The sequence below is a fragment of the Bombina bombina genome, chromosome 4 (assembly GCF_027579735.1).
Source record: "Bombina bombina isolate aBomBom1 chromosome 4, aBomBom1.pri, whole genome shotgun sequence".
Classification (NCBI taxonomy): Eukaryota; Metazoa; Chordata; class Amphibia; order Anura; family Bombinatoridae; genus Bombina; species Bombina bombina.
Genome location: NC_069502.1, coordinates 938,257,079 through 938,401,257, shown reverse-complemented (window position 1 = coordinate 938,401,257; position 144,179 = coordinate 938,257,079). Strand labels below are relative to the sequence as shown.

Genomic DNA, 144,179 nt, shown 5'->3' with positions numbered 1-144,179 from the left:
TAAATTCATACATTTACTGTTATAATTGTTGGCTATAACTGAATTAGTTCATTGTTATTTCAACTGTGACAGTTTTTTTGTGTTTTTAAAAGCGCTGCAGCGTTTTTTCTATTGCTTGTAAATTTATTGAAAGATTTTTTCCAAGCTTGCTAGCCTTCATTGCTAGTCTGTTTAAACATGTCTGATACAGATGAATCTACTTGTTCATTATGTTTAAAAGCCAATGTGGAGCCCAATCGAAATATGTGTACCAATTGTATTGATGTTACTTTAAATAAAAGTCAGTCTTTACTGGTAAAGAAATTATCACCAGACAACGAGGGGGAAGTTATGCCGCCTAACTCTCCTCACGTGTCAGTACCTTCGCCTCCCGCTCAGGAGGTGTGTGAGATTGTGGCGCCAAGTACATCAAGGCCCTTACAAATCACTTTGCATGATATGGCTAATGTTATGAAATAAGTATTATCTAATTTGCCTGAGTTAAGAGGCAAGCGCGATAGCTCTGGGTTAAGGACAGAGCGCGCCGATGACACGAGAGCCATGTCCGATACTGCGTCACAATTTGCAGAACATGAGGACGGAGAGCTTCATTCTGTGGGTGACGGATCTGATCCGGGGAGACCGGATTCAGAAATTTTACATTTAAGCTTGAGAACCTCCGTGTATTGCTAGGGGAGGTGTTAGCGGCTCTGAATGATTGCGACACGGTTGCAATCCCAGAGAAATTATGTAGGCTGGATAAATACTATGCGGTACCGGTGTGTACTGACGTTTTTCCTATACCTAAAAGGCTTACAGAGATTATTAGCAAGGAGTGGGATAGACCCGGTGTGCCCTTTTCCCCTCCTCCAATATTTAGAAAAATGTTCCCAATAGACGCCACCACACGAGACTTATGGCAGACGGTCCCTAGGGTGGAGGGAGCAGTTTCTACTTTAGCCAAGCGTACCACTATCCTGGTGGAGGATAGTTGTGCTTTCTCAGATCCAATGGATAAAAAATTAGAAGGTTACCTTAAGAAAATGTTTGTTCAACAAGGTTTTATATTACAGCCCCTTGCATGCATTGCGCCCGTCACTGCTGCAGCAGCATTCTGATTTGAGTCCCTGGAAGAGGCTATTCGCACAGCACCATTGGATGAGATTATGAATAAGCTTAAAGCCCTTAAGCTAGCTAATGCATTTGTTTCGGATGCCGTTGTGCATTTAACCAAACTCACGGCTAAGAACTCCGGATTCGCCATCCAGGCGCGCAGAGCACTATGGCTTAAATCCTGGTCAGCAGATGTAACTTCTAAATCTAAATTGCTTAATATTCCTTTCAAAGGGCAAACCTTATTCGGGCCCGGTTTGAAAGAAATTATTGCTGACATTACTGGTGGTAAGGGTCACACCCTTCCTCAGGACAGGGCCAAATCAAAGGCCAAATAGTCTAATTTTCGTGCCTTTCGTAATTTCAAGGCAGGAGCAGCATCAACTTCCTCCGCTCCAAAACAGGAAGGGACTGCTACTCGTTACAGACAGGGTTGGAAAGGCAACCAGTCCTGGAACAAGGGCAAGCAGGTCAGAAAACCTACTTCTGCCCCTAAGACAGCATGAAGAAAGGGCCCCCTATCCGGAAACGGATCTAGTGGGGGGCAGACTTTCTCTCTTCGCCCAAGCCTGGGCAAGAGATGTCCAGGATCCCTGGGCATTGGAGATAATATCTCAGGGATATCTTCTGGACTTCAAAACTTCTCCACAAGGGAGATTTCATCTGTCAAGGTTATCAACAAATCTAATAAAGAAAGAGGCATTTCTACAATGTGTACAAGACCTCTTAGTAATGGGAGTGATCCACCCGGTTCCGCGGACGGAACAAGGGCAGGGTTTTTACTCAAATCTGTTTGTGGTTCCCAAAAAAGAGGGAACCTTCAGGCCAATCTTGGACCTGAAGATCTTAAACAAATTCCTAAGGGTTCCATCGTTCAAGATGGAAACTATTCCAACAATCCTACCCATGATCCAAGAGGGTCAATATATGACCACAGTGGACTTAAAGGATGCCTACCTTCACATACCGATTCACAAAGATCATTATCGGTACCTAAGGTTTGCCTTTCTAGACAGGCATTACCAGTTTGTAGCTCTTCCCTTCGGGTTGGCTACGGCCCCGAGAATTTTTACAAAGGTTCTGGGCTCGCTTCTGGCGGTACTAAGACCCCGAGGCATAGCGGTGGCTCCGTACCTAGACGACATTCTGATACAAGCGTCAAGTTTTCAAAATGCAAAGTCTCATACAGAGATAGTTCTAGCATTTCTGAGGTCGCATGGGTGGAAAGTGAACATGGAAAAGAGTTCTCTGTTACCACTCACAAGGGTTCCCTTTCTAGGGACTCTTATAGATTCTGTAGAGATGAAGATTTACCTGACGGAGTCCAGGTTATCAAAAATCCTAAATGCTTGCCCTGTCCTTCATTCCATTCCAAGCCCATCAGTAGCTCAGTGCATGGAAGTAATCGGCTTAATGGTCGCGGCAATGGACATAGTGCCATTTGCGCGCCTGCATCTCAGACCGCTACAACTATGCATGCTAAGTCAGTGGAATGGGGATTACTCAGATCTGTCCCCTTTACTAAATCTGAACCAGGAGGCCAGAGATTCTATTCTCTGGTGGTTGTCGCGGGTTCATCTGTCCAAAGGAATGACTTTTCGCAGACCAGATTGGACGATTGTAACAACAGATGCCAGCCTACTAGGCTGGGGTGCAGTCTGGAACTCCCTGAAGGCTCAGGGATCGTGGACTCAGGAGGAGAAACTCCTCCCAATAAACATTCTGGAGTTAAGAGCAATATTCAATGCTCTTCTAGCTTGGCCTCAGTTAGCAGCACTGAGGTTCATCAGATTTCAGTCGGACAACATCACGACTGTGGCTTATATCAACCATCAAGGGGGAACCAGGAGCTCCCTAGCGATGTTAGAAGTCTCAAAGATAATTAGTTGGGCAGAGTCTCACTCTTGCCACCTGTCAGCGATCCACATCCCAGGCGTAGAGAACTGGGAGGCGGATTTTCTAAGTCGTCAGACTTTTCATCAGGGGGAGTGGGAACTCCATCCGGAGGTGTTTGCTCAGCTGATCCATCGTTGGGGCAAACCAGAACTGGATCTCATGGCGTCTCGCCAGAACGCCAAGCTTCCTTGTTACGGATCCAGGTCCAGGGACCCAGGAGCGGTGCTGGTAGATGCACTAGCAGCCCCTTGGGTTTTCAACATGGCTTATGTGTTTCCTCCATTTCCGTTGCTACCCCGACTGATTGCCAGGATCAAACAGGAGAGAGCATCGGTGATTCTGATAGCGCCTGCGTGGCCACGCAGGACCTGGTATGCAGACCTAGTGGACATGTCGTCCTGTGCACCATGGTCCCTGCCTCTGAGGCAGGACCTTCTAATTCAGGGTCCTTTCAACCATCCAAGCCTAATTTCTCTGAGGCTGACTGCATGGAGATTGAACGCTTGATTCTATCAAAGCGTGGTTTTTCGGAGTCGGTAATTGATACATTAATACAGGCTCGGAAACCTGTTACCAGAAAAATTTACCATAAGATATGGCGTAAATATTTATATTGGTGTGAATCCAAGAGTTACTCATGGAGTAAGGTTAGGATTCCTAGGATATTGGCTTTTCTACAAGAAGGTTTAGAAAAGGGTTTATCCGCTAGTTCGTTAAAGGGACAGATTTCTGCTCTGTCTATTCTTTTACACAAACGTCTGGCAGAGAATCCAGACGTTCAGGCCTTTTGTCAGGCTTTGGCTAGGATTAAGCCTGTGTTTAAGACTGTTGCTCCTCCGTGGAGCTTAAACTTGGTTCTTAAAGTTCTTTAGGGTGTTCCGTTTGAACCCCTTCATTCCATTGATATTAAGCTTTTATCTTGGAAAGTTCTGTTTTTGATGGCTATTTCCTCGGCTCGAAGAGTCTCTGAGTTATCTGCCTTACATTGCGATTCTCCTTATCTGATTTTTCATTCAGACAAGGTAGTTCTGCGTACTAAACCTGGGTTTTTACCTAAGGTTGTTTCTAACAGGAATATCAATCAAGAGATTGTTGTTCCATCATTATGTCCTAATCCTTCCTCAAAGAAGGAACGCCTTTTGCATAATCTGGACGTAGTCTGTGCCCTGAAGTTCTACTTACAGGCAACTAAAGATTTTCGGCAAACTTCTCTGTTTGTCGTTTATTCTGGTCAGAGGAGAGGTCAAAGGGCTTCGGCCACCTCTCTCTCTTTTTGGCTTCGTAGCATAATATGTTTAGCCTATGAGACTGCTGGACAGCAGCCTCCTGAAAGAATTACAGCTCATTCCACTAGAGCTGTGGCTTCCACCTGGGCCTTTAAAAATGAGGCCTCTGTTGAACAGATTTGCAAGGCTGCAACTTGGTCTTCACTTCATACCTTTTCAAAATTTTACAAATTTGACACTTTTGCTTCTTCGGAGGCTGTTTTTGGGAGAAAGGTTCTACAGGCAGTGGTTCCTTCTGTTTAATGTTCCTGCCTTGTCCCTCCCATCATCCGTGTACTTTAGCTTTGGTATTGGTATCCCATAAGTAATGGATGACCCGTGGACTGAACACACTTAACAAGAGAAAACATAATTTATGCTTACCTGATAAATTTATTTCTCTTGTAGTGTGTTCAGTCCACGGCCCGCCCTGTCCTTTTTTTGAGGCAGTTCTAAATTTTAATTAAAACTCCAGTCACCACTGCACCCTATAGTTTTTCCTTTCTCGTCTTGTTTCGGTCGAATGACTGGATATGACATGTGAGGGGAGGAGCTATATTGCAGCTCTGCTTGGGTGATCCTCTTGCAACTTCCTGTTGGGAAGGAGAATATATCCCATAAGTAATGGATGACCCGTGGACTGAACACACTACAAAAGAAATACATTTATCAGGTAAGCATAAATTATGTTTGTTTGTTTTTTAAAAAACGCGATTGCGATTTAATCGCAATTTTCTTATAAATGACTATAACACCTTCATTTTGCATTATAAAGTTTATTTAACACTACAGACTCTTAATGTACATGTTTCTCAATGTCCAATACACTCTTGGAGCATTAAAATACAAACCACAAAATAGTTGAAATAAATTTTGCTGCCTGTGATGTGATTAAATACTAGCCACTAGCCAGTTATTAGGTCTTATGACACACAACATTGTCATGTTTTCTTGGACAGTCATTCTAACTGTGGACAGTGGTATGATTAACAAATGAAGCAGTGTAAGCCACATACACACACATATATATAATATACACTCACATACACAGTTGCACACAGATAGAGAGATATATATATTATATTTTTTTCTTCTTTTTTAAACATTTTAATTTGACTGAAAATGAGCCCTGCTCCTGTCCAGGAATCCATTACAGGCATATAGCAGTAGGGGTGGGGGGCTGCTCCTTTCAGAAATGCTGTGCCTTGCTGATATAACATACATTGTAGATGCAGTTAAGTTAACCCAGCAGCAGAGGGGACTGCAGTTTTAGCCTTTTTGGGAAACGTGGGGTTAACTGCATCTGCTATGTATTTGAGCCGTTTCTCAGAGAGCAGGAGATTCTGTGGGAGGTTCCATAATGTTTACATACCCTAAGTTTCAGACTGCAGACGTCGGAAATATAAGTAAGTGGCTTTCTCTCCTCTTCATTTCTGCATGGGCTCTGCTTTTAGATTTCTAGATTGATCGGCTGCTTATGAGAACAGAAAGTGAAAGTAAAACAACCATTTTACAAATGTGTGCTAAAAGCAACCACTAGATGGAGCTGGTTTGCAAGAAATTACAAATAAATCAATGCATTACAGCCACTTCTAAAGGAATTTTTTATGTAGGAAAAAATCGGGACTCCTCTCGGTTTTAAAATCGCGGCAATTAATAGCGGTTTTAAACCGCATATGCGATTAATCGTGCAGCCCTAATAGCGATAATATATTGTGTAGTAAATTAGAGATATTTGCTATTTGATATTGTGCATATTATTGTGAGGGATACCATAGAAATTGAATTAGCACTTTAAGTGATAAAATAAATCGCCATGTCTGTTACCAGAAGTGATTCCACTATATCTGTAAACAGTGGTAAAAATGTGTTTCCCAAAATTGCCCATTCATGAAATAGCCCAGACAGAAACACCTAAAACTGAAGCCGTAGCTCAAAAATAAACCCAAAATACTTATTTCATTATTCAGATAGAGAATACAATTTTAAAAAAAGTTTCAAATTCACTTCTATTCTCAAATTGTCTTCCTTCTCATGTTATTCTTTGTCAAAGAGATACCTAGGTAGGTAGCGTGCACGTGCCTGAAGCACTACATGACAGGAAATAGTGCTGTCATCTAGTTCTCCTGCTAATGTTACATTGTTGCAAAACTGCTGCCATATAGTGCTGCAGACACGTGCACACTTCTGATCTTACATCCTTGCTTTTCAACAAAGGATAACAAGAAAACTAAGAAAATTTGATAACAAGTAAATTGAAAAGTTGCTTAAAATTGTATGTTCTATCTGAGTTTTATGTCCCTTTAAATATTGAAGGTGATATAAACGCCTATGTTAAAATGCTTAAAACTAAAGCCAAAAATATTGCTATTAATAATAAAATGTGGTAAGAGGAAAGTGAGTTAGTCCAAGGGCTATTAAAACTTCGTACAGAGAATCCAAAAAGCGAGATTAAATCATTTTCAAAGCTTGGATAATTTGAATGTATTTAAATTGCGAAATTTCCATTTTAATTGAAGGACAGAACTCCCAATTGTAGCAGCTGAGAAATTAAAATTTTAACCAATTAGTGCTGTGTTGTTAGAATCCATAAGCGTCAGCACAATGTTACCTATATGGCTCACATGAACTAGCTTCCCCTGTTGTGAAAAGCAAATACAAAAGCATGTGATTATGGGGCTGTCTTTAGGGACTTTAGAGGTTTAAAGGTTATAATGTATGTTAATATAACCATGTTTTTTTGTGCAAAGCTGGGAAATGGGTAGTAAAGGCATTATCTAGCTCTTTAAACTATAACAATTTTTGTGTTGACTGTCCCTTTAAGGCAAAATGAAGAAGATATGGAAAACTTCCAAAGTGAACTTGTAAAACTACTAAAAGTATTTAAAGAAAATAATAAAACGCTAGTAGCCCAATTAAACAGCCTAGAAGCATATTATAAATATAGCCAGAAATAAAAATATGAAGAGAAAAATATCTTAAAGGGATATGAAACCCATTTTTTTCTTTCTTTCATGATTCAGATAGAGCATGTAATTTTAAGCAACTTTCTAATTTACTCCTATTATCAATTTTCCTTCGTTCTCTTGGTATCTTTATTTGAAAAGCATAAATGTACGCTTAGGAGCCGGCCATTTTTGGTTCAGAACCTGGGTAGCGCTTGCTGATTGTTGGCTAAATGTAGCCACCAATCAGCAAGTGTGCTACCCAGGGTGCTGAAGGGAAGGAGCACACTTCTATAACTGACCACTTAGAAGCTTATGAGAATGCTATGTCGGTATTAAATATTCATGATGAACAATGTAAAATTAAATTCCTGCCATGGGTATTTGAGAGTAAGTACCGTGAATTCTTTTATTCACTAAAATATATGAATATTCATTCTTGGAGTTAAATAAAGCACCAGTGTAACATTAAATTTTGTCAATACAGGACTCTCACGGCCACAAAAGCAGCCATTTACAATGTGGCCCAAATCAAAGTCCTATTCCTGTCTATATAGAAGGGATCTTACGAAATGGCAGAGAGAAAGCGACACTTTGAAAGCCCAGAATTTGTTAATTTATTTTATTAGGCTCTACCGTCACAAATCAAAGTTAATCTGGCTAGATACTTTGATGAAAAGCGGTCACTGGATTGGCTGTTTAGCCAAAGCACAAAGCTATACTCAACAAACCAGTGAACATGGAGTTAAAAGAGAGCTAAGGCATGCCACTAAATTAGTATCAGGAACAAAAATAGCACCTAACCAACTAAATTTAGTCTCTTAGAGAAGGACATATGCTGAATTGGCTAGAGGAAATAAACCTGCCAGTCCACAAAGGGTTAATCTTGCTCCTCCCCCACCAAGGGCTGAGGCGCAGAGGCCACAGGCTCATAGAATGGAACATAGTCACAATGGAGAGCATACCTATTTTCTCCCCAAGAAAATAGGTACCATGAAAAGTATAGGCCCACTCAAAATGACCAATCTCCCTGTAAGTATAGGTAACCTGAAAGACGCAGGTACCCTCAAAATAATCAAGTTCCCCAATTAAATGGTGCCCACAAAGGAAGTAAGATGAGACGGTGAATCCCAAAATCATAGAATATCACATCAGAATATATATAATAGCTCTGATTCTAATGATTCCCAGTGGTCCAGGAACCGTTATTCCAGGGCATAGATAACGTATACCCAAGTAGTCCAGCTAAGTACCCAGCTAGCCCATATAAATGAGCAGTTTGCCAACAAGAGCCAACCTTTTGCAGATCAGCAGCCTTATAATTCTTTTTTGGGGTAGCCCCAGTGGCCAACAATGCGCCACAGGGACAGTCATAAAAACTCAGGTGTCACCTGAGCGAAGGGAAATACTAAATGGGACCGCATACAAATGTTATGTGTGGTAGAATCTGAAAGGAGGTACTATGTATTGGTTGAGCTCCAGGATTCAATCACTAACCATAACCAATTATGAGATTGATTGCTACTGGATCTCTATCAACCAAACTTTCATATAGTTACTACCTCCAGCTAATGGAGTTAATACCTCACAAGCCTAAACTTAGGGAATTACTGAGTGTTGGTGGTGATTCCATTCAAGTCTTTGGCACTGCATGGTTAAAACTGGGAACAAGGTAATAAGACATACTGTCATTATAGTGGATCTGCCAAATGATCATCTAATAATCGGTATTGGCCTTCTTAAAAGGTTGTATACCATAATTGATTGCATAAACAATATAATTGTCATAGGTCAAATGACCTTTTAATTATGAACAGTCAACATCTCACTCAAGACATGACTGTCATGTAGTGTAGGAGGAACCAGATGCTGTTGAAATTAATTTCAGGAACGGCTCTATACCTGATATAACTGTCCTACAAATAGATGATCAAACTCCTATCAAGGGCACTGAGGATCATACAATCAAATTTCTGCCTGGAAGGATAACAAATATTTACCTGGAAGGCGATGTATTAAACATATCTCTCTACAAGGAGGATCACAGATCCCCCCCCAAGGGAGAGATGACTCTCAGTTCCTCATAGGAATTGAAAAAAATAAAGATGATTAATTTATCCCTATACAAATACGTGACTTTGGGAAAACCAAATATGCTAAATTTAATTTTAAACAGGAAGCTAGTTATATCAGCCAAAGCTTATTAGCAGGGATCCAAAATATTCACTCCAGTCATTGTGCACAGGATTATTGGACCATACAGGTACATAAAGAAGACCAGTATAAATTAGCATTTGGAAAAATCCAGTATGCCTTTACCCAGCTTCCATTTGGGTACATCAATTCAGGACATGCATGTGCTTCATTCATGCATAAGGCTATGTTGATGGTGTGCTGATCAAAAGCTCAGACTTTGAAAAATACATTGCAGAGCTTAAACATGTACTTGACCATCTTAAAAGAGTAGATGTCAAATTATCTCTACAAAAAGCTTAATGGTGCCATACTCGTGTCAACTTTGTGGGACATGAGGTCACCTATGAGGGTTTAAATCCTCAGAAGAAAAAGGTTGAAGAGATTATACATTCTAAAAAACCCCACTAAGTTAAAGGAATTAAGATCATTCTTAGGTACGACAATTTATTCTTGCAAATTTATTGTTAAACCTTTTTATTTAGAGACATGTTACACTGAATTAAGCATGAGTGATGTTCTACACCAAAAACATGATAATATAAGTAAAGCTATTGCTTATGCAAGCAAAACTTTATCCCCAGTGGAAATTAAATGTAATGCATGTGAAAAGGCCTTATTATCTACAGTATGGGCTTTACAACATTTCCGTAGTTACAAACAAGGTGAAAAAACGATTGTAGAAATGGCCCCCCAGCCTTTGCAATATTTGCAAACTGAAAAGATAAGAGATGGGAATTTGTCCAATAGCCACATAACAGTTTGGACTTTATCTCTATAAGGTTGGCCATTAGAGATACATTATAAACAAAATAAAAAAGATCCAGTCGCACAAGGACTCACTGGGCTCCATGACTGTACTGCTAAAGATCAAGGGGAGGAGTTAATAGAAGATGATTTGCTGGAGGAAAAAATGCTTTCCCAATTTAAAATATACAATGAAGACCATTGTAAACACTACCATATTGATGGCTGTCCTTACCATGCCACTATTGACAATGAACATAGATTAGTTGTTGGTATTGCTATTGCTTTGGCAAACAGATTCCGTAATATCACTGTAGAGTATAACATTGTTTGTATTTGGCAAATCAATAGGTCAGGAATTGGTTAGACAGGTAAGAGTTAATATTTGGAGAGGAAGACAGGTAGTAGCTGTAAGACCGCCCACAGACAGGTGCATGTAAGGTATTTAAGGAGAGTAATGGTATGATATGATACAGCCTGATGAAACGGCACTGTGGACGAGAAACGCGTTGCTGTTTGTTTTTATTAACAATAAACCAAGATTTTACTTTAACCTTACGTGCTCCTGTTGTTTGAATACCTGTTCACTGACTTCTAACAAGGTTTTCTTTGGCACACTCCTATGGTGATACTGAATGCCGCTAGTTCCAGCTGAGTTCAAGGAGATCCTACAGACCGATACTGCCTACAGCGTATTGGAGCATTGACGGCGACGTCATCTGCCTGGGGGTGTCTGTCGGGCGACTCTCAACGGTCCCGACTTGCGGTGTAAGGCACGCTGAAAGTGCCGCCACTATTGTGAGTATTCACTCATAGGGGGGACTTCTATCTGTACATATTCCCACTCACCAAACGATACTGTTTTATGGGTCTGGCGCCTCTCTCTCTATATTTTTATGATCTAGCAAATTCAATAGCCAACCAAGGAGCCATAACTGGAGAGGTCCTTCATATCAACTACTTAAAGGGATACTAAACCCACATTTTATTTTCTTTCATGAATCAGATAGAGGATGCAATTTTAAGCGACTTTCGAATTTACTCTCTCTCTCTTCTCTTGATATCTTTATTTGAAAAATAAGGCATCTAAGCTAAGGAGCCAGTCAATTTTTGGTTCATACCCTGGACAGCACTTGTTTAATGGCAGGTGCATTTATCCACCAATCAGCAAGCACAACCCAGGTTGTGAACCTAAAATGGTCCGGCTTCTAAACTTACATTCTTAAATAAAGATAGCAAGAGAATGAAGAAACATTGATAATAGGAGTAAATTAGAAAGTTGCTTAAATTGCATGCTGTATCTAAATCATTAAAGAAAAAAATGGGATCAGTGTCTCTTTAATGGGTGTGATTCACATAGTACCTATTACTTGAAATCAGGCTAAACAACAAAGTTAACCTCATAAGGTACCATGGAGTCAGGATTCTCCTAGTGAAGACCTAATCACTAGTCAAAAAGAAGACCCTATTATAGGTATTTTCTATAAACATCTAGAAAATCCTGAAAACAACCCCATCTCAAAAGAGGACTGTAATGGAAAAGACGATCTTAGGATCTTAATGAAGTCCAAATCACAATTCTAGTTACAGGATGGTTTGTTAATAAGAACCTTCAAAACAGGGATCCAACAATCGGTTGTCCCTACCTTGTTATGGGGTCTCATGCTTCAACATCTGACCATCGTGACGCCAAATTAAGTTATGAAGTATTGCGGAAAATACACTAGATTTAGAAACATCTCACACATTCGGATATACATTTAATATATCAGCATTGATGATTATACAAATATTCAGTATGCAAATGTGGGCACACATACATGCTTATGTTTATGCATGTACTGTATGTATAACATGTGTGTGTGTGTATATATATATATATATATATATATATATATATGTATATATGCTAATATATAACATTCTTGCAAAACTGCTGCCATATAGTGCTGCAGACACATGCACACTCCTGAGCTTATCTTCCTGCTTTTCAACAAAGAATAAAAATAAATTCGATAAAGTAAATTGGAAAGTTAAAATTGTATGCTCTGACTTGTGAAAGAAAAATGTGGGGTTTTATGTCCCTTTAAACACTGTTCATATATTTCATGGTCTAGAACCAGTTCTATGAGAAAAATGAAATGTTCTATGTGCTAAAATGTATCTGCACTGGATCTGGGTTCTAGAAGGATTTGATCCAGTTATCAATGATTTATAACCATGTTGTGTAAACATGCTCTGAAGTGAGATGTCTTGCTGTGTGTCAGTCCTCCTGAGAGAATCCTCACACAGGTGCGACTGGGAAGTACTTGGTGATCCAGATAACACACACACATCATTTGTCAAGTCCTCCAGACGTAGAGTGCTGCTACACCTGTTTTTATTTTCAGGTGTGTGACAGATGACCTTGTTGACAGCAAATATATAAAGAAAGAAAGGAGCACCGGCTGGGAGATGAAAAAGTAAAAATATCCTTTATTACACCATTAGGTGTCAAATTAAAAGTTCCACATTTGCGGCACAATCTGGGGTACAAATAACGGAGTGGTCAGCAAATAGCAACTGACGCGTTTCGGCTGGGTAGCCGTCCTCAAAAGATGACCTTGTTGCCCTGACTATCTTGAGTGAAGAGCTGACTGTTCAATTAAGAGCTATTAAGATTATCCTGCATACTAGAAAGCTCTTTCTCCTGACACAAGGTACCACCTGTGGAGTCTGACACGATGCGATAAGAATGTATCGTTTCCGTTCTGTTGGACAAGTCCCAGTAGTCTCTGGAAGGTGGCAGATTTTCCTTGCTTTCAATGTCACAAGGTTTGACGTGTTTGTTTGAAATGAACACAGTTCTTCCAGAGTACCGACAGTTTCATGCTGTCCTTTTTCCTCTTCCTTCTGCTTATTCTTTTGTTTGTTGTAGGACTCAAGGGGCTCCTAGTACTCCATTAATTTACATATATCCTTCACACTTTTGGGGGATCCAGATTTGACTTGACCTGTCTTGTGAACATCATCATTTATTATTTTTGTTTTGTTGCTTTTCACACCAAATTTAAGTCCATCTTTTATGGCAGTGCAGGGATCTGAGTGTTATACTTCATTTAGACCATTCTTCTTACCAACTGGTGTGAAGAAGGTAAACATAGAAGTCTGCTTTGTACAAGTTGGAGGAGCTGGAGTTTGGGTAAACTCAAGCAGAATTGAGCCAATCCCTTTTCTCTTTGCGAATGGATGAAATCTGATTGAGGATGTGTTACGCAGTAAAGTCTGCTGCTGTGGCTTCCGCTTTAATTCTGAGGTACCCAGCCAGACCCCACATTCTTCAGGCTGCCCAAAATCTCTACCCTTTAGCTTCATAATGTCCGAACTACTGAGCTATAGCAAGTACATTTAATTAAGAACCGCCAAGCAGAAAAGCTATTCTCTCTCACTAGCACTGAGTTACAATGGCTCCTGGACGGACTGATTAGAAAATAATTGAATTGCCCGCGGGGTCCTTGTATTTAGGTGGCCTATGCATTGCCTGACATCTCAGCTAAAATATCACCCTGATCTTTATCTTTAGTACCTTAGTACTTGAAAACATTTTTACAGCATTAGGATGAAAGTCAAACTTTTTGTAAAATAAAAACTAAAAATTCATGGACTCAAGGGAATAATCTATAGTACTTATATGTTGCACAATATCCAAGATATGCTGAACAGAAAGAGAATAGAAAGAAAAAAAAAGAACAGAGGGAGGAGGGGCGTTCAATAGAATACAATATAAAATTACAAATTCTATAATGAATATGTAAATATATATACAATGTAATCCAGTGCTCACAAAAAGGGACAGGTGCTATGCACCAGCAGAGAAAGTCATATAAATCTTTCCCAGGGGATAAGATGATGGTGGTCGCTCTCCTCTTCACAGTAATGTCCAGAAGATATATGTATTATCTTTCTATAAAACAGAAAACATAGAGGGGTGCCTCATGTGTAGATCAACCAAGCAAAGTTCAAGCAGTAATAGTGATACAGCCAAATGGGTACTCAAATTTATAGAAAGCACCCTGATGTGCTAGCTATCAGCTCACCCTCTCCCAGTTCCAGGAACAGTCCAGGTCAAAAGCAGGATCCACAGGAACCGAAATATAGCTCCACAATAAGCAATAAAGGTGCTATCACTTCGCTTAAAGGGACACTGAACCCAAATTTTTTCTTTCGTGATTCAGATAGAGCATGAAATTTTAAGCAACTTTCTAATTTACTCCTATTATCAATTTTTCTTCATTCTCTTTGTATCTTTATTTGAAATGCAAGAATTTAGGTTTAGATGCCGGCCCATTTTTGGTGAATAACCTGGGTTGTCCTTGCTGATTGGTGGTTAAATTCATCCATCAATAAAAAAGTGCTGTCCAGAGTTCTGATCCGAAAAAAAAACTTCGATGCCTTCTTTTTCAAATAAAGATAGCAAGAGAATGAAGAAAAATGGATAATATTAGTAAATTAGAAAGTTGTTTGAAATTGCATGGGCTATCTGAATCATGAAATATTTTTTTTGGGGTTCAGTGTCCCTTTAAGTTAAAACCAGTGAAAAACAATAAGCAATTAGTGAATAGGGGCATCAGTACTGACCCCTAACATGCAACGCTTTTCTCGGCTTAATACACAGCCGTTTTATAAGGCATATAGCACCATGTAAAAATAATACCCTTTTAAATGCTAAAGTAGCCAATCAAATTATGAACCGCCTGTTTCTGGGTGTGTTACACACGTGATATAATTGAAAGAATAACAAACCCTTCAATGTCTCTAAATAAACACATATATTAGATAGTATATACATAATTTATATGTTAGCTCATCATTGGAAGCTATATCATTTAGAAAAAAATATATAAAAAATAAAAATAACATAAAAGATATATATATATATATATATATATATATATACAGTATATATATATACAAATATATCTATCTCTCTTGAAACGCCAAATGGCATATGTCAACATTTCCCATCATTTGTACGCACATAATTATTTCACCATGATTCGTACTTCTAGAGCTTATGTGAGTCCGTGCATTGAACTACAATCAGCGGTTATACTTAACCCAATTGCGGATGTAGCCTAATAGTCTTCTGTAGTTCAAAGAAATGTTTTCCAAGTTCTTTAGTTGTCATAACGCATCCTATTGATGTTTTGAGTTCCTCCGTGATACTGTGTATCAGTATCCCAATTTGTGAACAATCTATTTACTTCCCCATCTGTAATAAGGTCATATGACCTATAGTGACCAATAAAGTGCTAGGGGCAGTGAATATCGAAATAGCCCAACCAAAAAGTGTAAACTGTTTATCTAAACTGTTTGTGCACAGTGTTATCAAAATAAGTGAAAACTATTGTAATGAGAATGTACAATATGCGCAGATAAGAATTGCTAAAATTGAATCATATTGCACATTACAAATTGCACATATACATGAGCTATCATAAAACCCTACTGGAGTGTATACCCAATCATTACAGGGTTGTGAACTGTAATAGGCTATAAGAAATAGTGAAATATATTCACATTAAGCGTGTGTAATATATGTGCATAAGTTTAAATAAAATAATGTAGTGACTTATGCAGTTCGGAGAGATGTTACCAAGTTCTTTAGTAGTCATAACACATCATATTGATGTCTTAAGTGTCTCTGTGATTCTTTGTATTAGTATCCCATTTGTGAACAACAATCTGTACTGATGTATATACTATATGTGTTTATTTAGAGACATGATTAGTCTGAGAATAACAAGTAGATGTATTTTTTTAAAGTTTAATTAGCTGTTTAAATAGTGACAAAATAAGTGAAAAGTTTTACTGTCTATAAATCAATGGGATATGCCAGGTTACCTTCTCTGCTGTGGCCAATTAGAGGCAGTTATAAATAGGTCACTACAGTGTGCAGCCAATGGCTGTGTGGGATATAACAGTGTTCTGCACTTCTATTTCTAACAGGAACTGAAAAGCTCACAATTTCAGAATGGAATAACAGGAAAAGGGGACAAAATAAATTATGAACGTATATTGTAGAGTTTGTTTTATATATACATTTTTTGATTTTATATTACCATCTCAAAGTGTTTAATGTTCCTTTAAAGGTTTTTTTATTTTGTCAATTATATCACGTGTGTAACATGCCCAGAAATGGGCGGTTCATAATTTGATTGGCTACTTTAGCATTTAAAAGGATATTATTTTTACATGGTGATATATGCCTGATGAAATGGCTGTGTATTAAGCAGAAAAGTGCATTGCATGTTAGGGGTCAGTACTGATGCCCCTATTCACTAATTGCTTATTGTTTTTAACATGGTTTTAATAAACTGGTTTTAACTTAAAGTGAATGTCAATTTTGATGCTAAAGTGCCCGGTTTTTAAAAATTTATTTAAAAAACAGGGCACTTTAATTCATCAAAAAATACTTACCTTTTAATCTTCACAGCAGCTCCAGCTTCCTCCGCCCATCGCAAAGCCTCTCCCTGGGTCTAAAATGAGGAATCCGGCTTCCTCTGATCACGGCGTTGAATCAGACACTGGAGGATGACCTATCCATCATTTCTGACGTCAGAAATGGCTTGCAACGACCGGAAAAAGCTGGAGCTGCTGTGAAGATTAAAAGGTAAGTTTTTTTTCTCAACAGGAGTAAAATGTAAATTTTGATGAATTAAAATGCCCCTGTTTTTAATCGAATTTTTAAAAAACGGGCACTTTAGCATCAAAATTTACATTCACTTTAAGCAAAGTGATAGCACCTTTATTGCTCATTGTGGAGCTATACATCGATTCCTGTGGATCCTGCGTTTGACCTGGACTGTTCCTGGAACTGGGAGAGGGTGAGCTGATACACCCAGAGTTATCAGACTGCCACTGCTAGCACATCAGGGTGCTTTCTATAAATGTGATTACCCATTTGGCTGTATCACTATTACTGCTTGAAGTTTGTTTGGTTGAGCTACACATGAGGCGCCCCTCTATTTTTTTTTGCTTTATAGAAAGAGAACACAGTAGGAGTGATTTTATCCAAGGCAAAACAACTTATTATACCACACATGTGGGAAAAAATGTAATTACATGTTCCCCAAAAAAACATTTGAATCCTAAAAGAGAAGAGAAAGAAACTACTTAAAGGGACAGTAAAGTAAAAAAAAAAAACTTTCATGATTTAAATAGGGCAGGTAATTTTAAACAACTTTCCAATTTACATTTATTATCAATTTTGCTTTGTTCTCTTGGTATTCTTAGTTGAAAGCTAAATCTAGGAGGTTCATATGCTAATTTCTTAGACCTTGAAGACTGCCTCTAATCTGAAAGCATTTTGACAGTTTTTCACCAGAATTTTTTTCAGAGGGCGTTAGTTCATGTGTTTCATATAGATAACATTGAGCTCAGGCACGTGAAGCTCCTAGGAGTCAGCACTGATTGGCTAAAAATGCAAGTCTGTCAAAATAACTGAAATAAGGGGGCAGTTTGCAGAGGCATAGATACAAGATAATCACATTGGTAAAATGTATATTATTCTAACTGTGTTGGCTATGCAAAATTGGGGAATGGGAAATAAAGGGATTATCTACCTTTTTAAACAACAAAAATTCTGGTGTTTACTGTCCCTTTAAACGTAAGTACTACAGTATCTTGATTAATGGAGATTCTTAGGAGACTTATTCAGGAGCTAAAAGTGGACCTCCCAGCCTCAGTATAGTTCTTATGAAAATAAGACTAGGACTTAGGGCTGCTTTTACAATCCTTGAAAAATAATCAGTAATCAAATACTTCAAGCGGTTCTAAATAGCTAAAAAGAGAACTGATGCAAAAAAAGACAGCGCCTCATTGTGCAAGTAGGTTTCGTATGCGAGAATCACAGTGCAAGTGAAGACAAATAGAGATATACTCACAAGAGTATTGGCACCCTTATTGAAAGTGGTGCGAATAGGCAGGCTGACGTTTTGCAGCAGTCAGTACGCTGTGCCGGATGACATCCGAAATCCTGAGCGGACGGCTGTGGGCTCTCCTCAATAGATCGAGTCCAAATCCTCTGTAGCTGTGCTGTGGGAAGAGACAGCGTGCAGCTGCTCTCTGTGTGTAATCAACGCTGCAAGCTGGTAATGAGCAAACAGTCCTCGGCAGAGCCACACTCGATATAAAACTCTGCTAATAATGGAAAAAGCTTGGCAAGAGACGATAAAAAAGCCAAATAATGCAAGGCTTAGTATAAAAAAGTAAAAACACTTTATTTGTGGTGAGCTTTTACGCGTTTCTCGGCCACAAGCTCCTGGCCGTTTCATCAGAACAGGTGCCAAGCTTGCCAAGCTTTTTCCATTATTAGCAGAGTTTTATATCGAGTGTGGCTCTGCCGAGGACTGTTTGCTCATTACCAGCTTGCAGCGTTGATTACACACAGAGAGCAGCTGCACGCTGTCTCTTCCCACAGCACAGCTACAGAGGATTTGGACTCGATCTATTGAGGAGAGCCCACAGCCGTCCGCTCAGGATTTCGGATGTCATCCGGCACAGCGTACTGACTGCTGCAAAACGTCAGCCTGCCTATTCGCACCACTTTCAATAAGGGTGCCAATACTCTTGTGAGTATATCTCTATTTGTCTTCACTTGCACTGTGATTCTCGCATACGAAACCTACTTGCACAATGAGGCGCTGTCTTTTTTTGCATCATTTCTAGATATTGGGCCCTGATCAGACACCGTCAAGACCAGCTGCCGATTGCACTTTGAACAGTTTCTTTTGAACACTTCCACTGAGATGATAAAGATTCCCAGCATTTTATTTCAGAAACACTGACGATTCCAGCTACCAACTTTTATCACCACTTTTGGGACTCATATCACGATAAGCTTTTTTCTTCATATATATTTTTTAGAGTTTATATTTTATATATGTTATTTTTTGTATTATTTTAGCCGCCCGATTATTGGTGCTGATTCAGTAACCGTATTTTGGGCCGCCTTGTACAAAGGTTCTCACATATATATACTTACAACAACCCATATTGGATTTATATTTAGGGTTATTTCACACACATTTCAAAATTTACACCTTTCACATTGATTATTTCACTCAGTGGCACACTTTAACTATTATTATTGTTTTCTTGGTAACTGCACTATCCAACACCGTATAAGGATTAATTAATCATTTTGAGTGCATTATCTGCCATTTTTGGAATTTGATTTTGATTTTTTGCCCCAGGCGCACGCTATTACCATTTTTTATATTTGGTATTTTATTAAAAAGAGAACTGACCCATCTAACATAACACAGCCAGCATTATGGCTTGTTATTGGCCGTGCTTCCACCTCATCTGAACAAACAAAATAATACTTGCAACTAGAAAGTAAAGAAAGACACAAGCAGGTATTCAAATAAGCTTTCTTAAACTTTACATGGGTGATTGAGTATGCATACTTTATACTGCTTACGTTATCGTTTTTTAATAAACAGCTTATACATCCTACGTATTTCTAAGGCTTCTTTAGACTCACCATTAGTGTTCAGAATATTAATTAGACTAGTCATGAATAAAAACAACACCATGGCACACATTTGACTATTTTCTGCATTGTTGAATCTACATTCCTATATAGTTTTTCAGGCATTACAAGAGAGTTTGGAGCTTCAGTTGATAATATTATGACATGCAAAGTCAAGGGTAATTATGCTCAAAATTAAATTGGCTAGAAAAAAAGTTATATAATTTAATTGTTGATTTTGCCAGCTTTTCATGTAAATTAACTGTGATTCCCCCTCCCTCACTACACCCTAGAGAGGCTCAAGTGTATCCTACAGGGTTTAAAACCTTGACCCTGCAACATTCTACACAGCGATTGCTTGATCATTGCAATTGTTTTATCAGTTCAGCAGCTTATGATAAACATACAAGAGATTTTACAAGGTGGTGTATTCCTAAAGTGCAAAGTAATTCAAATTTTAAAAAAAATCTGACAACTGCATCTTGTAAAATAAAATGTATTCCTGCTGGATATTTAAATTATAAAGTTAATAAGTTATCATTTATAAAAAAAAACTTTCTAAAATAATTCTGGGGTCTCAGAACAGGATGTGATGTATCTGTTCAGTTCAGATAAGTAAATTTGATCAAATATACCAATAAAAGAACACAGATAAAGGGTATAATCACCCTAAGAAGGTGCGCTCAACGGTTAATGATGAGAAAGTCCGAAAAGTCTGCAATGAAGGCAGCTCTTCCGATATAGATACGATCAGTGGAGAGACCTAAAACAGGAGACAAGAAGGCGCCAAAAAAAGTGCCGCCTCGCTTGTGAGTATTACTCCCTTCACCCCAGTACACTGAACTGTACCGACGATATCACCCTATTTTGGCGCCTTCTTGTCTCCTGTTTTAGGTCTCTATACCAATAAAAGGATCATTTCATACCATTTTAAAAACAAAATTGTTTGGAAATGCAATATTAGTTACATTTCTATGGCATAATAAGGTATTTAATAGGAAATTAAACATTGAATATATAACCATTACTGTAGAGTTCTTTAATAATTTACTGGTAATTTACTGATGTTGATCAGTTTTACAAAATAAGGAAAATAAAATTTAAACTGTAATGTGAGCTACATTGACTAAAAAAAACAAACACTTCATTTAAAATGGAATTTAAAATGGTTACAATTTTGTAAAAACATGTAAAGCTCACAAAAGTGACTTATTAGGAGATGGTGCAGATTGTTACTTTTTTCTTCTAGTGTGTTTAGACTGAGGATTGTGGGACTGATCCTCTGAACTAGTACACTCATGTTATTTTTTGCACACTTATGTGTACTATATCCTTTTTTTTTTAAGAAATGCAGAGACAATCTAAAGACCTGCTGGATATGAATTCTTATAAAAACAAATTTTTAAAAAATTCCAAAAATGATTCTGTTTTAATCCTAACCACTTTGGGTACTGTCCTCTTTCAAATGAGTCACTACCTCAATGTTTGAATAGCAGATTCAGAATACAGTAGAACAAATGTAGACAACACATTTTTACTTGTATGTGTCAATGGTTTAGGGACAAACAAATAATTGTATTATACAGCCTGAGCTGGAACAAGGTGGCACGAGGACAGCCAGCCTGCAGAAGCAACTAAGCATATGCAGGATTTCATTATTTGATATTCATTATAGAAATGAGTGATGAATATAGCCACAGGCAGAGGCATTCAACTATTTCTGGCTGCAGATTTATTACTGTAAAAGTATAGCTAATAATAACCAAACTGCACATGCGTCATAGCTGATAAGCAGGAATATCCGAGAAACTAGCAGAAAAATATGCAGATAACTCTGTGACCGTTGCATTTGCAGTAACACAGAGAGCCCAATGCAGATAAACAAAAGAACTAAAAGTAAAGACTATGTGTACTCTTAGAAGAAAACAACAAAGCTACAAGGATAGTAGCAAAATATGTAGCAGACTGTCACATGACCAGAACCCATACTCCTACTTTATAAATTGTTAATGATTTGTTTTATTGTAACATATTACTTTGGCAACACATGTAATAATGTCATGCTAATAAAGTATTCTTGACTTGACTTGTAAACATGAAGTCAGGCAGTCCAGAGAGTTTATGGGAGTTTATGGCAAGGAGCAGGACTAGTAGGGTCACAGACAGAGAGGCAGTGGAACAGAGTTACAGATAAAGATAACTCAAAGTCAGAATGCAGGGAGGAGCTGCCTTAAATAGGTTTAATTACAAACCTGACACATCTAAGCAAACAGGAGTGTAGGACGATGTTCTCAAGAAATGAAAGATAAGTTGCCAAAGTCCTCTAGGGCTTGTAGCATAAGAGACAGGCTGTATACCAGGAGTCCCAGCTCAAATCCCTGCAGGAACAGGCCAAGATTAGCTTCTACTAAGCTTCAGGGCATAATTGTGACAACTTCAAATTGTATCTGTATTTTGTATTATTTCCCTGAGGGGGAATGGTATATAGATGAGTATATATCATCTATGATTAATTATAAACCACTATCAGACAACATTTTCTTGTGAGCTCGGAGTTCTCATCTCAAGTATGTTGCTTATGGAATAGCCAAAGGCCAGTTGATACATGATAAAAGAAACATTAACATCAAACAAATTTTATATTATGTTAATGAATTTGAAGCAGATGATTAATAAGTACTGACCAGTGGAAACAGTTCAGAAAGCATTTTTAGAGGTGCGTCATAGAGAGCAATTTATAGCTCAAAATTACCCTAATTTTAACAGGATTGCAAATGGCTGACATTTGTAACATAATACAGTAGCCATTATAGTCAACTGTGGAATTATAAAGATATCTCTCTCAATTGTAAGTGCAGTGGATAAGATGGGACCTATTGTGTCATTGTTACATGGTGTGTTAATTAAACAACACACTGAGCGCTAAAAAGGGACATAAAACCCAAAATTGTTTCATTCAGATAGAACATACAATTTTAAACACCTTTCCAATTTACTTCTATTATCAAATGTTCTTTGTTTTCTTGTTATCTTTTGTTGAAAATCATGAAGGTAAGTTCAGGGGTGCGCACGTTTCTGCAGTTCTATATGGCAGCAGATTTACAACAATGTTATACATTAGCAAGAGCACTAGATGACAGCACTATTTCCTGTCATGTAGTGCTTCAAACATGTGCCCGCTACCTATATAGATATCTATTTAACTAAGAATAACAAGAGAACAAAGCAAATTTTACAATAGAAGTATATTGGAAACTTTTTAAAATTGTATTCACTATCTGAATAATGAAAGAAAATGTTTGGGTTTCGTGTCCCTTTAAATAATAAAGGCACATTTATGTTTGGCAACAAGATGAGGAGCTTGTGAGTTTTTACAAATAGCACGCTCTTTTGTCTCTTCATCACATGCTTAGTATTTGTATTGGTCCGTACAACTACAAGCTGTCTTTGTATTGGTCCGTACAACTACAAGCTGTCTTTGTATTGGTCCGTACAACTACAAGCTGTCTTTGTATTGGTCCGTACAACTACAAGCTGTCTTTGTATTGGTCCGTACAACTACAAGCTGTCTTTGTATTGGTCCGTACAACTACAAGCTGTCTTTGTATTGGTCCGTACAACTACAAGCTGTCTTTGTATTGGTCCGTACAACTACAAGCTGTCTTTGTATTGGTCCTCAAAGAGTTCTTCTCTCTAGTTACCATTCAGTTGTTGTTTTTTATATATTTATTCATCTTTACCAGTTCAAGTACACAAACAGATAGTACATATAGATTTATTTTTTTATAAGTACAGGACACAACAAACATAAATACAGTAATTTTGTGAGAGATAAAGATGAGATTTTTTTTTAAAAGTAATTAGGCAGCGACGGTCCCAAACTTCTCACAGTTCAAGCATAGTTAGAGGTAATCACTACATTTCCTTGGCTCAACAGAAGGAGGGAAAATCACATAGTACAGAAGTATTTAGACAAATGTGGAGTTGAGGCAAGCTATGAACTCATATAAACACATCATATTTTAATACATGGATACATCAGAGATTGTCTAGACAGAGATTGTCTAGAGTTTTTTAATATATTTTTTAAATGGGTTTAGGATTGTCAAGAACAAAAGTGAATCTTAAATACTCATTGGTTGATACAGGAATCAATCAACTTACAAGGACATTGTTGGATGGCTATTGAATGCGAACCCTTACCCGCCTAAAGAGTAATTTTTTTTAATCAACTACATTTTTGTGTGATATGCATTAGTCTGTTTGTTCATTTGTTAATGTTTCAAACAAATGTAAAAAAATCAGGAAAATGTGTAACTTTTTGCATTTGTCTAAAACTAAATGCACATGTCTATTTAATATCTTACCCTCCAATACAAGTAAGTCCATAAAGATTTGTTTATATTATTTTAACCTAATCATTCTGTCAATAATCATAATGATTCAAGTACAAACCAAATGTCACATCCAAATTATCTCACCTTCCCCTATAGGCTATCCATATAACTTTGTCTTCCTCCAGCTACCATCACACCTATATGAGCTTGTTAGAGATCTGATTCCAAACAATGGGCATGAATAGGGAGTTGCACCCCTTCCTTTGCAGATACCACTCTTTTGGGAAGGCTTTCCACAAGATTTTTGAGTGTGTCAATGGAAATTTGCGCCACTTCAGCCAAAAGAGCATTTGTGAGGTCAGGCATTGATGTTGGATAAAAAGGTCTTGCTCACAGTGTTCCAATTCATCCCAAATCTGTTAAATAGGGTTGAAGTTAGGGCTCTATGCAGGCCACTCAAATTCCTCCACATCAAACTCATCAAACCTTGTCTTCATAAATCTTGCTTTGTACACAGGGACACAGTGATGCTGGAACAAGAAAGGGCTTTCTCCAAACTGTTGCCACAAAGTAGACAAACCATTACTGCAACTAAGGGGCATAGCAAAAACTCTGGAAAAACAGCCTCAGACATTATCCCTCCTCCACCAAACTTTACAATATGCACTATGCATTCCAGTAGGTAGTGTTATCCTTCCAGCTACCACGCCCAGATTCTATCATCAGACTGCCAGATAGTGAAGGAGGACTCATCAATCCAAAGAACATGTTTGCACTGCTCCAGAGTCTATTGGTGTTGTACTTTACACCACTCCACCCAACTCTTGGCATTGTGCATACTAATATGAAGCTTTTCTAAAGATGCTCAGCCAGAAAAATCCATTTCATGGAGCTCTCAGTACACAGTTCTTGTGCTGATGTTGCTTCCAAAGGCAGTGTGGAACTCTGTAGTGAGTGATGCAACAGATAATAGGTGATTTTTATGAACTGCACTCAGCTCTGTATGTTTGCGTGGTCCAGAGCTGTTGCTGCTTCTAGAGGCTTCCACTTAATAATAATGGCTCTTACAGTTGACTGGGCAGAGCTATTAGTGCAGATTTTTTACAAGCTGACTTGTGTCAGAGGTGGCATCCTATTAAAGCGCAACTTTCAGAGTAACTGAGCTCTTCAGTATTACCTATTGTACTGTCATTGTTTGTCTGTGGAGATATCTTGTCTATGTGCTGTTTTTTATACACCTGTTAGCAATGAGTGGGGCTGAAACACCTGAACTCAACAATTAGTATGGGTGTCCACATATCTTTGGTCATATAGTGTACCTTTGTGCACATTTATCCCAAGCCACTTTAAAATCACTAGTCATACAAAACATTCAATTACAACTTTCTTAAAACAGCTCTGTATGCCTGGCGCATGATCCATACTGGCTTTACTATAATGTTTGGTCTGATACCATTTACTAGCAATGGTGTATAAGGCAGGCTGGCTATATTGCATGTGGATCTGCACACTATTGGGACAGACCTTTTTCTTTGTGTTCTCTCTCTTTGTGAATATTGGCCATTTTATGTGATTAATTTTTGGGGGTTTATCTACTAATTTATCAGTATTGGACAGTTAGTTGAAGTATAGTTTGTATTGAGATATTTACCTAGCTAATGCCAGCATGATGATACAGACTGTTTGCTGTCTATTTATCCATCTATCTATATCTATTATGTGCATAAGTCTTTTCCCAATGTATAATGTTTGATCCCCTAATAAATTATTTGCAAATGTGAATGAAGGAGTTTGTGCTATTTTTAATGCAATTATTACTCACAGATAACATTCATATTCTCTCTTCTACTTCTTGGAGCTTTCAACCCTCTTACAACTTTATCTATATATCCACACATTTTAATCATAATTCAGTCCAAAACATAAAAGAACCATTTACCTTCACCTGTTTTCCTTTTTTTTTTTTAAGACCAAACATAAAATGGCTTGCCATAAGAGATATACAAAAAAAGGGCAAATTGTTAGTTGGTAGGAAAACGCTAGGCTACTACGGGAAGATGCTTATGTAATTCCAAGTCTGCTGTAACCTATTATGAGGAATTTATTAGGAATGGGACTATGCTGTAGATATACTTCACACAACACATAATGAGTGTTCACATTAGAGTGAAGAAGATTCAGTACTGCAATAATATTACCAGTCTCAGTGGAGGAACAAGTTTTGGGGTTTTCCACAAACCTTATTTTATTTCCAATTAAGTATAGTAAAAAATATTATTTTGCCTACATTTTCTACAATTTATCTCGAACTGTGCTTTCACAACTTAAAGTGAAGGGAAACTTTGATGAATGAAAGCCCGTTTTTTAAAAGTACTATTAAAAACAGGGGCACTTTCATTCATCAAAGTTTACAAATCAGCCATTTTGATTAAAAACTTACCTTTTTTCTTTTCACAGCCAGAGCAGCTTCCCCCTCCTGGAAATCCTCTCTTCACACGTCAGCAATGACTAATCCGGCTTCCTCCAATTACAGCATGGCCTCAGGCAATGACTACCCTGGGGGAAAGCCGTTATTGGAGGAAGCCGGATTAGTCATTGCTGACGTGTGAAGAGAGGATTTCCAGGAGGGGGAAGCTGCACTGGCTGTGAAAAGAAAAAAAGGTTAGTTTTTAATCAAAACGGCTGCTTTGTAAACTTTGATGAATGAAAGTGCACCTGTTTTTAATAGGATTTTGGTTTTAAAAAAAACGGGTTTTCATTCACCAAAGTTTACCTTCACTTTAACTTATCTGTAGTTTATTTGACTCTGATACATGCTATCCAACCAGTGCTCAGCTCTACCCAGGAATCCATTTATATCTGTCATCTTATTGGCCAAAGCAAAGGAGACCATGAAAACCTACTCAAGTGAGTTTTCAAGAGATGTATTCCTGGATTGCTCTTAAACAGCAAAACTCTGCAATATTTTTAAAATAGATTTTGTATTCATATTTAGTACTTAACTGTACATACATATAATAAAAAATTGCATTTGACTACCTTTAAATTGGCAAAGTTCATTTCAGTTATTGTACCATTGTTTCTATTAGAATTAAAGAAATGATCACTTATGTTATATGAATGTTAACTGTGAAAAATAATTCATAGTTACATTTTCAGATCAAGCAGTACAGTGTATATATATATATATATATATATGTTTATTTAAATAAGTCATAATAACCATATAATACGCAGATATACAAGCAATTTTTTATTTCTTATTAGTTTTTATAGGAATAAGGTGATTTTTTTTCCCCTATTTACATTCCAGTAAAACAAAACACTGGGCTCTACAAAATAGCATAATGTATTCAAACATGGTACAGACTGAGTTAAAGGGAGTTAAATTCAAGTACCGAGTAGCTGAAGTTTTTAGTGTTAGCTTTTAATGAATGTTAGTACAGAACCTAATGCAATATGTTCATAAGAACCAAGGCTACCAATGGGGTCATGTTAACTAATTGATATTGGATGGACATATATAATGTAATCAAATGGAAAGACTCAATGTAGATAATTTTTGTAATATACAGTATATGTCAACTCTTGGTCCAGAATCTTTTATATGTTGGCCACTTGTATCTGTTTTAGGTTGTTTTCTTGGTTCCTTTTTTGTCCTTGGCATTCTTGTCCAGGATGGTGGTAGGACTGGCTGTTCGTTTTTGAGAGTGCATGTATTCAGCATAAGTTAAAAATCCATCTTTGTCTAGATCGTCTTCCTGAAGAACTTCATCTGTCATTTCTGCATCAAAAAATACATATTTTATTAGACTGTACACATTAAATAAATGTATAATATATGAGTAATGTAACTTGAATACTGGATCTCTTTTATTATCATTATTAAAACTAGTAATAATACACAAATATATATATATATATATATATATATATATATATATATATTTGTGTGTGTGTGAGTGTGAAACATAACTATCCATACTGCTTTGGACCAGCAAAGGTTTGGATTTCAGAATATTTATTTGCATCTATAAAATGGGACAGCTTATAGTGGGGATAGGACCACATGTAAACAACAATATATTATGTCATTATGCAATATTTACATGTTATAAACCAGCTTATACATGTAATCTATAGGTGGTTTTATACTATTGTTTAATACTTTTGTATGCACATTACTGTTAGAAAGAAAGTAAGGGCCTGTAATCAAAAAAGTAATAGTTGTTGTTTTAAATAAATATAGATTAGCATTTGTACTTCACTTTAGACAGGTGTGCGTAATATATTACATTTATTTATATGATATATTAAACAAATAGTAACAGGCATGGGGGGATATTTATCAAAGGTCTGGCAGACCTGATCCGACAGTGCGGATCAGGTCCACCAGACCTCGCTGAATGCGGAGAGCCTTTAGGCTCGCCAGAAACACGGGCCCTCAAGCTCCATCCCGAGCTTGATAAATGGGCCCCATGGTCAAGATTACCTTAATGCCATCATATAAATTCCTTAATATATGCCTATAAGAAGACATATATTTTCAGCCAATCATAGTGATTTGCCTATGCAGGCAGAGACATTTTTAAAAAATATTAATGGAAAGAGAGAGAGAGACAGAGAGAGAGAGACAGAGACAGAAAGAAAGAGAGAGAGAGATACTACCTTAAAAGCAATAGTAGTCTGATGAAACAGTTATATAACAAGTGTTAATGTGGCTTTGGAGGCTGAGGAACTCAGCTGTTTTTATATTAATATTTTAAATGATTTTATAATATTTAAGTATTTTGGCTTGAGGGATGCCGCAGTGGACTCTAAGGGTCCAGTGCTCATACAGACACAATTGGTTTGGTGTATACAATTCTGCAAGTACATTTACATTATCTAGGGATGCTTTTAATGTTAGACAAGCTACAGAGTTCCCAACCTGCTGACAATTTGAGGGATCATCATGTTTTGGGAGCACTGCCCCTGTTCCTCCTGCAACAATCCAAGACTTTATAAAGTCCAGCTTTTATGAGGACCCTCTACAGCCTGATATAATCATTCCCACCCAGCTTTGCCCACTAACAGCTTGACCCCCTCCATTATGATGTGACTCCACTCCAGATGTCCCTTCCTCAGCCACCAACCTCTCTGCCTGAGGTAGTCTCCAGGACATGTTGTGAGGTATGAAGCTAACCAGTGCCGCTTTGTTCTTGTATCTTCTGATTAGAGAAATTTAGCCGGTGGATTTTGAGGCTCCAGCATGCAGCTAATGTTGATTGGTTAGTATAATTAGCCATGTGCTTGCAGGGGCCGTGTTGTTCTCCCGATTGCGTGTCACACAGCCCACGCTGTATGCATTATCATAGTTTAAACATTTGGATATGTTTTGGTTTTTAATTTAGATAGTAACAGGTTAAGGACCTATTATATCATGATCTTAGACAAACTTTACTTGCTGGGACAGTAATAATGACAATATTTGAATAGCAGGATGTTAGACACAAGACAGTGTAACGTTGCAATATGAGTACCAACAGGTGTTAATGATCTTTGATGATTGGCCCTAGCACTGTGAACTAAGAGCACTATGGGTATTTATAGAGGTGGAGGTAGTGGTTAACACTATACATTTTTTGCACTTTAGCTCCCAGTGAACAAGGCGCCGGTGGGTGCCGAAACGATTAGGGATGTTCATTTTTTAAACTTTGTATCATATAAAGGACATTTTATTCCAATGAAAATCCGGTGAGTGCAGTGTTCTGTTCTGGATGAATGGATTTCAAGTTTGCTATTTTCTACACAGCACCCCGGTACTACACAGTTTGGATTGGTGAGTGCATTCCTTTGGACATTGCTATATATATATATATATATATATATATATATATATATTACTCTGGGGATTCGTCTGGTCAAGTGTGATGTGGCGTCTTAGTTTTTTTGTGTTTTATTTTAGTTTCTTATTTCTTCAAGCAACTTTAAAGGGGTTTCAAGTTAACTGTTTTCTTTGCTACATATGAAAGCTCAGTTTAAAATGTTAATTATTTTATTTATTAAAGGGAAAGTCTAGTCAAAAATAAACTTTCATGATTTAGATAGTGCATGTAATTTTAAACAACTTTCCAATTTACTTTTATCATCAATTTTGCTTTGTTCTCTTGGTATTCTTTGTTGAAAGCTAAACCTAAGTATATGCTAATTTCTTAGCCCTTGAAGGCCGCGTCTTATCTGAATGCATTTTGACATATATTTCTTTTCACAACAAGAGGACGTTAGTTCATGTGTGCTATATAGAAAACATCATGCTCACGCCCGTGGAGTTACCTAGGAGCCAGCACTAATTGGCTAAAATGCAAGTCTGTCAAAAGAACTTAAATAAGGGGGCAGTCTGCAGAAACTTAGATACAAGGTAATCACAGAGGTAAAAAGCATATTAATATAACAGTGTTGGTTATGCAAAACTGGGAAATGGGTAATAAAGGGATTATCTATCTTTTTAAACAATAACAATTCAGGTGTAGACTGTCCATTTAATTATTAATTGAACTGTCCACCAACAGAGCTATGGGTGTCTTCTATATCAGCCAGTGAGCTTTTATCCTTTAGACCAGGGGTATCAAGCTCATTGTATGCAGGAAGCCACTGGCCAAGTGTCCTTTGCGTTCCATAGCGGACATTTGAACAGAGTGAGTGCCCTGGAACTGGATATAATAGAAATTGGAAGTGATATTTACCCAAGTAGTAGTGCATGATAGTATCTGTAGTCCACAACAGACATACACAGTGTATATTTATCTTGTGAGTGCCAAGTGAAGTGATCATTCTGGAACTGAATAAAAAGTGACATTTATCAAAGCAGTGCATGTTGGGAGTCTACACTGGACAATGCATGCTTGTCTGTATCTTTATCTTGTGAGTGCCTATATAGAACATCACTTATTACACCTCTTAAAAACCTAAGAATATTGATGGGGCCAAATTAATAATTTACCTAATAAACAAGGTAGGGCCAGAATAAACTATTTTGAGGGCTGCATATGGCCCCAGGGCCAGTACTTTAAGACCACTACTTTAGACTATCAGTGTATAGAGCACTTCCTGTTCATTTTGAAATAAAAATAAATAGATTTAACTTAACCTTTTGTTCATGCAAAAATGTTTAAATACTTTTATTTCCTAAGCATTATACAAATTTGTTGAGTTCAATGTTCCTGTTCAGCAATAGGAGAAGAGCAGCCTTGAATGTTATTTTCAAGTATTCAAATATTCATTTGCGCTATCTGTGCTGAACCTTTATGAAGGACTTTTATATCCTTTGTTATAAAAATATTTCATTGTCTGTTTAGAAATAAAGTATTTTTTTCTTTGTACAGCTTTAGCAATCATTTATGATTTCATTTTTACCCCACAACATCCTCTTCCTAGCTTGCTCATTGATAACTCATAGCTCTGCATTGTATATATGTTTTAACCTTTATGGTTAGGTATAATTGGGCACATTCTTTAGGATTTAGTTAAAAAAGACACAAAATACATTTATTCACATACACCTAGATTATGAGTTTTGGGTTGCGGCTTTTAAAGGGACACTGAACCAAATTTTTTTCTTTTGTGATTCAGATAGAGCATGCAATTTTAAGCAACTTTCTAATTTACTCCTATTATCAATTTTTCTTCGTTCACTTGCTATCTTTATTTAAAAAAGAAGGCATCTAAGCTTCTTTTTTGGTTCAGAACTCTGGATAGCACTTTTTTATTGGTGGATGAATTTATCCACCAATCAGCAAGAACAACCTAGGTTGTTCACCAAAAATGGGCTGGCATCTAAACTTACATTTGTCAGGATATCTGAGTATCATTAAATAATATATATACGTATGTATATTTATCTACACATAGATTTATGATAAGACCAAGAACTCATTTTATTTGTGAAACTGTGTGTAAACAAACCCCCTCTCTCTGTTTCAATTAGAGAAAAGGTAAGTTACTTCAAAGAGAACATCTCTCTCATTACCTAGGTCACAGGAAACCCTGGGTTGGTGGAGATGTGGTGTCTGGGATTTTTCTTTGAGGCCTAATGAGATTCGTAGGGCAAATTTTTGGCTGAGGAAATGACTGAGTGTCACATATGTGTTAAATTGTCCCTGTTGTTTTGAATCCACAAATTCTGGACGTTATGTCTAGAGGAAGATTGGCTCAGCAAAGACCCATGTTTTGCATTGTAACTCTTGGGTTCATTTTTGGAGTACAGCCTGTATAATTTGAAATACTGTATAGAAATGTGTATTTGTGGACTTAAGAAGCAGTGACAAATAGCAACATATTAGATAAGTGTATATGGAACTTAATGAATAAGCTGTATGGTAGATGTATAAATGTTGTTTCAAAATGGTAACATTTTTTTTATCTTACAGACAGCAAAATGTCCATTGAATGTTAGCCATGAACATGGATCTATGTATTCAAAAATTGTTGGGAATGTGAAATATGCTGTGTTTTTATGAATATATATCAGGATTTTAAATACTATGATTCTGGGGGAGAGCAAATAATTGACAGTGTAATTGTTTATCAATATGATCAATAGAAACATACGGGTGTTTCAAATTAAAATAAACAGGATGAATAGTATGACATGGTCCAATACACTTGGAACATGTGACTTGTTGATGCTGGGAATTATATTATGGTGGATATACTAATATGAGATATTTAGAATATAGCAAAAATGAATGGTAAGACTATATTGCTGGTTGTTTGCTGCCCCCTAGGGGGTTGGAACTGGTATGACAGCCAAATAAATTAACTATTGGAACCCATACAGAGCCAATCAGGGAGGCATCTCCCAGATAATCAATGAGAGTGACAAGCTCCGTGGGACGTAACCAAAAACAGATCACCAATGATTAGATATAAGAAAAGCTGAATGCAAGAAAAAGGGACAAAACCTTTTGTCTGCTTACACTGGTGATTGAATAACTGGTTGCCATACTTGGGGACACAATCACTTTAAGCAAAAATGCTGAGACTTCTTGATCTATGCAATAACTTTTCTCCATATGAGGTGATCTGAAAATATTTGAAAAAGATTGGAATACTAAAATTGGCTCATGTTGGTAATGTATGACTGTTGTTTATCTTTAGTATTTTAGACAAAGGTAGTTGGTAACTATAACTGAATTGCAGTTAGTAATTTTAAAATGACAATTTGTATTTTAAACTTGTGTTTCACAGTCCTGTGTAGTCTTAACTATTCACTGTTACTAAATAATTTATTTACCAAACAAAGGTCCTTTGTATTGCATATTTCCAAATCAGACCTATTATAGTAAGTAAATCTCTCTGGTGTGTAATTTATCTTTGCAAAAAAAAAATAAAAAAAAAAATATATATATATATATATATATATATATATATATATATTAGAACTTGCCTTTATTGTAGCTAATAAGAATTTATTTCATCTCAGACAACGTAGCATAAAAACTGACTGTTAAAGTATATTGTTCTATTGTTTAACTAAGCACTGTTAAAGTTAGTAAACCCTACCTTGGCATCTCATTGTGATATTTAAATTCAACTCTGGTTTGAGAGATTATTGTGAATAAGGTAATTTTTATGATCTTTGCATAGCATATTATAACAGTTTAAACGTGTATAGTTTGATTCATATCTGGTTTTCTATAAATATATTTCAATGTGTCTATAAATTTTAACTAATATAAAGAATTTACATTAATTTTATTGTCTTGGTATATGCATTTTTATTGGGGGTTTATTTTAAAGAATAATTATTAAATATATTGTATTATAACCCGGCCATATACTGACACATTCTTGCATTTCAAATAAAGATACCAAGAGAATGAAGAAAATTTGATAATAGGAGTAAATTAGAAAGTTGCTTAAAATTTCATGCTCTGTCTGAATCACAAAAGAAAAAATTTGGGTTCAAGTGTCCCTTTAACGCTGAAAAAATGGCAATTTCAGCGTAAAAGCAGTAACGCCGCTATTGGAAATCATGTTGATATAGCTATACCACAAGCATTTTAGCCTGTAACGCAACGTCAATCTCGCACTAGTAACCCCTATTCCGCCGCTCCCTGACATCGCCGCCACTAAATAAAGTTATTAACCCCTAAACATCCGGCCTCCCACATCTCCGCCACTAAATAAACCTATTAACACCTAAACCGCCGGCCCCTCACATCGCAAAACACTAAATTAAACTGTTAACCCCTAAACCTAACACCCCCTAACTTTAAATTAAAATTACAATATAACTCTATTTAAATTAAAAAAACTTACCTGTGAAATAAATATAAACCTAACATTAAACTATAAATTATTCTAACATAACTAATCTAATAAAATAAAAAATACTACCAATTAAAATATCTAAATTACAAATATGAAAAACCTAACACTAAGAAAAACATAAAAAAATCTAAATTACAACTAAAAAAACAAAACAATGCCGCCCTCTGCAGATTCGTATTCGATCGGGTTGATTTCTGTCCGCGGCCTCAGAGCAGGTGGACAAGTTATGGAGCAGCCGGAAACATAATACGTACCAGCAGTGGACCAGTAAGTCAGACCCTGTTAGACATTTTTGTGTTCCTTTATTTAATGATAAAAGGAAGGCTAGGACAGTACAGTCAATGAGAGGCTGTATCATGTAAGCCTTTATGGTAAAGAAGTCTAGTTGCATTCCTGGTTGAACCACAACATTACTGTTCTTCTGTATGGTGTTTAACTAGCCAGGTACTTTTGTATTATTTATACAGATTTTTATGGAATATGTGTTATGTGTTGCTTTTATTGCTTCACCATTAATATAAATTGTTCTTCATTTAATACAATGGTATACAAATATGCACCATGTGTTTAAATGTCCACAGTCACACAAAACTATAAAGATTAAAATGACATTAAATATTAAAATGGAATTTATCTTTAATTCTCTATAAAATATCTCATTTTGTGATGAAAATAAATATATTATAGAAAAAAATACTTTCTATATATTTTCATTATTTATTTTGCAAGTGTTGGTGTTTTAATGCTCTCAAGAAGCTGGATTGGAGTCTGCAGATTTTAGAACTCTGACCCTCTTACATGTTGCACAGTGATTGCTTGGTCAGTGCAGGAGTTCATTTTTCTCTGTCCCTAATTGGCCAGGTAAACATACTCAACAGATTTTTCCCTGGACTGCAAAATAATGCATTTTTTGCAAACAAAATGACAGTATGTATATACTGTATGTATATAAAAATGACGTACCTTTAAAGAAAGGACATCAAAATGTATCAGGAAAAAGTATCAGGATTTTGAGACAAGTGCATAAAGATGTGTAAAGTAGATTGTAATAAGACACAGAAATAAATGAAATTGACAAGCTTCAGATAATCTGCATACCAGCATCAGTACGTAAGCAGTTCTGTTGTTACAGTGCTGTAATTCTGATAGAAGTCACATGGGAGCCTCGGAAAGAACTGCCAACTCTGCTTTGATCTACAGAAGCTTCAACTTGTGTTTCCCCCCCCCCCCCACATCTCTTTGAACTGCAGTCACACAGTATTTAAAACTCTATTTGAAAGGGATAAATTAACTCTCAGGGCAATATGTGTAAAAAAAAAAAAAAGAAAAAGAAAATGTAAGTTGTGAAACGGTTCATCTTGTAACGATAGCTGAATTCTTGAGACATAATAATTGTGACAGAAAGTAGAATGAATCTGCAAAACTCAAAATTCAATTAGCAGCACTGAGATATGTTCATTTATTTGTACATTTTATGTTTCCTTATACCTATATTTCTGTGTTCCAAAGCCAATTTATTCTTTATCTGTACTCCAATAAAATACTGGATGATCTGTAGGTGACTCAGCACAGATATGGTTCCTCCCCAAAGCTTTACCTTTAAATCTTCACCTTTGAACCTGCTTTCCTGACCTCTAGTAGCACACAAGCAGTGATGTTACTTATACTTTAACCCCCTTCCCCCAGACTGCCAGAAACGCATAAGACCGTTATTTATTTTGCAATCCTTGGTTGCAGTAGTGGACCTACTCAACAGAGGGCCCTGGTGCAAGATTTTTGTTGGGGCCCCTTAGGGTTGCCACCCGTACCTTAAAATACAGAACACTTATAAGTTACACATGCTGCAGGGTGTGCAGGGAGAAATATGAATAGTGCTGTCCCCAGAAACACAATACATGTTCCTCCCTGCACACCCTGCAGCATGTGTAACTCATAAGTGTCCAGGAAAACATGGCTGAGGTGGCAACACTAAAGGTAACAGTAAAAAGCAATAGTAATAAAATGCATTCTGCTCTGTATAATGATTTTGAGGATAGATAGATGGACCTCCTACTTCCACTTATAAAAGGCTACCCTGCATTAGGATTGCACACGTTGTGAATATGCCAATGTATAGCCTGGCTTTTATGGGCCCCCTCCAGCTCTTGGGCCCTGGTGCCACTGCACCTACTACACCAATGGTAGTTCCGCCCCTGCTTAGTTGCCAGTAACACACAGAGTATTACATGTGCAATGAAGCTTCTTTCTGGGTCATATAAGTGTTCTTTCAAAACAATATATATATATATATCAGACATATGAAATCTGGATTGCATAAAATGTATAACATGTTTTTTTGTTGGAACACCATTTGTGAAAATTACTATTTCTTTATATCTCATTCTGTTCATGTAAAATACATCTATACTTATATACCTATAGGAATAGATATACAGGTATAGGTATATACAGATATATATATATAGAAATATGTATTTACAATAAAAAGGGCATTATCCTGTAAGTGAAGAACACTGGAATGTTAAATATGTACAGTACATATACAGTAAAACACATACTATATAAACATATATACCACAGACAGAGAAAGTCAGGCACTCACTTGCAATTACACAGCTAAGATTAATAGCAAAAAATGGAAGAGTTAGTTCCGCATCTGGCCAAAAGGGTAAAGCCCAGGATCCATGTAACTGTCTCTTCCCTCCTTGGACCTATCCACAGCCAAACAATGCATGCTCACAATCAAACTGGCAACCACACAAGGGTGCACAGGCCTTTTGTAATCTCCATAGACACATACAAAACCTGGAAATTGACTCCACTCTCAAACTGGACCTGGTACACATCCTATGGCCCTGCAAAATGCACAGCCCTGAGTGCTCAATAGCACTCACAGCCCGCTGCACAGCCTCTAAGTCTGGGGATAACTGCCTGGGTCTCTGGAGGCTGTGCAGCTGGCTGAGTGCACCCTGGGCTGTGCATTTTGCAGGGTCTTAGGATGTGTACCCGGTTTAGTTTGAGAGTTAGCCCATTTCTGTGTTTTTATATATATATATATATATATATATATATATACGTATATATATATATATATATATATATGAACATAGGAGCCCTTTGACGTCAAATACCTGAAAACATGAAAGATAATTTTTATTCACTATTAATATTTAATAATGTGTTTAACTGTGTATGTAGTGTTATTATTTTACATACCATTTTTCTACACATAATAGAAAATGTTCTTTGCATTTTTAAATATTTATTCTTATATACTGTATATCTGTATATATCTATAGCTACAGTATATATAGTACTAAAATAAACATCAGATATATATAGAAATATTTATTTTAGAATAAATAGAACATATTCTGCTATGTAAAAAACATTGAAATGTGAAATTAATATTTCATGTCGGGTTTAGCGTTCTTGAATAAATTCGGCCGGGTTAATGTGTGGCCGGGTTAGTGTGCGAGTATGGGTGTTAGTTTTTTTTGTTTTTTTCGCCCACTCCATTGAAGTCCATGGGAGAAGAAGTTAAATCTGTTGCGATAAGTTTTTAGGACACGTCGGGTTTACATGATTTTGTTCTAGATGACTGAAAAATATCAACATGCCTGATGAAAAAGTGTGCGTATTGAGAAACGTTGGAATTTTTTAGTCATCTAGATCTTGGTTTTATGCCTTTTAATAAATGTTTTAACACTTTATCAGATTGTGTAGTTTGACTGCAAAGCTGGGAAGTGGAATCTTTAGCCAAAGAGCCAGTGTGCTCAACCCCTGCCAATTGTTTCAGCCTGCTCCTACCAGGACATGGGTGTGCTTGTGCTCTTGTAAATATAAGGTCTGCTGTAGCATCACCTTCAGTTCCTTATACTGTTCACACAATGTGGCGCCTCCTTTTAGTTCCCTTATAGGGTTCTTTTGCAGGATGTTTGCCTGGTATTAGATTAAGGAGAACCACTGCCTGCAATATTTAGGACATTTGATTTTCTCTTATCTTTGGTTGCCTTACTGTGGATATTAAACATCTTTTGTTCCATTAATTTTGTCTTGAGTTTTACACCTCAATTATATTTAATTATATTTCATTCAGTTTTTTTCCCTCTTCTTCGCCCCGGGGGAGAGAGGGGATGGTGAAGCAAGCTCACACCAGACCTTGTTCAAATGGTTTGATCGCATCATTTACTAATAATACGATTTCTGCTAGGGTTTCTATAGTTTCATTAGGTTTGTCCAGTGAAAGAAAAGAAAAAATAAAGAAAAAATACTTACTATAATCCTTCTCAGATTTCTTTGCATATCCATCACATTTGTACTCATCATTGTATTTTCTTGTTATTTCTTGATCAAAATAGTCTATTGCAACTTATGTTGGATGGTCATACATTACAAAACTCGTGAACGTTAATACAGGGTTCGCTGCTGTAACCCATATGGACTGCTTGGACTGAGATCCATCTGAGATACTCTGTGCTTGTTTGCAAGCTACTGGATCTTTTATTAATGTACATGCAATTTATAATGCAAAAATGATTGTGTTCTTAATTTGTAATCAAATAAAAAGATCCTTCTTCTTATAGTCTTCTAGGACCTAGATTTCACTGTATACTATGGTTTATCTCCCTTAGTATCATACTACTTTTAATAAGCATTCTTTATATTCTATTTGCCCTGCTGTACCCTGAAGGGGGGGGGGGTTGTTTTGTTACTAACTGTTCCTTTTGTTGTGTAAATGTAGCGTTATTGAAGATCTTCACTTTATATCAGGACTTACCAACAATGACCTGAGTTGCATTATCTCACAGAAGCAAGGAAATGTTTATTTAATTGAAAGCTTTATATAACCTTTATATAAGCATTGTGTAGCTGTTTTATTAGTGTGACATAAGCTTAATTTAATTACTAGTATTATTGACATGGTTATGTTTTTTTCACTAATTGTCATTTATGCAAAATTTTACAAAAGTAAAAAATTTTGAATAAAATAATATAAATGAAATTGCAGTACTTTAAGTGTACTTTAACTTGTTTTTTCAGCTGTGTATTTTCAGCAGTGGCATCACCAGAGGGGCACTAGTCCCCTGCATATGGATGCCCCCACAACTGTGATCCCCCCCCCTTCCTTTTCCCTCCAACACTCTACTGATGGCTTCTCCAGCTCCACTGGTCCCATTTATGCCTGTCCCACCCAACCTCAGCTATAACACGCCCCAACCCCACCCATGACACAACTCTCCCATTGAAGCCATGCCAACAAAATGATGGTTGGTCTACTACAAGTGTCCCTAATTACTTACTGGCAATGCCACTGATTTTGAGATAAACTCTCCAGAATACAACTGGTAAGATAAATCACTGAGATCTGAAGGGTTAAGAGAATACACTGACTTCTGTAAGTTAGACAAAAACTCATTAGATTGCTCAGGGGCCTTGTTGTAAAGGTGAGATCATGTTAGAAATGTACTGAACATTGCTTCACCTATAGTCCACATTTTTGTTAGTAGACATTTCCTGTCATTAACATCTATAGTTGTGTGAGGTGCCCAATATATGATATATTGTTTTTGTTTTTTAAACAGCTTTATTTCTGCAATGATAGTACAAACAGCTGAACATACAAAGCAGACGCAGCTACAATAATAACAGAGCTGATTTACATTTTGAAGAAAACAGAACAACTTACTATTTTAAAGCATTTCTCTAGTAACAAACACTACTAAACTATCTATATGGGATAATTTGATGTCACAGGGAAACACAATTAATAAGATATTAAACAAAAAGACATAATAAAACACACATTAACATTGAACAAAATTCCTGTGTCAATTAATGTTTAATTCCTTTAAAAAAAAGTTTATGTAAATCTTTTTAATTGTGAAATATATTTAAAGGGACAGTCAAGTCCCAAAAAAACTTTCATGATTTAAATAGGAAATGTAATTTTAAACAACTTTGCAATTTACTTTTATAACCAATTTTGCTTTGTTCTCTTGGTATTCTTAGTTGAAAGCTAAACCTAGGAGGTTCATATGCTAATTTCTTAGACCTTGAAGACTGCCTCTAATCTGAATGCATTTTGACCACTAGAGGGCATTAGTTAATGTGTTTCATATAGATAACATTGCACTGATTGGATACACTAATCTGTCAAAACAACTGAAACAAGGGGGTAGTTTGCAGAGGCTTAGATACAAGGTAATCCCAAAGGTAAAAAACATAATTTATGTAAGAACTTACCTGATAAATTCATTTCTTTCATAGTGGCAAGAGTCCATGAGCTAGTGACGTATGGGATAGACATTCCTACCAGAAGGGGGCAAAGTTTCCCAAACCTCAAATGCCTATAAATACACCTCCCACCTCACTTATACCTCAGTTTAATGTATAGCCAAGTTAGTGAGGTGTAAAAAGAGTAAAAAGCATAAAAAAGAGGAACAGGATAAATAAAGTGCTTTATATATATATAAAAAAATCATAACCCCAAAAAATATTGGGTGGGTCTCATGGACTCTTGCCACTATATAAGAAATGAATTTATCAGGTAAGTTCTTACATAAATTATGTTTTGTTTCATGTAAGTGGCAAGAATCCATGAGCTAGTGACGTATGGGATATAATATCCAAGATGTGGAAGTCCACGACTCACTAGAGAGGGAGGGATAAAATAAAAATAGCTATTTTTGCTTAGAAATTAAATCCAAAAAATAATTAAGTTTTTTTTTAAATTTCAAAAGACTCAAATCACAGGCACTAGAATCAAACTGAGACAGCTGCCTGAAGAACCTTTCTACCAAAGGCTGCTCCCAAAGAAGCAAACACAACAAAATGGTAAAATGTAGTAAATGTATGCAAAGAAGACCAAGTTGCTGCTTTGCAAATTTGATCAACTGAAGCTTCATTATTGAAAGCCCAAGATGTGGCAACTAATCTAGTAGAATGAGCTGTAATACGCTGAGGCGGAGACTGCCCCACCTCCAAATAGGCTTTGTGAATCAAAAGCCTCAACCAAGATGCCAAGGAAATGGCAAAGACTTTCTGACCTTTTCTGGAACCAGAAAAAATAACAAATAGACTAGAAGTCTCACTGAAATCTTTAGTAGCCTCAAAATAATATGTCAAAGCTCTTACCACATCCAAAGAATGTAAAGACCTTTAAGAGTATTCTTAGGATTAGGACACAAGGAAGTAACAATAATTTCCCTATTAATGTTGTTAGAATTCACAACCTTTGGTAAAAATGTAAACGAAGTCCGCAGAACAGCTTTATCTTGATAGAAAATCAGATAAGGAGACTCGCAAGAGAGAGCAGACAATTCAGAAACTCTTCTAGCAGAAGAGTTAGCCAAAAGAAATAAAACTTTCCAAGAAAGTAGTTTAATATCCAAAGAATGCATAGGCTCAAAAGAAGGAGCCTGCAAAATCTTTAAAACCAAATTGAGACTCCAAGGAGGAGAAATTGATTAAATAACAGGCTAGATACGAATCAAAGCCTGAACAAAACAGTGACTATCAGGAAGCTTAGCAATCTTTCTATGAAATAAGACAGAATGAGCAGAGATTTGTCCTTTTAAAGTATTTGCAGCCCAACCTTATCCAAACCATCCTGAAGAAACTGTAAAATCCTTGGAATTCTAAATGAATGCCAAGAATAAATATGAGTGGAACGCCAAGAAATATAGGTTTTCCAAACCCTATGATAAATCTTACTTGAAACAGACTTACGAGCCTGTATCATAGTGTTAATTGATGAAAAACTGGGCCTTGAGACAGAAGGTCTGGTCTTATAGGAAGTGACCAAGGCTGGCGACTGGACATTTGGACAAGGTCTGCATACCAGAACCTGTGAGGTCATGCTGGTGCTATCAGAAACACATAAGATTGTTCCATTATGATCTTTGAGATCCCTCCCAGAGGTGAAAAAATGTAAGCAGGTTGGTAAAACCATGGAACTGCTAGAGCATTCATCATTCCCGCCTGAGGATCCCTGGACCTGGAGAGGTATCTGGGAAGTTTCTTGTTTAGACAAAATCTATGTCTGGAGGACTCCACATCTGCACAATCTGATAGAACACATCTGAATGGAGAGACTACTCCCCGAATGTAGAATCTTACGGCAGAGATAATCCGCTTCCAAATTATCTACACTTGGTATATGAATCGCAGTGATTAGACAAGAATTAGATTACGCCCAAGAAAGTATTAGAGATACTTATTTTATTGCTAGGGGACTGCGAGTCCCCCCTTAATGATTGACATATGCAACTGTTGTGACATTGTCTGTTTGAAACCGAATATACGATTCTCTCTTTAATAGAGGCAAAGCCTGAAGAGCTCTGAAAATAGCATAGAGTTCTAAGATATAGATTGTTAACCTTACCTGCTGTCAGAGACCCCCAAACAGCTCCCCAACCTGAGAGACGTGCATCTGTTGTGATCACAGTCCAGGTAGGACAAACAAAGGAGTCCCCTTAAACAATAAGGTGATAGTATAACCACCAAGTCAGAGAGAGTGGAGAGTTGGGATTTAAGTATATCAATTGTGATAACTGAGTATAATCCCTGCACCATTGGTGCCACATGCAAAACTGTAGAGGTCTCATATGAAAACAAGCAAAGATGATCGCGTCCGATGCTGCAATCATGAGACCTAAAACTTCCATGCACATAGCCACTGAAGCGAATGATAAGAGAGACTCTTTTCTGTTAGGGATAGAGTCATAGACACTGAATCTATCTGGAAATCTATTGAGCTAGTACCAAGATATCGTCCAAATAAGGAAACACCGCAATACCCCGCTCTCTGTTTACAGATAAAAGGGCACCTAAAACTATTAAGAATATTCTTGGTGCTGTTGCAAGGCCAAATGGAAGAGAGACAAATTGGTAATGCTTGTTTAGAAAAGAGAATCTCAGAAAATGATAGTGATCTGGATGAATCGGATTGTGAAGGTAAGCATCCTGTAAGTCTATTGTGGACATGAAGTGACCTTGCTGAACAAAAGGCAGAATAGTCCTTATAGTCACCATCTTGAAAGTTGGGACTCTTACAAAACCATTTAAAGTTTTCAGATCCAAAATAGGTCTGAAAGAATTTTCCTTTGTAGGTACAATGAATAGATTTTAATAAAAACCCCAATTCTTGTTCCTGCTGTGAAACTGGGAAAAATTACCCCTGAAAGTTCTAGATCTGAAACACATTTCAGAAAGACTTGAGCTTTTACTGGTTTTTTTGTTACATGGGTAAGAAAGAATCTTCACAAAGAAAGTCTTATTTTGAATCCTATTCGACACCCCTAAGAAATTATATTCTGAATCCACTGATTTTGGACAGAGTCTGTCCAAACTCTTTGAAATAGCTTTAGTCTGCCCCCTACCACAAGAACTGGCTTTGGGGCTGCACCTTCATATAGGTTTTGGGGCAGGATTTGGTCTCTTATAAGGCTTGGATTTATTCCAATTCGGAGATGGTCTCCAATTAGAGCCAGAGGCCTTAGGGGAAGGAGTGGTTTTCTGTTCTCTATTCTAACGAAAGGAACAAAAATTATTGGGAGCTTTAAATTTACCCTTAGATTTCTTGTCTTGGGGCAGAAAAACTCCCTTACCCCCAGTAACAGTGGAGATAATAGAATCCAATTGTGAACCAAAAAGATTTTTACCTTGAAAAGAGAGAGATAATAATCTAATTTTATACACCATGTCAGCACCATGTCAGAGGTCTGTAGCAACCTAAGGGTTGCAGGTTCGATCCCCGACAAGGTCCACTCAGCCTTTCATCCTTCCGAGGTCGATAAAATGAGCAGCGCCTTGAGACCCTTACAGGTTATTAGCCGCGCTTTACAAGTACCCAATACATACATACATACATACAGCATTCCAAGATTTAAGCCATAAAGCTCTTCTAGTTAGAATGGCTAAAGACATGAATTTGACATTGATCTTCCTAACATCAAATATAGCATCACAAATAAAATTATTTGCATGTTGAAGTAAAACAATAATGTTAGATAATTCAGAATCTGAAGACAACTGCTGTGCTAAACTGTCCAACCAAAAAGTAGAAGCAGCAGCAACATCAGCCATAGATATAACAGGTCTAAGAATATAGCCAGAATGTAAATATGCCCTTCTTGGATAAGATTCAAGCTTCCTATCTAAAGGATCCTTGACTACAGGTAAAGCATACAATTTCTTAAACCTAGAAGAAGGGTTAAAAGAGGTACCAGGCTTAGACCATTCTTTAGCACATTAGAGATAGCATCAGGAATAGTAAATACTTCAGGAGTAATAACAGTAGTCTTAAATACAGAATTTAGACAATTACTAGCTTTATCATCAGGAGATTTAGACTCCTCAATACCCAAAGTAAACAAAACTTCCTTTAAGAGAGAACAAATATATTCTAACTTAAATAAATAAGAAGATTTGTATATATCAGTCTCTGACATGGCATCCTCTGAATCAGAGGAGACCCCATCAGTAGAGGATATGTCAGTATGCTGAAGGTGAGAACTTAATTCACTAAGTTTAGGAAAAATGTTGCAAAAACCTTTTACATTTATTTGAAGGCAAAATAGCAGTCATTGACCACTACTTATCAAGCCGTCAACCGCAAATACGCTGGAACTCCGCAGCGTAATTGTGGCGAGCTTGATTCCCCTTAGTTATCAAAGCCTACAGCCCGGCAAAAGTAGAAATCTGTGATGTAACATACGATTCGCCGGTCTCAGTCTGACCCAGATCGATGCTTACGTCACTACAGATGTTCCGAATGCAAATTCGGCACTATCTGACTACTTTTGCAACTTATCAAACTGCTACCAGGTACGCTCGCCACTATTCTGGCCTAGCGTACCTGGTTTTCAATTCGCCACCCTGGAGGCGGCGGATGCCATAGGAATCAATGGGAGTCTGAAAGCAGCGAAAGCTTATGTTCGCTGCTGCCCGATATCCCATTGATTCCTATGGTAACGTTTACACCTAACACCCTAACATGTACCCCGAGTCTAAACAACCCTAATCTGCCACCCCCTACACTGCCGCCACCTACATTATACTTATTAACCCCTAATCTACCGCCCCGCCACCGCCGCCACCTACATTATTGGAACAGCCAATAGAATGCGAGCTCAATCCTATTGGCTGATTGGATCAGCCAATAGGATTGAACTTCAATCCGATTGGCTGATTGCATCAGCCAATAGGATTTTTCCTACCTTAATTCCGATTGGCTGATAGAATCCTATCAGCCAATCGGAATTCAAGGGACGCCATCTTGGATGACGTCACTTAAAGGAACCTTCATTCAGTCGTCGGCCGGGGACAGAAGAGGATGCTCCGCGTCGGATGTCTTCAAGATGGACCCGCTCCGGAAGGATGAAGATAGAAGATGTCGCATGGATGAAGACTTCTGCCGTCTGGAGGACCTCTTCTGCCCTGATCGGATGAAGACTTCTGCCCCTCTGGAGGACCACTTGTGCCCGGCTGGGTGAAGACGGCTCAAGGTAGGGTGATCTTCAGGGGGTTAGTGTTAGGTTTTTTAATGGGGGTTTGGGTGGGTTTTAGAGTAGGGTTGGGTGGTGGGTTGTAATGTTGGGGGGTGATATTGTATTTCTTTTTTTACAGGTAAAAGAGCTGATTACTTTGGGGCAATGCCCCGCAAAAGGCCCTTTTAAGGGCTATTTGTAATTTAGTATAGGGTAGGGATTTTTTTTTATTTTGTTTATTTTTTAGGGGGATTAGATTAGGTGTAATTAGTTTAAAAATTTGTAATTTCTTTTTTATTTTCAGTAATTTAGTGTGTTTTTTTTTTCGTAATTCAGTTTATTTAATTTAATTGTATTTAATTGTAGGTAGTTTAGGTAATTCATTTAATTATAGAGTAGTGTTAGGTGTAATTGTAACTTACACTGTCAGAGAAAATGTGCAAAAATTGTACCTTTAGGGGTACAACAGCTTGTCACTGGGGCAGTACCCTCAAAGGTACACCTGCTGTACCCTTTAAAATGGGTACAAATTAGTACCCTTGCAGATTGTACCTTTCAAAGGCAAATATGTACCTTTGGTGACTAGATTGTACCTCAGTCCTATGGTACCATATTGTACCCTTAAAAAATGGTGCAAATCTGGACTTTTAAGGGTACTGCCCCAGTGACAAGCCCTTTGTACCTCATGATAGCAAATTTGTACTCAACATAACATATTACAAATGTTGTTCCATTAAATTTATCATATAACATTCAAACATGAATTCAATGTGTACTTTTACAGGCAGTATTAAAATAGCCACACTGCTGCTTTAAAAAAAGTTTGTATACTTAACTGTAGCCATGTAGCAATTCCAAAAACTGCTACAAATCCACCTGATTGAGCCAGGCTAAAAAAACAGTTCCAAAATGAAATACTCAATGTGTTTCATATAACTCTGTACTAGACTCTAAAAACACCCCATTTAATTTAGGGTGACATGCTACATAAAACATAAATATATAGAAAACATATAGAAAACAACATAATAATAAATTATAACTCTAAGGAAAAGAAGGGGGATTCGGGGGAGGGATAAAAGATAAAACTCACAACCATACATTGAATTGTTACTCTATGCAAAATATATGCAAATGAGTCTATTTCCCTAGTACACACTTTGGGGATGAACCTGCTACCAATAGATGGAGCTGTGTTACACATGTCAAGGAACTTTCAACCAACAGATGGCGCTATGGCATGTTACACATTGTCCATGTATGTGACTGGGAAACAGTTACAAATTTATTACATTTTTTAAAAAAACTGGTTCTTAAACAGCTCGTTTATTTTATAGAGTTTAAAACAATTTTTTTTCTTTGTAATTTTAGTTAATACATTTGCTTTATGTTTAGTTAACATCTTGATGCTCTAAATATAAACATTACATTGTTAAGTGCTTGTTTGCCATTCAGAACCAGCAACACAGTATCATTGAATATATGGGTTCTTAAAGGGACAGTCTAGTCAAAATTAAACTTTCATGATTCAGATAGATCATGAAAAATTAAACAACTTTCCAGTTGACTTTTATCACTAAATTTGCTTTGTTCCCTTGGTTGTATTTTTGAAAAGCTAAACCTAGGTAGGCTCAAACTGATTTCCAAAACTGCTGAAAACCGCCACTTAGCTCAGAGCATTTTGAAAGTTTTTCACAGTTAGACAGTACTAGTTCATGTGTGTCATATAGATAACAATATGCTCACTCCCATGTAGGTATTTAGGAGTCTGCACTGATTGGCTAAACTGCATGCCTGTCAAAAGCACTGAGATAAGGGCCCCAAGTTATCAAGGTCTGGCGGACCTGATCCGACACTGCGGATCAGGTCCGCCAGGCCTCGCTGAATACGGCGAGCAATATGCTCAACGTATTCAGCATTGCACCAGCAGCTCACAAGAGCTGCTGGTGCAACGCCGCCCCCTGCAGCAGGGGGGTGTCAATCAACCCGATCGTACTCGATCGGGTTGATTTCCGGCGATGTCTGCTCTGAGCAGGCGGACAGGTTATGGAGCAGCGGTCTTTGTGACCGCTGCTTCATAACTGCTGTTTCTGGCGAGCCTGCAGGCTTGCCAGAAACACGGGGCATCGAGCTCCATACGGAGCTTGATACATATGCCCCAAGGGGGGCAGTCTGCAGAGGCTTAGATACAAGGTAATCACAGAGGTAAAAAATGCATTAATATAACTGTGTTGGTTATGCAAAACTGGGGAATGGGTAATAAAGGGATTATCCATCTTTTTAAACAATAACAATTCTGGTGTAGACTGTCCCTTTAAGTATTTTTTTTCTTTGCCCGCTTCTTGCATATTACCAATAACAATTGAACATAATTATTTTGCTGTACAACATGCATGTTGCATTCATTTTGGGTGACTGTCAGTTATGTGAATATGACTAACTGAGCTGTACAAATGATATGAACTTGCAGGGTTTGGCAGCCTTGAACCACCCACCCCCTCAACCTTTTAGTCACACAAGTGATTGTACCTTATTGGGGGGATTAAATGGTACAGACATGGACCCTTTGACAGTTGGAAACATATTTGTACCTTATTTACCGCTAAATGATACATATTAGTTCTTTAAGGTGTAATTATGATCCATTGAGGGTACAACTACAGCAGTTGTACCCTAAGTGTTCACAAACGGACCCCAACCGTACCCTTTTTTCTGACAGTGTAGGTTAGGTTTTATTTTACAGGTATATTTGTATTTATTTTAGCGAGGTAGTTATTAAATAGTTAATAACTATTTAATAACTATTGTACCTAGTTAAAATAAATACAAAGAAAAAGAGAGATGTGTGTATGCGCTAAACAGCTCTGGGGATGATGAATATTCTATAAATATATATTAGTATATATAGAGATATGAATTATGAAGGTATAAATTATGAAAACACTTTGTGTGGCATAAAAATATAGTGTAGGTGTTACAGAGTCTACCTGTGCGACTGGTTTAAATCTAATATCCAAGCAACTAAAATGAATCAAATATCAAAGCAATATGTATATCAAAATAAAATGTATTTATCTTAATTAAAATAACAATAAAATATTGTCTACTGATACTGTGATATTATGACCGGTCATATATAGTAACAAACTCTATGCTAAAACATAACATAGCATAGAGTTTGTTACTATATATGACCGGTCATAATATCACAGTATCAGTAGACAATATTTTATTGTTATTTTAATTAAGATAAATAAATTTTATTTTGATATACATATTGCTTTGATATTTGATTCATTTTAGTTGCTTGGATATTAGATTTAAACCAGTCGCACAGGTAGACTCTGTAACACCTACACTATATTTTTATGCCACACAAAGTGTTTTCATAATTTATACCTTCATAATTCATATCTCTATATATACTAATATATATTTATAGAATATTCATCATCCCCAGAGCTGTTTAGCGCATACACACATCTCTCTTTTTCTTTGTACCAGTTCTTGCATTATCTGCTTTATGGGAGCAGATTAGTGTGTATTGCAAGGGGTAGATTTGCGCACCATATACCCACCACTTTTTTAAAATAAATACAAAGTTGCCTGTAAAATAAAAATAAATCCTAAAATAGCTACAATGTAACTATTAGTTATATTGTAGCTATATTAGGGTTTATTTTATAGGTAAGTATTTCGTTTTAAATAGAAATAATTTAGTTAATATTAGTAATTTAATTTAGATTTATTTAAATTATATTTAAATTAGGGGGGGTTAGGTTTAGGGTTAGACTTAGATTTAGGGGTTAATAACTTTATTATAGTGGCGGCGACGTTGGGGGCAGCAAATTAGGGGTTAATAAATATAATGTAGGTTGTGGCGGTGTCCGGAGCGGCAGAGTAGGGGTTAATAATATAATGTAGGGTTCGGGGATGTTGGGGGCAGTAGATTAGGGGTTCATAAGTATAATGTAGGTTGCCACAGTGTCTGGAGTGGCAGATTAGGGGTTAATAATATAATGTAGGGTTCGGCGATGTTGGGGGCAGTAGATTAGGGGTTCATAAGTATAATGTAGGTTGCGGCGGTGTCCGGAGTGGCAGATTAGGGGTTAATAATATAATGTAGGGTTTGGCGATGTCGGGGGCGGCATATTAGGGGTTAATAAAAGTGTAAAATTAGGGGTGTTTAGACTCGGGGTTCATGTTAGGGTGTTAGGTGTAGACATATTTTTTATTTTCCCATAGGAAACAATGGGGCTGTGTTAGAAGCTGGACGCTGCTTTTTTGCAAGTGTTAGGTTTTTTTTCAGCCGGCTCAGCCCCATTGTTTCCTATGGGGAAATCGTGCACAAGCACGTTTAGCCAGCTCACCTCTGACTTAAGCAACGCTGTTATCGAGGTGAGATGTGGAGCTAAATTTTGCTCAACGCTCACTTTTCTGAGGCTAACGCAGCCATTCAGAAAACTTGCTGAAAAATAAAGGCTCGTTAGCACCGCACGGCTTTACCGACAAAACTCGTAATCTAGCCGCTAGTTAAAAAAATAAATAAACACTAAGTTACACAAAATAAAAAATAAATTATCAAAGATTTAAACTAATTACACCTAATCTAAGGGCCCTATGAAAATAAAAAAGCCCCCCCAAAATAAAAAAAACCCTAACCTACAATAAACTACAAACCTTAAAAGGGCCTTTTGCGGGGCATTGCCCCAAAGAAATCAGCTCTTTTACCTGTAAATAAAAAATACAAACAACCCCCCCAACAGTAAAACCCACCACCCACACAACCAACCCCCCAAATAAAATACTATCTAAAAAAACCTAAACTCCCCATTGCCCTGAAAAGGGTATTTAGCTCTATTGCAGCCCAAACCCCTAATCTAAACATAAAAACCCACCCAATACACCGTTAAAAATATCCTAACACTAAACCCTGAAGATTCACTTACAGTTTTGAAGATCCGACATCCATCCTCCAAGAAGCCGGGAGAAGTCCTCATCGAAGCAAGCAGAAGTCTTCATCCAAGCCCACAGAAGTCTTCACCCAGACAGCATCTTCTATCTCCATCCATCCAGCGCTGAGTGGCTCCATTTTCAAGACATCCGACGCGGAGCATCCTCTTCGTTCGACGTCTTCTTGCTGAATGAAGGTACTTTTAAATGACGTCATCCAAGATGGTGTCCCTTAGATTCCGATTGGCTGATAGAATTCTATCAGCCAATCGGAATTAAGGTTGAAAAAATTCTATTAGCTGTTGCAATCAGCCAATAGGATTGAGCTTTCATCCTTCCTATTGGCTGATCCAATCAGCCAATAGAATGCAAGCTCAATCCTATTGGCTGATTGGATCAGCCAATAGGATAAAAGCTCAATCTTATTGGCTAATTGCAACAGCCAATAGGATTTTTTCAACCTTAATTCCGATTGGCTAATATAATTCTATCAGCCAATCGGAATCTAAGGGACGCCATCTTGGATGACATCATTTAAAGGTACCTTCATTCAGCAAGAAGACGTTGAACGAAGAGGATGCTCTGCGTCGGATGTCTTGAAGATGGAGCCGCTCCGCGATGGATTGATGAAGATATAAGATGCCGTCTGGGTGAAAACTTCTGTGGGCTTGGATGAAGACTTCGGCCGGTTGGATAAAGACTTCTGCCAGCTTCGATGAGGACTTCTCCCGGCTTCTTGGAGGATGGATGTCGGATCTTCAAAACTGTAAGTGAATCTTCAGGGGTTTGTGTTAGGGTTTTTTAAGGGTGTATTGGGTGGGTTTTATTTTTAGATTAGGGGTTTGGGCTGCAATAGAGCTAAATGCCCTTTTAAGGGCAATGCCCATACAAATGCCCTTTTCAGGGCAATGAGGAGCTTAGGTTTTTTTAGATAGTATTTTATTTGGGGGGTTGGTTGTGTGGGTGGTGGGTTTTACTGTTGGGGGAGTGTTTATATTTTTTATTTATAGGTAAAAGAGCTGATTTTTTTGGGGCAATGCCCCGCAAAAGGCCCTTTTAAGGACTACAGGGAGTGCAGAATTATTAGGCAAATGAGTATTTTGACCACATCATCCTCTTTATGCATGTTGTCTTACTCCAAGCTGTATAGGCTTGAAAGCCTACTACCAATTAAGCATATTAGGTGATGTGCATCTCTGTAATGAGAAGGGGTGTGGTCTAATGACATCAACACCCTATATCAGGTGTGCATAATTATTAGGCAACTTCCCTTCCTTTGGCAAAATGGGTCAAAAGAAGGACTTGACAGGCTCAGAAAAGTCAAAAATAGTGAGATATCTTGCAGAGGGATGCAGCACTCTTAAAATTGCAAAGCTTCTGAAGCGTGATCATTGAACAATCAAGCGTTTCATTCAAAATAGTCAACAGGGTCGCAAGAAGCGTGTGGAAAAACCAAGGCGCAAAATAACTGCCCATGAACTGAGAAAAGTCAAGCGTGCAGCTGCCAAGATGCCACTTGCCACCAGTTTGGCCATATTTCAGAGCTGCAACATCACTGGAGTGCCCAAAAGCACAAGGTGTGCAATACTCAGAGACATGGCCAAGGTAAGAAAGGCTGAAAGACGACCACCACTGAACAAGACACACAAGCTGAAACGTCAAGACTGGGCCAAGAAATATCTCAAGACTGATTTTTCTAAGGTTTTATGGACTGATGAAATGAGAGTGAGTCTTGATGGGCCAGATGGATGGGCCCGTGTCTGGATTGGTAAAGGGCAGAGAGCTCCAGTCCGACTCAGACGCCAGCAAGGTGGAGGTGGAGTACTGGTTTGGGCTGGTATCATCAAAGATGAGCTTGTGGGGCCTTTTCGGGTTGAGGATGGAGTCAAGCTCAACTCCCAGTCCTACTGCCAGTTTCTGGAAGACACCTTCTTCAAGCAGTGGTACAGGAAGAAGTCTGCATCCTTCAAGAAAAACATGATTTTCATGCAGGACAATGCTCCATCACACGCGTCCAAGTACTCCACAGCGTGGCTGGCAAGAAAGGGTATAAAAGAAGAAAATCTAATGACATGGCCTCCTTGTTCACCTGATCTGAACCCCATTGAGAACCTGTGGTCCATCATCAAATGTGAGATTTACAAGGAGGGAAAACAGTACACCTCTCTGAACAGTGTCTGGGAGGCTGTGGTTGCTGCTGCACGCAATGTTGATGGTAAACAGATCAAAACACTGACAGAATCCATGGATGGCAGGCTTTTGAGTGTCCTTGCAAAGAAAGGTGGCTACATTGGTCACTGATTTGTTTTTGTTTTGTTTTTGAATGTCAGAAATGTATATTTGTGAATGTTGAGATGTTATATTGGTTTCACTGGTAAAAATAAATAATTGAAATGGGTATATATTTGTTTTTTGTTAAGTTGCCTAATAATTATGCACAGTAATAGTCACCTGCACACACAGATATCCCCCTAAAATAGCTAAAACTAAAAACAAACTAAAAACTACTTCCAAAAATATTCAGCTTTGATATTAATGAGTTTTTTGGGTTCATTGAGAACATGGTTGTTGTTCAATAATAAAATTAATCCTCAATAATTCTGCACTCCCTGTATTTGTAGTTTATTGTAGTTTATTGTAGGTTAGGGTTTTTTTTATTTTGGGGGGCTTTTTATTTTCATAGGGCCCTTAGATTAGGTGTAATTAGTTTAAATCTTTGATAATTTCTTTTTTATTTTGTGTAACTTAAGTGTTTATTTTTTTTGTAACTTAGTGTTTGTTATTTTTTGTAACTTTGTAATTTTTTATAGTAGATTTAAATTATTTGAGTAGGGTTAGGTGTTTAAATATATAATATAGTTAATTTAATTTGTAGTTTAATGTCATTTAGTATAATAGTTAGGGTAGATTAATTATTAGTTTAATATAGTTTAATGTAATTTTAGTATAACATTTAGGGTAGGTTAATTATTAGTTTAATATAGTTTATTGCAATTTTAGTCTAATAGTTAGGGTAGATTAATTATTAGTTTAATATAGTTTAATTTAAATCTAAAGGTAAGTTTAAATTTATTATAAGATAGGGATGAGTTAATATTTAATGTAGCGGGTTGTTAGGTTTAGGAGTTAATAGGTTAATTTAGTTTATGGCGATGTGGGGGGCTGGCGGTTCAGGGGTTAATAACTTTATTTAGTTGCGGTGGGCTCCTTGAGCGGCGGGATAGGGGTTAATAACATAATGTAGGTGGCGGCGGTGTAGGGGCAGCAGATTAGGGGTTAATAACATAATGTAGGTGGCGGCGGTGTAGGGGGCGGCAGATTAGGGGTTAATAACATAATGTAGGTGGCGGCGGGCTCCGGGAGCGGCGGTTTAGGGGTTAATAACTTTATTTAGTTGCGGCGGGGTCCGGGAGTGGTGTTTTAGGGGTTAAACTGTTTAGTATAGTGGCAGTGTTTAGTGACAGTATACAAATAAAGCTGTGAAAAAGACGAAGAGCAGCGAGATCGATGACTGTCAGTTAACAACAGTCCGCTGCTCATCGCCCCGTACTTGGTGCACAGCTTTTTGACAGCTTTTTTGTTAAATTTGGAGATGAGAACGTATTTAGGTCCGCGGATGTTAGGCGATGTCAGGCGAGCATATTGGTGCCGTTGAATGCAAGTAAGTTGACGGCTTGATAAGTAGGGGCCATTGCCTTCTCTATAGCTGTAGCAATAAAATCTTACATTTCTGCAGTAATTCTATGTACATTTAGAATAAAATGGAATAACAGTGTGTGTATTTGTACTCATAGATATATTTAACAATTTGTTAAACAAGAGCCACATAATAGAGCTGAATAATTTAGATCAGCCTAATTACAACATGCATACTATGGTAACATCAGAGGCAGGTTCAGTTTAAAACATAATTGCAAAAAAACAAAATTAGAAAAAAATTAAAATAAATTAATTCTGCAAATTTATATCTATGCTCCTATATATGATATATATATCACAGGCTTGAGAGAGAAAAAATTATAAAAAAAAGAAAACTGATTCATAAAATGCTGCATGAAAGCTCTCTATGGCCCATATTTATCATGGTCTGGCGGACCTGATCCGACACTGCGGATCAGGTCCGCCAGACCTCGCTGAATCTGGCGATCAATACGCTCGCCGTATTCAGCATTGCACGAGCAGCTCACAAGAGCTGCTGGTGCAACGCCGCCCCCTGCTGACTCGCGGCCAATTGGTCGCCAGCAGGGGGGTGTCAATCAACCCGATCGTACTCGATCGGGTTGATTTCCGGCGATGTGTGTCCGCCTGCTCAGAGCAGCGGTCTCCAATCGGAGCTTGATAAATATGCCCCTAAGTGTTTACTGAGAACACTGAATGAGCTGGGGCAGAGCTTATAACGGCAATTTTGTCTGGAAAACATTTTTGGCACACAATGATGACTCGTCACCCTATGACATAAATATCATCATCACATGCGCGACATGCAAAGCTGAAGAGGATTTCTAAGACACCTATCACTCTAAAAAGCAGGTAAGAATTTTGATTGTATATACAAAAAAACTAAATGAACCAAAATAAAGTCTAATGGATACTTATTTTATAGCTGCATAAAATGTGATTATCAACATTCCATGAGGCCAACATAATACTTAGCATCCTAATTTATAAATAAATTACTATCTCCAAAAAAAAAACCTGCATGTTTCACAGACTCTACCAACCTTGACAAATATTTAGCCACAAATAAAGTCGCTAAAAAAGAGCACTGACTTACTGACTCAAGGCATGTATACAAATAATATATAACAACTTTACTTAAAAAGTGCCTAATCCATAGCTGAGAGTGTCTTATATAATAAAAGTATATACTTACCGTGTAAGACACCCATCCACATATAGCGGACAGCCAAACCAGAACTGAAACATATCAGCAGAGGTAATGGTACAAGAGTATATTGTCGATCTATAAAGGGAGGCAGCAGATGAATCCCTGCGACCGATTTACAGAGAGCCTTATGAATAGATTTCCCATAGGTGAAAACATGGTATCATCAGGTAATACTCCCTTCACATCCCTCAGACAAACACTGTACTTAGAGAGGAACTGGGCTTCAATAGGCTTAGATGCGCCTTTCACAGAAGAAATCAAGCACATCATGCTTCACCACCCTCTAAGGAGGCAAAGTTTGTAAAACTGAGGTATGAGGGAAGTGGGAGGTGTATTTATAGGCATTTATTTATAGGCATTTGAGGTTTGGGAAACTTTACCCTCTTCTGATAGAAATGTATATCCCATACGTCACTAGCTTGGGAAACTTTGCCCCCTTCTGGTAGAAATGTATATCCCATACGTCACTAGCTCATGGACTCTTGCTACTTACATGAAAAAAAACATAATTTATGTAAGAACTTACCTGATAAATTAATTTCTTTCATATTGGCAAGAGTCCTTGAGCTAGTGACGTATGGGATATACAATCCTACCAGGAGGGGCAAAGTTTCCCAAACCTCAAAATGCCTATAAATACACCCCTCACCACACCCACAATTCAGTTTAACGAATAGCCAAGTAGTGGGGTGAAAAAGAAAGGAGTAAAAAGCATCAACAAAGGAATCTGGAAATAATTGTGCTTTATACAAAAAAATCATAACCACCATAAAAAAGGGTTGGCCTCATGGACTCTTGCCAATATGAAAGAAATGAATTTATCAGGTAAGTTCTTACATAAATTATGTTTTCTTTCATGTAATTGGCAAGAGTCCATTACATGTAATTGGCAAGAGTCCATTACATGTAATTGGCATACGTCACTATCTCATGGACTCTTGCTACTTACATGAAAAAAAACATAATTTATGTAAGAACTTACCTGATAAATTCATTTCTTTCATAAATGAATGAGCTAGTGACGTATGGGATATCAAATACCCAAGATGTGGAACTCCACGCAAGAGTCACTAGAGAGGGAGGGATAAAAATAAACAACAGCCATATGCTGCAAAATGTATCCACAACTCAAAATATAAGTTATTCTCATGAAGAAAAGAAAAACTTAAAACATCAGCAGAAGAATCAAACTGAAACAGCTTCCTGAAGAACTTTTCTACCAAAAACTGTTTCTGAAGAAGCAAATACATCAAAATGGTAGAATTTAGTAAAAGTATGCAAAGAGGACCAAGTTGCCGCTTTGCAAATCTGATCAACTGAAGCTTCATTCTTAAAAGCCCACGAAGTGGAGACTGATCTAGTAGAATGAGCTGTAATTCTCTGAGGCGGGGCCTGACCCGACTCTAAATAAGCTTGATGAATCAAAAGCTTTAACCAAGAAGCCAAGGAAATAGCAGAAGCCTTCTGAGCTTTCCTAGAACCAGAGAATATAACAAATAGACTAGAAGTCTTTCTGAAATCTTTAGTAGCTTCAACATAATATTTCAAAGCTCTCACCACATCCAAAGAATGTAAGGATTTTTCCAAAGAATTCTTAGGATTAGGACACAAGAAAGGGACAACAATTTATCTACTAATGTTGTTAGAATTCACAACCTTAGGTAAGAACTTAAATGAAGTCCGCAAAACCGCCACATCCTGATGAAAAATTAGAAAAGGAGATTCACAAGAAAGAGAAGAAAGCTCAGAAACTCTTCTCGCAGAAGAGATGGCCAAAAGGAACAACACTTTCCAAGAAAGTAGTTTAATGCCCAAAGAGTGCATAGGCTCAAATGGAGGAGCCTGTAAAGCCTTCACAACCAAATTAAGACTCTAAGGAGGAGAGATTGATTTAATGACAGGCTTAATACGAACTAAAGCCTGTACAAAACAGTGAATATCAGGAAGAGTAGCAATCTTTCTGTGAAATAAAACAGAAAGAGCGGAGATTTGTCCTTTCAAGGAACTTGCAGACAAACCCCTATCCAAACCATCCTGGAGAAACTGTAAAATTCTAGGAATTCTAAAAGAATGCCAAGAGAATTTATGAGAAGAACACCATGAAAATTAAATTTATGCTTACCTGATAAATTACTTTCTTTTACGATATGACGAGTCCACGAATTTCATCCTTACTTGTGGGATATTAACCTCCTGCTAACAGGAAGTGGCAAAGAGCACCACAGCAGAGCTGTATATATAGCCCCTCCCTTCCCCTCCACCTCCAGTCATTCGGCTGAAGGTTTATACGAAGAGAAAAGGAAAGGCTAAAAAGGTGCAGAGGTGACTGAAGTTTACAAAAAATATAAAGAAAAACTGTCTTAAAAAGAACAGGGTGGGCCGTGGACTCGTCATATCGTAAAAGAAAGTAATTTATCAGGTAAGCATAAATTTAGTTTCCTTTTACAAAGATATGACGAGTCCACGGATTTCATCCTTACTTGTGGGAAACCAATACCAAAGCAATGGGACACGGATGAAAGGGAGGGAAAAGACAGGAACCTAAACGGAAGGCACCACTGCTTGAAGAACCTTTCTCCCAAAGATAGCCTCAGAAGAAGCAAAAGTATCAAATTTGGAAAATTTGGAAAAAGTGTGAAGGGACGACCAAGTCGCAGCCTTACAAATCTGTTCAACAGATGCATCGTTTTTAAAAGCCCATGTGGAAGCCACAGCCCTAGTGGAATGAGCCATAATTCTTTCAGGAGGCTGCTGTCCAGCAGTCTCATATGCCAAGCGGATGATACTTCTCAGCCAAAAAGAAAGAGAGGTAGCCATAGCTTTCTGACCCCTACGCTTTCCAGAATAAACAATGAATAATGAAGATGATTGACGGAAATCCTTAGTTGCCTGTAAGTAAAACTTTAAGGCACGGACCACGTCCAAGTTATGTAACAGACGCTCCTTCTTAGAAGAAGGATTAGGACACAAGGAAGGAACAACAATTTCCTGATATTATTCTTATTCGAAACAACTTTAGGAAGAAAACCAGGTTTGGTACGTAAAACCACCTTATCAGAATGAAATATGAGATAAGGCGAATCACACTGTAACGCTGAAAGCTCAGAAACTCTTCGAGCAGAAGAAATAGCAACCAAAAACAGAACTTTCCAAGATAACAGTTTAATATCTTTGGAATGCATAGGTTCAAACGGAACCCCTTGCAGAACTCGAAGAACTAAATTCAAACTCCAGGGAGGAGTAATGGGTCTAAATACAGGCTTAATTCTAGATAAAGCCTGACAAAAAGACTGAACATCTGGTACATTTGCCAAACGTTTGTGAAACAGAATTGACAAAGCTGAAATTTGTCCCTTTAAGGAACTCGCTGATAACCCTTTCTCCAATCCTTCTTGGAGAAAAGACAGAATCCTAGGAATCCTAACTTTACTCCATGAGTAACCCTTGGATTCACACCAATAAAGATATTTACGCCATATCTTGTGATAGATTTTTCTAGTGACAGGCTTTCTAGCCTGTATCAAAGTATTGATAACTGAATCAGAGAATCCTCGCTTCGATAAAATCAAACGTTCAATCTCCACGCAGTCAGCTGCAGAGAAATTAGATTTGGATGTTGGAAAGGACCTTGAATGAGAACGTCCTGTCTCAATGGAAGTTTCCACGGTGGCAGAGAGGACATGTCCACTAGATCCGCATACCAAGTCCTGCGTGGCCATGCAGGCGCTATCAGGATCACTGAAGCTCTCTCCTGTTTGATTCGAGCAATCACGCGTGGGAGGGGAGGAAACGGCGGAAACACATAAGCTAGGCTGAACAACCAAGGCACTGCCAAGGCATCTATCAGTTCGGCCTGAGGATCCCTTGACCGGGATCCGTATCTTGGAAGCTTGGCATTCTGATGGGATGCCATCAAATCCAATTCCGGTCTGCCCCATCTGAGAATCAATGAGGCAAATACCTCTGGGTGAAGTTCCCACTCCCCCGGATGAAAAGTCTGTCGACTTAGAAAATCTGCTTCCCAGTTCTCTACTCCTGGGATGTAGATTGCTGACAGATGACAAGAGTGGGCCTCCGCCCAACTGATTATCTTGGATACTTCTATCATCGCTAAGGAACTCCTTGTTCCCCCCTGCTGATTGACATATGCCACAGTCGTTATGTTGTCCGACTGGAATCTGATGAATTTGGCCGAAGCCAACTGAGGCCATGCCTGAAGCGCATTGAATATTGCCCTCAGTTCCAAAATATTGATTGGAAGTAGAGACTCCACTTGAGCCCAAACACCCTGAGCCTTCACGGAATTCCAAACTGCACCCCAGCCCAGAAGGCTGGCATCTGTTGTCACTATCACCCACGAGGGTCTGCGGAAACAAGTCCCCTGGGACAGATGATCCGGTGACAACCACCAAAGAAGAGAGTTTCTGGTCTCTTGATCCAGAATTATCTTTGGAGATAAATCCGCATAATCCCCATTTCACTGACCGAGCATGCACAGTTGCAGTGGTCCGAGATGAAAGCGAGCAAATGGAACAATGTCCATTGCCGCTACCATTAATCCGATTACATCCATACACTGAGCCACTGATGGCCGAGGAATGGACTGAAGTGCTTGGCAAGAATTCAAAATCTTTGACTTTCTGACCTCCGTCAGAAATACTTTCATGGCTACCGAGTCTATCAGAGTTCCCAAGAAAGGAACCCTTGTCTGTGGAACAAGTGAACTCTTCTCTATGTTAACCTTCCAGCCGTGAGTTCTCAGAAAAGACAACACTGTGTCCATGTGAGATTTTGTCAGATGATATGTTGACGCCTGAATCAGAATATCGTCCAGATAAGGCGCCACCGCTATCCCTTGCAGTCTGAGAACTGCCAAAAGAGACCCTAGAACCTTTGTGAAGATTCTGTGTGCTGTGGCCAACCTTAAGGGAAGAGCCACGAACTGATAATGTTTGTCCAAGAAGGCAAAACTTAGAAACCGATGATGATCTTTGTGGATTGGAAGGAATATGAAGGTAAGCATCCTTCAAATCCACGGTAGTCATATATTGACCCTCCTGGATCATTGGCAAAATCGTTCGAATTGTCTCCATCTTAAATGATGGAACTCTTAGAAATTTATTTAGACACTTGAGGTCCAAAATGGGTCTGAACGTTCCCTCTTTTTTGGGGACCACAAATAGGTTTGAGTAAAACCCCTGTCCCTGTTCCAATTTTGGAATAGGACAGATTAATCCCATATTAAAAAGGTCTTTTACACAGCGTAAGAACGCCTCTCTCTTTATCTGGATTGCAGATAATTTTGAAAGATGAAATCCCCCTCTTGGAAGAAAATCCTTGAATTCCAATTGATAACCGTGGGTCACTATTTCTAGTGCCCAGGAATCCTGAACATCTCTTGCCCAAGCCTGAGCAAAGAAAGAAAGTCTGCCCCCTACTAGATCCGGTCCCAGATCGGGGGCCACCCCTTCATGCTGTCTTAGGACCAGCAGTGTGTTTTTTGGTTTGTTTACCCTTATTCCAGTTCTGATTGGGTCTCCAGACTGACTTAGATTGGGAAAAATTCCCTTCCTGCTTTGTGGAAGAAGAAGAAGCGGGGGGTCCTCCTTTAAAGTTCCGAAAGGAACAAAAATTATTCTGTTTACCCCTCATTTTAACCGACCTATCCTGAGGTAGGGCATGGCCCTTACCTCCTGTAATATCAGAAATGATCTCCTTCAATTCTGGCCCAAAAAGGGTCTTACCTTTAAAGGGAATAGCTAAAAGCTTATGTTTTGATGACACATGAGCAGACCAAGATTTGAGCCACAATGCAATATGTGCTAAAATAGCAAATCCTGCATTTTTTGCCGCTAATTTAGCAATTTGAAAAGCGGCATCAGTAATAAAAGAATTAGCTAGCTTAAGAGCCCTAATTCTATCTAGAATGTCATCTAATGGAGTCTCAACCTTAAGAGACTCTTCTAGAGCCTCAAACCAAAAAGCTGCTGCAGTAGTTACTGGAACAATGCAAGCCGTAGGTTGTAAAAGAAATCCCTGATTAACAAATACTTTCTTTAGTAGACCCGCTAATTTCTTATCCATAGGGTCCTTGAAAGCACAACTATCCTCAATGGCTATAGTAGTACGCTTAGCTAGGGAAGATATAGCTCCCTCTACCTTAGGGACTGTTTGCCATGAGTCCCGAATGGTATCTGATATAGGAAACATTTTCTTAAAATTAGGAGAGGGAGAAAACTGTATACCTGGTCTATCCCATTCCTTACTAATAATTTCCGAAATTCTCTTAGGAACAGGAAAAACATCAGTGTAAGTAGGAACTTCTAAATATTTATCCATTTTACACAATTTCTCTGGAGGAATCACAATAGGATCACAATCATCCAGAGTTGCTAAAACCTCCCTAAGTAACAGGCGGAGGTGTTCAAGCTTAAATTTAAATGACATAGCATCCGAATCTGTCTGAGGCAAAACATTCCCTGAATCAGAAATTTCACCCTCAGACAGTAATTCCCTGATCCCCAACTCAGAGCACTGTGAGGGAACATCGGAAATAGCTAATAAAGCATCAGAGGATTCAGTATTTACATTAATACTTGACCTACTGCATTTACCCTGCAACACTGGTAATTTAGACAATAACTCTGTAAGGGTAGTTGACATAACTGCAGCCATCTCCTGCAGAGTAAAGGAATTAGACGCACTAGAAGTACTAGGCGTCGCTTGTGTGGGCGTTAAAGGTTATGACACTTAGGGAGAATTGGATGGCATATCCTGATTCTCTTCAGACTTAGTATCATCCTTAGGCACACTTACTTTATTTAAAATATGCTTTTTACATTGTAAAGCCCTTTCAGTACAAAAGTTACACAATGTTAGAGGGGGTTGCACAATAGCTTCTAAACACATAGAACAATGAGAAACCTCAATGTCAGACATGTTGAACAGACTAGTAATACCACAAAAGTCGTTTAAACACTTATTTATAGCATAAAATAAACATTAGAAAAAACATGTACTGTGCCTTTAAGAAAAGAAAAAGTGAACAAGTTTTCCAAAATGCACAAAAAACGTTAAATTATTCCCAAATTTAACTTAATATCGTTGGTTAATCCAAAAATTACTGCACCCAGAAGCAAGGGCAGAAATAAAGCCTTAGAAGTACTTATATCAACATGTAGTCAAAGGATAGATAAAAATACCCTCTGCACCGAATCAGGTTTCCAACCCTTCAGACCAGCTACACAGTCCAGGAGCCAACGGGTTACTGTTTGCTGCTGCTAAGCCTGAAGGAAGTGCGCCAAAATAGGCTCCGCCCCTTAAGGTCAAAAGTCGGAGTAGGCCCAAACAACACCGCATGGGAATGCGGTTTTGCACTAAAGTAAAAATACACACACAATACGTTTTAAGTGCCAAAAATAAAAAACATAAAACATTGTTTTTTATATTGTCTCCCATGTCACATAATGCCCAAATATCAACTAAAGATAAATATAATATAGGTACTCCAGTAACACCCCTCTTTTTAAAATAGGTTTTACTGCTTACCCCATTCCCATACAGGGAAATAATGCCAGCCAGTTCTGATACACCAAGTCTCCTCAGAAAAAAAGGCTGCACATACCTTAATGCTGCTTGTAGCATGAAACCGGTCTCCACAATGAAGATGTCTCATGGTTACCTTCAGAAGTCTTGTGGGAACCAGCGTGGATCTTAGTTACAAATCCACATACCAAAACCTGTGGGGCCATGCTGGAGCCACCAGCAACACAAATTATTGTTCCATGATGATTTTGGAGATCACTCTTGGAAGAAGAACTAGAGGCAGGAAGATATAAGCAGGTTGATAACACCAAGGAAGTGTCAGCGCATCCACTGCTTCCGCCTGAGAATCCCTGGACCTGGACAGGTATCTGGGAAGTTTCTTGTTTAGATGAGAAGCCATCAGATCTATTTCTGGAAGACCCCACATCTGAACAATCTGAGAAAACACATCCGGATGGAGAGACCACTCCCCTGGATGTAAAGTCTGACAGCTGAGATAATCCGCCTCCCAATTGTCTACAACTGGGATATGAACCGCAGAAATTAGACAGGAGCTGGATTCCGCCCAAACAAGTATCCGAGATACTTCTTTCATAGCTTGGGGACTGTGAGTCCCACCTTGATGATTGACATATGTCACTGTTATATTGTCTGTCTGAAAACAAATGAACGGTTCTCTCTTCAACAGAGACCAAAACTGAAGAGCTCTGACAATTGCACGGAGATCTAAAATATTGATTGGTAATCTCGCCTCTTGAGATTTCCAAACCCCTTGTGCTGACAGAGATCCCCAGACAGCTCCCCAACCTGAAAGACTCGCATCTGTTGTGATCACAGTCCAGGTTGGCCGAACAAAAGAGGCCCCTTGAACTAAATGCTGGTGATTTAACCACCACGTCAGGGAGTGTCGAACATTGGGATTTAAGGATATTAATTGTGATATCTTTGTATAATCCCGGTACCATTGATTCAGCATACAAAGCTGGAGAGGTCTCATGTGAAAACAAGCAAAAGGAATCGCGTCCGATGCTGCAGTCATGAGGCCTAAAACTTCCATGCACATAGCCACTGAAGGGAATGATTGAGACTGAAGGTGCCGGCATGCTGCAACCCATTTCAAACGTCTCTTGCCTGTTAGAGACAGAGTCATGGACACTGAATCTATCTGGAAACCTAAAAAGTTGACCCTTGTCTGAGGAATCAAGAAACTTTTTGGTAAATTGATCCTCCAACCATGTTTTCGAAGAAACAACACTAGTTGATTTGTGTGAGATTCTGCAGAACGTAAAGACTGAGCTAGTACCAAGATATCGTCCAAATAAGGAAACACCGCAATACCCTGTTCTCTGATTACAGAGAGAAGGGCACCCAGCACCTTTGAAAAGATTCTTGGATCTGTTGCTAGGCCAAATGGAAGAGCAACAAATTGGTAATGCTTGTCTAGAAAAGAGAATCTCAGGAACTGATAATGTTCTGGATGAATCGGAATATGAAGGTATGCATCCTGCAAGTCTATTGTGGACATATAATGTCCTTGCTGAACAAAAGGCAGAATAGTCCTTATAGTCACCATCTTGAAAGTTGGTACTCTTACATAACGATTCAAAATTTTCAGATCCAGAACTGGTCTGAATGAATTTTCTTTCTTTGGGACAATGAATAGATTTGAATAAAACCCCAGACCTTGTTCCTGAAAAGGAACCGGCATGATTACCCCTGAAACCTCCAGGTCTGAAACACACTTCAGGAAAGCCTGAGCTTTTACTGGATTTACTGGGATGCATGAGAGAAAAAATCTTCTCACAGGAGGTCTTACTCTGAATCCTATTCGGTACCCCTGAGAGACAATGCTCTCAATCCATTGATTTTGGACAGAATTTGCCCAAACATACTTGAAAAACCTTAATCTGCCCCCTACGAGCTGAGCTGGAATGAGGGCCGCACCTTCATGCGGACTTAGGGGCTGACTTTGGTTCCTTAAAAGGCTTGGATTTATTCCAATTTGAGGAAGGCTTCCAATTGGAAACAGTTTCCTTAGGGGAAGGATTAGGTTTTTGTTCCTTATTTTGATGAAAGGAACGAAAACGATTAGAAGCCTTAGATTTACCCTTAGGTTTTTTATCCTGAGGCAAAAAAACTCCCTTCCCCCAGTAACAGTTGAAATAATAGAATCCAACTGAGAACCAAATAAATTATTACCTTGGAAAGAAAGAGATAGCAATCTAGACTTAGATATCATATGAGCATTCCAATATTTAAGCTACAAGGCTCTTCTAGCTAAAATAGCTAAAGACATGGATCTAACATCAATTTTGATAATATCAAAAATTGCATCACAAATAAAATGATTAGCATGTTGTAGTAAACGAACAATACTATATAAGTCAGAATCCAATTCTTGCTGCGCTAAATTCTCCAACCAAAAAGTTGAAGCAGCTGCAACATCAGCCAAAGAAATTGCAGGCCTAAGAAGATGACCTGAATATAAATAGGCTTTCCTTAGATAAGATTCAAGCTTCGTATCTAAAGGATCTTTAAAGGAAGTACTATCTTCCATAGGAATAATGGTTCGTTTAGCAAGAGTAGAAATAGCCCCATCAATTTTGGGGATCTTTTCCCAAAACTCTATTGAAATATTGCAGAAGGATTAAAAGGAGTACCCGGCTTCTTCCATTCCTTAGAAATCATATCAGAAATAGCATCAGGAATAGGAAAAACCTCTGGAGTAACCACAGGAGGTTTAAAAACAGAATTTAAACGTTTACTGGTTTTAATATCAAGAGGACTAGCTTCCTCAATATCCAAAGTAATTAACACTTCTTTTAACAAAGAACGCATATACACCATTTTAAATAAATAAGTAGATTTGTCAGTGTCAATATCTGAGGAAGGATCTTCTGAATCAGATAGATCCTCATCAGAGGTGGATAATTCATTATGTTGTCGGTCATTTGAAATTTCATCAACTTTATGAGAAGTTTTAAAAGACCTCTTACGCTTATTAGAAGGTGGAAAAGCAGACAAAGCCTTCTGAATAGAATCAGTAACACATTTTTTAAAATTCATAGGTATATCATGTACATTAGAAGTTGAAGGAACTGCAACCGGCAATGTACTATTACTGATGGACACACTATCTGCATGTAAAAGTTTATCATGGCAACTAATACAAATGACATTAGGAGAAATAATCTCCACAATTTTACAACAAATGCACTTAGCTTTGGTAGAACCGATGTCAGGCAGCAAAGTTCCAACAGATACTTCTGAGGCAGGATCAAATTGAGAAATCTTGCAGAATGTAAAAGAAAAAACAACATATAAAGCAAAATGATAAAATTTCCTTATACGACAGTTTCAGGAATGGGAAAAAATGCAAATAGCATAGCCCTCTGACATAGAAAAAGGCAAGAGGCAAAAAGCAATGGGGCAAATAAATAATGAAAAGTTTGGCGCCAAGTATGATGCACAGCATATCTTAAATTTTTTTTGGCGCCAACCATGTCCGGAAATGACACACTCGCATCACTAACGACGCAACTCTGTGTGAAACCTCTGCATCAATTACGACACTGGAAATGACGAACTTGCGTCAACGGACATACCTTTCGCGCCAAAAAATTATCGCGCTAAGAATGACGCAATAAAGTGTAGCATTTGGCGCACCCGCAAGCCTAAGTCAGCCCGCAATTTTAAACAAAGTAGTCAATTGAAAAAAAGACTAAACCCCAGGTAAGAAAAATATTTCTTAATATTAACTTTCCCCAAATATGAAACTGACAATCTGCAAAAGGAAATACATGAGCCTGACTCATGCCAAATATAAGTACAATACATATATTTAGAACTTTATATAAATGCATAAAGTGCCAAAACCATAGCTGAGGTGTCTTAAGTAATAAAAACATACTTACCCAAAGACACCCATCCACATATAGCAGATAGCCAAACCAGTACTGAAACAGTTATCAGTAGAGGTAATGGTATATGAGAGTATATCGTCGATCTGAAAAGGGAGGTAGGAGATGAATCTCTATGACCGATAACAGAGAACCTAGGAAAAAGACCCCCGTTAGGAAAATCATTGCATTCAATAGGTGATACTCTCTACGTCCCTCTGACATTCGCTGTACTCTGAGAGGAATCAGACTTCAAAATGCTGAGAAGCGCATGTCAACATAGAAATCTTAGCACAAACTTACTTCACCACCTCCATAGGAGGCAAAGTTTGTAAAACTGAATTGTGGGTGTGGTGAGGGGTGTATTTATAGGCATTTTGAGGTTTGGGAAACTTTGCCCCTCCTGGTAGGATTGTATATCCCATACGTCACTAGCTCATGGACTCTTGCCAATTACATGAAAGAAAAGGGAATTTCTATAACAGTGTTGGTTATGCAAAACTGGAAAAACATAATTTATGTAAGAACTTACCTGATAAATTCATTTCTTTCATATTAGCAAGAGTCCATGAGCTAGTGACGTATGGGATATACATTCCTACCAGGAGGGGCAAAGTTTCCCAAACCTCAAAATGCCTATAAATACACCCCTCACCACACCCACAATTCAGTTTAACGAATAGCCAAGAAGTGGGGTGATAAGAAAGGAGCGAAAGCATAAAAAATAAGGAATTGGAATAATTGTGCTTTATACAAAAAAATCATAATCACCACAAAAAGGGTGGGTCTCATGGACTCTTGCTAATATGAAAGAAATGAATTCAGGTAAATTCTTACATAAATTATGTTTTCTTTCATGCAATTAGCAAGAGTCCATGAGCTAGTGACGTATGGGATAGCAGATACCCAAGATGTGGAACTTCCACGCAAGAGTCACTAGAGAGGGAGGGCTAAAATAAAGACAGCCAATTCCGCTGAAAAAATAATCCACAACCCAAATCATAAAGTTTTAATCTTAATAATGAAAAAAACTGAAATTATAAGCAGAAGAATCAAACTGAAACAGCTGCCTGAAGTACTTTTCTACCAAAAACTGCTTCAGAAGAAGAGAAAACATCAAAATGGTAGAATTTAGTAAAAGTATGCAAAGAAGACCAAGTTGCTGCTTTGCAAATCTGATCAACAGAAGCTTCATTCCTAAAAGCCCAGGAAGTAGAAACTGACCTAGTAGAATGAGCCGTAATCCTTTGAGGCGGGGACTTCCCCGACTCCACATAAGCATGATCAATCAAAGACTTTAACCAAAACACCAAAGAAATGGCAGAAGCTTTCTGACCTTTCCTGGAACCAGAAAAGATAACAAATAGACTAGAAGTCTTTCTAAAATCTTTAGTAGCTTCAACATAATATTTCAAAGCTCTTACTACATCCAAAGAATGTAAAGATCTCTCCTTAGAATTCTTAGGATTAGGGCACAATGAAGGGACAACAATTTCTCTACTAATGTTGTTAGAATTCACAACCTTAGGTAAAAATTGAAACGAAGTCCGCAACACCGCCTTATCCTGATGAAAAATCAGAAAAGGAGATTCACAAGAAAGAGCAGATAACTCAGAAACTCTTCTAGCAGAAGAGATGGCCAAAAGGAACAAAACTTTCCAAGAAAGTAATTAATATCCAGAGAATGCATAGGTTCAAACGGAGGAGCCTGTAAAGCCCTCAGAACCAAATTAAGACTCCAAGGAGGAGAGATTGACTTAATGACAGGCTTGATACGAACCAAAGCCTGCACAAAACAATGAATATCAGGAAGATTAGCAATCTTTCTGTGAAAAAGAACAGAAAGAGCAGAGATTTGTCCTTTCAAAGAACTTGCAGATAAACCTTTATCCAAACCATCCTGAAGAAACTGTAAAATTCTAGGAATTCTAAAAGAATGCCAGGTGAACTTATGAGAAGAACACCAAGAAATGTAAGTCTTCCAGACTCGATAATAAATCTTCCTAGACACAGATTTACGAGCCTGTAACATAGTATTAATTACTGAGTCAGAGAAACCTCTATGACTAAGAATCAAGCGTTCAATTTCCATACCTTCAAATTTAATGATTTGAGATCCTGATGGAAAAATGGGCCTTGAGATAGAAGGTCTGGTCTTAACGGAAGTGTCCAAGGTTGGCAACTGGCCATCCGAATGAGATCCGCATACCAAAACCTGTGAGGCCATGCTGGAGCTACCAGCAGTACAAACGAACGTTCCATTAGAATTTTGGAAATCACTCTTGGAAGAAGAACTAGAGGCAGAAAGATATAGGCAGGATGATAATTCCAAGGAAGCGACAACGCGTCCACTGCTTCCGCCTGAGGATCCCTGGATCTGGACAGATACCTGGGAAGTTTCTTGTTTAGATGAGAGGCCATCAGATCTATTTCTGGAAACCCCAGATTTGAACAATCTGAAGAAATACCTCTGGGTGAAGAGACCATTCGCCCGGATGTAACGTCTGGCGACTGAGATAATCCGCTTCCCAATTGTCTACACCTGGGATGTGAACCGCAGAAATTAGACAGGAGCTGGATTCCGCCCATACAAGTATTCAAGATACTTCTTTCATAGCTAGAGGACTGTGAGTCCCACCTTGATGATTGACATACGCCACGGTTGTGACATTGTCCGTCTGAAAACAAATAAACGGCTCTCTCTTCAGAAGAGGCCAGAACTGAAGAGCTCTGAAAATCACACGGAGTTCCAAAATGTTGATTGGTAATATCGCCTCCTGAGATTCCCAAACCCCCTGCGCTGTCAGAGATCCCCATAGAGCTCCCCAACCTGAAAGACTCGCATCTGTTGAGATCACAGTCCAGGTTGGGCGAACAAAAGAGGCCCCTTGAATTAAACAATGTGATCCAACCACCAAGTCAGAGAAGACCGAACATTGGGATTTAAGGATATTATTTGTGATATCCTTGTATAATCCCTGCACCACTGGTTAAGCATACAAAGCTGAAGAGGTCTCATGTGAAAACGAGCAAAGGGGATCGCGGACAAAGTCATGGACACTGAATCTATTTGAAAGCCCAAAAAGGTTACCTTTGTCTGAGGAATCAAAGAACTCTTCGGTAAATTGACCCTCCAACCATGTTTTTGAAGAAACAACACAAGTTGATTCGTATGAGATTCTGCAGAATGTAAAGACTGAGCAAGTACCAAGATATCGTCCAAATAAGGAAATACTGCAATACCCTGTTCTCTGATTACAGAGAGAAGGGCACCGAGAACCTTTGAAAAGATCCTTGGAGCAGTTGCTAGGCCAAACGGAAGGGCAACAAACTGGTAATGCTTGTCTAGAAAAGAGAATCTCAGAAACTTATAGTGATCTGGATGAATTGGAATATGAAGATGTGCATCCTGTAAATCTATTGTGGACATATAATGCCCTTGCTGAACAAAAGGCAGAATAGTCCTTATAGACACCATTTTGAATGTTGGTATTCTTACATAACGATTCAATATTTTTAGATCCAGAACTGGTCTGAAGGAATTCTCCTTCTTTGGTACAATGAATAGATTTGAGTAAAACCCCAGACCCCGTTCCAGAACTGGAACTGGTACAATTACCCCAGCCAACTCTAGATCTGAAACACATTTCATAAATGCCTGAGCCTTTACTGGGTTTACTGGAATGCGAGAGAGAAAAAAAATCTTCTCACAGGAGGTCTTATCTTGAAACCTATTCTGTATCCTTGAGAAACAATGTTCTGAATCCAAAGACTGTGAATCGAATTGATCCAAATATTTTTGAAAACTCGTAACCTGCCCCCTACCAGCTGTGCTGGAATGAGGGCCGCACCTTCATGCGGATTTAGGAGCTGGTTTTGACTTTCTAAAAGGCTTGGATTTATTCCAAATGGAAACCGTTCCTTTAGGGGAAGGGTCAGGCTTCTGTTCTTTATTCTGACGAAAGGAACGAAAACGATTAGCCCTGTATTTACCCTTAGATTTTTTGTCCTGAGGCAAAAAGGTTCCTTTCCCCCCAGTAACAGTTGAAATAATAGAATCCAACTGTGAACCAAATAATTTATTACCTTGGAAAGAAAGAGAAAGCAAAGTTGACTTAGAGGTCATATCTGCATTCCAAGATTTAAGCCATAAAGCTCTTCTAGCTAAGATAGCTAAAGACATATACCTGACATCAATTCTAATTATATAAAAAATGGCATCACAAATAAAGTTATTAGCATGTTGAAGAAGTTTAACAATGCTATAAGCATTATGATCTGACACTTGTTGCGCTAAAGCCTCCAACCAGAAAGTTGAAGCTGCAGCAACATCAGCCAAAGAAATAGCAGGTCTAAGAAGATTACCTGAACATAAATAAGCTCTCCTTAGAAAGGATTCAAGCTTCCTGTCTAAAGGATCCTTAAAGGAAGTACTATTCGCCGTAGGAATAGTAGTACGCTTAGCAAGAGTAGAAATAGCCCCATCAACTTTAGGGATTTTATCCCAAAACTCTAATCTATCAGATGGCACAGGGTACAATTTCCTAAACCTTTGAGAAGGAGTAAATGAAGTACCCAGACTATTCCATTCCCTAGAAATTACCTCTGAAATAGCATCAGGAACTGGAAAAACTTCAGGAATAACTACATGAGGTTTAAAAACCGAATTTAAACTCTTAGTAGATTTAGTATCAAGAGGACTAGACTCCTCCATATCTAATGCAATTAACACTTCTTTAAGTAAAGAATGAATAAACTCCATCTTAAACAAATATGAAGTTTTATCAGTGTCAATATCTGAGGCAGAATCTTCTGAACCGGATAGATCCTCATCAGAAACAGATAAGTCAGAATGATGACGGTCACTTAAAAATTCATCTGAAATATGAGAAGTTTTAAAAGACCTTTTACATTTACTGGAAGGAGGAATAACAGACAGAGCCTTCCTAATTGATTTAGAAACAAATTCTTTTACATTAACAGGGACATCCTGAACATTAGATGTTGAAGGAACAACAACAGGTAATGGATTATTACTAATGGAAATACAATCTGCATTAGAAAGTTTATCATGACAGTTATCACAAACAGCTGGAGGAACAGTTACCAAAAGTTTACAACAGATGCACTTAACTTTGGTAGAACCAGCATCAGGCAGCGTCTTTCCAGAAGTATATTCTGATTCAGGGTCATGTTGAGACATCTTGCAATATGTAATAGAAAAAACAACATATAAAGCAAAATTATCAAATTCCTTAAATGACAGTTTCAGGAATGGGAAAAAATGCCAAATGAACAAGCCTCTAGCAACCAGAAGCACTGAAAAATGAGACTGAAATAATGTGAAAAAAAGGTGGAGACAAAAATGACGCCCACATTTTTTGGCGCCAAAAATGACGCCCACATTATTGGCGCTAAGTACAACGCCCATATTTTTTGGGGCCAAGTATGACTCCACATCCTGTGACGCCAAAAAAAACGACGCCCACAATTTTGGCGCAAAAAAACGTCTGAACGTCAAATATGACGCAACCATACGCAAACTTCCGGCGTCAATTAGATCACTAGATGCAATTGTTATGATTAGTTTATATTTGTACACAAGAAATAGACTAATGTTGATAGTTAATGATTAAGCAACATTTAAGACACTTTTTACATATAGTCCACTAGATATATATCTTTAGTTGCACTTAATGGTAATATAAATTGTTATCATGCTTTTTATAAACATCATGTAAGTGCTGCCTATATGGATTCATCTGGGATTTAGGCATGGAATATCTATTATTTAGATATGGAATATCTTTTGTTGATTGCATAAAGGGTTCAGTCTTATACACATGGGATTTTTTCTTAATTATGGTGCTTTGATTAACTTTATATTGATTTTTTATATTTATATTTAATATCGCTTACCATCCACGTAAGGTATTTTATATTTGTATATCCCCATAGGTTACTATATTAGGACTATAATAGATTTGAATGTTAGAGCAGGCTATTTTAGTCCGATGTAGTGTTACTAGAGTGTAGAATTGAGCTTTACATATAGATGCGATAATTAGGGAAATTTTACCTGACAACTAATGACGAGCAGAGCTAGCTATTAACACATTGCCTTAACCGAAGCAGGTGGTACTGCAGCCGACGTAAGTCCATCACGAACCTATCGTGACGTCTTGAACACGGAAATAATGCTTCCGTGAATGATCAACAGCGTTCACAGTTACAAAGTAAGATCGAACTTAGTAAAAAGGTATTATATCATGTTATATACTACAATACATCAATCTATTTTTGAATAAGACCATTTACAAGCAATGATTCACATATTCTGGCATTGGATGCTAAGGTGTACGGGGGGAGATTGCCATAAGGTGTATTATTCAGATAATGGCTTGAAACAAATAGAGCATGATTATATACCAGATACTGTGAGTTATTGATTGACCAGCCATGGATTGATCAGTTATTTATTATTTTGTTGTGAAGTTGTTCATGTTTTAATTATGGTTTAATTGTAATATTATGTTTTAATTGTGATAGGTTATATGTAATGGTATATTCAATAACAACACATGTGTCCAATCACGCCCCTTGGGGTGTACCTCATCATGGATTGGTTATAATTTATTTTAAAAGTTCAGGAGATTGTAAGATGCTTTAAAGGGACAGTATACACTCATTTTCATATAACTGCATGTAATAGACACTATTATAAAGAATAAGATGCACAGATACTGATATAAAAATCCAGTATAAAACTGTTTAAAAACTTACTTAGAAGCTGTCAGTTTGGCTCTGTTGAAAAGGCAGTTGGAAAGCCCACTGCAAGTGGCAAATAAGACACTCCCCCCCTCCCCCTTCTTTTACATATGAAAAGACCCTTTACACAAACAGGACCAAGCTGGAGAAGGTAGCTGACAGTATTCACATAAAACTTTGGGGCTTGGTTAGGAGTCTGAAAATCAGAGCAATGTTATTTAAAAATAAGCAAAACTATACATTTATTTAAAAAAAAAACTTTATGGGCTATATAAATAGATCATCTACAAAACATTTATGCAAAGAAAAAATGAGTGTATAATGTCCCTGATGAAACGGCGAATCCACAAACCGAGAAATGCGTTGCATACAGGGGGCTATATGTCTATACCCTCTTCACTTTATTAATATTTTTAATGTGAGTTTTTTTTTAAAATAAACCATTTTTAACATAAGTGAAGTGTTAGCACCTTACTATTTGTTGTTCCTGGTGACTGACTGTGTTTGGAAGCTGTATCCGGTGTTCCAGTTTGAAGCCAGAAATAAGGTGAGCTGATACACCCTGAGATATCAGCACGTCACTACCAGCACATCAGGGTGCTTTTGAGAGATGTGAGTACCCATTTGGCATTCCTTGATGTTACACTGGTGGCTGTATCATTGATCTAGACATGAGGCGCCCCTCTGTTTTGTATTCATCAAAGTAGTCAATTTGTTTGTGTGGACTGTTTATTAAAACAAACTTTTTTGGTATTTATTTTTTGTGCTTTCATTTTTTAAAAACTTTTTTAAGATGCTGGTTGGGGCTAGGCTGCACTTTTAGCATTTAAGTCGCTAATACCCAAAATAATTTTTTTGATTGGCGCAGTTCAGTTTTTGAGTTGGTTGGTCCAGAGGTGTTCCTGCAAGGTTTGAGGTGTGACAAGAGGGTCTGGAACATGGCTAAGTGGGTATGAACAAAGATGGAACCCCCGTGGGCTGTAGTTTACTTAACTCAAATAGAAATTAATTTTATATCAGATGTCTACATTGCAATCAAAGTGGAACAAAAATATATTTCCATTTCTTACCAATATAGTGCTTCATACTTTCTTCCTTGGTGAAAACAGTGCCCATGTGATGTTCTAATGAGTCCTGCAAGGCTGCCATTATCTCAAGTCCATCAAGAAGCTTGTTATGATCAAAGTCATGTACACTGAAAAACACACAAACATTACAGGTCAGGTGATTTAAGAGAATTCATTTTAATTTACCACTTCCACTGTCCCTGCCCCCTGTAAGTACTGCACAGTAACATGCTTCACTTTTGCTTTTTTAAGTTAAACATACACAACTTCTACTAGGTCCAGGCAATACAGCCAATCAGAGGTTATATTCATTGTGTGCTCCAATGTACTTTTTTCCTCAGAGAAGTGAGAGACTAAAGAAGTATTACAGAAGTATTAGTGCTTCGAACTGTATTATTTGACCTTCTGGTGAGACAACAAACACTGAGTAGCGTAGTCTCCTTGAAAGGGACAGCAAACAAACACCTTGAAACTAGCCAAAATGTGTGTCCCTTTAAAGGGATAGTAAACCCAATTTTTTTCTTTCATAATTCAAATAGAGTATGCAATTTTAAGCAACTTTCTAATTCACTCCTATTATCAATTTTTCTTCATTATCTTGCTATCTTTATTTGAAAAAGCAGGAATGAAATTAAAAGAAATACAGGGAAAACTAAAATAAATACACAGATGCCTAGATTACAAGTGGATCGCATATATATATATATATATATATATATATATATATATATTATAATTATTCTTTATTTATAAAGTGCCAACAGATTCTGCAGCGCTGTCCATGGGTACAAAGATAAAAGTACAATACAATATAAAAGACACCAGACAAAGTTTAACAAACAAATACAGGGGGATTGAGGGCCCTGTTCCCATGGGAATTTACAATCTAGATGGGTAGGAGGGTGAGAAACAGGAGGTGAGGGACTGCAAAGGTGAGAATGATGTTAGTGTGGAGTTAGATGGGGGCAGCAATTATGCAAGTGGAATTCATTTGTTACTGATTTGGAGATAGGCTTCCATGAACAGAAAGGTCTTTAGGGAGCGTTTAAAGGAGGAAAGGTTAGGGGAGAGTCTGACAGCTCTAGGAAGTGCATACCAGATGGTTGGTGCCGCACGAGAGAAGTCATGTAGCCTAGCATGGGAGGAGGTGATGGTAGATGCAAGGAGCAGGTCATTGTTGGATCTTAGGGGGCGGGCTGGAGTATATTTGTTGATGAGTGAGGACAGGTAGGGGGGGGGGCTGCGTTGGTAAGGGCTTTGTAGGTCAGGATGAGAATTTTGAATTTAATTCTGCTGTGGATGGGTAGCCAGTGAAGGGACTCGCAGAGAGGTGCAGCAGATACAGAGCATCAGGGGAGGTGGATTAGCCTAGCAGAGGCATTTAGGATGGATTGAAGAGGGGAGAGGCGGGAGAGAGGGAGGCCAGTTAGTAGGTTATTACAGTAGTCAAGTCGGGAGATTACCAGGGAGTGGATTAGCTGTTTAGTAGTTTCATCACTCAGAAACGGACGAATTTTGGAGATATTGCGTAGGTGGTTGCGACAGGAGGAAGAGAGCAATTGGATGTGGGGTATGAAGGACAGATGGGAGTCAAGAGTAACTCCTAGGCAGTGGACTTGGGGTGATGGGGGATAGTGGTGTCACCAACAGTGATTGAAAAGTTAGGAACCGGGGTAAAATTAGAGGGGGGATTAGAAGGAGCTCAGTCTTGGACATATATATATATATATATATATATATATATATATATATATAAAACACAGAAGGGAACTGCACTCTCAGCCTGGACTGGGTACACATCCCATGACCCTGCAACATGCACAGCCCTGGGTGCTCAATAGCATTCACAGGTAGCTGTACTGTCCCAAGAGTCCCAGGCAGTTAACCCCTGACAAGTCTGGGTGCAAGGCCCATAAGGAAAATTACAAAACAAATTAAAATTAATACAACACACAGAGGAAGTCCAGCACTCACTTGCAAGCACTCAGCTAAGATTAAAAGTAAAACTGGAAGAGTTAGTTACCGCATCTGACAAGCCCAGGCACTATGTCATGGTCTCTCCCAAAACCTGGGTCGCTAGTACAGCCAAACAATGCAAGCACTCAATCAAACAAACAAGTCAAAGGTTCACAGGCTTATATAATCCCCCTAAACATACACAAAACACGAAAGGGGACCACACTCTTAGACTGGACTGGGTACACATTCTATGACCTGTAACATGCACAGCCCTGGGTTCTCAATAGCACTCACAGGCAGCTGTGCTGTCACCAGAGTCCCAGGCAGTTAACCCCAGACAGGTCTGGGTGCAAGGCACATAGGGAAAATTGCAAAAATAATTAATAAAACACACAGAGAAAGTCCAGCACTCACTTGCAAGCACTTAGCTAACACAACACTCAAGAAAGGGTACTTTTTTGATTGAACGCTCTTAGGTTTGACTTCCATGATCCATTAACATTGGGCAAAATTACGTTTATTGTGTATATGTTTTACATTATAATCTTTTTCTACTTGACGCTTCTTTTTATTTATTGGTGAAAACAAGTTGGGAAATGATTTATTGGACTGACATTTCACAGAGGTGTAGATAATAAAGTACAAAGTATTTTTTATTATTGGACAAATATTAATAAAAGTGTCATCACAATCTATTGTTCTTGTCAGTGCTATATGTTTGGAACATATTTTTAGACAGATAGATCTACTCTGCAATAAGCGATTCATGCTTTTTTTTTTAATAATAAAATAACACTTTTTTACAGTGAGGCTCATTGATGCCATTAACTCCCTTTTACATTCTTCTAAATTATTTCTTACCTAAAGATGCATGAAAGTCTAAAGTTTCATGATTCCGATAGATTCCGAATTTGCTTCTCTTATTAAATGTATCTCTTCCTTTTATTATCCTTTGCTGCTCATGATTCAGATAGTGCATGCAGTTTTAAGAGACTAGTCCCTTTCCATGAGAGCATACTAGGCTCAAGAGTGTGCAGTTGTCTTGATTGCTATATTTATAACATTGTTACAATCATTGACCTCAATTCCAATCTTTCCAAAATTCTTGTTCGATATAAAAATAGTATTAACTGCTATTTTTTTAATCAAAATAATCACAATCTTACTGAGTCAAACACAGTCAAGCTTGATAACTCTCTCAATATTTGATCTCCATTTCCCCACAATGGTACTGTTAATAACCAATAATGTCTGCAGAGGTGTAACTAGAAACCACAGGGCCCAGGTGCAAGAATCTAAGAAACACTAGTGAAGCATCATGTCACACTCACATGATATCAGGGCAGGCACCCCCTGTAGTTTCGCCCCTGAATGTCTGTCTATCACTAAAAAAGTGAATCAATACCCAAAAAGAATATAACCGCGAAACAGACATCCAAACCCTTTTCACAAGTAACATGGTCCTATCAGTGAATGCTTCTTTTTATTGTGGATTATTTGGGGTTAATGGAGTCAATGTGTGTGTGTGTTGCAATTTTCATAGAGTGGTGTTTATTTATAATACAAAGTAATTTGTTAAATGTCAATTACTATAGGTGTACATTGGTATTGATAACTGAATCTTTTTCTGTGTGTTTTTCATTTAATTTAAGATGATGATGTATTCATTAAAGTTTCATATTTGGTGTGATTTGATCATCATCGAAAAGGGCTGTTGTTGGTATGAGTAGCGCCATTTTGTTTTTTTTATTCCAAGATGGATTGGTGGTCTATATCATTATCATTTATGCCATTTATGTTGTTGTTTGATCTGTAGGTGTTGAGCATTTATTAAGGGCCTTTAATTAACAATATTTCTTCCTATATTTTTCTAAAACAGAAATGGTATTATCATTTGTATTGTGATTGTTCCAATGCCAACAAAAAGAAGCCGAAAAACAACAGATAAACTTGATCGACAAAACTGGAATAAACCCCATTGCTGTAAACACTGCTGCCATTTAGTGCTCAAGAGACATGCATGGTTCAGAGCCTACCTCAGTATGCTGTCATGAAAAGGACCTATGTTTCAATAAAGGATACTAAGAGAAAGAGGTACATTTGATAATACAAGTAAATTGGAAAGTTTTTTTTTTTATCAAATACTCTTTCTATATCATGAAAGTTTTTTTACTACAATGTTCCTTTAAGAGAGCACACAATAAAATGTACATCTTACTTTAGGATATATCTCTTTCTAATTAAAACTATACCATATGATATGGTCAATAACAAGCTCCACATATGGAAGAAGATTGCATTTGGGACATTTTTTAATTCCCAAACACTAATTTTATCATTTACAACACAAAAAAGAGATAAAAAAAAGAAGGAATAACATCCACACAACCAAGAAATTAATTATTTGGGATACAATATTTTTGGACTGGGATTCCACAGAGGTGTTATATAGTAGAAAGTAGAATTTGTATTAGACAAATACTGGTACAGGAATAATCACAATCTGTTGATTTATGCAATATCTGTTTGGAACAGTTTAGTTATATACTATATATACATTGACAGAACTAGAGTATGCAATGTTTTATATAAATATATACAGTATATATATCCTATCTATCGCCTAGATTCTGAGTTTTGTGCGCTATAGGGAATTTAACGACCACAACAAAAGTTGCGTTATTTAACCCCTTATATGGTTGCGTTGAGCTCCATACCGCACAAAAAACGAGTGCTATTTTGACATGCTCGTGCACACTTTCCCCATAGACATCAATAGGAAGAGCGGGTTAAAAAAAAAAACCTAACACCTGTGATCGCGGAATTAAAAGCTCCGTAACGCAGCCCCATTGATGTCTATGGGGAAAAAAAAAAGAAACGTTTAAACCTAACACCCTAACATAAACTCCACGTCTAAACACCCCTAATCTGCTGCCCCCAACATCGCCGCCACCTACATAATGTTATTAACCCCTAATCTGCCGCTCCCGATATCGCCACCACCAAAATAAAACTAACCACTAATCTGCCGCTCCCAATGTCGCCGCCACTATATTAAAGTTACTAACCCCTATTCCCTTGCACCCCAACATCGCCCACACTATAATAAATCTATTAACCCCTATTCCACCGCTCCCCAACATCGACGCAACTAAATAAAGTTATTAACCCCTAAACCTCTGGCCTCCCACATCAGTACCACTAAATAAATCTATTAACCCCTAAACCGCCAGCCCCCCACATCGCAACAACCTAAATTAAACTATATTAACCCCTAAACCTTACCCTAACCCAACCCTAACCCTAAAAAACATAAAAAACACTAAAATTACAAAAAATAAAAAAACCTACTATTACAAAAAAACTAAATTATACAAATTAATACAAATTATTCCTATTCTAATACCCTTTAAAAAAAAAAAAAAAAAACACCCCCAAAATAAAAAAGCCTAATATAGAATAAACTACCAAGGGCCCTTAAAAGGGCCTTTTGCAGGGCATTGCCCTAAAGCTAACAGCTCTTTTGCTACAAAACAAACACCCCCTAACAGTATACAAACCCCCAACCCCCAAACCCACAAAATAAAAATAAAGTAAAACCTAATCTACCTATTACCCTGAAAAGGGCATTTGTATGGGCATTGCCCTTAAAAGGGCATTTAGCTCTTTTTCCTGCCCTTAAAGGGGCATTCAGCTCTTTTTCCTGCCCTTAAAAGGGCATTCAGCTCTTTTTCCTGCCGTTAAAAGGGCATTCAGCTCTTTTGTGAAATGCCCAAGCCCTAATTTAAAAAAAGAAACCCACCCCAAAAAGAAAAGAAAAATACATAACACAAAATAACAAATTATCAAAAATAATAAAAATTATTCCTATTCTTATACCCATTTAAATAAAAAAACACCCCAAAATAAAAAACCTAATCTAGAATAAACTACCTTTTGTAGGGCATTGCCCTAAGTTAAACAGCTCTATTACCTGAAAAAAAATGCGAAGACCCACAACATTACAAACCGCACCCCCCCCAAACCCACAAAATAAAATACTATCTAAAAAAACCTAAGCTACCCATTGCCCTGAAAAGGGCATTTGTATGGGTATTGCCTTTAAAAGGGCATTTAGGTCTTTTGCTTTGCCCTGAAAAGGGCATTTAGCTATTTTTGAAAAACCAAAGCCTAAACTAAAAAAAAAAACACCCAAAAAAACCCCTTTAAAAACCTAACACTAACCCCCGAAGATCCACTTACAGTTTTTGAAGTCCCGCTTGAACGATCTTCATCCAGGCGGCGAAGTCCTCATCCAGGTGGCGAAGTCCTCATCCAGGTGGCCTCTTCTATCTTCATCCAGGCGGCATCTTCTTTCTTCATCCCGGCGGTGCAGAGCGGGTCCATCCTGAAGACATCCGGCACAGAGCATCCTCTTCATACGCTGCTGTATGTTCAAATCAGCCAATAGAATTTCAGTAGCTCTCATCCTATTGGCTGTTTTGAACATCCAATAGGATTTCAGTAGCTCTCATCCTATTGGCTGATTTGAATTTCCAAAATCAAATCAGTCAATAGGAATACAAGGGACGCCATCTTGAATCGTGTACCTTGCATTGAAGATTCAGTATACGGCGGCGACCGTATGAAGAGGATGCTCCATGCCGGATTTCTTCAGGATGGACCCGCTCCACGCCGCCGGGATGAAGATAGAAGATGCCATCTGGATTAAGATAGAAGAGGCCGCCTGGATGAAAGCTTCTCGCAGCCTGGATGAGGACTTTGCCGCCTGGATGAAGATAGAAGAGGCCGCCTGGATGAGGATTCGCCGCCTGGATGAAGATCGTTCAAGTGGGACTTCAAAAACTAAGTGGATCTTCGGGGGTTAGTGTAAGGTTTTTAAAGGGTTTTTTGGGTGTTTTTTTTTTTAAGTTTAGGGTTTGGGCTTTCGTAAAAGAGCTAAATGCCCTTTTCAGGGCAAAGCAAAAGAGCTAAATGCCCATACAAATGCCCTTTTCAGGGCAATGGGTAGTTTAGGTTTTTGTTAGAGTTAGGTTTTTATTTTGGGGGGTTGGTTGGGTGGTGGGTTTTACTGTTGGGGGGGGTCTTTTGTATTTTTTTTTTACAGGTAAAAGAGCTGTTTAACTCAGGGCAATGCCCTACAAAAGGCCCTTTTAGGGCTATTGGTAGTTTATTGTAGGCTAGGGTTTTTTATTTTGGGTGGGCTTTTTTATTTCGATAGGGCTATTAGATTAGGTGTAATTCTTTTTTATTTTTGATAATTTTGTTTGTTATTTTTCGTAATTTAGTGTTTGTTATTTTTTGCAATTTAATCTTTTTTTATTTTTTTGTAATTAGATAGTTTGTAATTTTTATAGTAGTGTTAGGATTTTTTTTAATTTGACAGGTAAGTTTTAATTTAAGATAGGGAAATTGTAATTTTAATCTAAAATTACGGGGGCGTTAGGTTTAGGGGTTACTAGTTTAAATTAGTTTTTTGTGATGTGGGAGGCTTTTGGTTTAGGGGTTAATAGTTTAATTTAGTATATTTTGTTGTGGGGGGCTTGCGGTTTAGGGGTTAATAGGTTTATAATAGTGGCGGCGGTGTAGGGCTTAATAACTTTAGTATAGTGGGGGCGATGTGGGCGGATGGCAGATTAGGGGTTAATAATATTTAAATAGTGTTTGCAAGGTGGGAGGGCGGCGGTTTAGGGGTTAGGTTTATTATAGTGGTGACGATGTCGGGGAGCGGCGGAATAGGGGTTAATAAATTTTATTAGTGGCAGCGATGTCGGGGGCGGCAGATTAAGGGTTAATACGTTTAATATAGTGTTTGAGATGCGGGAGAGCCTCGGTTTAGGGGTTAATAGGTAGTTTATGGGTGTTAGTGTACTTTGTGACACTTTAGTTTTGAGTTTTATGTAACAGTTTTGTTGCGTAAAACTCATAACTACTGGTCTCAGATGGCGTTACGGATCTTGTCGTTATAGAGTGTAAGGCAAGTTTTTTAGCCTCCCAGAAAAATTCGTAATACCAGCGCTATGGAAGTCCCATGCAAAAACGTAATTTTTACGAGTGTGATACTGGCGTTGCGTTACAGACTAAAAGGCTTGCAGTACACCTATACCGTCAAGACTCGTAATGGCTGCGTTACTGTTTTAACGCTGAAATTTCAATTTTTTCAGCGTTAAAAGACGAATGCACACACTTGTAATCTACCTGTATGTTAATAGCTAGCAAGCAGCACATCTCCATTTCTGCAGGGTGAAATGTATAACATATGTCCCATACTTCAATGCTCCATTTGCTGTATAGGTCCAATACATTTCTGTCCTGAAATCCATTGGCTTTGCTTGCTATAGGTTCATGGCACTATAGTAAGATCTAGTTCTATCTTTTAGTCTGTATAAATTCAGTTTCAATTTGGAGGCACTTTTCTACACAGAGCCAATTTGGTAACTCCACAACAACTTCCCCGTTTACAAAGTATATATTTCAGAGAGAAAGCAGGAAAAGAGTAAAGGGTCTAGGATAATGAGGTGAAGAAGGAAAAGAAAATGAACGGTTAATGTAAAGAATATTACATATTAATATCAATATGACATGACATGTTATCTATCTATTTAGTACACATTCTCTTATATTAAACCATTTAATATATACAATGTTTGCTGTCAGTCTATGGTCGGATTTAGATGAGTACACCTGATTTATAAAAGAAAAGGATATCAAATCCATAGCTCTGACGAATATGTCTACATTGCTCTGCTTAAAGGGACAGACTAAACCAGACTTTTTATTGTTTAAAAAGATAGGTAATCCCTTTATTGCGCATTCCCCAGTTTTGCACAACCAACAATTATATTAATACACTTTTTACCTCTGTGATTACTTTGTATCTAAGCTTATGCAGACTGCCCCCTTATCTCAGTTCTTTTGGCAGGTAAGGCACTCAAAGCTGCAGAGACTGCAGAAGTCAGTTGTGCAGCAAAATCACCTGGTAAATATACACCCCAAGGAACAGGTTGAGAGGAACCGCAGGGCACTACTTGTGAAACTGCCAAAGCTTGGGACATCTGAGGAGAAAGTTGTCACGGACAACATTATCCTGAGAGACAGATGGCTCTGAGAGGGTATCCTTATTTTTAGACAATAACATCTTATTTACAAATGTGGAGCAAAACTGCACAGGAGGAATATCTGAGCCTCCAAGCAATACAAACATTTGTCAAAATACAAAGATAAATTTGTATCAGGGTCCATAATGCTAAAAATTGGTTCCCAAGAGTAAAAAATATAAGATCTAAAACTTCAGTAAAGATCTCTAAAATTATCCCTTATATTTTAAAACAAAAAAATGCTTAAGTTTAAAATTATCAACTTTCAAAGGAAGGATTCCTCTAAACAGTAGAAATAACAAACTCTAAACCAATGGCACCTCTATAACCCCAGCTCTGCTGAGGACTTACCACTATGGTAACCAGAAGTCAAATCACACTAAAGAGTCTAAGTATGGACCGCTCTTTAGACTCGAAAATGCCTAATTCGTCAGAAGCTCAAGACCAGGATCTTCACCTAGTCTCTCTGGATCCAAGCCTGCTTCGAAGTAGGGAAATACTACGCTCTCAAAGTCGGCTGTGAAGAGAAAGCTGTAGAGCGGAGAGCGGTCATGGCCGCAACAGAGAAAATCAAACAACGCCACAGAAGAAAGCGTGCAAGTTCTGTTGCGCTGTCGGCACTAACAGTAAAATAAAATAAAGAAGGAAAAGTCCATAGGGCGATCTAGCCCTAAAGCATACCCAATAAACAAAAAAAAATTCACTATAAGGGCAAATTGTTACTCAGCCCAATAAGTAATGTCCCACTCTCATAGCCAGCCTCAGATCAAAAAGGGAATCCATTAACCCTTTAAACTACTTTACAGATACAGTGCCCTGTCAGTGTGTCCTTAAATATATCCCCAAATAAAGACATAATTATGTCCCATATTATGTCCACTGAGGTATTAACCTCAAAAGTGCTGAATCATTCTAACCTAGAAAGGGAGAGCACTTACCTGTGAAGCTGTGCAAGAAACAGCTTCTCAGATATGACAGACTCAACCGACCCCTGACAGGGACCTGTAGAAAAAGAAAAGCAGAGTAACCAACCCTGGTTTTCTATAACGGGGTAGCATAAATGTTGGAAGGGAAGCAAAGACTACCTCACCATCTTCAAACCGCTAAAAGCCACCATTACTCTTAATAAAGAGAATTACATGGACACAGCATATCCCCAATCCTTGCTTGTAGGGAAAAATACCCATTAAAGGATTAATATCTTCAGACACCATCTTTACACATCCTCCTGATGTACAAGGCAAAGAATGACTGGAGGTTTATGAGAAGTGGGAGTGATACTTAACAGCTTTGCTGGGGTGTTCTTTGCCTCCTCCTGGTGGCCAGGAGTTGAATTCCCACTAGTAATTAGAATTGATTTGTGGACTCTCCATGCCATTGTAAAGAAATACAAATATCTTTCTAGAGATAGTGTAGAATCTACCTTACGCCACCAATACAGTATAGAAGGTACCTCAGTTGATTTCCAAAGTATGTGAATTAGCTGCTTGGCACAATTGCTCAGCAACTGACATAACTTGTTGCACAATTTGCATTTAAGGTTTGGAGCAGGTTAAATAAAAAGATCTCTATATTGTTCCTATAGAACAATTGTTTCCTATTGTGTAAAAAATAAAAAGATCATCAAGTCTAGCATAAGTCTGCTTTTGAGTAGTTTATTAAAGGGACATGATACCCAAACATTGAAACACTTGAAAGCAATGCAGTAGCTGTAAAAACTGACTAGAAAATATAACCTGAACATCTCTATGTAAAAAAAAAAGATATTTTTCCTCAAAATATTCACACCCCATGAAAATGACTTAAAGCAGCAAATCAGTATGCCTGTCCCGGAACCTTCAAGGGAGCGTGCCTCATGCACACTTATGTTATTTCCCTATTCAGTTTAAGGAAATCTCATGAGATTACAGTTCATGACCTCAGCACTGCTGATGCTGATTGACTGCTGTTAATTTCTTCCTTTTTTAATTTTTTTTTACCTGCAGCTGGGCAGTAACTGAAAGATAAATTTTTACACAACACTTACTCTGGTGAGCAGAGGAAATTTTGAGGTAAAATATCTTCCTTTTTTGCATAGAGATGCTTAGGTGATATTTTCCTGTCAGCTTTTTAAAGTTATGCTGCATCACCTTAAAGTGATTTAGCATATAAGTATTATGTCCCTTTAATGTCTCCTAATACTTGTTTCTGAAATTTATGAATAAGGGGACAGTCCCACCAAATGTGATATATGGTCCCAGTACCGGTGCACCCTCCTACGCACTGGGAACATATATTTGAGCCTCTGTGATGTCAGATAACATTGAGTGTTTATTTTCAAATAAGTTTACAGCACTTATGCTGATTGCTGAGTGAGCAATTTGTGTAATTTCTCTTAATGATTCATATCCATTTAGAGTGGGTTATTGTCTAACGGCTAGATTTAGAGTTTGGCGGTAGCCGTGAAATCCAGCGTTAGAGGCTCCTAACGCTGGTTTTAGGCTACCTCCGGTATTTGGAGTCACTCAAAAAAGGGTCTAACGCTCACTTTTCAGCCGCGACTTTTCCATACCGCAGATCCCCTTACGTCAATTGCGTATCCTATCTTTTCAATGGGATTTTTCTAACTCCGGTATTTAGAGTCGTGTCTGAAGTGAGCGTTAGAAATCTAACGACAAAACTCCAGCCGCAGAAAAAAGTCAGTAGTTAAGAGCTTTCTGGGCTAACGCCGGTTCATAAAGCTCTTAACTACTGTGCTCTAAAGTACACTAACACCCATAAACTACCTATGTACCCCTAAACCGAGGTCCCCCCACATCGCCGCCACTCGATTAAATTTTTTTAACCCCTAATCTGCCGACCGCCACCTACGTTATCCTTATGTACCACTAATCTGCTGCCCCTAACACCGCCGACCCCTATATTATATTTATTAACCCCTAACCTGCCCCCCACAACGTCGCAGCCAGCTACCTACAATAATTAACCCCTAATCTGCCAACCGCAAAGTGCCGCTACTTAAGTTATCCTTATGTACCCCTAATCTGCTGCCCCTAACACCGCCGACCCCTATATTATATTTATTAACCCCTAATCTGCCCCCCTCAACATCGCCTCCACCTGCCTACACTTATTAACCCCTAATCTGCCGAGCGGACCGCACCGCTGCTATAATAAAGTTATTAACCCCTACTCTGCCTCACTAACCCTATAATACATAGTATTAACCCCTAATCTGCCCTCCCTAACATCGCCGACACCTAACTTCAATTATTAACCCCTAATCTGCCGACCGGAGCTCATCGCTATTCTAATAAATGTATTAACCCCTAAAGCTAAGTCTAACCCTAACACTAACACCCCCCTAACTTAAATATAATTTAAATCTAACGAAATTAATTAACTCTTATTAAATAAATTATTCCTATTTAAAGCTAAATACTTACCTGTAAAATAAATCCTAATATAGCTACAATATAAATTATAATTATATTATAGCTATTTTAGGATTAATATTTATTTTACAGGTAACTTTGTATTTATTTTAACCAGGTACAATAGCTATTAAATAGTTAAGAACTATTTAATAGCTAAAATAGTTAAAATAATAACAAAATTACCTGTAAAATAAATCCTAACCTAAGTTACAATTAAACCTAACACTATACTATCATTAAATTAATTAAATAAAATACCTACAATTACCTACAATTAAACCTAACACTACACTATCAATACATTAATTAAATACAATACCTACAAATAACTACAATGAAATAAACTAACTAAAGTACAAAAAATAAAAAAGAACTAAGTTACAAAAAATAAAAAAATATTTACAAACATAAGAAAAATATTACAACAATTTTAAACTAATTACACCTACTCTAAGCCCCCTAATAAAATAACAAAGACCCCCAAAATAAAAAATGCCCTACCCTATTCTAAATTACTAAAGTTCAAAGCTCTTTTACCTTACCAGCCCTGAACAGGGCCCTTTGCGGGGCATGCCCCAAGAAGTTCAGCTCTTTTGCCTGTAAAAAAAAAACATACAATACCCCCCCCCAACATTACAACCCACCACCCACATACCCCTAATCTAACCCAAACCCCCCTTAAATAAACCTAACACTAAGCCCCTGAAGATCATCCTACCTTGTCTTCACCTCACCGGGTATCACAGATCGGTCCTGGCTCCAAAATCTTCATCCAACCGAAGCGGGGGCTGGCGATCCATCATCCGGTGGCTGAAGAGGTCCAGAAGAGGCTCCAAAGTCTTCATCCTATCCGGGAAGAAGAGTAGATCCGGACCGGCAACCATCTTCTTCCAAGCGGCATCTTCTATCTTCATCCGATGAGGACCGGCTCCATCCTGAAGACCTCCACCACGGACCCATCTTCATCCGGCGACGTCCAACTGAAGAATGACGGTTCCTTTAAGGGACGTCATCCAAGATGGCGTCCCTCGAATTCCGATTGGCTGATAGGATTCTATCAGCCAATCGGAATTAAGGTAGGAATATTCTGATTGGCTGATGGAATCAGCCAATCAGAATCAAGATCAATCTGATTGGCTGATCCAATCAGCCAATCAGATTGAGCTTGCATTCTATTGGCTGATCGGAACAGACGTTTGTGTAAAAGAATGGACAGAGCTGAAATCTGTCCCTTTAAGGAACTAGTGGATAAACCCTTTTCTAAACCTTCTTGTAGAAAAGACAATATCCTCGGAATCCTAACCTTACTCCATGAGTAACTCTTGGATTCGCACCAATATAAGTATTTGCGCCATATCTTATGGTAAATCTTTCTGGTAACAGGCTTCCTAGCCTGTATTAAGGTATCAATAACTGACTCAGAAAAACCACGTTTTGATAAAATCAAGCGTTCAAAGTCAGCTTCAGAGAAATTAGATTTTGATGTTTGAAGGGACCCTGGATCAGAAGGTCCTGTTTCAGAGGTAGCGACCAAGGTGGACAGGATGACATGTCCACTAGATCTGCATACCAAGTCCTGAGTGGCCATGCAGGCGCTATTAGAATCACTGATGCTCTCTCCTGTTTGATTCTGGCAATCAATCGAGGAAGCATCGGGAAGGGTGGAAACACATAAGCCATCCCGAAGGTCCAAGGTGCTGTCAAAGCATCTATCAGAACCGCTCCCGGATCCCTGGATCTGGACCCGTAACGAGGAAGCTTGGCGTTCTGTCGAGACGCCATGAGATCTATCTCTGGTTTGCCCCAACGTCGAAGTATTTGGGCAAAGACCTCCGGATGAAGTTCCCACTCCCCCGGATGAAAAGTCTGACGACTTAAGAAATCCGCCTCCCAGTTCTCCACTCCCGGGATGTGGATTGCTGACAGGTGGCAAGAGTGAGACTCTGCCCAGCGAATTATCTTTGATACTTCCATCATTGCTAGGGAGCTTCTTGTCCCTCCCTGATGGTTGATGTAAGCTACAGTCGTGATGTTGTCCGACTGAAACCTGATGAACCCCCGAGTTGTTAACTGGGGCCAAGCCAGAAGGGCATTGAGAACTGCTCTCAATTCCAGAATGTTTATTGGTAGGAGACTCTCCTCCTGATTCCATTGTCCCTGAGCCTTCAGAGAATTCCAGACAGCGCCCCAACCTAGTAGGCTGGCGTCTGTTGTTACAATTGTCCAGTCCGGCCTGCTGAATGGCATCCCCCTGGACAGATGTGGCCGAGAAAGCCACCATAGAAGAGAATTTCTGGTCTCTTGATCCAGATTCAGAGTAGGGGACAAGTCTGAGTAATCCCCATTCCACTGACTTAGCATGCACAATTGCAGCGGTCTGAGATGTAGGCGTGCAAAGGGTACTATGTCCATTGCTGCTACCATTAAGCCGATCACCTCCATGCATTGAGCTACTGACGGGTGTTGAATGGAATGAAGGACACGGCATGCATTTTGAAGCTTTGTTAACCTGTCTTCTGTCAGGTAAATCTTCATTTCTACAGAATCTATAAGAGTCCCCAAGAAGGGAACTCTTGTGAGTGGAAAGAGAGAACTCTTCTTTTCGTTCACCTTCCATCCATGCGACCTTAGAAATGCCAGTACTAACTCTGTATGAGACTTGGCAGTTTGAAAGCTTGAAGCTTGTATCAGAATGTCGTCTAGGTACGGAGCTACCGCAATTCCTCGCGGTCTTAGTACCGCCAGAAGAGCACCCAGAACCTTTGTGAAGATTCTCGGAGCCGTAGCCAATCCGAATGGAAGAGCTACAAACTGGTAATGCCTGTCTAGAAAGGCAAACCTTAGATACCGGTAATGATCTTTGTGAATCGGTATGTGAAGGTAAGCATCCTTTAAATCCACTGTGGTCATGTACTGACCCTTTTGGATCATGGGTAAAATTGTCCGAATAGTTTTTATTTTGAACGATGGAACTCTTAGGAATTTGTTTAGGATCTTTAAATCCAAGATTGGCCTGAAAGTTCCCTCTTTTTTGGGAACCACAAACAGATTTGAGTAAAACTCTTGTCCTTGTTCCGACCGCGGAACCGGATGGATCACTCCCATTAATAAAAGATCTTGTACGCAGCGTAGAAACGCCTCTTTCTTTATTTGGTTTGTTGACAACCTTGACAGATGAAATCTCCCTCTTGGGGGAGAGAATTTGAAGTCTAGAAGGTATCCCTGAGATATGATCTCTAACGCCCAGGGATCCTGGACATCTCTTGCCCAAGCCTGGGCGAAGAGAGAAAGTCTGCCCCCCACTAGATCCGTTCCCGGATCGGGGGCCCTCGATTCATGCTGTCTTAGGGGCAGCAGCAGGTTTCCTGGCCTGCTTGCCCTTGTTCCAGGACTGGTTAGGTCTCCAGCCTTGTCTGTAGCGAGCAACAGCTCCTTCCTGTTTTGGTGCAGAGGAAGTTGATGCTGCTCCTGCTTTGAAATTACGAAAGGAACGAAAATTAGACTGTCTAGCCTTAGGTTTGGCTCTGTCTTGAGGCAGGGCATGGCCTTTACCTCCTGTAATGTCAGCGATAATTTCTTTCAACCCGGGCCCGAATAAGGTCTGCCCTTTGAAAGGTATATTAAGCAATTTAGATTTAGAAGTAACGTCAGCTGACCAGGATTTTAGCCACAGTGCTCTGCGTGCCTGAATGGCGAATCCGGAATTCTTAGCCGTAAGTTTAGTTAAATGTACTACGGCATCTGAAATAAATGAGTTAGCTAACTTAAGGGCTTTAAGCTTGTGTGTAATCTCATCTAATGGAGCTGATTCAAGTGTCTCTTCCAGAGACTCAAACCAAAATGCTGCTGCAGCCGTGACAGGCGCAATGCATGCAAGAGGTTGTAATATAAAACCTTGTTGAACAAACATTTTCTTAAGGTAACCCTCTAACTTTTTATCCATTGGATCTGAAAAGGCACAGCTATCCTCCACCGGGATAGTGGTACGCTTAGCTAAAGTAGAAACTGCTCCCTCCACCTTAGGGACCGTTTGCCATAAGTCCCGTGTGGTGGCGTCTATTGGAAACATCTTTCTAAATATCGGAGGGGGTGAGAACGGCACACCGGGTCTATCCCACTCCTTAGTAACAATTTCAGTAAGTCTCTTAGGTATAGGAAAAACGTCAGTACTCGCCTGTACCGCAAATTATTTATCCAATCTACACATTTTCTCTGGTATTGCAACTGTGTTACAATCATTCAGAGCCGCTAACACCTCCCCTAGTAATACACGGAGGTTTTCCAGCTTAAATTTAAAATTTGAAATATCTGAATCCAGTTTGTTTGGATCAGAACCGTCACCCGCAGAATGAAGCTCTCCGTCCTCATGTTCTGCAAATTGTGACGCAGTGTCTGACATGGCCCTAATATTATCAGCGCACTCTGTTCTCACCCCAGAGTGATCACGCTTACCTCTTAGTTCTGGTAATTTAGCCAAAACTTCAGTCATAACAGTAGCCATATCCTGTAATGTGATTTGTAATGGCCGCCCAGATGTACTCGGCGCTACAATATCACGCACCTCCCGAGCGGGAGATGCAGGTACTGACACGTGAGGCGAGTAAGTCGGCATAACTCTCCCCTCGTTGTTTGGTGAAATATGTTCAATTTGTACAGATTGACTTTTATTTAAAGTAGCATCAATACAGTTAGTACATAAATTTCTATTGGGCTCCACTTTGGCTTTAGCACATATAGCACAGATATCTTCCTCTGAATCAGACATGTTTAACACACTAGCAAATAAACTAGCAACTTGGAAATACTTTTCAAGTAATTTACTATAATATGAAAACGTACTGTGCCTATAAGAAGCACAGAAAAAGTTATGACAGTTGAAAATTAATAAACTGAAAAGTTATAGCATCAAATCTTTGTAAAAAAACACAATTTTAGCAAAGGATTGCTCCCATTAGCAAAGGATAACTAACCCTGATAGCAGAAAAAAAAATAAATAAATAAATAAATACAGAAATAAACGTTTTTTTATCACAGTCAACTACAATCTCACAGCTCTGCTGTGAGTGATTACCTCCCTCAAAACAAGTTTTGAAGACCCCTGAGTTCTGTAGAGATGAACCGGATCATGCAGGGAAGACAATAAACTTCTGACTGAATCTCCCCCTCACACATAACAGTGAGAGAGATCAGTAAACTGTCATAAATTAAATAAAACGACTGCCAAGTGGAAAAAAAAATAGTGCCCAAAAACATTTTTTCACCCAGTACCTCAGAAAATTAAACGATTTTACATGCCAGCAAAAAACGTTTAACATTAATAAATTGAGTGTTATTAAAAAGCCTGTTGCTAGTCCCTGCAAATTAGGCTAAAGTTTTATGCATACAGTATAATTCCAGTGAAGTGCCATTCCCCAGAATACTGAAGTGTAAAATATACATACATGACAGCCTGATACCAGTTGCTGCTACTGCATTTAAGGCTGAGTTTACATTATATCGGTATGGCAGAATTTTCTCATCAATTCCATTGTCAGAAAATAATAAGCTGCTACATACCTCTTTGCAGATTAATCTGCCCGCTGTCCCCTGATCTGAAGTTTACCTCTCCTCAGATGGCCGAGAAACAGCAATATGATCTTAACTACTCCAGCTAAAATCATAGAAAAACTCAGGTAGATTCTTCTTCAAATTCTACCAGAGAAGGAATAACACACTCCGGTGCTATTATAAAATAACAAACTTTTGATTGAAGGTATGAAACTAAGTATAATCACCACAGTCCTCTCACACATCCTATCTATTCGTTGGGTGCAAGAGAATGACTGGTAATGGCAGTTAGGGGAGGAGCTATATAGCAGCTCTGCTGGGTGAATCCTCTTGCACTTCCTGTTGGGGAGGAGTTAATATCCCATAAGTAATGGATGATCCGTGGACTGGATACACTTAACAAGAGAAATAATATGCAGGGGTCAGCGATAGCGGGGGCGGCAGATTAGGGGTTAATAAGTGTAAGGCTAGGGGTGTTTAGACTCGGGGTACATGTTAGGGTGTTAGGTGCAGACGTAGGAAGTGTTTCCCCATAGCAAACAATGGGGCTGCGTTAGGAGCTGAACGCTGCTTTTTTGTAGGTGTTATTTTTTTTTTCAGCTCAAACTGCCCCATTGTTTCCTATGGGGGAATCGTGCACGAGCACGTTTTTGAGGCTGGCCGTGTCCGTAAGCAACTCTGGTATCGAGAGTTGAAGCTGCGTTAAATATGCTCTACGCTCCTTTTTTGGAGCCTAACGCAGCCTTTATGTGGACTCTCAATACCAGAGTTATTTTTATGGTGCGGCCAGAAAAAAGCCGGCGTTAGCTACGCGGGTCCTTACCGACAAAACTCTAAATCTAGCCGTAAGGTAGTTATTTCGGCCATTGTTAAGTGTCATTGGGTAAGGTTTGTGAATCAGCACAGTTTTTAATACAAATACAAAGAAGAATAAACTCTTACACTTTCAATCAGAATTTTGTTTGTGGTTTGATAAAAAATAAATAAAATTGTTGATGTTTTCGTTTTAAACAAACAAGTTCAGCAGAAAATCTAACACTGCCATGAACTCTCCTTTACATTTGTATAACTTTATTAATGTAAGGGACAGTAAACACCTTGTGATTACAAGACATACTGTATATGCTGTTTTGCTATAGAATAACATATCAAGTCTTAAAGGGATGTGAAACCCAAATTTGTTCTTTCATGATTCAGATAAAGCATGTGATTTTAAACAACTTTCTAACTTGAAACAGGGATGTAAGCTCAGATGTCTGGAGCACTTTATGGCAGCAGTTTTGAAAGAATGCTATCCATTTGCAAGAGCATTAGATGTCAGCACTATTTCCTGACATGTAGTGCCCCAGATGCCTACCTAGGTATCTCTTCAACACAGAATATTATGGGAACAAAGCAAATTTGATCATAGAAGTAAATAGGAAACTTTTTTTTAAATGATATGCTCTGTCTGAATCACACAATAACATTTTTGGGGTTCATATCCTTTAACATATAAAAACAAATAAACAGCCAAATTCTACCCATCACTTGCCTCATTTGGAGGGGCCAATCCAGGCTTGAGTCTGCAGCTGACAAGGCTAACCACAGTCATTATGTTATATATAAATTGCTTTGTTTTGCAGTTTTTATCTGCTAAAATTAATAAGGGACATGTATGTAGCAGAGTTAGTCTTGAGAAGTCTTCAGTGTGCTTTAGTAGTGATGAGAATTACAAAATCCATAATTTTAAGAGCTAAATTATATAACATGGGGCAACATAAATAATTAAATTATATAGCAAAGTTGTGTTACTGTGTATAGCTAAACATTGTATATCTCTTTAAAACATGTATTTATTTTATTTATGTAGAATCTTCATATTAAAAAATGGCAATGGCTTTATTATTATTATTATTATTATTATTATTTAATATAAGTGCATACAATAATCAAACATATTTCTTTAAACCTCCTTCCAAAATGCATCCATCCCGGTCTGTATTTCAGTGAATAGTCAGTGTTAGATTATAGGCCATACCCAAATAATCAGACTTACGTGAAATAATAAAACTCCAGCTCCTCCTCGGAAACCTCATCTAGATTAATGTCACCAATTTCATGCTTGAGTTCCTCTTCTAGATGACTGGAGAACAGAAAGAAGACAAGTAGTGCTAAACGTATTATCCATACAAACTGATACTGAAGTATTATATTCAGTTTATCACATGAGTTCACAAGGCAGATTCGACTCATATATATTATTATTATTCATATTAGAATGCACATTTACACTCTGTAGCAGTTTTTAACCCCTCTCAATAACAGCAATGTAACCTGTACATCCCTTGTCGCAAGCAGTTTTCAGCCTTTAATAGTGCGGGTCACTGACTGAGGCATTACAGAAATAATACGGTCTTGCCACTGTCAGCTGAGACCCACACTATTTAACCCCTAAATGCAAAAATGATGTTGGCCTAAAACAGGGTACACAGTTTACAACATGAATGGAAATTAGACTGTAGTTTTTCCCATTTTGTTTAATTAAACATTCCCAATCTCCATTGCATATATAGATGAAAAGTAAACAAAGTTTGAGACATCTGTTCTAAGGTGTGACCAGGGCATATACCTGGTGTAAGGGGTGGGGGGTTACAAGGGCCAAGTATCTAATTTTAGAGTCTCACATACAGCTTCAATACAGGGGGGCTGCAGGGGCCATGCATCTGATCTGAAGCTTCACATAGGCTTCAAGCTGGTATAATGGGAGCTACAGGGACAACTGACTGATGTCTTATTTGGGCATTAGAGCTGCAATAAAGGTGCTGTCAGGCCATGCAAAATTGTATTTCTATTTCTGGTGAACAGTAAAGAATAAACAAATGTTCCTATGTATCTACCTATTTCATATATGAATGAGTGTTTCCACTATTATTATGTGTTTTGGGGGCTGCAAAAAATGGTTCTTGCACCCAGCTTAATATTAATTATTCATAAATGCATTAATTTATTAATTAAGCATAAATGTGGCACACATGGGTCGGGGCATGTGTTTGGCCTGAGGCTTGATGCTGTGTGCTACTGGAATTCATGGGGATGCAAGAAAATGCAACTGTTGTAAAGCCCAATGTCTGAGCATAGTATGGCATAAAAAAAAGAAAAAACAATGTTCATCCCCCTTATCGACCTCGCTTCATAGATTTTCAAATACCTTATTTTGTCACCATAAATTAAAGTCTGAATCTTCTTGATGACTTTCTTACTGATACAGATTAAATTAACTTGTTTTAGGTGATCTAAGAGGTTGATTCTCTAAAGCTCTCTGGGCTGGTGAGATCCTATAAGAATGTTCACTAGCCCTTTGAATGTTCACTCCCTGGTGGAATTCATTTAAGCCACTTTGTACCCTGAAAACAGGGTGTCTCGCTAAGGGGCGTATACAGCATTTTTGTATGGAAAGGAGTTGCATACACTACACAGGTGCACAATAAAATTTGTCATTTAAAAATCATAGAAAAGTAATAATTGAACCATTCACATAAATATACGCAGGAAAAAATTGTATTGTTAAGGTGCATCAAAAATCGTAACAAAATTCTTCATCAAAAATCGTATTTGATCAAACATGTAAAATTTGTATGTGAATTACACAGGAATAATTCATATTAAATATGCATTCAATTTAAGTACACTGGATGTGCAAAAAAAAAACCATTGAAATTTATACTTATAAATACAAAATGTAAATTGTTGTTTTAGCAAAAAATGGGCTGAACATGAGAGTTCAAGGGACGTAAATGAAATTGTCTCAAATCCCAGTGTAAATCTGTAAAGATTTACAAATTGCAGATCTCACAGTTTTGTCTCACCAGTTAGAAGGTGGCAGTCTTTTTTGAAAACACTGAAAATACTTAATAACCTAATAAAAAAACACATACATACGAAAATAGAAGTGATTGTAAGTTGCTATATGCAGAAATTATTGGCTGCAGGATTACATTTTTAAAATGCCCCCCGCTCCCTGCTAACTCTGCTCTATGGAGCGAAGTGTCCCTTTTCCAGCGAGCTCCATTATTTTATATAGGAGCCATCTCGCTACTCACAGTGACTGCCCCCTTTTTTACAATTATTTCTCAACGTCAGCCCCTGTGAGAGGCAGCGTGAAAAACCAAGTCTGATCGTGCAAGGTTTAGAAAATCAGCTTCTAAGTTTGTAATCAACTGCTGTCCATTCATTCCCACCAGTAAATTTTTGTGCAATTTCATTCTCATTCAGTATATGGTTTTTAATGGAGTAGTTTAAATAAAAGCATTTTTTAAAATACTCATATTATTAAAATGTTTTTAGTAAAAGCTGTTGCTGTTTCAGTGAATGCTTCTAATGTGCATGGGCATGGGGAGCATATCTTGATATGCTCATTCATCAACATTTTAAACAGTGTGTCTTCTCAGAGAGCCACCATTAACCTGTATTGCGTCATTAATGACTAGGTTTACAAGATACAAGGCACCACCAGCTCTCTGAGTAAACACGCTGTTTAAAATTCAGAGACATTTAGCATATCTAGATACGCTCACAGAAACAGTGATTAGTAAGAATGCTTCCAATAATAGAAAATGCAAGTGTATGGCAAAAACACTTCTAGCTAAAATTGAAAGGCAGTTGTGCATTTCAGATTTGGCTGAAATACCCCTTTAAGTTTTAGGACTAAGGAATGTCTCATGGTAACTTTCTCCTACAGCCCATGTTGCTACAGATATTATGTTTAGCGCATTTTACCTTTAACACCCCTAGAAGGATGTTTGTGGGGGCACCCATGCCAGGTAGTAACATTTATAACTACAATAAAATGTACTAAAAAAGAAGAAAGTTACTAATGCTAAAGAAGAACTAATTGGAAAGTGACTTCAGGCTGCACATTAGTACGATAAATATACCCATGAGAAAACTTCAGTAAAAACTTACTGGTGGTCGGTGATGATGGTCTTATTGTGGAATATATCAGAAGGAAAGTTATCTGAATTGGAGGTCTTCTTATCAGGGTTACTGGTCACTGATCCCCATGACAAAACCAGAAAAAGCCCCAGAATTAGTGTGTGTTTCTTCATGTTGTTCTCTATAAGGTACTGATCATGCATGTAATATGTCTTTGCTGAGGTGGCTACTTAACCAGCTGCCTGTCTTCCCATGGTATTGCAGAGCCAGCTGTATTAATGATTATGTTTTATAGATAAGATAAAAGGTAAAGTGTGAAAACCAAGCAATGTTTTACCATAAATGTATATCAACCAGTTTTGTATTAATCCCTTGACATTACTTTTATGAAGAGGTTGAAATGAATGCATTCAATTAAAGGGACAGTCAATTCCAAGATTGTTATTGTTTAAAAAGATAGATAATGGGGGATATTTATCAAAGCGTCAACTATGTTGCATTCGCCGGCATCAATACGCTCGCCTAAAATTGCAGCAGCGGATCTGAATACGATCTCCATATTTATTAAAAAAGCCGCAAAAAACACGCGCACCAAGTACGGGGCAATGAGCATCGGACTGTTGTTAACTAACAGTCATCGATGACGCTGCTATTCGTGTTTTTCCCAACTTTATTTATACCATTTCACTAAACACCGCCACTATTCTAAAATGTTTAATCCCTATCCCACCACCGCCGCTACCTAAATGAAGTTATTAACCCCTATCCTGCCGCTCCCCAACACCGCCGCAACCTAAAGTTATTAACCCCTATCCCGCTGCTCCCTGACACCGCCGCCACTAAATAAACTTATTAACCCCTAAACCTCTGGCCTCCCACATCACCAGTAACAAAACCTATTAACCCCTAAACCGTCAGCCCCCCACATCGCCAAAAACTAAATTAAGCTATTAACCCTTAAACCTAACAACCCCTTAACTTTAAATTAAAATTACAACATCCCTATCTTAATATAAATTAAAACTTACCTGTAGAATTAAAATAAACTAATTTTAAACTATTAATTAACCTACCCTAACTATTATACTAAAATTAAATTAAACTACCAATTAAATAAACTAAATTACATATTAAAAAAACCTAACCCTACTAAAATTATTTAAATATACAATTAAACCTTATTAAAAGTACTAAATTACAAAAACGAACAAACACTTAAATACGAAAAATAACAAACCAAATTATCAAAAATTACAAAAAAAATACACCTAATCTCAAAATAAAAAATCCCCCCCCAAAATAAAAAAAACCCTAGCCCTTAAAAGGGCCTTTTGTGGGGCATTTCCCCAAAGATATCAGCTCTTTTACCTGTAAAAAAAAAAAATACAAATACCCCCCCCAACAGTAAAACCCACCACCCAACCAACCCCCCAAATAAAAACCCTAACTCTAAAAAAAAATAAGCTAACCATTGCCCTGAAAAGGGCATTTGTATGGGCATTGCCCTTAAAAGGGCATTTAGCTCTTTTACATTGCCCAGACCCTAATCTAAAAGGCAAAATGTATGCTTTCCTGATAAATTTATTTCTCTTGTGGTGTATCCAGTCCACGGATTCATCCATTACTTGTGGGATATTCTCCTTCCCAACAGGAAGCTGCAAGAGGATCACCCACAGCAGAGCTGTCTATATAGCTCCTCCCCTAACTGCCACCTCCCAGTCATTCGACCGAAGACAAGCAAGAGAAAGTTGAAACTATAGGGTGCAGTGGTGACTGTAGTTTAAAAATTAAAAAACACCTGCCTTAAAATGACAGGGCGGGCCGTCGACTGGATACACCACAAGAGAAATAAATTTATCAGGTAAGCATAAATTTTGTTTTCTCTTGTAAGGTGTATCCAGTCCACGGATTCATCCATTATTGTGGGATACCAATACCAAAGCTAAAGGACACGGATGAAGGGAGGGACAAGGCAGGCGCTTAAACGGAAGGCACCACTACCTGTAAGACCTTTTTCCCAAAAATAGCCTCCGAAGAAGCAAAAGTATCGAATTTGTAGAATTTAGAAAAAGTATGAAGCGAAGACCAAGTCGCCGCCTTACAAATCTGTTAAACAGAAGCATCATTTTTAAAGGCCCATGTGGAAGCCACCGCTCTAGTGGAATGAGCTGTAATTCTTACAGGAGGCTGCTAGCCAACAGTCTCATAAGCTAAGCGAATTATACTTCTTAACCAAAAAAAAAGAGAAGTTGCTGAAGCCTTTTGGCCTTTCCTCTGTCCAGAGTAGACAACAAACAATGCAGATGTTTGACGAAAATCTTTAGTAGCTTGTAAATAAAACTTTAAAGCACGAACCACGTCAAGATTGTGTAATAGACGTTCCTTCTTTGAAGAAGGATTAGGACACAGTGACGGAACAACAATCTCTTGATTGATATTCTTATTGGATAACACCTTAGGAAGAAACCCAGGTTTGGTACGCAAAACTACCTTATCTGCATGGAAGATCAGATAAGGGGAATCACACTGCAAGGCAGATAACTCTGAAACTCTTCGAGCCGAAGAGATAGCTACCAAGAACAGAACTTTCCAAGATAAAAGCTTGATATCTATGGAATGCAGAGATTCAAACGGAACCCCTTGAAGAACTTTAAGAACTAAATTTAAACTCCATGGCGGAGCAACAGGTTTAAACACAGGCTTGATTCTAACTAAAGCCTGACAAAACGCCTGAACGTCTGGAACATCCGCCAGACGCTTGTGCAAAAGAATAGACAGAGCAGAAATCTGTCCCTTTAAGGAACTAGCTGACAATCCCTTCTCCAATCCTTCTTGGAGAAAAGACAATATCCTGGGAATCCTGACTTTACTCCATGAGTAACCCTTGGATTCCCACCAATGAAGATATTTACACCATATCTTATGATAGATTTTCCTGGTGACAGGCTTTCGAGCCTGAATTAAGGTATCAATGACCGACTCGGAAAAAACACGTTTTGACAAAATCAAGCGTTCAATCTGCAAGCAGTCAGACGCAGAGAAATTAGATTTGGATGTTTGAAGGGACCTTGAAATAGAAGGTCCTGCCTCAGCGGCAGAGTCCAAGGTGGAAAGGATGACATGTCCACCAGATCTGCGTACCAAGTCCTGCGTGGCCACGCAGGAGCTATCAAAATCACTGAAGCTCTCTGCTGCTTGATCTTGGCAATCAGACGAGGGAGCAGAGGAAACGGTGGAAACACATAAGCCAGGTTGAAAGACCAAGGCGCTGCTAGAGCATATATCAGCGCTGCCTTGGGATCCCTGGACCTGAACAAACAAGGAAGCTTGGCGTTCTGACGAGACGCCATGAGATCCAGTTCTGGTTTGCCTTAAAGTTGAATCAACTGTGCAAACACCTCCGGATGGAGTTCCCACTCCCCCGGATGAAAAGTCTGTTGACTTAGAAAATCCGCCTCCCAGTTCTCTACTCCTGGGATATGGATAGCTGATAGATGGCAAGAGTGAACCTCTGCCCATAGAATTATTTTTGAAACCTCCAACATTGCTAGGGAACTCCTTGTTCCCCCTTGATGGTTGATGTAAGCTACAGTCGTGATGTTGTCCGACTGAAATCTGATGAACCTGACCGCAGCTAGCTGAGGCCAAGCCTGAAGAGCATTGAATATCACTCTTAGTTCCAGAATGTTTATCGGAAGGAGTGTCTCCTCCTGAGTCCACAAGCCCTGAGCCTTCAGGGAGTTCCAGACTGCACCCCAGCCCAGAAGGCTGGCATCTGTCGTTACTATTGTCCAATCTGGCCTGCAGAAGGTCATACCCTTGGACAGATGGACCCAAGATAACCACCAGAGAAGAGAATCCCTGGTCTCTTGATCCAGATTTAGTAGAGGGGACAAATCTGTGTAATCCCCATTCCACTGACTGAGCATGAAGAGTTGCAGCGGTCTGAGATGTAGGCGGGCAAACGGCACTATGTCCATTGCCGCTACCATTAAGCTGATTACTTCCATACACTGAGCCACTGAAGGGCGAGAAGTAGAATAAAGAACACGGCAGGAATTTAGAAGTTTTGACAACCTGGCCTCTGTCAGGTAAATCTTCATTTCTACAGAATCTATCAGAGTTCCTAGGAAGGAAACTCTTGTGAGAGGGGATAGAGAACTTTTTTCTTCGTTCACTTTCCACCCATGCGACCTCAGAAATGCCAGAACAATGTCCGTGTTAGACCTGGCAAATTGAAAAGTCGACGCCTGTATCAGAATGCCGTCTGAGTAAGGGGCTACTGCTATAGCCCGCGGCCTTAGGACCGCTAGAAGGGACCCTAGAACCTTTGTAAAGATTCTTGGTGCCGTGGCCAACCCGAAGGGAAGAGCCACAAACTGGTAGTGCCTGTATTGACCCTCCTGGATCATAGGAAGCATGGTTCGATTAGTCTCCATCTTGAAGGATGGGACTCTGAGAAATTTGTTTAAGATCTTGAGATCTAAGATTGGTCTGAATGTTCCCTCTTTCTTGGGAACAACAAACAGATTTGAATAAAAGCCCTGTCCCTGTTCCTCCTGCGGAACTGGGTGGATCACTCCCATAACTAGGAGGTCTTGAACACAATGTAAGAATGCTTCTCTCTTTATCAGGTTTGCAGATAAAAGTGAGAGATGAAATCTCCCTTTTGGGGGAGAGGCCTTGAATTCCAGAAGATAACTCTTGGACACAATTTCCAATGCCCAGGGATCCTGGACATCTCTTGCCCAAGCCTGGGTGAAGAGAGAGAGTCTGCCCCCTACTAGATCCGTTTCCGGATAGGGGGCTGCTCCTTCATGCTGTCTTAGAGGCAGCAGCAGGCTTCTTGGCCTGTTTCCCCTTGTTCCAAGCCTGGTTAGTTCTCCAGACCAGCTTAGACTGGGCAAAAGTTCCCTCTTGTTTTTGTGTTAGAGGAAGTTGAAGCTGTGCCACTCTTGAAGTTTCGAAAGGGCAGAAAACTAGACTGTTTGGTCCTTAATTTGTTGGGCCTGTCTTGAGGAAGGGCGTGACCTTTTCCTCCAGTGATGTCAGAAATGATCTCCTTCAGTCCAGGCCCGAATAGGATCTGTCCTTTGAAGGGAATGTTGAGAAGTTTAGACTTTGAAGTCACGGATTTAAGCCATAGCGCCCTACGCGCCTGAATAGCAAAACCTGAATTTTTAGCCGTTAGCTTGGTTAAATGAACAACGGCGTCAGAAACAAATGAATTTGCTAGCTTAAGGGCCCTAAGCTTGTCAATAATATCTTCCAACGGGGTTTCAACCTGTAGAGCCTCCCCTAGGGACTCAAACCAGAAAGCCGCGGCAGCAGTGACTGGGGCAATGCATGCAAGAGGCTGGAGAATAAAACCTTGTTGAATAAAAATTTTCTTAAGGTAACCTTCTAATTTTTTATCCATTGGATCTAGAAAAGCACAACTGTCCTCGACATGGATAGTGGTACGCTTAGCTAGAGTAGAAACTGCTCCCTCCACCTTAGGGACCGTCTGCCATAAGTCCCATGTAGCGGCGTCTATAGGAAACATCTTTTTAAAAACAGGAGGGGGAGAGAATGGTACACCTGGTCTATCCCATTCCTTAGTAATAATTTCAGAAAACCTTTTAGGGATTGGAAAAACATCAGTGTAAGTAGGTACTGCATAGTATTTATCCAATCTACATAATTTCTCTGGGACTACAATAGTGTCACAGTCGTCCAGAGTTGCTAAAACCTCCCTGAACAATACGCGGAGGTGTTCAAGCTTAAATTTAAATGTAGACATATCAGAATCAGATTGAAGTATCTTCCCTGAATCAGAAAAATCACCCACAGATTGAAGCTCCCCTGCTTCAGCTTCATTATATTGTGAGGGTGTATCAGAGATAGCTACTAAAGCGTCAGAGAGCTCTGTATTTATTCTAGTCCCAGAGCTGTCTCGCTTTCCTTGCAATCCTGGCAGTTTAGATAATACCTCTGTAAGGGTATGATTCATAACTGCCGCCGTTGTCTTGCAAGGTATACTCAATGGGCGCGCTAGATGTACTTGGCGTCCCCTGAGCGGGATTTATAGGATCTGACACGTGGGGAGAGTTAGACGGCATAACTTCCTCCTTGTCAATTTCTTCTGGTGATAAATTTGTTAAAGCCAGAATATGGTCTTTGTAATCTATAGTAAAATCAGTGCATTTGGTACACATTCTAAGAGGGGGTTCCACAATGGCTTCTAAACATAATGAACAATGAGTTTCCTCTATGTCAGACATGTTTAAACAGACTAGTAATGAGACCAGCAAGCTTGGAAAACTCTTTAATAACTGTGAACAAGCAAAAAATTGAAAACGATACTGTGCCTTTAAGAGAAAAAAACAATCACAGAAACTGCAAAACAGTGAAAAAAGCAGTAAATCTTGCGAAATTTTTACAGTGTGTATAATAGGCTGAGAGAGCATTGCACCCACTTGCAAATGGATGATTAACCCCTTAGTTTCAAAACCGGATCAAAAAAACGATATAAACGTTTTTAAACAGTCACAACAAACTGTCACAGCTCTACTGTGGCCCTACCTGCCCATACAACGACTTTGAAAGGCACAAAAACCCTTAGAGAGGTCCTATATGTTCAGGGGACTCCAGGGAAGCTGGATGTCTCAAGCTGCAAAAACTAATGGAAAATAGGCCCCTCCCAACCTGTACTCACAGTGAGAGGGCCTTAAAAAACTATCCCTAGGCAAAATCTAGTCAGCCATGTGGAAAAACTGGGCCCCAGAATAAAGTTTTATCACCAATATGAAATAAACATTTATACACCTCAAGCAAACGTTATATCTATTCAGTAATGTGAGTAAATAATAAAAATATTACCCTTTACAGCAAGCATGATACCAGTCGTTATTAAATCACTGTAATCAGGCTTACCTTAAATAAATCCGGTATTGTCAGCATTTTCTAGCTTATCATTTCTCTAGAAAAAAATTAAAACTGCACATACCTCAGAGCAGGAGACCCTGCACGCTATTCCCCCAGCTGAAGTTACCCATCTCTTCAGTTATGTGTGAGAACAGCAATGGATCTTAGTTAATACCTGCTAAGATCATCAAAGACCACAGGCAGACTCTTCTTCAACTTTCTGCCTGAGGCTAAAATAGTACAACTCCGGTACCATTTGAAAATAACAAACTTTTGATTGAAGATAAACTACATTAATGCACCACATCTCTCTAGCTGCTTCCTTTGTCGAGAGCTGCAAGAGAATGACTGGGAGGTGGCAGTTAGGGGAGGAGCTATATAGACAGCTCTGCTGTGGGTGATCCTCTTGCAGCTTCCTGTTGGGAAGGAGAATATCCCACAAGTAATGGATGAATCTGTGGACTGGATACACCTTACAAGAGAAATAAAACCCACCCAAAAAAACCTTAAAAAACACTAACCCCCGACGATCCACTTACAGTTCTTGAAGTCCCGCTTGAAGGATCCATCTAGCCGGTGAAGTCATCATCCATGCGGCAAGAAGTCTTCATCCAGACGGCCTCTTCTATCTTCATCCAGCCGGCGAAGTCATCATCCATGCGGCAAGAAGTTTTCATCCAGACGGCCTCTTCTATCTTCATTCAGCCGGCACGGAGCGGGTCCATCCTGAAGATATCCAACGCAGAGCTCCTCTTCTTACGGCCGCTGCCGTAAATTGAAGCTTCAATGCAAGGGACACGATTCAAGATGGCATCCCTTGCATTCCTATTGGCTGATTTGAGTGGGGAAGTCGATATTGCAGTCCACTGATACAGTTCATGCTCCAGAGAGTACAATCTGCACTTTGGTAAGCTTACACGAGCGATATTGCCCTGACAGCTCGCTTCCTGCCCAGGTGGATGCGACCCGCCTTCTGGACATGGATATAAATCCTTCATATTAAATATCAAGAGGGAAATTCATGGGTGCATGTTGTTAGACAAGAGATAAATGCACTAGAATATTGCCCAATGGATACTGCTGTGCAGGCTGTCTTTCCCAGCAACCAATGTCACCAAGAGAGGTTGGCGTTAAAAAAAGCTATTCATCCCCAAAGCAAATGTATTGCATCATCTATTTACATTAATATAAAAAGTGATTATATAAGAACATTGATAATTGAATAAAAAGGCGATTTAATATATAAATCAACTTATAAAAACCGGATGCATCAGTTTACACTTTATAAGTACATATTGCTTATATCACAATATAGGTACATAGATAAAACGTATGATATACATACACAAAATGATTTGTACAAAATAAGTTAAAATGTCTCTCCTTGATATAGTGGCACTTTCCTCCTTTTAGGGGTTGATACAAAAACGTATTCCTTTAAACTTGGCAGTCTAGATATACAGGGTGTCGATGTTCTGTTTTTTACTCACTGTGTATCCTCGTAAGTCCGTTGGTATTACGTCACACGGTTTTTGTCGTGTGATTAATTTTGACCAATTTTTTTGAGAGTATTGTGTTATCGGTAGAACCTTAGAACGAACTAGAGTTATAATTAGCTCAATAAATTCGGTATACCTGCCAGATTCTTAGCCTAACATTAGAATTTGTTCTTTGGGTAAAGGTTTTTTTCTTTTGATGATTTCAGTAAACAGGTTTTTCAATTATATCCAAGTTAGATTTGTATGTATTGAACACACAAAATAATCCTTCAGCAGCTTCTACGTGTTGCAGCCCTTGGGCCTTTATCAAGATGCCTGAAGGTTCATTCATCCGTCCTTATATACCGGATATACTTATTTTCATTACCCTTTACAGGTGTTTTAAATTCTTTAATTGTGGAGTTAGCAATTTCAACATTTTTTCTCTTTATATATAAGGGAATGTTTTGTGTTTTTTACATAACTTTATACAGGTTATGCAATTTTAACATTGTATATTTCAAAAGATACATATAATATTTGTTCAGGATGGAATAGATGTCAAATACACTGCTTTTAAATAGTCTAGCAATTCAATTTACTCTTCATAGTATCTATATTTGTGTTATACATTTAGATACAATGCCTTTAAACAATCTAACAATTCAAGTAGTTCTTCATAATAACTATACTTAAAGGAACATGAAACCCACATTTTTTTCTTTCATGATTTAGAAAGAGCATGTCATTTTAAACAACTTTCTAATTTACTTCTATTATCTAATTTGCTTCATTCTCTTGATATCACTTGCTGAAAACCATATCTAGATATGCTCAGAAGCTGCTTATTGGTTGCTGCGCATAGAGGCCTCGTGTGATTGGCTCAGACATGTGCATTGCTATTTCTTCAACAAAGGATATCTAAAGAATTGAGCAAATTAGATAATAGAAGTAAATTGGAAAGTTGTTTAAAATGACATGCCCTATCTGAATCATGAAAGTTTAATTTTGACTAGACTGTCCCTTTAAGCTATATTTCCCAGCATCCGCCAGATCCTACTAGGGACATCTTCTTTTTTTTTTTTATTTATTAATTTATTTATAACCAACCTGCGGTATTATAGACAAAGGAACAAAACGGTAAAAGCATGTTTTAACAATTTAAACTAAAACCTATTTGTATTGAAGTCTATACAACACTTTTATCATTTGTCTAGCCAATTCTGCTAGATAATCAACATCTTATTAATACCACCATGTTGGAGGTTTTTTTTTTTAACATTTTAAGGGAACACTCTTAACCAACCTAATAAAATAATACTAAACCGAAAAAATAAAATAAACCAAATTAAAACAATAAAAATAAAGAGGAGAAAAAAAAAAAAAGGAAAGAGGGACTGTCATGAATTGGATCCGCTCATTGCCGTGTCGCCGCGGCTCACAGATCCCCTCTGTATCACGTCACGTTGCCTAGGAACGTGACGCGGTATCTGACTCTCCTCCTGACGTCAGAGTCTCCCTGCCTTCAAATCTCGGCGGGAGATCTGAATTGGCGCCCGTTTGTCTTATCTCCTACTTACCTTCCGGACCGGACCTGAGTGAGTAAATTCGTTTATGCCAGTATCACCTTGCCTGAATATTCTTTCTGTTTGCTAACCTGCTTTTGGGGATATTTGCTATAACAAATCTGCTAAAAGGAATATCTGTTTGTCTGCTAACCTGCATATAAGGACTTTTGCTTTATTTAATCCTGCTAAAAGGAATACCTGTTTGTTTGCTAACCTGCATATAAGGACAATTGCTTTATTTAATCCTACTATAAGGAATACCTGTTTGTTTGCTACCTGCATATAAGGACAATTGCTTTATTTAAACCTGCTAAAAGGAATATCTGTTTGTTTGCTAATCTGCATAAAGGGACATTTGCTTTATTCAAATCTAATAAGAGGAAGACCTTTCTGTTTGTTCATTAACCTGCTTAAAGGGACATTTGCTTTATCCAAACCTGCAAAAGGAATCTCTGCTTGTTTTCTAACCTGCTTAAAGGGACATTTGCTTTATCCAAACCTGCAAAAGGAATCTCTGTTTGTTTTCTAACCTGCTTAAAGGGACATTTGCTTTTTCCAAACCTGCTAAAAGGAATCTCTGTTTAACCTGCTTGAAGGGTCATTTGTTTTATCCAGATCTACAAGAGGGAATCACTGTTTATTTGCTAACCTGCTTAAAGGGACATTTGCTTTATCCAAACCTGCTAAAGGAATCTCTGTTTAACCTGCTTAAAGGGTCATTTGTTTTATCCAGATCTACAAGATGGAATCCCTGTTTATTTGCTAACCTGCTTAAAGGGACATTTGTTTTCTTCAATCCTGTGTGGGTCACGTCCTGGATATTTCTCAGTGTGCTAGCGTGTGTTTTTTACTTTTCACGCTAGCAGTTGGGTTGAATCCTTGGCTGGTCCTTTACGGCTGACATTACAAACGGACCATAAAATGGACCCCACTGAATTATCCATGGCCGTGACCCACCAGGGACAGTTATTGGGATCTCATGCTACCCACTTACAATCCTTGGACGCAAAGTTGGATCAGATAACTGCTTTACTTCAGAATATGGCTGCTCCTATACCTCCTAATCCTATTCCTTTGGATCCTTCTCCCCCTACGAATCCTACCAATCAGACACAAGCTCAGCTCAGTCCCAGGATACCTCTTCCGGACAAATATGATGGGAATCCCGAGGATTGTAGGGGTTTTTTGAATCAGTGTCGCCTTCATTTTCGGAATAGTCCGGTTCTCTTTGCAACTCCCTCCTCTAGAATCACTTTCCTTATATCCTTAATGAAAGGTAGAGCCTTAGCCTGGGTATCACCTTTGCTTGAAAAGAATGATCCAATACTCCAGGATGTGGATACTTTCCTCACTGTCTTTTCAAATGTCTTCGATAAGCCAGGGAGGTCTGCCGCTGCTGAAGCTTCTCTTCTAGACTTACGACAAGGTGGTCAACCTGTATCTCAATATGCCATTGAATTTCGCACTCTAGCTTCTGAGACTACTTGGAATCAGGGAGCTCTTAGAGCAGCTTTTCGCAAAGGACTCTCTGAACGTCTCAAAGATGAATTGGTCTATCGTGAGATTCCAGAATCTCTAGAAGCTCTGATAAATCTTTGTATTTGTCTCGATTCCAGATACCGCGAACGTCAACAAGGAAGAGAGAGAAATCAGAAAGCTTCTATTCGACCTTTTCGTCTGGTACCTCGCATCTCTAACCCTTTAACTCCCGCTTCTCCACCTTCCGATCAGGCTGAACCAATGGAAATTGGCACCATTAGATTATCTGAAACTGAACGTCTGAGGAGACGCTCTCTGGGACTGTGTTTATACTGTGGCCTTAAAGGACATTTATTAAAAGATTGTCCTACCAGACCGATAAAAGCCAGGGCTTAACTTCTGTCCAGGGAGCTAAGTTAAGCCAAATAGGATCTCATTCCCTCAATAATAAACTTTTTGTTCCGGTTACTCTTCAAATTGGAGGAGACAGGATTCATACTCAAAGCTCTTATTGACTCTGGTGCTGGAGGAGTCTTCATCGATTCCACATTTGTAACTACTCACTCTATTCCATTAAGCAAAAAGGAGTATTCTATTCCAGTTTCCACTGTTAGTGGAGATCCTTTGGGTCCCGGACTTATCCAGTTTGCTACTAGACCCATTCTCTTTTCTGTAGGAATTCTTCATTCAGAGACAATATGTTTTGATGTAATCTCGACTCCTCAATTTCCCATAATATTGGGTCTTCCCTGGCTCCAGTTACATAATCCTGTATTCTCCTGGACTCAAGGCGAACTCATTTCCTGGGGATATACTTGTCAAAATAGGTGTCTTCAAATACCCACTAAAGTGCCTCTCACTATTGCTCTCACTATTGACACCTCTGGGTCGTTACCCACACCTTATCAAGATTACGTTGATGTTTTTTCCAAGAAAGAAGCAGAACGTCTTCCCCCACATCGTACTTTTGATTGCCCCATTGATCTACTTCCTGGGGCAACCTACCCTCCTGGAAAGACGTATCCGCTCTCAAGGCCTGAGAATGTTGCCTTAGAGGACTATATCCAAGATAGTTTGGCTAGAGGTTTTATTCGACCTTCCTCTTCTCCTCTTGGGGCAGGTTTCTTTTTTGTGGGAAAAAAGGATGGAGGACTGCGACCTTGTATTGATTATCGGGGTTTGAATCAAATCACAGTTAAGAATAGTTACCCTCTGCCTCTTATTCCTGAACTGTTTACTTATCTTCAAGGAGCTACAATATTTACCAAACTGGACCTTCGTGGTGCTTATAACCTTATTCGCATGCGCAAAGGTGACGAATGGAAGACAGCCTTTAACACTCGATTTGGGCATTATGAATATCTGGTCATGCCCTTTGGGCTGTGTAATGCCCCTGCTGTTTTTCAACACTTCGTGAATGAGATTTTTTGGGATTTTTTGAACTCCTTCGTCATTATATACCTTGACGATATTTTAATTTTTTCCCACAATTATCAAGATCATGTACATCATGTCAGGAAGGTTTTGCAACGGTTACGAGACAATCATCTATTCGCCAAGTTGGAGAAATGTTCATTTCATCAAAAATCCATACCCTTCTTGGGTTATGTAATATCTGAATCTGGATTTGAAATGGATCCGGATAAACTTTCTTCCATTTTGGACTGGCCTAGACCTGATTCTCTTAAGGCCCTACAACGGTTTCTTGGCTTCGCCAATTATTACAGGAAATTTATCAAAGGATTTGCTACTATTACTTCTCCCCTCACGTCACTCACTAGAAAGGGGCAAGATTGTAAAGAGTGGTTCCCAGAGGCTATTAAGGCCTTTGAGTCTCTCAAAAAGGCCTTTTCTTCTGCACCCATATTCCGTCACCCAAACCCGGATTTTCAATTTATCCTAGAAGTGGATGCATCTTCTGTTGCTGCTGGGGCTGTTCTTTCCCAACGAATCCCTGACACGGGTAAGATTCATCCTGTAGGTTTCTTTTCCAAGAAATTTACTTCTTCTGAATTAAATTATGACGTTGGCAATAAAGAATTATTAGCCATCAAGATGGCTCTGGATGAATGGAGGCATTGGTTGGAGGGTACTACCTTTCCATTTTCCATACTCACGGATCATAAAAATCTTCTTTATCTCCAAACTGCCAAATGATTGAATTCCAGACAAGCTCGTTGGTCTTTATTCTTTTCACGTTTTAATTACAATCTTTCCTATATACCTGGTTCTAAGAATATAAAGGCGGATGCCTTATCCAGGCAGTTTCAATCTACCTCTACTCCAGAAACTGGTACCATACTTCATCCACAAGAAGTCATAGCTCAATTATCAACCTCTTGTTTACAGGACTTACAGTCTGCTCAAAAGGATCTTCCTTCATCCTTTAAACCTCCTGACGGTTTATTATTTGTTCCTGAACGTCTCCGTCCAAAGATTCTCCATTGGGCTCATGATAGTCCTCTCTCTGGACATCCTGGCGTCAGTAACACGACTCGGAATCTTAAACAGTATGTCTGGTGGCCTACTCTCTCTCAAGATGTTAAAGATTATGTCTCAGTTTGCACTCAATGTGCTACAAACAAAACTCCTTGTCAACTCCCTTCTGGTTTACTTCAACCTTTACCCATTCCTCACCAGCCTTGGACCCATTTATCTATGGATTTTATTACAGACCTTCCTCTTTCTGCCGGAAACAACACTATTTTAGTGGTGGTCGACAGGTTTACGAAGTCTGCCCATTTCATTCCTTTGCCTGGTCTTCCATCTGCCAAGGGACTTTCTGAGCTTTTCCTTTTGCATATCGTGAGATTACATGGTTTTCCTATGGACATCGTCTCCGATAGAGGGGTACAATTTGTTTCTCGGTTCTGGAAATGGCTCTGCAAACATTTTGGCACTACTGTCTCTTTATCAACCTCTCATCATCCACAGTCTAACGGCCAAACCGAGAGAGTAAACCAATGTCTGGAGACTTACCTTAGACATTATGTGGACCATCATCATTCTAATTGGACTCGTTATCTTCCTTTAGCGGAGTTGGCCCATAATGCTCGTTACAATTCATCTCTTCAATCTTCTCCTTTTTTTGCAGCTTATGGATTTCAACCCAGAACATTTCCTCTGTATACTTCCTCTTCTGAAAATCCTGCTTCTGATCAAACTGCTCGGAGATTAACTCGACATTGGCGTAAGATACGTGATCTTCTTTCCAAAGCTTCTAAAAGATACAAGTTTTTTGCTGATCGCAGACGGAAGAAGGCTCCTAATCTTCGTCCTGGAGACAAGGTTTGGATTTCTACTCGTCACCTTCATCTCAAACAACCTTCTATCAAATTGGGGCCTCGATATGTGGGTCCTTTCCGAATACTGGGTCAAGTCTGTTCTACTGCATACCGAGTTGCTCTTCCCAAGACTCTCAAAGCTCACCCTGTTTTCCATGTTTCTCTCCTGAAACCGGTGAAATCTAATAGATTTTCTAAATCTCTGCCCAAACCTCCGCCTCTCTTGGTACAGGGACAGCCTGAGTTTGAGATTGCTCACATTCTGGATTCCAAACTTCGTGGCAAGAAACTATACTATCTCATACATTGGAAGGGTTATCCGGTCACGGAACGAACTTGGGAACCAGCCCAGCATATACACGCTCCTGCTTTGATTAAGGCCTTTCACAAAACTTATCCTGCTAGGCCTGGTCCTGTCCCCCGGAGGGGTCCTTGAGAGGGGGGTGCTGTCATGAATTGGATCCGCTCATTGCCGTGTCGCCGCGGCTCACAGATCCCCTCTGTATCACGTCACGTTGCCTAGCAACGTGACGCGGTATCTGACTCTCCTCCTGACGTCAGAGTCTCCCTGCCTTCAAATCTCGGTGGGAGATCTGAATTGGCGCCCGTTTGTCTTATCTCCTACTTACCTTCCGGACCGGACCTGAGTGAGTAAATTTGTTTATGCCAGTATCACCTTGCCTGAATATTCTTTCTGTTTGCTAACCTGCTTTTGGGGATATTTGCTATAACAAATCTGCTAAAAGGAATATCTGTTTGTCTGCTAACCTGCATATAAGGACTTTTGCTTTATTTAATCCTGCTAAAAGGAATACCTGTTTGTTTGCTAACCTGCATATAAGGACAATTGCTTTATTTAATCCTACTATAAGGAATACCTGTTTGTTTGCTACCTGCATATAAGGACAATTGCTTTATTTAAACCTGCTAAAATGAATATCTGTTTGTTTGCTAATCTGCATAAAGGGACATTTGCTTTATTCAAATCTAATAAGAGGAAGACCTTTCTGTTTGTTCATTAACCTGCTTAAAGGGACATTTGCTTTATCCAAACCTGCAAAAGGAATCTCTGCTTGTTTTCTAACCTGCTTAAAGGGACATTTGCTTTATCCAAACCTGCAAAAGGAATCTCTGTTTGTTTTCTAACCTGCTTAAAGGGACATTTGCTTTTTCCAAACCTGATAAAAGGAATCTCTGTTTAACCTGCTTGAAGGGTCATTTGTTTTATCCAGATCTACAAGAGGGAATCACTGTTTATTTGCTAACCTGCTTAAAGGGACATTTGCTTTATCCAAACCTGCTAAAGGAATCTCTGTTTAACCTGCTTAAAGGGTCATTTGTTTTATCCAGATCTACAAGATGGAATCCCTGTTTATTTGCTAACCTGCTTAAAGGGACATTTGTTTTCTTCAATCCTGTGTGGGTCACGTCCTGGATATTTCTCAGTGTGCTAGCGTGTGTTTTTTACTTTTCACGCTAGCAGTTGGGTTGAATCCTGGGCTGGTCCTTTACGGCTGACAGGGACCCAGAACAAGACCCTTCCTTGGACCCCCCCGATGTCATCATTAATTCCTTTATCCTAGTACTATCCAATCCGCCGGGAAATCCCCTAATATAACCAGCTCCATAAAACTTTCTGAACCCAAAAAAGTAAAAAATAGGATCAGTTTTTGGATACCCGTTGGGTAAGATTTAATTATAGGCAACCAGCCAACTAAAAATTGTTTGATTTTTTTTTCTTTCAGGAACCTGGTGTGATAAGATTCGAAAATAATCTGATTTTGGATTTCTTGGAGGACAGCTTTTAATGGGGGTGCTCGCTTAGCCTTCCAATTTTTAGCTATTAAATGTCTTACTGATAAAATTATAGTATTTAATATTGTCTGAGCTAAAGGGCATATTAATATCTGGATGTTTAGCAAGAATATGTTCTCTGTCTCTAATACTATATTTAGTTGGTAATGCTTATTGAACCAGAAAACCACCTTCTTCCATAGCTGAAGGATCCTAGGGCAGTACCAATACATGTGGACCAGGTCAGCTACAAACGATGAGCACCGGGGGCACAAACAGGATAACTGGGAGGAAAATCTTGAGAGCCTAGCCGGGGTCAAATAAAAGTTATTTATAAGTTTAAAATGAGATTCCCTCCAACTCATCGGGATTTGATATTTACTTATCAAAGTGCAGCTTGCTATAATTTTCTCTGTATTTATATCTGGAAGATACAATACCCACGACTCACAAGTCTTATTCAATATAAACAGACTTTGTTTAGCGAGCATTATGTCATACATTAAAGATATAGAAGTGTTCCCGGCTCTGAAGATTTTCATCCAACTCTTAATCTCGGCCCACTCTACCTCCCTACTAAGAGTCCAATTCGATTCCTGTATATAATGTCTTATTTGTAGATACGCATAGAAATTATTAGTATGAAGACCAAACTTATGCCGAAGCTTCTCAAACGTTAAAATATACCCCTCGACTGAGAGAAGCTGTTGGATGACTGTTAGGCCCTTCTCAGCCCAGGACTGGAATACTAACTGTTGAATCCCTGGGGGAAAATTTACGCTACCCCTTATTGGTAAAAACTCTGAGAAAGAAAAATCCATTTCCAACATAGTGCACAGCTTCTGCCAGCCCAGTACCACATTCTTTAATGACACAAGACCAGCAATATTTGCCGGAAGTTTCTTTACTGGACAATGTAAAATAGCTTTTAGAGAAAAAGGATATGCCAGATGACTTTCAAGGTCACTAGTAGAAAAGATGTTACAATCCGACAACCAATCTACAGCAATCCTTGCCAACATGGTAATGTTATACAAATGGATATCAGGTAAGGCCAGACCTGCCATTCTACGGGGTTGCATTAATTTTTTCAAGGCAATGCGCGGTGTCTTATTTTTCCATATAAATTTTGAGAAAGACCTATAAATAGCTCTAATGTCACCTGTAGGAATCAAGAGAGGAAGATTTTGTAGGAGATATAACAGGCGTGGGAAAACAATTGTTTTTATTACATTTACCCTTGCCGTTATTGATAACGGGAACTGAGCCCACACTTCCAAATCGGATTTAATTTTCTCAATAAGAGGGGCAAAGTTAATGTTATACCAAATTTTAGGGTTCGAGTTAAGGTATATACCCAAATACTTCAATGTTGCAACTTCTTTAAAAGGAATCTTTTGTGGGCTACACTCCGACCTTTTTATCCACATCAGTTCACTCTTTTCACAGTTAATTTTATACCCTGAAAAAGAACTATATGTGTCCAGGCATGCTAATACAATTGGTATTTCTTGTGATGTATTCTCCATACAGATCAGCAAATCGTCTGCATACAACAGAGTTTTAAGATTGTGTTCCCCCAGTCCAATCCCCTTAATAGAGCTTCGTAGCCAGGTTGCCAATGGCTCAATGGCTAAATGAAACAATAGGGGAGATAATGGGCAGCCCTGTCTAGTTCCCCTACTAAGGTTAATCTGTGGAGATAAAACCCCGTTAATTAACAAATATGATATTGGGTGTTTATATAAATTCTGTATAAATAGGGAAAACTGATCTTTAAACCCCATTTCTGCTAAAACTCTAAAGAGATGTTTCCAGACAATAGAGTCAAAAGCTTTCTCAGCATCTAGTGTAATAATAGCTGCGTCAACTCTACTATGGCGCGGGTTTTTATCAGAATTCCATACAAGATCCAGGTAATTGATAACTCTCCGAATATTCTTAGCTGAGTTTCTAGCCTTCATAAAACCTACCTGATCTGGGTGTATAAGCTTATCAAGACATTTAGCAAGTCTCTCTGCAATAATAGACGCAAGAATTTTATAATCAGCGTTCAAGACTGAAATTGGTCTATAAGAGGCTAGTTCGTCACTCTGTTTATCCTTTTTCAAAATCAATGAAATATTAGCTGCTGAGAAAAATCTAGACGGCACCATATTCAAACCATAATAACTATTAAACAATTTCTCCAATGTGTATTTAATATCCTCCGCTAGTATTTTCAGAAATTCTGCCGGGAGACCATCGGGGCCAGCTGCTTTATTCAGTTTAGCCTTCTCTATGCCCTTGAGGATCTCATCAACTGTAATTGGGCTATTTAATGCCACTAGATCTATTTCAGATATTTTCAGCATCTCCATACCTGCCCAAAAATTTTCCAGATTAAACTCATTTATACCAGGAGTTGTATATAGCTTCTGATAATAATTATAAAATACTTTGCTAATATCTTCCATCTCTGTATATCTATGATTCTCGTCACGAATAGCAAGAATAAAATTCTTTCTCTTTCTATTTTGTACCAATCTTGCAAGGTACTTCGCCGAGGAACCATGTATACCATTATAAAAAAGACTAAATTTTAGCTCTTCTTCTTGCGATTTGCTTTTCAAAAAGATATCTCGGGCTTGCCTAGCTTGGATATAATTATCCCAATTAGTGTTCCCACGCTCTGAAATATACTTTCTGTAGGTATTTCTAACCTGGTTAGAAAGTTGTATTTCTCGTGCATTCATTTTTTTCTTTTGGATACACAGATATGCCTTAATTTCCCCACACAAAAATGCTTTGGAGGCTTCCCAGAATATCTCTATTTTATCATGGTAAGAGCTGTTATGTTCTGTATACTCCTTCCACTTCTGTTTTAACCATTGTGAAAATCTTACATTATTAAATAGATATTTAGGGAAAAAAAACCCGGAGTTTCTATCCTTAGGTTGCAAGATGGCATTAAAAGAAATCGATATTATAGCATGATCTGAGATCATTATATCATTTATACAAGACTCTAATTTCAAAACAGATAAGGACTCAGCAATCAATAAAAAATCTATCCTTGAGAAAGTTTTATGGACTTTAGATTCACATGTATACGTACGAGAATCCGGGTGCTTTATTCTCCAAATATCTACTAGCTTTAGCTTATAACAAAATCTCTTAAAATATTTAGCTTGTTTCTTATATTCTACAGAGTTTCTTGCCCCAAATCTCTCCAACTCCGGGCATAAAGACATGTTAAAGTCTCCTCCAACAATCAAATTTTGATTAATGTAAGGGAATAACTTTATCCTCATTTTTTCCCAAAATCCAGTAGAGAGCCTATTTGGACCATAGATATTACACAATACTAGTCTCGTGTCATTAATTTGAATATGGACTAAGACATATCTTGCGTTTTCATCTCTTTCTATATTCACCACCTTATATGATAAATTTTTATTAAAAAGTATTGCAACCCCATTTTTCCTAGCTGTACTGGGGGTGGCGAGCACCTCCCCCACCCATTTGGATTTAAGTTTAGGGATTTCATTAACTTTAAGGTGCGTTTCCTGCAAAAACACTATACTCGGGTCTAATTTACCTAGTCTTTTGATTATTAGTTTACGCTTGATGGGGGATGTCACCCCTCCCACATTCCAAGATAAAATCTTTATATTACTTATTGAGATCATCACAAGACAATCTTTATTAAAATTGCCAGGAGAAGGAAAAAAAACAAAAACAAAAAAAAAACAACCATCCTACACAACAACATCCACTACATAAAACTATACAAAAATGAAATGTAATAAACCACACTGGCCGGGACAGCCTTACTAATGGAGACCCCCTAATATTACCACCTGAAATACCACGCAAAAAACCCATCCGATCCGATACCATCCTTCGGACCACTTATGGCGGGCCTCTATCACTGTTTTGAATGTATAAAATTCTTTACCTCCGAGACATCGACGAAGGTCAGCCTACTGTCCCCGTCCTCTACTATAATCTTAGCCGGGTACATCATCCAGGCGCGAAGACCGGACTTGATGAGTTGGGAGCAGAACGGGGCCATGTCTCGGAGGAAAAATCTTGGAACAGTAGGATCTTGTGATTTCCTATCATGAGCGGAGCCTTTTTCCTAAACATTTTAAGGATTTCCACCTTGTCTTGAAACTTTAAGAGCTTAAAAATAACCATTCTATCTTTTGTTCTATTATTACCTGGAAGATTTCTAGGGGCCACTCTATGGGCTCTTTCTATGGATAAAGGTAATTGCTGAGGGGGGAATCCTAACGCTTTGGGCAATAAAACAGCTACAAATTGCATAAGGTCATCAAATTCGGGGGACTCGGGCAGGCCTACAATTCGAATGTTATTACGCCTCGAGCGATCTTCAAGATCCTCGAGGCGTAATTGCATGGAATTGATTTTGGTATCCTGACTAGAGACAATCTCCTCCTGTATGTGGAGTCTATCTTCCAAGGTTGAAATTCGATCCTCTGCCTCCTGCATACGGGAGGCAAATTGTCTCATCTCTGTGGATAAAAGACTTAAGTCTGCGGAGATAGTCCCTAACTCTTTTTTTATACTCTCAAACTGAGGAGTAAAGATATCTACGAGTTGGGAGATTAATGCGTGAGTTTCAACAGAGATATTATCCGGTACATTTTCCACACTGGCATCTGCCAGTTTCGTTTTTTTATCCTTTCTAACAGGCATTCTTGGTGAATTACCCTTCCCTTGTGTAACAAATTTTTCCATGTGACTGTGCTATAAAAAATGAAAAAAAAAAAAAAAAAAAAGTGTATTTAGAGGACCACACGGTCCAGACAAGAAGCTGGTATATTCCAGAAACGTGTAAAAAATAAAATACAGTGACAATACGTGTACATCCGGTAAGCCAACCGGAGAAAAATAAGTGGAAAAAAAAAAAAAAAAAAATGTGTACTTAGAGGACCATACGGTCCAAGCAAGAAGCTGGTATATTCCAGGAGCGTGTAAAAAATAAAATACAGTGACAATACGTGAGAAAATAAAAAATAAAATTCTAGAACCCAGCAAACAGCGTGAAATTAAAGCCTGTTACCCAGGACACTCTCTGCAGCTATCTTTGCCTAAACTCAATAACCACCAGGTAAAAATGATAATATAATTACTGATCAACCCCCTTGAGGCCCTTGACACCAACTCTAATATACAATAGATTTCAACAGATATGCAATACAACCCACCCCAATCGACCACCCACCCAAAAAACAGGCCCTTATCGGGTACTACCTAATAGTACCAACTATCTAAATTAACTAATATTACTTTAACAGTTTCTTATCCAATATATACAATCCTCTATATCAGAAGGTTCACTGTATCATATATATCATTATTCACTGTAACAACCCTTTTTGAGCAAAAACAAAGAGTAAATATTAAGACAGCCTAGGTAAGTCTGGAGGGTGTATATAATATACAATTAAACCCTCTCCTAGTACCGTCCATACCAGGCCATAAAAGTCTTTAGGGGAGATGTTGACCTTATTAGTGTAGAATTAACTGGCCTCTATCCTTCGTTTAAACCTTTATTTTTCTTTATTTCCTATTCTTCCTTTTGAGCTCATTCCCTTTTTCTTCTCTTCTTCTTTTCATTCCTTTTCCTTTCCTTTCCTTCCTATTACTTTTGGGCGAAGACCAAGAGCCACCAAGATTCCCAGTTTCCCAGCAAGCAGCCGGGGCACAAATCCTTGTATGAAACAACAGTCTCAGCAAGATGCTAGGTCTAAAACTAGGCTTAACAGCCTATTTCAGCTAACCTCTCTTCCTCTATCACCCAAATACTCTCAGGGGGTTAATGTTTCAGCCAGAGTCCAGCACGTTGTTCCAGGGCTCCTTAGCCACTCGAATCTCTATTACCGTAGCACCTCTGGGTATAACAAGCACACAAAAGACCCAGCTCCAGAGAGCAGCCCAACCGTGTATATGTTGATAAATGGTAAATACAAAACAGAGATGCAGACCCTTTCACTGTTCCAGCAAGATCGCAAAAACCAGCAGTCTCTTTAAACTGAACCCTTCTCTGTAAAGGGGAATCTGTCTCGAGTAGATAGTCTTTTACAGTGTATATGACCTGACAAAGCCGCAGCTCTGATACAAACACCTTTGACTATAAGCCTTTTTTACTTCAGATATTTACAGGTACCAGGACGTTAAAGATAGAGGCATAAAGTCCTTTAGAGAATACAGATATACTATATTGCAACGTTCAGAGCAGCCTTTCCTACCTGCTTCAACTCAGATAGCAACGGGCGTGTATTAACCCAGCAGGTGCAGCTCAGGATTTAACTCCAAATCGTACCGGGTGCCGTCTGGGTATGTATCTGGTAGCGGCGGGATTTAAGATAATGGTTTCCCCTCCACAGCCGCATGTATCCTAGAGCGCTCTAGCTTCCGAGAGCACTGGCAGAAGCAGCCCCAGCCAGGTGGGTAAGCCTCTCGATGCGCCTCCACGGCGGGACCTCCGACAATAATTTCACCTCCACAGCCGCACGTATCCTAGTGCGCTCTAGCTTCCGAGAGCACCGCCAGAAGCAGCCCCAACCAGGGGGGGTAAGTATCTCCTTCAAAAGCGTCTCCTCTGTTAGTTTACAGGGCCAGCCATGGATCTTTACCGCAGTACCCCTGTTAAAAGGCTAATTTAAAATTCGGACTGCAGCGCAGTCACAGCCACTTCGGCTATGGCAGACTTCCAATCCTCAGCAGGGGATTAACTCTGCAACACGCCACACTCACCCTGGGGAGGATTATCCCAGGTACACGGCAGAGGGTGGGGAGCAGGTAGAAGGCGTCCTCTCACAACACCTGTGTGCAGGTGAACAATACTGCACCGCCCCAAACGGAAGTCAGCCGGTTCACTAGGGACATCTTCTAACCAGCTTGATTGAAAGATGGAAGTGTCAGCGAAATCGACAGACACAGAACAGATTCACCTATTGTTCGGGCAGGTAACTTTGCACTTTGGGTATTCGAGTGACCTGTCAAAGACCGGAATGGGGAAAACTGTGCAAGTTTATTTGCCTACATTATTAGGACTATAAAATCGGACTGCATCATTAGATCCCATTATATGCTACGTCTGCTGCTATTTTATCTAAGGCTATATGGGGACTAGAGAAACTTCTGTTTGATGACATTTGCCTGAGATTAGAAGTATTTTATATCATGAACCCTAAGAAAATGTTGCAACATTATATTTTTTTTGTGCGTTAATGTTGTAAAGTTATACCTTGTGTTTTACTATGGTTAGCTGATTCCATTTTTTTTAATTTTATGCTTATAGTCAGGGGTCAAGTCTAGTGGGAACGGAGTTCCTGCACTATTTTTGCAAGAGGTACTAAGTTCCCTCTGGAGTCTGGACAGAAACACTTCAGAAAACACTGCTGCTGGTGGGAGGAACTGGAGCACAGTCTGGTTAGAGGGATAGTGAGATCCTCTAGTGATTGACAGAAACACTTGCTACAATACACTAAATGTAAGACTGTCAGCGGTTCTGCTGTGGGATCACCCCACAATGTGTGTAACACCTGGTGCTTACATTTCTGTGTGACTTGCTCTGGAGTTATTAAGCTCCCCTCAGCAGAAATAGGACTATTGCACCTTAAGTGGGTGTGACAGAGAAGGATCCTAAGTCCCAGAGGTGACCATTCAACTCTTCATTGGATTTCATTTGCTTTCATTAACCAAAGTGTATAGATCATATACATATAAATACAGTGCATGTTTGTAAATATATATAAAACAATAATAATTGTGAGAGGGGTGGAAGTCTTGGTGAGTTCCCACACTTTTTTTGTAGGACTTCACTCCTGCTTATAGTGAATTCCCTTCCTTCTGTAGATGTAAACCTTTCCAGTTAAAGAGTGATTTTTGCAATGTTTGTTCAGATGCTGAGGATGTTTTAAGGAGTCTTGTCGGATGCTGGCTTTGATCTCTCATAGGATCCACATATATATTCTCCACATAGAGTATACTGTCAGAAGATCTCCCTATAACTTTTCCTTTTTAAAATACTATGATATGTGTCTTGGGATTAATAAGGCATAGCTAGGTTTAGAAATAAGCCATAATATAATAGCATCTAACTCAGTATAGGTATAAGCCCTGTTACAGCCTTATGGACAAAGCCATGCTATTGGTACTCTATAAACCATCATAAGGTTCCCTTACATGATAGGCTTAAATTCATTATTCCCCCTTTTGAGCTATATATATATTCACCCAAAATGTCTGTTTGATGTTGTCTCCTATGATATCATACCTTTGTTACAATTGTGAACTGGCCAAAGTTCATGGCCTAAGATTGACCTGTCCTAGATATTTAAAATCTATATTATAACCAATGATACTTGAGCCACAGATAGATTACATTAAAGTAAAATGAGGTTCTCCATCTGAGACCCAAAAGTGGTCTCCTCCTATTTGAGATTACTCACTATAGTTTTACATTCTCTGCAATATTGAGAGTGGCCCCATGTGTCACCTAGTGGGTATATAGTCCATTAGGCAAATATTGATTGTATTAGAAGCATAATTTATCATATGAACAAATGATGTACTTTTCTGTTTAACTTGGTTGTACACTGTGAAATTATTTTTCTCTATTGACAATTATTGTCTGTATACCTTGAACTGAACCTCAATAAAAATTATTAAAAGTAAACAAATAAATAAAGAGACAGGGAGGGATGGGGCAGCTACACTACAAAAAAGGGGATAGGGATTGTGTGAGGGGAACAACCTAAGGATCGAAGAAGGTAGGGGGGGACACTATGATACATATTTTTTAATTTATTTTTTTATTAAAAAAAAAGCAGTTTATAGGTACTGGCAGACAGCTGCCAGTACCTAAGATGGCAGCTAATAGGTAGAGGGGGGAGGTTTAGAGAGCTGTTTGGGGGGGGGGATCAGGGAGGTTGGGGAGTAAGGGGGATCCTACACTGCAGAAAATATAAAAATAAAAAAATATATATTTTATTTAAAAAATTTTTTTATATTTTCCTACTGGCAGACTGTCTGCCAGTACCTAAGATGAGGGTGACCAGTGGGGGATGGGGGGGGGGGGTAAGAGAGCGGTATAGGTGGGATCAGGTGGTGGGAAGTGTCAGGTGGGAGGCTAATACCTACACTAAAGCTAAAATTAACCTTTTAAACGACCTAATTAACCCTTTCACTGACGGGAAGTGTGGTGCGCAGCTGCAATTAGCGGCCTTCTAATTACCAAAAAGCAATGGCAAAGCCATATGTCTGCTATTTCTGAACAAAGGGGATCCCAGAGAAACTTTTACAAACATTTGTGCCATGATTGCACAAGCTGTTTGTAAATAATTTCTGTGAGAAACCCAAAGTTAGTGAAAAAAGTAACAATTTTTTTTATTTGATTGCATTTGGCGGTGAAAATGGTGGCATGGTGGCATGAAATATAACAAAATGGGCCTAGATCAATACCTTGGGTTGTCTATTTAAAAGAAATAATAATAAAAAATGTTAAAAAAATGTGCTTGTCCCTAATGTGCTTTCAGGGGATAGTTGATTGCACTGAAAGCTGCTAAATTGAGACAAAATCGTATTATCATCTCTTCTTGAGTACCTCACTAACCTACAAAAAAAAAAAACATTGCACCCTGAGGATCATATTCTGTAACAAAAGCAAACACAACTACATTACTATTCAAAGAAACAAAAAAAGAAAGCATTATATTATATTACTATGAAGGTGTCAGTGTTTTTCCCTGTTTTGTTTGCCATGTGCTGCTGGCAATCATTTTACTCACCTCTCTTCCTGACTATGGTGCATTTTGGGGGATGCTGCTCATTTCCTGCACTTCCTTTTATGGCCAGACTGGTGTGCATCATCCATGCGAGACAGGATGCAGTCTCAGAATTGTGATGTCATCACTTATTATTTAAAGGGCCTCTGTTCAGTATGCTTTGCGTCGTCTCAGACCTGTTTGTTAGAGTTCCTGTGTATTACCTGGCTGCCTGACGCCCTTCCTGGTTCCTGATCCCTGGCTTGTTCCTGACTCTGTTGTTTTCCTTGTTCCTGATTCCGGCTGACTATTCGCTTTGGCTCCTGACTCGGTTCGTCTGACTACCAGCTCTGGTTTGACTCCTGGCTTTCTTATTTGACTTGTGGACTTTTTATTATTTTTTGCTATTAATAAAGGTGTGATTATTTTTGCACTTCTCGTCTCAGTCTGATTCCTGGCCCCCTGACATTACGCAAAGGCCATGATGGTGCTAATTATCCACCTTTACCTGCCATCATTTACAGGATGGATGTACAGGATCACCGCTTGGATCAATTTGCACTAGCCCTGCAAACCCTGCTACTCGCACTGCACATTTGGACCAAAGTGTCCCGCAAGTTATGGCTGCACCTGTTTCCGCTGCTGCACCTATGCCTACCAGGAGCATGTCCGGTTCTGCACCTCTACCTCAGCGATATGGAGGCGATCCTATTCAGTGCAGAGAGTTTTTTAACCAGGTGGGCATTTACTTTGAGATGTTACCTCAGGTGTTTCCCTCTGACAGAGCTAAGGTGGGATTTCTCATCTCCTTACTCTCTGACACAGCTCTTGCCTGGGCTAATCCCTTGTGGGAGACTAATAAGCATGTGATTTCAAATTACCATGAATTTGTTGCCTCCTTTTAAAGGGTATTTGATGTTCCGGCTCGCTCCTCCTCTACTGCTAAACGACTCATGTCCATTCAGCAAGGTACAAGATCTGTTGCTCAGTATGCTATTGAGTTCCGTATGCTTGCCGCAGAGGTAGGTTGGAACAATGAAGCCCTTGTTGCCGCCTTCATGGGCTCTCTGATGCGATTAAAGATAAAGTTGCTGCCAGAGATTTACCAGAGGATCTCGAGGCATTGGTGTCTTTTATGATCCTAATTGACATCAGACTCAGAGAGAGGCCCTCTTTCAAGGAGTGCTTGCGGAAGCCTCCTGTTCCGTTGTCTCCTATGTGTTCGTTCCCACTCATGCCTCCATCTCCTCCCATGCCTCCTGGTCCCGAGTCACCAGGTACTGCTGAGGCGATGCAGTTGGGATTCACGAGTCTCTCCGCGGCGGAGAGGGCCTTTAGGAGGAGGGAGGGGCTCTGCTTCTATTGTGGGTTACAGGGCCACCTTTTGAAGTCTTGTCCTACACGGCCGGGAAACGCTCACACCTAAGGTCCTGTCAGGGCACACCTTGGGTGGTTTATCCTCGTCCCCGGAACCGCTTAAGGAAAAACCTTTGGTCACGGTTGTCCTTTCCTGGGTGGACTCCTCCATAGTCACTCAGGCTCTTGTTGACTCCGGTGCTGCAGGCTATTTCATTGACAGTGCTTTTGTATCAAAGCACTCCATTCCTGTTTTGCCTCGGTACGTTCCACTTGCAATTGAAGCCATTGATGGCAGGCCCCTTCAGCCCGCACTCGTTACTCACAAAACTGCTCCGTTGTCCATGGCTGTTGGGGTTCTCCATTTTGAAACCCTCCAGTTCCAGGTGATAAACTCTCCGCATTTTCTGGTTGTTCTGGGTTATCCCTGGCTCCAAAAGCACAATCCCAGTCTCGACTGGCGCAGGTCCGAAATTTTGTCATGGTCCCCGCAATGTATTTCCACTTGTCTTCGGAAACCAGTTAAAGTCTTGTGCACTTCTTCTGTATCTCAATTGCCAGAGGAGTACTGAGAGTTACTAGACGTTTTTGACAAGGTGCGTGCCGGTACGTTGCCTCCTCACTGGTCTTATGATTGTGCCATAGACCTGCAACCCGGAGCCATTCCTCCTCGGGGCCGGGTGAACCCTCTGTCTGTTGCAGAGAATTGTGCTATGGAGGAGTATGTTGCCGATGCTCTGTCGCGGGGGATCATCCACAAATCCTGCTCTCCTGCAGGGGCTGGCTTCTTCTTTGTGAAGAAAAAAGGGTGGCGAGTTAAGACCATGCATCGATTATAGGGGTCTTAATCGTCTTACCATTAAGAATGCTTACCCTATTCCGCTCATTACGGAACTCTTTGACCGCCTCAAGGGAGCTACGGTCTTTACTAAACTTGATTTGAGAGGAGCGTATAATCTCGTTAGGATTAAGGAGGGCCACGAATGGAAAACAGCATTTAACACCAGGAGCGGGCATTATGAGTATCTTGTAATGCCCTTTGGCCTATGTAATGCTCCTGCTGTTTTTCAGGAATTTATTAATGATGTCCTACGAGATATGTTGCAACAGTGTGTTGTGGTGTACTTAGACGATATCCTCATACACTAACCCACACTTGAGGCTCATAGTTCTGATGTTACATGGGTTCTTCAGAGACTACGTGAGAACGGCCTGTTTTGTAAACTTGAGAAATGTGAGTTCCATCAGACTCAAGTAACCTTCCTAGGTTATGTTATCTCCGTTGCAGGGTTCTCCATGGATCCTGACAAGTTATCTGCAGTTCTGCAGTGGCCTTGCCCAGTTGGTCTTCGGTCTATTCAACTTTTTTGGGGTTCGCCAATTACTATAGAAAGTTTATTAAAAACTTTTCTTCCTTGGTCAAACCTATCACAGACGTAACCCGTAAAGAGAATGATCCACTCCATTGGTCACCTACTGCCATTAAGACCTTTGATAGTCTTAAGACGGCCTTTGCTGCCGCTCCAGTTCTGGCTCATCCTAACCCTGTCCTGCCTTTCGTTCTTGAGGTCGATGCGTCTGAGACTGGAGTAGGTGCCCTCTTGTCTCAACGTCCTACGCCTGACGGTTCCTTACATCCATGTGGTTTCTTCTCTAAGAAATTGTCTCCAGCGGAGTGCAATTTTGAAATTGGTGACAGGGAATTACTGGCTATAATTTTGGCACTCAAGGAATGGAGGCATCTTTTCGAGGGTACTAGCGTGCCAGTGCTCATTCTTATTGACCACAAGAATTTAACTTATCTATATGAAGCAATACGTTTGTCGCCTCGACAGGCCAGATGGGTGCTATTTTTGTCTCGGTTTAATTAAGTGGTCTCCTACCTGCCTGGTAGTAAGAATGTTAGGGCTGATGCCCTCTCTCGACAATTTTCACCTCTGTCCAAGGAGGAGTCTGTACCTACTCCTGTTATACCTCCTGACCATATTTTGGCTACCATACATACTAATTTGACTTCTCCCTTGGGGGAGGAGATTCTGGCTGCACAAACCAATGCACCTCCTGAGAAACCTAGTGGTAAGTGTTTTGTTCCTGAGAATCTTCAAACTAAACTTTTGCACACTTACCACCATCTTAAAGCTGCAGGTCACCCAGGCAAGAACTAAATGATTTGGTCTGTCACTCGACAATTCTGGTGGCCAGGTCTTCGTTCTGATGTTGCTGTGTATGTTGCCTCCTGCTCAGTTTGTGCACAGAATAAGACTCCTCGACGTCTTCCTGTGGGTCTTCTTCAACCTATTGCTAATGGTGAGCGTCCTTGGACACATCTTTCCATGGACTTCATTGTCGAGCTCCCTGTTTCCAATGGCAATACTGTTATCCTTATGGTGGTTGACCGTTTTTCTAAAATGTCACATTGCATTCCCTTGATGAAGCTGCCTACCCTTTTTGCCTGGCAAGTCTTCCGTTTACATGGGTTACCCAAGGAGATAGTGTCGGACCGGGGTAGCCAGTTTGTTTCCAGATTTTGGTGTTCCTTTTGTGCTCAAATGGGGATCCAGCTTTCCTTCTCCTCGGCATATCACCCTCAATCCAATGGGGCTGCGGAACGGTCTAATCAAGCTCTGGAACAGTTCCTCTGTTGCTATGTCTCAGATCACCACAATAATTGGTCTGACCTGTTACCTTGGGCAGAGTTTGTTCGTAATAGTGCTATTAATGCTTCCTCCAAGATATCCCCGTTCATGGCGAATTATGGGTTTCAACCATCCTTGTTGCCCGATTCATTCATGTCTCAGGGCATTCCGGCTTTGGAGGAGCATCTCCGGCAACTCCGTTCCACGTGGGTGCAGATTCAGGATTGCCTTCATCGTTCTATGCAGCGCCAAAAGTTCCAGGCTGATCGTAGGCGTCTGCCCGCACCTTCCTCCTGCTATGCGCATCTCCAATGTTTTTCATGTCTCCCTCTTGAAACCATTGGTTTGTAATCGGTTTAGCACTGTGTTGCCTCATCTCTGTCCTATCTTTGTTGACAACCATGAGTAGTATGAGGTCAGCAGCATTATTGACTCTCGTATGTCCAGGGGCCATGTGCAGTATTTAGCTCACTGGAGGGGCTACGGTCCGGAGGAGCGTTCTTGGGTTCCCTCCTCTGATGTTCATGCTCCCGCCCTCCTCTGTGCCTTCCATGCCCATTTCCCCAGTAAGGCTTTTGTCCTCCCGCGGGGAGGGGTCGTTGAGGGGAGGGTACTGTCAGGGTTTTTCCCTATTATGTTTGCCATGTGCTGCTGGCAGCCATTTTACTCACCTCTCTTCCTGATTATGGTGCATTGTGGGGATGTTGCTCATTTCCTGCACTTCCTTTTATGGCCAGACTGGTGTGCATCATCCATGTGAGACAGTATGCAGTCTCAGAATTGTGATGTCATCACTTATTATTTAAAGGGCCTCTGTTCAGTATGCTTTGCCTTTGCGTTGTCTCAGACCTGTTTGTGAGAGCTGCCTGACGCCCTTCCTGGTTCCTGATCCCTGGCTTGTTCCTGACTCTGCTGTTTTCCTTGTTCCTGATTCCGGCTCGTCTTGACTATTCTCTTTGGCTCCTGACTCGGCTCGTCTGACTACCAGCTCTGGTTTTGACTCCTGGCTTGTTATTTGACTTGTGGACTTTTTATTATTTTTTGCTATTAATACAGGGAGTGCAGAATTATAAGGCAAGTTGTATTTTTGAGGATTAATTTCATTATTGAACAACAACCATGTTCTCAATGAACCCAAAAAACTCATTAATATCAAAGCTGAATAGTTTTGGAAGTAGTTTTTAGTTTGTTTTTAGTTATAGCTATTTTAGGGGGATATCTGTGTGTGCAGGTGACTATTACTGTGCATAATTATTAGGCAACTTAACAAAACACAAATATATACCCATTTCAATTATTTATTTTTACCAGTGAAACCAATATAACATCTCAACATTCACAAATATACATTTTTGACATTCAAAAACAAAACAAAAACAAATCAGTGACCAATATAGCCACCTTTCTTTGCAAGGACACTCAAAAGCCTGCCATCCATGGATTCTGTCAGTGTTTTGATCTGTTCACCATCAACATTGCGTGCAGCAGCAACCACAGCCTCCCAGACACTGTTCAGAGAGGTGTACTGTTTTCCCTCCTTGTAAATCTCACATTTGATGATGGACCACAGGTTCTCAATGGGGTTCAGATCAGGTGAACAAGGAGGCCATGTCATTAGATTTTCTTCTTTTATACCCTTTCTTGCCAGCCACGCTGTGGAGTACTTGGACGCGTGTGATGGAGCATTGTCCTGCATGAAAATCATGTTTTTCTTGAAGGATGCAGACTTCTTCCTGTACCACTGCTTGAAGAAGGTGTCTTCCAGAAACTGGCAGTAGGACTGGGAGTTGAGCTTGACTCCATCCTCAACCCGAAAAGGCCCCACAAGCTCATCTTTGATGATACCAGCCCAAACCAGTACTCCACCTCCACCTTGCTGGCGTCTGAGTCGGACTGGAGCTCTCTGCCCTTTACCAATCCAGCCACGGGCCCATCCATCTGGCCCATCAAGACTCACTCTCATTTCATCAGTCCATAAAACCTTAGAAAAATCAGTCTTGAGATATTTCTTGGCCCAGTCTTGCGTTTCAGCTTGTGTGTCTTGTTCAGTGGTGGTCGTCTTTCAGCCTTTCTTACCTTGGCCATGTCTCTGAGTATTGCACACCTTGTGCTTTTGGGCACTCCAGTGATGTTGCAGCTCTGAAATATGGCCAAACTGGTGGCAAGTGGCATCTTGGCAGCTGCACGCTTGACTTTTCTCAGTTCATGGGCAGTTATTTTGCGCCTTGGTTTTTCCACACGCTTCTTGCGACCCTGTTGACTATTTTGAATGAAACGCTTAATTGTTCGATGATCACGCTTCAGAAGCTTTGCAATTTTAAGAGTGCTGCATCCCTCTGCAAGATATCTCACTATTTTTGACTTTTCTGAGCCTGTCAAGTCCTTCTTTTGACCCATTTTGCCAAGGGAAAGGAAGTTGCCTAATAATTATGCACACCTGATATAGGGTGTTGATGTCATTAGACCACACCCCTTCTCATTACAGAGATGCACATCACCTAATATGCTTAATTGGTAGTAGGCTTTCGAGCCTATACAGCTTGGAGTAAGACAACATGCATAAAGAGGACGATGTGGTCAAAATACTCATTTGCCTAATAATTCTGCACTCCCTGTAAAGGTGTGATTATTTTTGCACTTCTCGTCTCAGTCTGATTCCTGGCACCCTGACAGAAGGAGTCAATAAGAATGTTAAAAGGAATTTTGGGGGGCACATAAATAACATGAACATTTAAACATAAAAGATGATGGGCCAGATTACAAGTAGCAAACTATTTAATGTTCCAGCTCAAGTGTTAACTGCGCTTTTTACGCTCGTCGGGTTGCGCTCGTATTATGAGTTGAAAGTAAACTGGTTTCGTTCGCAAACTTATTTATGCAATATTTTTATTCAATAATTTTTATTAGATCGTGTTATTACGAGTGTAACTACTTTATAAAGTATTTTTGATTGGTTTTGTGACACCTTTTTGTTTCGGGAAACAGTTAACCAGAGCTCTGAGGACACAGTAACCAGACGAGCGTTAAAGGGATACTGAAACCTTTTTTTTTCTTTAATGATTCAGACAGAGCATGCAATTTTAAGCAACTTTCTAATTTACTCCTATTTTCAATTTTTCTTCGTTCTATTGCTATCTTTATTTAAAAAGCAGGAATTTAAATCTTAGAAGCCAGCCTATTTTAAATTTAGCACCCTGGATAGCGCTTGCTTATTGGTGGCTACATTTAGCAAACCAATAAGCAAGCATAACCCAGGTTCTCAACCCAAAATGGGCCAGCGCTTAAGCTTTACATTCCTACTTTTTAAAGAAAGATAGCAAGAGAACAAAGAAAAAATTATAAAAGGAATACATTAGAAAGTTGCTTAAAATTGTATGCTCTATCTGAATCATTCAAGAAAATGTTTGGGTTTAGCGTCCCTTTAACTTGAATTGTGCTCAAGTGACCGCGTTTACTTTTAACTTGTAATATGAGCAAAAACACAACGCGCGCAAAATACAAATACAAATAAACCTTTTGAACCCTATCACAAAGAAATTTGGGAAAATGCCAACAATAAGAACTCTTATTTTTCATCAAGGACATTTCCCCTCATGGCTCTTTAGGTAAAGATATTTTGAAGCATTGTACAATCTCAAAACATGACATAACTGTCTACCATCTTATAGGTAACAACACAATTTACTCACAGTCTCAATTAAAAGAGAGAGGGTTGCTATGGGCTACCTCAAACAGCACACTTTTTCCCTTAACATGATCCGCACTTTTATTAATTTGGAGAAAATTTGCCCATCGACCCCTCCTACCCAGTCTATGATATATATTATCAAACAAATTTAACACAACCAAAAGAAAGATGGGAGACAGACCTTGGTATTATAATTTTACCACAACAGGCATCTTAAATCTTTAGTTTCAGCAGCTATGCTAGAGAATAATTTTAAAATTTTCCATAAGTGGTATCTTACCCATCGTCAACGTCATAGATTATATCCTAGGAAGAGTAATAGATACTGGAAATGTGGCCACGTCGACAGTGGGTTAAGACATATGCGGTGCTGATGCCCACATATCTACAATTTGTGACTTGAACTTATACAGAAGATAGAGGAGGTTCTACAAGTGTCTTTTCCAGTCGATCCTTTGATATGGTTGTTAAATAAAACCCTTAAAATCCCTATTAAATATAAACGCAAACTTTTCTGAATTTTTACAAATAGTGTTATATTTCTAATTGCAAAAAAATTGGAAAAGTGAAGATATTCCAACTATACAGATGTGGCGTAAAGTCTCTGAATTTGTAGATTTGTAAGAATTTCACTATCAAAGACAGGGTAATATGGAGGTCTGTGTAAACAAAAGAAACACAAAAGGTGAGAGTTGCACACTAATAAGTAATTAACTAGAGAACAGGTGCTTCCTAGAAAGATACATATGAGAACAACATAGAAAAGGAAGTGGGGATTTCACAATAAGAAATTCCCAAAAGTCTAGGTAAATCCAGCACAACTGTAAAATTGAATAAAAGCGCTACAAAAAGCTTGTATGTCAAAAACAATGTAAATATTTATTAAACAAATGCACAATACACACATTCACATTCATACAGGGGATCCCACACAAAGCAGTATTAATGAAGTACTGGCCAAAAAATTATTATCTGGTGCACCAGGGGAAATAGACCAAAAACAGTCCATTTAAAACTTGCAGGTATTTGTAATCCAATAAGTGCAGCGTTAATGCAAGAAATGGATGCAGTTATACAGTCCCCGGTGTATAAAAACCAGTTACTTCAGACTTGAACCCCCAGAGTTACTAAGTCGGTTGGTGCTTAAAAGACATAGCATAGGAGGAGCAATAGAAACACGCGTCTTTATTCACAGGTGCTGTATTCCTTTAAGACAGTGATATTCGGTGTACAGATGCGTATAACATATTCTACCTGTATTTGTTCACGCGGTCGCTCCTCCTAGCTGCCTTGTACATGGAGTGTCCAGACATCAGGGGTAAGTCACGATGAGCAGGGGATCTGCTGTAAGGGCTGCCAAGCACGACGAGTCCAAATGCTCGTTTCGCTCCTTCAGTCAGTGCAGCATGGAGCTTCTTCCAGGTGCTAACGACACCTTGATTACCTGCCTTTTTATTGGATACCGGTTTCCAGAGTCCTTTCAATTTGATGAAATTTATGTCAATCACAAATAGCCGTTGTTGCAATGTCTTTGCAATTGTTACTTTTAAAATACAGCTAAATTAAGGGCTTCTCAAGTAACCAAGGTGAGGTATTCAATAGCAGAAGTTGGTTGTATACAATTAAATGATTCAAATACTCACTCACACACACATCCGCAACAAATCATATATACAAAATATGCTAAAAACAGTTTTATTTTAATACACCATTGTGCAATATTTAAAAGACAATACTTAATTATAATGTTATGTGTGTCAAATTATTCTAACAGCAAATATGTGCATTTTAGCTCATCATAGTAGTATATATTTACACTTTTGATTTATTTTATTAATTTTGAGAACCCACTATCCATACACAGATGGAAATAAATGGAGATGTGCAGATAAAGTAAGGTATAAGGAATTAGCCTAAAAAGGAAGCAAATTCCAATTTTTCATTTAAGCCATTAGGAGATAGAGTGTTTAGTTTGTACATCCATCTTGTTTCTTTTTGTAAAAGAATTTTATCAATGTCCCCCCCCGCGCATGCTCAGTTTGACTGATTCTATTCCAATGAAGTGGAGTTCATCAATTTTTGATTCGTGAAATTGAGCAAAATGTCTCGCCACTGGGCTGTCAATATTGAAGTCCTTTATATCGTCTCTATGTTCTGTAATGCGGGAGCGTAATTCTCTAAAAGTTTTACCCACATAAAAGCATTTACACGAGCAATAGAGAAGATATATGACTCCTTTTGTGGAACAATTAATAAAAGAATTGATTTTATATGTGACACCTGTATTCGTGCTAAAAGTCTTAGTTTTCTGCACGAATTGACAGCAGACACAGTGATTACAGGGGGAACTGCCGACTATTTTTTGGGCATTGCGTTCTAACCAGTTAGATGTAGGCACTTTGTTAAATTCGCTCTTAACAAGGAGATCTTTCAAATTGTTAGGTCTCCTTGCTGTCATTAGGGGATAGTCCCCCACATGTTGGTGTAATGTAGAGTCATTAGTCAGCAAATGCCAGTTATTGTTAAGAATACTTTTAACTTTACTCCAATGGGCATTATATTTAGTAATAAATCTGATTTTGGTGTCTTCCACATTCTCACTTTTGGTATTCTTTTTGTACAGAAGATCTTTTCTTTGATGCTGAGATGCTTTATAGAGTGCTCTTTTTACGCATCTTTTTGAATAGCCTCTCTCAAGGAAACGAGTCGCCATATCTTTGGCCTGTTGTTTAAAGGTTTGATCTCCAGAGCAGATTCTGCGAAGGCGCAGAAATTGCCCATAGGGAATTACGCTCCCGCATTACAGAACATAGAGACGATATAAAGGACTTCAATATTGACAGCCCAGTGGCGAGAGATTTTGCTCAATTTCACGAATCAAAAATTGATGAACTCCACTTCATTGGAATAGAATCAGTCAAACTGAGCATGCGCGGGGGGGACATTGATAAAATTCTTTTACAAAAAGAAACAAGATGGATGTACAAACTAAACACTCTATCTCCTAATGGCTTAAATGAAAAATTGGAATTTGCTTCCTTTTTAGGCTAATTCCTTATACCTTACTTTATCTGCACATCTCCATTTATTTCCATCTGTGTATGGATAGTGGGTTCTCAAAATTAATAAAATAAATCAAAAGTGTAAATATATACTACTATGATGAGCTAAAATGCACATATTTGCTGTTAGAATAATTTGACACACATAACATTATAATTAAGTATTGTCTTTTAAATATTGCACAATGGTGTATTAAAATAAAACTGTTTTTAGCATATTTTGTATATATGATTTGTTGCGGATGTGTGTGTGAGTGAGTATTTGAATCATTTAATTGTATACAACCAACTTCTGCTATTGAATACCTCACCTTGGTTACTTGAGAAGCCCTTAATTTAGCTGTATTTTAAAAGTAACAATTGCAAAGACATTGCAACAACGGCTATTTGTGATTGACATAAATTTCATCAAATTGAAAGGACTCTGGAAACCGGTATCCAATAAAAAGGCAGGTAATCAAGGTGTCGTTAGCACCTGGAAGAAGCTCCATGCTGCACTGACTGAAGGAGCGAAACGAGCATTTGGACTCGTCGTGCTTGGCAGCCCTTACAGCAGATCCCCTGCTCATCGTGACTTACCCCTGATGTCTGGACACTCCATGCACAAGGCAGCTAGGAGGAGCGACCGCGTGAACAAATACAGGTAGAATATGTTATACGCATCTGTACACCGAATATCACTGTCTTAAAGGAATACAGCACCTGTGAATAAAGACGCGTGTTTCTATTGCTCCTCCTATGCTATGTCTTTTAAGCACCAACCGACTTAGTAACTCTGGGGGTTCAAGTCTGAAGTAACTGGTTTTTATACACCGGGGACTGTATAACTGCATCCATTTCTTGCATTAACGCTGCACTTATTGGATTACAAATACCTGCAAGTTTTAAATGGACTGTTTTTGGTCTATTTCCCCTGGTGCACCAGATAATAATTTTTTGGCCAGTACTTCATTAATACTGCTTTGTGTGGGATCCCCTGTATGAATGTGAATGTGTGTATTGTGCATTTGTTTAATAAATATTTACATTGTTTTTGACATACAAGCTTTTTGTAGCGCTTTTATTCAATTTTACAGTTGTGCTGGATTTACCTAGACTTTTGGGAATTTCTTATTGTGAAATCCCCACTTCCTTTTCTATGTTGTTCTAATATGGAGGTCTATATTGAGTTGCAAATGTTATGGGATTAGTATTAAGAAAATATATTTTGAAATGTGTTATCTAAGATACTGACATACTCCTCAATTGTTTCCCATCTTATCCTTCACAATTTTTATTATAGATTGGAAGTTCTAGGTCAATAGGAACCCTCAAGAAACCATTGCCCTAATTATTTAAGGTGGTATTTACATGTACTTGCATTAGAATTTATCTGGAGTTTATTTTTGTTAAAATTCTTATTGTATTGACTATTGTAAAATGTTCTGAACCTGTTTGAATATATTGTCCACATGATTATATAATATTACTTTATATGCATAAATAGAGTGTTTCAATAAATAGTGAATAACAATAAAACAATTAAAAAAAATACTTAGATATGCTCATTGCTTTTATTTTGGTATTTCCTGTCCCTGAGTGAGCAGCTGCCCATGGTTGGGGTCTGTGCCTTTTAATCAGCTCTGAGGACCTACCTTTTCCATCTGATATTAGAAGGAATCAGTGCCTTGTGTGGGTGCTCCGGCAGCAGCAGGCGAAGCTACCAGGTGGCTCTGAGGATCCGTTCTGCAGTTTTTGTACAAAGGTGAACATCTACATCGGAGTGGTTTTGTGTGTGGTTTGTCTTTTATGGAATGTGATGCACAATGAGGTTCCTTCTTGTCTTATTATGTTTATAGGTTTATCTGAGGATTTACCCTACCTTCATGGAATGCTGTCTTATTATCTTAAGAGGGATCTTTTAAGAACATTGGATTTGGACTTTTTTTCTTGCTACTGCTATATATTATTTTTTTTATATTTTATTTATCATGATGATTGGTGCGTTTGATCTAACGTGTGTGCGCCCATTTTTTGGGATTTTCTAAATTTTTGTTTCATTAAAATGCTAAATAATGCACTGTGGATTAACAACGGTGCCTGACTTGTAATCCAGCCATCCTTGAGTAGATAAAAAAAAAATGGCAGAAATTACAGATAAAGGGCAGATTGAACATATAGGGACTGAATTATCAAATGGTGGGCGGACATGATTCGGTGTAGCGAATCATGTCCGCCCGACATCGCTGAATGCCGACAGCATTAACATTGCACAAGCAGTTCTGGTGGAGGTGGATTTTAAACTGCTTTTTTGGAAGGTTTTATTCCTTTTAGCTATCTCTTCTGCTAAAAGAGTTTTAGATTTATCTGTTCTTTCCTGTGATCCTCCTTATCTTATTTTTCATTAGGATAAGGCAGTATTACGGACTAAATTTGACTTTTTGCCTCAAATTGATATTGTCGAAAGAAACTGAGATTGTTTTTCCTTCTTTGTGTCCTAATCCTAGGAATGCTTCAGAAAGATCTTTGCATAATTTGGATGTTGTTAGAGCATTAAAGGGACACAGAACCCAAATTTGTTCATTCATGATTCAGATACAGCATGCAATTTTAAGCAACTTTCTAATTTACTCCTTTTATAACATTTTATTCATTCTCTTGGTATCTTTATTTGAAATGCAAGAATGTAAGTTTAGATGCCGGCCCGTTTTTGGTGAACAACCTGGGTTTTTCTTGCTGATTGGTGGATAAATTCATCCACCAATAAAAAAGTGCTGTCCATAGTCCTGAACCATAAAAAAAAAGCTTAGATGTCTTCTTTTTCAAATAAAGATAGCAAGAGAATGAAGAAAAATTGATAATTGGAGTAAATTAGAAAGTTGCTTAAAATTGCATGCTCTATCTGAATCACAAAAGAAAAAAATTGGGTTCAGTGTCCCTTTAAAATTTTATATTGATACTACTAAGGACTTTAGACAGTTTACTAGTTTGTTTGTTTGTTTACTTTTCTGGTACTAGAAAAAGACAAAGTTTCTGCTGTTTCTTTGACCTCTTGGTTGAAACTCTTGATTCACAAGGCTTACTTGGAGACAGATTTTGATAAAAGAAGGGACCCTGAACAAGGTGGTCTGGTCTCTAAGGAAGATGCCATGGGGGAGCAGACAACATTCTTACCAGGTCTGTGTACCAGATCCTGCGTGGCCACGTGGTAGCTATAGAATTGCTAGTACTCTCTCCTGCTTGAGACGGGCTACTACACATGGAAGAAGTACAATTGGGGAAAATAGATAAACCAGCTGATAAACCAAAGAGATTGCCAAAACGTCCACCAACTCCGCCTGCCAGGATGGGCGTAAGAAACTCATACCCCGAAGAATAGGTTTCCGGAGACATCCACCAGAAGGGAGAACTTCTGGTACTCGAGTCCAGAGTGATTACTTGTAATAGATTTGAGTGATCCCCGTTCAGTTGTCTGAGCATGCATAAGTTTAGGGGGGGTCACAGATGAAAACGTGCAAAGGGTATATCATCTGAAGCCGCTACCATAAGAACCACTACTTCCATGCATTGTGCTACAGAAGGGTGAAGAAGAGTAGACTGGAGTATGCGACAGGCTATCCTGAAGCTTCTCCTTGTGTTGATCTGTTAAGAAAATGTGCATGGCCAAGGAATCTATAATTATTCCTAGAAAACTCACTCTCGTACGAGCAACAAGAGAACTCTTTTCTAGATATACCTTCCAGCCATGAGTTGTAGCTACCAAAGTAACTTCTCTGTAAGAATGGTCGCTAATTGTAAAGATGAAGCTTGAACCAATATATCGTTAAAGTAAGGAGCCATCACAATGCCCTGTAATCTGACCACAGCAAGAAGGGCCCCCAGTACCTTTGTGAATACTCTGGGAGCCATGGCCAAACCAACGAGAGTGCCGTGAACTGGTAATGTCTGTCCAGGAAGGCAAATCTGAGATACTGATAGTGATCTGGATGAATCGGAATGTGATAGTCATGAATTGTCCTTGGAGAACAAGAGGAGAAAAATAGATCTGATGGTTTCCATCTTGAATGACAGAACCCTTACAAAGTTGTTGAGACACTTTAGATCTAAAAATAGGGTGAAAAGTTCCTTCCTCCTTTGGAGATTTGAGTAAAACCCTCTTCCTCTCTCTCTAAGAGAAACAGGAACAATAACCACATGGACTCTAGATCCTCTACACAACGTAGGAAGGTCATTCTCTTTTCCGGTCTTCCTGAAACTCTTAATAGTAGAAACCTGCCCCTCGGGGGATGAGAGCAGAAACCGATCCTGTATCCATGAGACATGATGTCCAGAACCAAAGGATCCTAAACGAACCAAGCCCAAAACCCTTGAAACAGGTGTAATCAATCCCTACCTGGTTGGATTTCCTTCATACGGTCTTGGTGTCAGAGACGACTTCTTGGATTGCTTGTTCTTGTCCAGATTGGGTTTGGTTTCCAGGTACTTCTAGCCGTCTCTGGCTTACTCTGGGGAGAACTTCTCTGTGGCTTGTTCTGATGAAAGGAGCGAAACCGCATCATTGCTCGCCCTTTTGGTCTGGAAAATTGGTCTGTATAATTGCATCCCAAATTAATGAATTCACAGTTTTAAGAGCATGTATATGGTCCTGAATCTCCTCTAATGGAGATTCAGATGTAATTAGCTCAGATAAGTCGCACCAAAATGCAGCGGCACCTGCCACAGTAGCAATACTTACTGCCGGTTGGAAAAGTAAACCTCTTGTATAAAAACCTTCCTAAGGCATCCCTTCAATTTCCTATCCATTGGACCCTTAAAGGACTTATTGTTCCACAGAGGAATGGTAGTACGTTTAGCCAGTGTGGAAATGGCACTGTCAACTCTAGGAAAGGTGCTCCACATTTCCAAATAAAATTCCGGAAAATTTGGAAAAGAAAATGGAATCACAGGCTTTTCCAATTCCTTGGTTGATATCGGCAACCAATGAAGGAACCGGAAATACTTCAGGAGTCTTTAGTTCGGGCTTAAAAATAATATGTACCTGTTTCTCTTCTACAGGCTTGGACAGCTGTCTGACAGCAGAGATCCCAACTGAGCTGCTGGACCTAGACTCGGAAGAGCAATGTTTAACCCCTCTCTTACATTTACCTGTAGTCGGCATGGCACTGAGAGATGCTGATACAGCAGATTGCAATTGGGTCGCAAAGTCATTTGGAAAAGGACTATTATCAGGTTGTGTTAGGGGGACAGGCAGGGTAACATGATACATCATTTTGAGAACCAGATAATACCTGCTGGGGTTGTAGAACTGGCATTTTAGAGCATACTGGAATATGTGGTACTTGCTGCAGTAGGGCACTAGCATTAGGTGGGGAGACAGCGGTCATCTGAGTACTAGGGCCCCCAGAATGAGACTTAAGGACAGATGCTAAATATACTCTGCATAGTTGAGCAGGTGGGCAGACTAAGTGTATTTTACAAAGCAAACATTTATTTGTATCAAATAATGTATCAGAAATATTTTGTTCCTGGTCAGCCTCAAGATTCATTCTCCATTTTAACCCCTTTAAAGGATCTGCTCACTGAGCGGTCTAACAGCATGATGGAGTGGGGGTTCTAAAGGCAGAGAGTTCACTGATCTAAACAAACACCCCCCCGCTATAATAGATAAGGGCGCTAAATGCTCTGTGTAGGGTGTCTTACCACCTCCAGGAACAGTCCTTCTACAACTGCTGTTACCGTAGTGAATTAGAAGCGCAGTGTGTTCCATAGTGTAGAAGTGAGTTCAGAGATGAGGGCGGAGCACGTACCCACAGAATTGTGGTGGGAAATAATTTAACCCTTACCACCGCAGGGCAAAGAGAAAAAAAAAGCCTCTAAATCAGTACCTTAGCCTCCTACAGAGAGACAGACTGATGCCACGCACCACGGTGGCAGCCACCAGGCTTGTAGTAATTATCCTTACCAGACTATGGTGGTTTCCATATTTCAGCAGACACGGTGACCCCTTTAGCATGAAACACTTTAAAGAGTTGGAGAAAACCGTTCCACAGTCCCCTTAGCAATTAATAAATGTGAGGGAATCCTATAACTTACCTGCAAATATTTTAAATATTAACCCCTATTTTAAAAGGAGTGTATTTCCCATATTTATGTGAAACTTCAGAATTCTTCCTTCATAAGACAACCTAGTCTGTAAGAGGGAGAGGAAACCATTATATGAATATAGAAAGGACTTACCCTCACGTTGTTCCAGAAAGGCTGCCAGGACAGTCCTGTCAAAGAAAGGGAATATAGTGTAACTAACACCATTCACCTGGTAGGGGAATACAGTAAAAGTCCACTGGGGGAGGCATAGGAACTTCCCTGAGACACCCATGAACTGAGAGATAAAAAAAAACTCTACTAAGAGGTTTACATGGTAATTTCATACTCCCCTGACCCTCTCTTGAAGGAAACAATCCATTGAGGGTGTAGAAAAACATAAAATCCTGCAGAGCACCTCAGATCTCTACCTACCTCCAAGACGAGGCAAATAACTTCTGTGAGGGTAGAGGAAGTGGGAGGGATACTTCAATGCTCTGTTTGGGGTGTCTTTGTTTCTTCCTGGTGGCCAGGCGATGTATTTCCCATTTGTAAGAATAGGACTTTGTGGACTCTCACTACCATTAGAAAGAAAAGAAGATACACAGTGATTGGTTGAAAAGCAGCAAAATGCTCACTACCACAGATCTACAGAAAAATATAATAGGGAAGATCAGTAGTTTAAACCTTAAATACTCATAGTGATATAGATACAATGCCCAAATTAAATTCCGGTGCATGTGCTGTGCATTGATCAATCTGTCACTGAGCACCAAGAGCTACTACAGCAGGAGTCATGGGAGCGTGTTCTGATTAGTGTCTATGGAGTGTGAGGTATCACATTGGATTGCCTGATGAAATGGTAGGATATATCAGCTGAGAAACGTGTAGCATTTACAAGGTCTCCTTTGAAAGGATGACCTGGTACCATTTTAATTGCTTTTAATAAAGTATTATTTACATTTCTACACAATTGCGTTACTGTTTGATGGTGTAAACTAGGAGAGCAGTAGCTGCTTCCTAGAAAGACCAGTATTAACCCGACTGACAGCGTGTTGAATTGCTGCAAAGTTTCCAGATTGCGACTACCAACACCTGTGTGTGCTATTTCTCTTGTGTTTATACTGGCTGGTGAATATAGACTGAGTGTTTTTATGGTTCATACAATATGGCGCCTTCTTTTTATTTCCTTTTAAGGTTTGCTGCTGGGAATCACATTGATTAGCTGCACCTCCACCTGCTCTATGGACGGTTGGAAAGAAAGATACATAACACCAATGGCAGTGCTAAGAAGTACCTTCCACTTGCTTTAGGACATATTTGAGCTGCATTGATAAAAACATAAAATTATGCTTACCTGATAATTCAATTTCCATCTGTGGGAGGAGAGTCCACTGCTTCATTCTTTACTTGTGGGAATTAAGAACCTGGCCACCAGGAGGAGGCAAAGACACCCCAGTCAAAGGCTTAAATACCTCCCCCACTCCCCTCATCCCCCAGTCATTCTGCCAAGGGAACAAGGAACAGTAGGAGAAATATCAGGGTATAAATGGTGCCAGAAGAACAATATTAAATTTAGGTCCGCCTCCCCGGAGAAACGGGCCCTCTGACCTCCACGCTTCCTGGAAAGAGAACAAACAGATAAAGAAGTTTGTCTAAATTCCTACTTGACCTAAAGATAGGACTTCAAGGCACAACCACATCCAGAATTACGTTGAAAAGAACCACAATCTCTTGATTGGTGTTGTGAATTGACACAACCTTAGGCAGAAAACCTAACTTGGTTCGTAAAACAAGCTTATCAGCATGGAAAGCCAGATAAGGAGGGACGCATTGCAAGGCAGTAATCACAGATACTCTGCGCGCAGAAGCAATGCCCGTAGAAAAGGAACCTTCCAAGACATAGTTTAATGTCTATGTCATGCATAGGCTCCAACGAAGCGCGTGCAAAACCTAAAGAACAAGATTCAAACTCCAAGGAGGAGCAATAGATCTAGACACAGGTCTGATCCTAGCACAAGTGACTGCACATCAGGAAGCTCAGCGAACCTCTTGTGCAGTAACACAGACAGGGCCGAAATCTGACCCCTCAGGGGACTTGTAGAAAAGCCCTTCTCTAGTTCATCCTGGAGAACAGAATAAGTAGGTCAGCCTCAGAGATCTAGACACACAGTAGATGAACAAAAAGACCTTGGTCAGCAGATCCCTGCAACAAGGTAACTTCCACGGAGGAGATAACAATATCCCCACTAGTACGCGAACCATATCCTTCACGGCCAAGACGGAGCAATCAGTATCACTGAAGCCTGCTTGAATCGAGCCACTACACTAGGAAGTAGTGGTAACTGCCGTAAAAGATAAATTAGATTGAGCCTCCAAGGCACCGCTAATGAATCTGTTAGCTCCGCCTGAGGATCCCTGTACCTTGACCCATATCTGGGTAACTAGGTAATGAGACGTCATAAGATCTTCCTCTTGCAAATCTCTGCAAACAGAGACCAATCCCCCGGATTAAAGTATTGCTGAGGAAATCTGCTTCCCAGTTGTAAACACCCGGAATGTAGATCGCTGACAGCAAACAAATGTGTGTCTCCGCCCACTCCAGATTCAAGATACTTCCCTCACAGCTAGGGAGCTTCTCGTTCCCCCCTGATGGTTGATGTAAGCCACCGAGGGTATATTGTCTGATTGCAATCTGATAAACTGGGATGAACCCAGCAGAGGCCAAGCCTTCAGAGCATTGTATATTGCGTGAAGATCCAAAATGTAATCGGGAAGGAGCTTTTCCTTTTGAGTCCATAGGCCCTTCCAGACAGACTCGCAACCTTAGTCACAAACACCCAGGATGGTCTTGAGACCGACATCCCTTGGGACAAGTGATCCAGACCAAAATCCCAGAGAGCGATTCTCTAGAGCCATTGTCCAGAGAAATCTGTTGAAACAGATCTGAATGATCGCGGTTCCACTTCTTCAGCATGTGCAGTTGCAACAGTCTGAGGTGAAACCTGGCAAGGAAATAATGTCCATGCTGGACACCATGAGACCAATCACCTCCATACACAGAGCCACAGATGGCTCTAAGGAGGTCTGGAGGGCAAGACATGTTGAAGCTAGCCTGCAATGTCTCTGGTCTGTTAGAAAAACTCTCATGTCTATGGAGACTATTATAGTACCCGGGAATTCCACCCTGGTACTCAATACAAGAAAACTCTCTCTAGATTTATCTTCCATCCAT

At 39.0% G+C, this 144,179-nt stretch overlaps 1 protein-coding gene across 1 annotated transcript; it reads right to left on the bottom strand.

Annotated features, from left to right (window-relative positions):
* Positions 1-27,230: 27,230 nt before the first annotated feature.
* LOC128655712 (multiple coagulation factor deficiency protein 2 homolog) lies at positions 27,231-98,215 on the bottom strand. The gene is made up of 4 exons (XM_053709289.1): positions 97,882-98,215; positions 94,976-95,062; positions 74,922-75,046; positions 27,231-27,776 (listed from the first exon to the last, which is right to left on the bottom strand). Exons 1-4 carry the CDS (start codon positions 98,052-98,054, stop codon positions 27,622-27,624), a joined length of 540 nt encoding a protein of 179 aa, XP_053565264.1. The 5' UTR covers positions 98,055-98,215; the 3' UTR covers positions 27,231-27,621.
* Positions 98,216-144,179: the final 45,964 nt, after the last annotated feature.

Bases quoted from the DNA above. Each gene is read 5' to 3' on its own strand.
- LOC128655712 (XM_053709289.1), bottom strand. From the start codon at position 98,054: ATGCATGATCAGTACCTTATAGAGAACAACATGAAGAAACACACACTA. The intron at 95,063-97,881 runs GTAAGTTTTTAC...TCTGTTCTCCAG, and splicing joins ACCATCATCACCGACCACCA to TCATCTAGAAGAGGAACTCA. The intron at 75,047-94,975 runs GTAAGTCTGATT...TGTGTTTTTCAG, and splicing joins CTGGAGTTTTATTATTTCAC to TGTACATGACTTTGATCATA.